This window comes from Achroia grisella, unplaced genomic scaffold (genome assembly GCF_030625045.1).
Source record: "Achroia grisella isolate CSIRO2021 unplaced genomic scaffold, CSIRO_AGI_Agris_v1 utg1360, whole genome shotgun sequence".
Lineage (NCBI taxonomy): Eukaryota > Metazoa > Arthropoda > Insecta > Lepidoptera > Pyralidae > Achroia > Achroia grisella.
Genome location: NW_026712626.1, coordinates 2,585,842 through 2,705,392, shown reverse-complemented (window position 1 = coordinate 2,705,392; position 119,551 = coordinate 2,585,842). Strand labels below are relative to the sequence as shown.

General features: G+C 35.8%; 3 protein-coding genes across 3 annotated transcripts; 1 reads left to right on the top strand and 2 right to left on the bottom strand.

Annotated features, from left to right (window-relative positions):
* Window positions 1-8,839: 8,839 nt before the first annotated feature.
* Window positions 8,840-67,518, bottom strand: LOC131855308 (paired amphipathic helix protein Sin3b). The gene is made up of 31 exons (XM_059206563.1): window positions 67,354-67,518; window positions 51,392-51,501; window positions 45,069-45,132; window positions 44,231-44,373; window positions 41,646-41,851; window positions 41,014-41,137; window positions 39,691-39,800; window positions 38,674-38,792; window positions 37,374-37,477; window positions 36,496-36,624; window positions 35,373-35,504; window positions 34,558-34,635; window positions 33,920-34,025; window positions 32,735-32,972; window positions 32,001-32,161; window positions 31,207-31,392; window positions 30,504-30,601; window positions 30,058-30,174; window positions 29,498-29,674; window positions 27,885-27,989; window positions 27,177-27,375; window positions 26,149-26,316; window positions 24,992-25,089; window positions 24,342-24,438; window positions 22,806-22,915; window positions 19,228-19,402; window positions 16,669-16,850; window positions 15,627-15,770; window positions 14,174-14,281; window positions 11,876-12,228; window positions 8,840-9,608 (listed from the first exon to the last, which is right to left on the bottom strand). The coding sequence occupies exons 2-31, from the start codon at window positions 51,464-51,466 to the stop codon at window positions 9,470-9,472; spliced, it is 4,245 nt and encodes a 1,414-aa protein (XP_059062546.1). The 5' UTR covers window positions 51,467-51,501; window positions 67,354-67,518; the 3' UTR covers window positions 8,840-9,469.
* A 1,272-nt stretch (window positions 67,519-68,790) lies between these two features.
* Window positions 68,791-77,577, top strand: LOC131855306 (protein seele). Its single transcript, XM_059206560.1, has 7 exons — window positions 68,791-68,993; window positions 69,067-69,134; window positions 71,522-71,621; window positions 74,173-74,327; window positions 75,566-75,658; window positions 76,313-76,408; window positions 77,084-77,577. The coding sequence occupies exons 1-7, from the start codon at window positions 68,906-68,908 to the stop codon at window positions 77,219-77,221; spliced, it is 738 nt and encodes a 245-aa protein (XP_059062543.1). The 5' UTR covers window positions 68,791-68,905; the 3' UTR covers window positions 77,222-77,577.
* An 8,986-nt stretch (window positions 77,578-86,563) lies between these two features.
* On the bottom strand, window positions 86,564-99,407 carry LOC131855307 (ras-related protein Rab-31). Its single transcript, XM_059206561.1, has 6 exons — window positions 99,090-99,407; window positions 91,255-91,382; window positions 90,638-90,780; window positions 89,689-89,833; window positions 87,656-87,752; window positions 86,564-86,776 (listed from the first exon to the last, which is right to left on the bottom strand). Exons 1-6 carry the CDS (start codon window positions 99,130-99,132, stop codon window positions 86,670-86,672), a joined length of 663 nt encoding a protein of 220 aa, XP_059062544.1. The 5' UTR covers window positions 99,133-99,407; the 3' UTR covers window positions 86,564-86,669.
* Between the last annotated feature and the right edge of the window lie 20,144 nt (window positions 99,408-119,551).

Sequence of the window (119,551 nt, the reverse complement as noted above, 5' to 3'; positions counted from 1 at the left end):
CGTATTGGAGATCTAGTAAATTGGCCAGACACTATTGTAGCGAGCGTCATACATATTATTGTAAATGTATGGAATATGTTAATTAGTTTGTATGTTATTGTATGACTGCGTATGTACAATTTTTTGTCATGAATATATACAAAGAGTTTTAATGTAAAAATGTATTTAAAAATGTTTGCAAACTTTAATTCTAAAATATATTTATGAATGAATTTCAGTTACAAAATATATTAAACAAGCTGATGCCTTCGACTTTGTTTTATTAATTATTACTCTGTCCCTTTCTTGAAAGATCTATTCTCATACATTTTTGTATGAAGGATCAATTAGGGATGAAATAGATGGCTATTAAATGAATTCATCCTTTATTTCAACCCTTTTGTTTCATTATCGCCCGAAAAGTAACCTATGTCTTTTGCCACGGTCCAATTTAAATTTTGACCGCCTCGGTGATCTAGCGGATTAGTACGCCGCTTTACTTCCGATGGTCGCGGATTCGAGTCCTCGCACGGTGCAAACATTTATATTCATGAGTATGATTGTTTGTCTATGTATATTATGAATGTATTTATAAAAAAATAGATCTAAGTATTTATATCAGTTGTCTAGTACCCATAACACAAGCTCTGCTTACTGTGGGACTAAATGGCCCTGTGTTAATTGTCCAGGGTTATTTATTTATTTCAACCCTTTTATGTTTATTTATCACGGAAACAGTAACCTATGTCCTTTGCCACTACCCAATAATTCTATATCTATTTCGTTCAATTTGATTCAGTATTTTAGACGTTAACATGTAAAATATAAGAGTTAGTTTTGCATATACAATATTACATATTACATTTTTTAGACAGATGACAGACTATGTACTTTCTATTTTCACTAAATTTTATTAAGATCGGTTCAGTTCACAATTAGGTGGATTCACGCTACATCCTAGATATACCAAATCCCATACTCACTAAACGATTACTTGAATGACGAGCGTGCATGGCAATAGTTGTTCATGCACGGGATTTTCATATAATTAAAATAGACACCTACGTAAGTACAAAATATAAATAAATTTTAATTAAAAAAAGATTAAATTGAGTTTCTTGCCAGTTCTTCTCAATTGAATCTATATACTGAACTGGACGGTAGGGAAAACATATAATATAAAAAAATTGACATTCATAAGCAGCTAAAATGTACTATATGAATAAGTTATTTTTGATTTTGCCATCTTTTTCAACCAGATGAAGTAAGACACTATTCCCCTCCGATCGATTCAAACGGGAATTGATATTACGACGGCCTGAACCGAGGATCGACTAGCGGTGCCCTCAGACTAAAGTCGTATCCGTCAGGCGGGAGTTGGCCTTCAGCCGCTCCATAAGTCCTTCCTTTGGTTTGGAGTGCCAACTGCACTCGCCCCCTATCGTCCGGTGAAGCTGTAAAGACCAGCTGCGGCCAACAGCATTAGAGTAGTCCGAAAAAAAACGCTAACCCATTTATAAAAAAATCTATTAAACAGACAAACCTACTTTCGTATGCATTCATTATATAAATGTTATATTTATGTATGTTTGTAATTTATGCTTCTTGTAACTGAATTTTTGTGTCTGTACTGATGATGTAAATAAGAGTCTTGTGTGTTGGTTCGTTAAATAAAATACACTGAATAATTACAATGCCAGTGACGGCCTCGGTGGTCTAGCAGTTTAGCACAGCGCTTTATTCGTATGGTCGCGAGTTCGATTCTTCGTACGGTTCAAGGATTTGTATTTATAAGTCTGGATGTTTTTATATACATTGTGTATTTGTTTTAAAAATGTATCTAAGTATGTATTTATATCAGTTGTCTAGTGTACCCATAATATAAGCTCTCCTTAGCTTGGGACTAGATAAGCGATTGTTATCGTTTCCTATCTGTTGATTTGACTGCTTGTTCATGATTCCAATTAGAAAAAAAAGAATAAGCTATTTTATTGATGGAATTGACAAATTCACTAGAAATCTCACGACGGTCAGAGGTACAGGGGAAATTGTAGAGATTTAATTTGTTGTCAGCTTGACATCCACGTTGTTCCCCCTGGAAACCATAGTGATAAATTCCTGGTGAATTTACCACTATGGCCTAACTGACCTGACCTCATGCTCATCTTATCAGCCTCCACTGATGCCCCGCCAGCGTAAACCGGTAGCGCAGGCGGGTGCATCATTTCAGTCATCTATAAAAAAATGGGGTTATTAGTCCACATTACTAACAATCCTTCATCAAATCAATAAACAATCAATTGTGGTTGTATCTTTATTAAACTTGTTTGACTACAAGATACCCAATGAATATAAAAAATGACCGTACCCCGATCAATTATGTAACAAAATATGTTCACCTTGAAAACATGTTTGAGCTAGGAAATGCAAATTATTATTAATTTGCAATATAAGTGGAATATCACGTTGTTTTTTTTTTAATTATGTAATTGGAATAACAATTGGCAAAATTGGCAATTGTTGCCAAATTTACCAATTGTAGGCTGTACAAGTAATTTTTTTTATTGGTAAAATTCGAAAGTTTTATGTTATGTTGTTTCGTGAATTGTAAGCACAAATTTGTTATATAAATGTCATAGTTACCTATAATTAAGGTTGCGCTTAATATAATAAATATATTGTAATGTATTATATATATAATGTAACTGTGTTTCTGTAAAACTTATGTTACAAATATATAGCAATGGGGACAAACGAGCTTACGGCTCACCTAATGGTAAGTGATTACCGCCCATGAGCACCAACAACACCAGGGGAATTACAAGTGCGTTGCCGGCCTTTTAAGAGCGAATAATCTCTTTTCTTAAAGGTTACAATATCGTATCGGTTCGGAAATACCAATATCATTGACCTCGGTGACCTAGCGGTTTAGCACACCGCCTTACTTCCGATGGTCGCGTGTTCGATTCCCCGCACAGTACAAAGATTTGTATTTATGAATATGATTGTTTGTATCGGTTTGGGTGTTTTCTGTGTATAATATGTATGTATTAGTTGTCCAGTACCCATAATACAAGCTCTAGCTAGTATAACTTGGGTCTAGATGGTGCTGTGTGAATTGTCTTAAGATTATTATTATTATAATTACGTCTTGGATTTCTCTCTTGAAAGAAATTATAAAAAACAATGTCGCAAACTGCTCGCCACCTTGAAAACTGGTTAAACAGGAAGGCGCAGCGAGAAACCCGGGTACATCACAAAGAAAACCTTGTCTCCGAATCATGTTCAAGGTTTAGGAATCTGCCGAAATATGCACTACCGGAAAAACCAGCGCAGAGTAGCAATTTCTCAAGAAATCCATGACGGTTCTGTCTCAGTTCCATAAGTATGGATTAAAAAAAAACAACTGTCACTAAAAACAAATCATATATTATTTACGAGTTTTGGATAAGAGATGATCCAAAACTCGTATGGCTGGAGGATGTGCTCTTTGTGAATGTGGTGAATTTCGAGGTAGTCTTCCGGATGGAGGACTTGTTGTGTAAGTCTTAATCGTATTTATTCCCATTACAGACAAATATATACATAAAAATTAAGTCACACGTGTTTTGCACTGTAGGACTACATTACCCCAACAATTCAAGACATATGAACTAAGAAAATTAAGAACATCAAAATCATGCAGACATGGCTGTATGGGCGAATTTCCCTTTGCCTTTCCGGTAAAGGATAAACAGAACAAAAAAAACAAATATTAAAATAGTCCTTATGACAAATTAAAAAACAATTATTGTAATTATTATTTTTGTTGTATTAAAGTCATAAGCGTCTCGGTAGTATAGCGATTATTATAGATAAGGGTTGTATAAATAAATGTGTCGAACAGTTTAAAAGCTAAACAAATATTCGGCCCATTCGAAACCTGGGCGAGTTGTTAGTAAATTACAAAATTCTGTATTATGTTGCAAAAAGATTATTGATGATACTTTTTCTGTATTTTAAATATTTTTAATAACGTTTAATAACGTCATACTTACACCTAACAACAGATATGTACCTAACATGGAAACAAAACAATGTCTGTATACGCAAATTGCAAATAGGTATTGTAAAATTAACAGATTATTATTATTATTAGAATTGGGGCCACGTCATATCAATATAATTTATGCTTGGAATAAGTTCTGAAAACATCAACCGTCATGTTGTTTGCGTGGATTACCTGCGAGGGGCGCGGAGGGGGGACGTTAGTGTTAGTAAGGAGCCATTTAGACATGACATCACAGCAATGTCAGTAATTTTTCTAAAACCCACTTTTTTTTCTGTAGACAATTCAAAATTAAAAATATCTTCATTCATGTAGGTCTATTACAGACTTATAATATGTCAAATCTACCGTCAGTACGGAATGATTTCGAGATGAGAAGAACTGACAATAAACTCAACTCGTATTCTTTTCAAATAAATGTTATACATGTTTACAATAATACAGACTCATTTTTAAATTCAAATTTGAGAGAATAGTGTGACAATTAACACAGCAGAAGTTGTGTTATGGGTACTAGACAACTGATGTAAATATCTACTTAGATATTTTTTTGTAAATATATAGGCCCAAAAAGCCCTTAGGTAAATCAACCCCTGCCGTGAGGTGCCGTGAGGCTTATAAATAGCACATGTCTTGTTATTCCAGAGGACCAAAATGTGCAGGCTGGTGCAGCATAACACAAAGAACGAGTACGGCCGGCCTCCAGGAAGCTATCGAGTAATGTAGATGCTTGGATGAAAGGGTATTGTTAGTAATGTGGACTGATGATCTTATTGCTAGAATGTACCATGTCAAATTGACCTCCATGCGGTTCACCCTGGAAACCATCGTGATAAATTCTTGGTGAATTTGTCACGATGGGCTAACCTGACCTGACCTCGTGCTCTAATCTCTGTCATCTAATCAACCTCCACAGGTATCCCGCCAGCGTAAACCGATAGTGCAGGCGAGTGCACAATTATAGAATGGTCATCAATAAAAAAAATCTAAATGCCTTGCTTTCATCCTTAAATCTTATATACAGTCAACTTTCCATACTTATTTAGCAATTTAGACACCAAAGCTTGAAGATCGCCTACAATATATACTTAATTGAGAGGTCAAAATAAAAACAAGTAATTTTATTATAAATATAATAATATTTATTCTTTCAAGTCATTTCTTTTTACAAATTAACAATTGGATCCTTGATACAATTATCACTGTATCATTCGCTCACTAAACTTACTATATTTATATTTACACTGTACTGTACTTTAAAACAAAGAAGAGATCTTTTTTACATACTATGTCATTCATCTGGATTTATTTACAAAACCAATTAGAAATTTCTATTAAAATACGATACTCAATATTTATAATACGAACAATCACTCCATATATATGTTTAAAGTTGTTCAACAATATATATATTTGTTATTACAACATATCCTATATAGTAAGAAATATGTTGTACCATAATCCTTACTAATAAATACTGTAAATGTCAAACTATCTGTTACAGTTTTATTACTAAACCTTACCGGTTTTATTGAAATATGGCGTTTGAATATTGTATAACGAAGATGGACATAGTTTATATTAATGATTGACAAACGATTGTCAGAAAAGGTGAAAATATAGTAATTCAATTCTCATAATTATAAAAGAAATATTTTAATTAAACTATATAGTAATTTACTTGGTTTAAATATATCATTACTAATTAGTCTTTGTGCATATTTAGAATTATTTTATATTTTTTATAACATCCCAAACTTAAGAGGTATATATAGCATTTAAGAAGCGATTTAATTAAATGTCAAATTACTAGTAAATAAAAATCACAGATACGCAATATCAAATTACATCTATATATCTGAATGTAATAATATATATGTATAGTATTTACATACATATGGAGTAAATACAAAATTCCCCTATACAGCCCAAAATGGCTTTAAAACGTGTCTTATAAAGACAAATTATTAAATTGAGTGTCGCATCTTAGTTCCAAATCATTTATTATTTGTATGTATTACACACATATTTTATAATAAATTAGATGTACATAAATTGCAACAGACTTAACAACTGACGGCGCAAGATGGCAGCTCGCACAAAATGGTTGCTTCCACAAAATGGCGCCCGTGACAGTAATCTCAAAGCTTACCTAATTGCGGATATTCGTGAAAGCAGTCACCGCCAATAATGCGTATTACATACATTTGATTTGTCTAGAAATTTCTAATTTGAATGGCCGTCCGGCCGTCTTTAACCACTAAAACGTGGCATTAGACAGTCTCCCGTCGTCAATGAGATTACGGCAATAGCAAATACTGTTGGCATATTGGAGCTTACCTTTCACTCGTTTATAAAAAAAAATATTACAAGGAATATTCGAGAATAATTGAAGATTTAATACCCTGTTCCCCTAATTATTTCTTTTATATTACATTTGCAATGCTTCGTTTCTTTTAGACATTACTATAAAAAGATTTTATAGCCTATCGTTACGAAACTACATTGCAAACCATTCGCTAGCCATTTCACGCATGCGCTAGTCCGTGCATTGCCTAAACTCCAATAATACCAACATAAAAACAAAACTAGTAACAGTGAGAACATTGCCTGTGCCATCATTATAAAAAAAAAAATAACAATAACAAATTAAAAATAAAAAATAAATATGCTCACGATTTTCATCCCAGACGGGGTAGTCAGAGGCATTGTCAACTATCGACGTCGTGGTGAACGCTACACTTGACGTGTCCACGTTTCGTCGAATGTAATAAAAAGGTGTTTTATACACATACAATAAAATAACTACTATCCGCCATTTTGAATTCCATTGCTTTCAAAATGGCCGATTCAAGATGGCTGCAGAAATGTAGATTGAAAAATGAATAAAAAAATAAAAAAAACAAAAGGAATGCGTTTCATTGAATTATTAAACCACATAAAATTTGTCTATCTATTTTTAATTGTAAATATTTAAGGGTGTAAATCTTTAAATCGTCAATATTTGAAAACTTTTTGAAATAAGAGAACATTTATTCACTATTTAAGAACAATATTGTTTTGGTTAACTACTTATTGATAAAATTTATTCAATATTACATAAACAGAATTATGTTTCAAATATTACATCATCAAGGGACGGTGTTTATAGCTCAATTAATGGGAGCACCGGCACCGCTTTCGCATAGGTATGGGTTCGAATACAATATATTACAATACAATTACATTTAACCAGTTACTACAATCATTTCGTCTACTGTCAGATTTATTGTGGATTAAATTACTTCGCTAAACAACATTTTATAGTCATTTCTAAATTGTAGTATCTATCTGTATTATTATAATCACATGAAAAGAGTTAGAGCAGTTTCTTAACGGTTATCGGTTCAAACTACATATAGAAGTGACGGTAGATTTGACTTATCATAACTGCCTTGTAATAGACCTACATGAATAATGATAAATTGCTTTGAATACTATTTTCTCTAAACATTAAATACAACATCTTAATGACAGAACAAATCTATTTTTACTGTATGTGTATAGAGGACATAGTTACATTCCATTTGCAACTTTTATAATTTATAAATCCACATTTTATTCAATAAATATATAATTTAGTTGCTTCGCAAAGCTCATTAACCCTGTATCTTGGATACAAATACATTTGGTATTGTTATTGATTGCAAGTTGGAAATGAAAGTAACTAGGAGCCGTACCGAGTACCGACTAAACAAATGGGCACTCCGTTCATTTGAAATGACATAAACAATAATATTTGTTTTAAATAATCTATTAATTATTTAAAAAGAGGTAACAAAGGTCGCCAACTGTTGAGATTTTGATTTACAAAGTGGAAATTACATATCACCTCTCGATTGAGAACGTCGAGAATACAATTAACATATTTACAGAGCTTGCCTTATTATATAATCTAAATTAAGTAGGCACAAATCCCACCGACTGTATATATTTATAAATAAATACTCGAAAAAAAATAATATAAACCATATGGACAGTGCAATATTCTCACAGTTACAGCACAGAGTATTATATGTACAGAGTGTAAGAATTCAGCCAGTGCTCATTGAAAAATCGCAACTGTTGCATAGAAGCATGAATGATACTGTCGCAATTATTAAATAACTGTATATTTATCACAGAGCTATGTAATCTAAAGCAGAGCCTGGTTGTATTAGACCACTAATAGACATTTAAATATCTTTCTTGTAAACATATATACAAAAAATGCACAGATCAATACAAACAGACAATCTAATGAATGCACAAAGCACAAACAGCGCAGGAGACAGTTTTATATTGTTATTTTAAATATTATAATAAATTTTTGAAAATATTTTACAAGCGTCTGATTGACACTTTCCAAATGGATCCAGTGCTCAAATTTACACTCTGTATATAAAATATATGCAGTCTGTGGTTACAACGAGCATTTATCACAAGGGTTAGGTACGACGGGAGTGTTCTCGGTCCAGGGTTGCCAATCGCATCCATCCTCGTACTTCTACGAGATTTTTAGTCATTCATAAATTACACAGTCACATGTACATGTCACAAATATTTAATATATTTCAACACGCCCCTGATCATTGTCACAGCCGTGACAATCCTTACTGTGACATAACACTATACAATTATGAATATAGAAATTTTTAAATCATTACTAAAATCACGAGACCTTAAAACATTTTATTTTTATTTAGTTTGATAGCGTAGCTGCTAACAAACATTGTTCTTCTCTAAAACATATAAGGAGAATCACAGACGACGTTAATAGATTACCCTCCCCTCACATTTATTAAAATGTATAATGGGAGTGTATATAAGAGATTTTAGTGCATTTTGCTTATAAAGGAAACGTAGATAGATAAGAGAAAAAAGAAATTATTGCGTCTCATCTTTCCTTATTTAACTTTAATTGCAAGCTGTCGACCTGCCTTGTTGCTAAGTAACAACAGTATGAAATATAAAAGATTTCTATGCCTCGTTTTCTCTTATTTAAGTCAAACTTGACGTTACTAATGCCTATACTCATAAATAGCATAAATATCACATCACTGCATTCCTGAGTAAGAAAACCTGACGCTAACAATGCATATCACAAATAGAACTGGACACATCACGCCGCTCCTGATTAATAAATCATATATTTCAATAATAAGTAACCCTGGACAATAAACATGGCGCTATCTAGTCCCACGGTAAGCTGAGTTTATTTTATGTAAACACAGCGCCATCTTGCCTCACAAGTAGTCCCTAGTAAGCAGAGCTTGTGCTATGGGTCGTATTATATTCCAATACCCTGTAACTTTACTGCCACGTCTCACCCGCTCCGCGGCTCGGATAGGTGCGACAACCCTGCCGTCCACGTTAGTAGGAGGACATATATTTAGATTGGCAACCCTGACGGATAGGCTCGGTTCAATCAGGGCGGCAGTGCGCCGCCAGCCACGCGTGGAAGCGGTCTCGCCTGCGGGTCGCGCTCCGGGCGGCGGAGGCCGACCGGGCCGCCGACAGGGCTCCCGCGCGGTACAGCTGCAGCGGACGTGACGTCAGCAGCCTGCAATACAAACGCTCACATAAATACAATTGAATAGTCATTTTTGAGTCTACTCATTCGGAAAGCGAAGTGTTCACAAGAGATTAATAATATTTCAGAAGAATTCACACAGCGCCATCAGTCCCAAACTAAGCAAAGCTTGTGTTATTAGTACTAGAAAGCTGATATAAATATTTTTTTATAAACATGTACATAATATATACAGAAAACAGCCTGACACTGAGCACTTTTAATAGTCATATTTTTTAATTCGACCACTCATTCGGAACACAGAGTAAATACAAGAAAAACTAATAATAAACTTGCGTGTTGCAATTTAAGAAAATGTTATTCCAAGTTAATATAGTTAGTTTACAAGGATAGGCATGTGTCAATTAACATAGAAACCGCATCTTTATTTAGACATGTTCGTTTGTTACACAGTGGAATTAACAGTAGATATTACTAAAATTCGCACCGTCTTAGAGGCCATGAAATAGAAATAATCTTTATTCAAATGAACTCAATATAAGCATTTTTGAATAGTCACCAAGTAATTCTACCACTAATTCGGAACGCAGACTCATCACAAGAAATTTGAGTATTGCTCAAGTTAATTAATAAATTTGTTCTATGAAAACTAAGCATTAATCTATGTAAATGTACTAGCACGGTGGTAAATGATAACCATCGCGTATATATGAGTATTACATCGCCTATACGCCTATGAACAGTACCTCTCACATCATACCACGAAACGCCCGAGGTACCACACGCGTGTGACAAACAAACTTCTTCGCAAACATTAGCATTAACAATATTAATAGACTGTTATTATAGTAAGAAGGAATAACTACTTAGTCGCTGACATGTTTTATATATAAACTAGCTATTCGGTCCGGCTTCGCACGGGTGTACTATATATATAATGTATTATATATATAAACCTTCCTCATGAATCACTCTATCTATTAAACCGCTTCAAAATCCGTTGCGTTGTTTTAAAGATTTAAGCATACGTAGGGACAGACAGCGACGACTTGTTTTATACTATGTAATGATAAATACCAGAGGTAGACTAAAAAGTTGTCTGCATCAGTCTCACTTCTTTCAGCCGCCAAGCAGCTTAGTTTGTAAGTTTGATTTTCAGTTGTAGAATAGATTAGGCAGTGAAATTACAGGATAAGAGGCATGACATCTTAGTAATTTATAACTAGTCACTCTACTTTCCCAAATTTGAATTTAACAATGAATCTGTATTATTGTAAACACGTATAACATTTATTTGCACAGAATACGAGCTGAGTTTCTTGTCAGTTCTCATCTCGAAATCATTCCGAACTGACGGTAGATTTGACATATCGTAACAGTCTGTAATACATCTACATGAATAAAGATATTTTGAATTTTGAATCACAATAAGGTGCAAGAAACTTATGTGTTGCTCTTTCGAATAGTCGTAAGTTTACATTTTTGAGTTGAAATGTGTAAATAAAATTACCAATGTCTGCAATTCAAAAACTATCTTTACAGCATACAACTGTGGGTATATTGTTAGTAGCTCTAACATTGAAATTCTCCAATGGTTCCAGAACATTCTCTTAAAGACTATCTTAAGGCATCATGGTTTACAACCAATTCTGCGAACTATCATTTCCCGAATTTAGTCCCAGTACTAAAGGAGCTCAGCCAAGTATATATCAGCCGTATATTCTGAGCTTGTACTAGACAAGCTCAGAATATACGGCTTGGCCGAGTGTCCACTCTAACGAATTACTCCATAAGTTACTCAACGACCACCCAAACGGCTTGAAAATATCACATATATTGGAGTTTGATAAAGAGCACTGTAGCTCTTAATTTCTTGATTATCTTTAAATATAAATAAAATTGGATTGTCTGTTTTTAATATTGAAATAACAGTTTTTAGATACATACACCAAAATAATATTTTTTACAATTTTTATCTGTCTGTCTGTTTGTTCCGGCTAATCTTTGAAATGATTGGACTGATTTTGACGCGATGTTTTTTGGCAGGTAGCTGATATAATAACGTAACTTAGGGTACTTTTATTTTAGAAAAAGTTAATAAATATATACATTTCCCTTGTGTCATTTAAAATTACTTATTTTAAACGGGTACTAATATCTTCCTCGCTTTTAAACAGCAATGTGCGTAACTAGTTCTAGTACTTTATAACTGGCAATCCTCGGAATGGGTACAATAACCTGTCCCGGTCATAATGTGTTAATTTTTAAGGCACAAATCAAGCAATAATGAGACCGACCTGAGCGTGTTGTTCATGATGGTGCACTCCGAGGCGTCGCTGAGCCGCGGCGGCTTCCTGCGCGCGCGCGCGTGCTGCACGTGGTGTCCGAGCTGTCCGGGGTGGTGTCCGAGCTGTCCGGCGTGGTGTCCGAGCTGTCCGGCGTGGTGCTGGGCCGCGTTCCTGGGCGGCTCGGGCCCGGCCAGCGCGCGCGCCGTCCGCCGCAGGAACACGGGCTTGTGAGGGCGCGCCGCCGGCGGACCATCCGGCCGGGCGTATCGCTCCGTGTACAGCGACCACGCGGCCAGCCGCTCCACCGCCGACACGCACAGCGCCGCCGAACCGTTGCCCGTCGATAGAGACGACCCTCGACACTAACGCAAAGCAGAAAAGGCTTTTAGAATAGAATAGAATAACATTTATTAAATTGCTTTTAATATCGTTAGTCACTTTACTATATTATAAACTAAATCTGTATTATAAACACAGAAGTTTGTGAGAATGGATGGATGTATGTTACTCTTTCACGCAATACTACTGAATGGATTTTAATAAAACTTTACAATACCTTATACATCAGAATAACACATAAACTATACATTTCATATTCTCACAATTTGCGCACAGTTTTTATTGTAGTTTTATTTTATACATGTATAGGTAAGAAAAAGAAAATTATTTGGTATACGGATAAATTTATATTAGGATAGACTACTGACATATAACAGAATAGAGTGAAAGTGACAAACAAGAATCTACAAAAGAAACTATACATTTTGAATACAAATTTAGAATATAAAACAATTAACAACAGTTACAACAATTTCAAATAACATACATGTACAAAATTACAAACAATACAGTTATTTATATACAAAATTGCAGGCTCAGCTGGTATATAAATCTTATACAGTGGACCCCCGGTAGTCCGACAATCATTTTGCAGGGCAGTGTCGGACTATCGAATTTGTCGGATTATAGAGTACTGCCTAAGACCCCTTAAACCCCCTAAAAACTATACGGGGACTACCGTATAGTTTTTTACAAAAGAGTACCTTGTAATCCGACAAATTATAGATCCAATGATGATTCTTTATATTATATACATATACAGTGGATCCCGGTTATCCGACAAACGTTTTGCAGGGCAGTGTCGGACCATCGTATTTGTCGGATTATAGAGTGCTGCTTAAGGGTCCTCTGCTTATAGTCCGGAATTTTTTACAAAAGAGTATCTTGTAATCCGACAAATTACAGATCCAGTGATAAGATTCTATGTTATATATGTATGTATGTATATGCACTCTGAAGTATATTGTCAAAGTAATATTCAATAACAAATAATAGACAATGTCGGATTACAGGGGGGCCGGATTACCGCGGGTCCACTGTATATAAAATTCTCATGTCACAGTTTTCGTTCCCATGCTCCTCCGAAACGGCTTGACCGATTCTCATGAAATTTTGTGAGCGTATTGAGTAGGTCTGCCAGCCAACATCTATATTTCAGTCAGGGGTAGTCCACCCCTAATTTTTTTTTTATTTTAAGGCAAAAGAAACGTTTTCCTGGACAGATAGTATGTATATAATAGAGACGTCAGTAGGAAGGCAGCATGCGTGTATTCAACACTGACAGTCTGTCACACGACATCGCATGGCTCTCATCATTGTCTCCATACATACATCGTACATTATACTGCTTATATATACTATTATGCTATATTACACATCCTTTGTGATGGTATTTCAAATAATTACATGGACATTGCAGCAGCATATGTAATTCAAAATCTAATGTATCTACAATCATGTAGGTCTATTACAGACTATTATGATACGTCAAATTTACCGTTTTAGTTCGGAGTGCTATCGAGCTAAAAACAACTGACAAGAATCACAACTCTTGAACTTGTACTCAAATGAACTTGTACTATACATGATTATAATAAATATAGATCAATGTATAAATTAAATCTGAAGAACTGACAAGAAAGTCCGCTCTATTCTTTTCCAATGAGCTTGTACATGATTATAATAAATATAGATTTATGTAAATTCAAAGTAATGATTGTAGTGACCACCAGCTAATGCTATTTTAATGTTTGTTGCGGAAATATATTTAATCAGTAGCCGTAAATGAGTAAATATAATATATATTTTTAACGCGGAAATTTACTAGTGTATATAGATAGGTGGATGTTTGGTACTTTATAACGCAAAAACTACGAAGCAGATTTTAATGGAACTTTACAGTAACATAACTTATACATCAAGAAACGTAGGTCATATTTTTCACTATATAATAAACATGTATCATACCTGATTGGTCGGCGAGAGGCGGCTGTTGTCGTTGTTGTGCGGTGAACTGCGACCTTCGCCGGTGCCTTCCAGCAACTCAAAAGTCACCTTACACTCGTCGCCGCCGTACTGCAAACAACATAAACGTAAATAACAAATCCTCAAGACTACAATCATATATGAGATATAACCCTCAACGTTGGTACAATAATCTCGTTGTTTAAAATCAATCTTATATATGTTATATTGTTGCAATTCTACAACAATATAACATGGGTAATACTATTTCATTGATAATACAAATTTTAATCTCTTATTGTGCGAGCAGGTTAAAGACTTCGCGCGCTGCGGGGACCCTAGGACCCTAGTACAGCACGTAGTGTTTATTCTAACAACCTCCAAAACACCTGAAAAGAACACATATACTGGAATCGAGTAAAGAGCACTCCATTTTTTTAAATGTAACGCAAGTGGGTCTCATTATAAAAAGTAATGTACTTAACTGACTGTCGACTTGTACCGTCATCTACCATCCAATTCAAATGTAATTCTGTCACTGTTTGCGGATATACTATTGCAGGTAGCCGGCTGTAGGACGGTACATTGACCCCGCAGGTGTCCGGCTGTGGACGGTGTACTGACCACTCTCACTATGAAGGCTGCGTGTGGCCCGCAGGTGTCCGGCTGTGGACGGTGTACTGACCACTCTCACTATGAAGGCTGCGTGTGGCCGCAGGTGTCCGGCTGTGGAGGTGTACTGACCACTCTCACTATGAAGGCTGCGTGTGCCCGCAGGTGTCCGGCTGTGGAGGTGTACTGACCACTCTCACTATGAAGGCTGCGTGTGGCCGCAGGTGTCCGGCTGTGGAGGTGTACTGACCACTCTCACTATGAAGGCTGCGTGTGGCCGCAGGTGTCCGGCTGTGGAGGTGTACTGACCACTCTCACTATGAAGGCTGCGTGTGGCCGCAGGTGTCCGGCTGTGGAGGTGTACTGACCACTCTCACTATGAAGGCTGCGTGTGGCCGCAGGTGTCCGGCTGTGGAGGTGTACTGACCACTCTCACTATGAAGGCTGCGTGTGGCCGCAGGTGTCCGGCTGTGGAGGTGTACTGACCACTCTCACTATGAAGGCTGCGTGTGGCCCGCAGGTGTCCGGCTGTGGACGGTGTACTGACCACTCTCACTATGAAGGCTGCGTGTGGCCGCAGGTGTCCGGCTGTGGAGGTGTACTGACCACTCTCACTATGAAGGCTGCGTGTGCCCGCAGGTGTCCGGCTGTGGAGGTGTACTGACCACTCTCACTATGAAGGCTGCGTGTGGCCGCAGGTGTCCGGCTGTGGAGGTGTACTGACCACTCTCACTATGAAGGCTGCGTGTGGCCCGCAGGTGTCCGGCTGTGGACGGTGTACTGACCACTCTCACTATGAAGGCTGCGTGTGGCCGCAGGTGTCCGGCTGTGGAGGTGTACTGACCACTCTCACTATGAAGGCTGCGTGTGCTCCCCGGAGGTAGCCTGCAGCTCGCCGCATGTACCCGGCACTGGCTCCTCTCATTCCTCCGCGCGCACACAGCTCTGCGGCCCGCACCGACCACGGCTCAGACGCGCACTGCTGCAACTGACGGACGATACACACATACACTTATATATATGTTATTTATATTGGCAAACTGGCGATTCGCGAGGGTGCGATGTACACACTATAGATATAAGGGTCAAAAGAATTATTAATAAAATGGACTGATAGACGCATCGGTATAAAAATACCATGCGGGTCCCCCGTAAAATCTATCGTAATAAATTCTTGAGTATAGTTATATATTTTTTTTATTTTACCACTCATTCGGAACGCTGAACCATTACAAAAAGAACTGCTTGTCTTTTGAATAAATGTTATTTTAAATAAATAAATACACAATAACAAGTGAAAGGTGTAGCATTAATCAAGATAGAAGCCGCTACACACTCATTCTTAGTGCAATCAGATATAATCGTCAGCGCTATGAATTCTAAGTATTTTCTACAAAAACATTATTATCATTTATAAACTCTTTAGTTTTGTAATAATCTTTTTTAAAGCAGTACTGATAGTTTCAAAAAATCATTCAAATAATTTTTATAGGATAATAATCATGTTATGAGACGTCAGTAGGAAGGCAGCATGCGTGTGTTCAACACTGACAGTCTGTCACACGACATCGCATGGCTCTCATCATTGTCTCCATACATATACAATTTATAAACATTTCTAGCTAAAAAGTAACATATAATCATGTTTATCTCAAACAATAACATTAATAATCAAACATACGGCCAGCCTAATGGTTTCTGATAATCGCAGTTGAACACTTGTTATAGTATGTTTGTCTAAGACGTTTGTAATATAAAATAAAAAGAAATGTTCAAAGTGTCTTATCATCTTAGATTATCTCTACAGTTGCAACTTTTATTAACCAAGTATTACTAAACCAAGTGTTCATCTGGCTGGCCGTATGCCACTTCTATTACGTACTAACCTGTCTGACGGCTATGGAGACGAGTTTGTCGAGCGTGTACGCCGGGTAAGCTTTGATGCCCAGCATCTCCCTGGCAGCGTCCTCATATGCCGCGGAGTCAATGTTCCCGTCGAGGACTCCCTTCACCAGCTCCAGCAGAGCGTTGTAATATTCTGATGGTGATGACGCATCAGCTGGCAGATCTGGAGAGAGGAGAATAAAGTTACAGATGCTGATTTATGTTTTTACTAGCAGATTCACGCAGTTTTGTCTACATCACACTTGATATTTATTATTATACTAGTAGACCGGGCCAAGAGTCGGCCGGGTCTAAACATTTTATTACAAATTGAGTGCAAAAATATGTGAAAACTAGTTAAAATATCATTTGGACGCTGGCTCGTGTTAAGGAGTCCAGGAAACTGTATCAGGAGCATACGGGTACGACACAGATGGTTCTATATTTCATATGTTCCCTAACAATGTTAGTCATTGTTAGGGAACATATGAAATTTCAATGTATATAACTCAAAAATCATTTATATGTATATAACTCAAAGGTGACTGACATAGTGATCTATAAACGCACAGCCCAAAAAACCACTGGACGGATCGGTATGAAATTTGGCATGCAGGTAGATGTTATGACGTAGGCATCCGCTAAGAAAGGATTTTGATTAATTCTACCTCCAAGGGTATAAAATAGGGGATGAAAGTTTATATGAAACTTTGTCAAACCTTTTTTAAACCGATCGGGCTGAGATTTCGCATGCATAAATCTACTATGACGTAGACATCGCCTAAGAAAGGATTTTGATAAATTCCACCCCTAAGGGTATAAATAGCTAGTGATATATATATATATATATATATATATATATATATGTAAGTGTCACTGACTGTTGGGCTTGAGGCGGAGCGCGTGTGCGACGGCCGGGCGCGCGGCGCGTCCGTCGGCGGCGTGCTGGCGGGCCAGCAGCGCGGCGGTGTGATATATATATATATGTAAGTGTCACTGACTGTTGGGCTTGAGGCGGAGCGCGTGTGCGACGGCCGGGCGCGCGGCGCGTCCGTCGGCGGCGTGCTGGCGGGCCAGCAGCGCGGCGGTGTGATATATATATATATGTAAGTGTCACTGACTGTTGGGCTTGAGGCGGAGCGCGTGTGCGACGGCCGGGCGCGCGGCGCGTCCGTCGGCGGCGTGCTGGCGGGCCAGCAGCGCGGCGGTGTGATATATATATATATGTAAGTGTCACTGACTGTTGGGCTTGAGGCGGAGCGCGTGTGCGACGGCCGGGCGCGCGGCGCGTCCGTCGGCGGCGTGCTGGCGGGCCAGCAGCGCGGCGGTGTGATATATATATATATGTAAGTGTCACTGACTGTTGGGCTTGAGGCGGAGCGCGTGTGCGACGGCCGGGCGCGCGGCGCGTCCGTCGGCGGCGTGCTGGCGGGCCAGCAGCGCGGCGGTGTGATATATATATATATGTAAGTGTCACTGACTGTTGGGCTTGAGGCGGAGCGCGTGTGCGACGGCCGGGCGCGCGGCGCGTCCGTCGGCGGCGTGCTGGCGGGCCAGCAGCGCGGCGGTGTGATATATATATATATGTAAGTGTCACTGACTGTTGGGCTTGAGGCGGAGCGCGTGTGCGACGGCCGGGCGCGCGGCGCGTCCGTCGGCGGCGTGCTGGCGGGCCAGCAGCGCGGCGGTGTGATATATATATATATGTAAGTGTCACTGACTGTTGGGCTTGAGGCGGAGCGCGTGTGCGACGGCCGGGCGCGCGGCGCGTCCGTCGGCGGCGTGCTGGCGGGCCAGCAGCGCGGCGGTGTGATATATATATATATGTAAGTGTCACTGACTGTTGGGCTTGAGGCGGAGCGCGTGTGCGACGGCCGGGCGCGCGGCGCGTCCGTCGGCGGCGTGCTGGCGGGCCAGCAGCGCGGCGGTGTGATATATATATATATGTAAGTGTCACTGACTGTTGGGCTTGAGGCGGAGCGCGTGTGCGACGGCCGGGCGCGCGGCGCGTCCGTCGGCGGCGTGCTGGCGGGCCAGCAGCGCGGCGGTGTGATATATATATATATGTAAGTGTCACTGACTGTTGGGCTTGAGGCGGAGCGCGTGTGCGACGGCCGGGCGCGCGGCGCGTCCGTCGGCGGCGTGCTGGCGGGCCAGCAGCGCGGCGGTGTGATATATATATATATGTAAGTGTCACTGACTGTTGGGCTTGAGGCGGAGCGCGTGTGCGACGGCCGGGCGCGCGGCGCGTCCGTCGGCGGCGTGCTGGCGGGCCAGCAGCGCGGCGGTGTGATATATATATATATGTAAGTGTCACTGACTGTTGGGCTTGAGGCGGAGCGCGTGTGCGACGGCCGGGCGCGCGGCGCGTCCGTCGGCGGCGTGCTGGCGGGCCAGCAGCGCGGCGGTGTGATATATATATATATGTAAGTGTCACTGACTGTTGGGCTTGAGGCGGAGCGCGTGTGCGACGGCCGGGCGCGCGGCGCGTCCGTCGGCGGCGTGCTGGCGGGCCAGCAGCGCGGCGGTGTGATATATATATATATGTAAGTGTCACTGACTGTTGGGCTTGAGGCGGAGCGCGTGTGCGACGGCCGGGCGCGCGGCGCGTCCGTCGGCGGCGTGCTGGCGGGCCAGCAGCGCGGCGGCCCGCCTCGCGCCCGCCAGCCGCTGGCACACGGCCGCGTGCAGCCTCAGGAACAGGTACCACGGCGCCGTGCACACGAACCGGGCCTCCTGCCGCACACACACAACGTTCATCACATTACTCACCGATATCCCTCCGCGGATTATCTGTTATTTGACGACCTCGGTGAGTCTAGCGGTCTAGCACGCCGCTCTACGTCCGACGGTCGCGGATTCGATTCCTCGCATGGCACAAATATTAGTATTCATGAGTATGATTGTTTGTATCGGTCTAGATGTTTTCTATATTTTATTTTTATATGCCACTTAGATGGCAAACAAGCACGGCCCATCTGATGATAAACGGTTACCGTAGCCTATGGACGCCTGAAACACCATGGGTGTCACATACTCGTTGCCGACCCTTAAGAAACCTTAATATACCCTTCTTGAAAACCCCATGCTGTAGTCTCTCGAAAAAACCTCGGCAGGTATTTCATTCCACAATCTAAGTGTACGCGAGAGAAAGCTCCTCTGAAACCGCACTGTCCGAAACCACTTAGGTTCCAGCGTGTGGGGATGAATTCCCTGTCGATGGCGAGCGGTACGATGATAAAAGGTAGCCATAGACATCATATCAAACAATTCATCAGAACACAGTCCGTTGTATAATCGGTAGAACACACAAAGCGATGCGAAGTCTCGCCTCAAGCTAAGTGGTTCGATACCGTTAGAGAGATTGGGATCATCGACAATTCTCATAGCACGTCTTTGAACCGAGTCAAAAGGACCGAGCTGGTATCCAGGTGCTCCTGCCCAAAGATGAGAGCAGTACTCCATGTGCGGCCGAACTTGCGACTTATACAATAGAACTCTCTGGTTCGCAGTGAAGTACCGCTTCGCTCTATTCAGCACACCGAGCTTTTTGGACGCCAGCTTGACCTTTTCTTCGAGGTGACTACGGAACTCAACTGTGCTAGACATGTCGACACCGAGAATCCCAATGCTCTTAGAGATGGTAATGGACTGGACTGGTGTTCTGGAATTGCGGAGCCACAGCAAAAGGGGTTTTCTTAGCGGTGAACGCGCAGACTTGTGTCCTGGTAGGGTTGAATTGAACTAAGTTCAATCGCCCCCAATCGACTCTCGATTTCAGACACAAGATGTTCGTGGTTTGACTCCACAACGGAAAGAGGAATGTTCGCGCGGCCCGTGTAAGACGCGTCCCCAGTACTGTCATCCGCATAGCAATGAATGTCAACCGTAGTTAACAAATCATTAATATGCAGCAAAAACAGTGTCGGGGAGAGAACAGAGCCTTGCGGGACGCCAGCGTTAATGTCCATGCTATCGGAGCAAACCGTCGACCACGGTTTTGATGCATCTGCCAGACAAAAAACTAGCGACCCATTTGCATAATCCCTCTGGTATTCCGTATGAGGGCAATTTCGATAGAAGACCTTGATGCCAAACTCGATCGAATGCCTTCGCCATATCAAGGCTGACTGCCAACGCCCTTGCTCTCGATGGCAAGAGCCCAGCGGTGTGTGAGATACACTAAAAGATCACCAGTTGAGCGATTATGGCGAAAGCCATAGGAGCTGTGTATTAATTACACGCTCCATCACCTTGGAGAGCAAAGATGCGATAGCGATAGGCCTGTAGTTCGATGGGTTTGACCTGTCGCCCTTTTTTGGCACAGGGTGCACAAGGGTGGTCTTCCATGACGACGGAAATTACCCAGAGGAGTATGAAAGCGCGAAGAGGCGCGTGAGTACGGGACACAACTCAGGAGCACACTTCTTTAGCACCAAAGCCGGTATGCCGTCTGGCCCGTTCGACTTGTTGACGTCGAGAGACAGCAACTCTCGCCGGACACTCCGTTGTGTTACGGATATTTCCGGCATAGAGTTACCACACCATGGGATGGTAGTAGGTATAGTGTCCCCAGCGTCGAAAAGTAAAGTCGAATTTGAGGCAAAAAGAGCGCATAACAAATCGGCCTTCTCTGCACTATGTGCCAAGTTATCATTCGGCTTCCGTAGTGGTGGTAAGGACGACTGACTAAAGTTACCTTCGGCAGCCTTAGCTAGGGACCAAAAGGCTCGACTTCCAGAAGGATGACGGGCTAGTCGCTCCCCAATTTGGCTCTAGGAATTACTCTCTTACTAAACCTGGACGCAGCATTTAAATTCCGTCTCGCATCAGATACGCCAACATCCCTGTTGGAACGAGCCGTGGTCCAAGCCTGATAAGCAGTTTCTTTAGCCTGTCTGGCTTCTCTGCATGACCTATTAAACCACGGTCGTTTTTCGCCCCTGAAGCAACTAGCAGATTTGGAATGAAACATTCCATACCCGCAAGTATGACTTCAGTAACGGCGGCTGTACAGGTATCGACGTCTTCTGATGCAAAGCAGGGCTGCTACCATGGGTACGACGCGTAAAATTCTCGCAATCTGTCCCAATCTGCCGACTTATAATGCCACATGCGACGTCGACCAGGTGTTCGGTGTGTGGCAGGTTGTGTGCACTGTACTTGGGATCGAATAAGACAGTGATCCGAAGGACCAAGAGGCGCTTCCACGGTGACTGAATATTCGTCCGAACCTGTAGTCAGCAGAAGGTCCAGTAAGAAGCTCGTATGGGTCTCGATAGCTGGTATTCTCGTTGGAGAATGAACTCAGTTATGAGAATCCATAGGCCAGGGCAAACTCGTGAGCAGTTCTCCCCGCATGGTCAGTGATTCGAGAACGGAGCCACTCGGTGTGATGGGCATTAAAGTCTCCAAGTATCACTAAATTCGCGGAGGAATATTGCTCAAGAACTTTAACAGACGTGATTTGAGGTGCTCAAACAGACGAGTCGTGTCCTCGTCACCGCTATGAGACCTGTATAGGCACGCGTAGATACCGGTGTACTCACCCTGATCTACGCGTACCCATAGTATATGACAGGTCTTTTTTTTCTAGGCCAAGAAGGCGGCGACAGCAAATATCCTCCCGGACATACAAAAAACATACCCCCTCATAAGCTCGACGCACAAATTTGTGCTCAAGTGTATACCCGGAATACGTAAGGTACGAAGTATCAGCCGGACAGGATATCTGTGTCTCCGTAAGGAACAGAAGGGTCGGCTTGCCGGTCTCGAGATGATGGTGGACCGCATTGATGTTTCCGTGTAATTTTTATAAATTATATATTTTTTGCAAGACATTTGGGACATCATCTGCACGGATGGTAAGCATCAATATTTATACACGATCTATGCGCTCTTGTATTTTAATGCTCTATTTGAATTACCTACCTCTATATTACTTGTAATTGATATATTAAAAACTGTATCCATAAAAAAAAATATAAAGACGTTATTTTTTATTCTTCGTAACTACATACAACCCTATAATTCTTGGTATATTTTCAACATCCTTACACTTACAACCAACATTGTCAGCAAGTAAAATAGACTACCCCGAGCGAAGAACGCCGCGGTGTACAACTAGTAAACAACTTACATTAGACGGATGATCTCTGTAATCGTCCTCGTCCTGTTCCATTTTGATGTCCAACTTCACCGAGTCCTCGTTGCTGCTGTTCCGTTTCACACTATTCGGCGCGTTGGTGTCTGTAAACAAAAACATATTTTTTTAGTGTTCAAAATCTACCCTGTAACATCGTAAGCACAGATTATTATATTAGAGTCCGTTAGTTTGTGTTCCCGCGTCTTTCCTTCCCCTCCCTTACCTAGTACTGAACCGACTGTACGGCGGCCATGACGCGCGCGCATTGTGTTGTGAATTAAAATAAATTAGAACTGTGAAACCTACTGTGAAACTGGAAAGCTAGCGAAGATACCTTCGAGACCCTGAAGCCCAAGAAATCCGCAGAACCATACAGGTACGAAACTGACGCTTCCACTCATTTTTCACTATATATATACATAGTACTTTTCCTAACATTTTGGTAGCAGAGTAGTTTCCCAAACATTTAGGATATTGATTTATCCATTACTAGCTACTCACCCCGGCTTCGCACGGGTGTACATGTATTATACATACAAACCTTCCTCTTGAATCACTTTATCTATTAAAAAATCCGCTTCAAAATCCGTTGCGTAGTTTTAAAGATTTAAGCATACATAGAGATGGACAGACAGCGACTTTATTTTATACTATGTAATGATACTTAAACGACTGCTGCTTTTTTATAAACTGGTTAGCTACTGGCGCGACTTCGTCTGCATCACACTTATCATTATATATCGCCCAATTTACATAATATCCTTTAAAATTATAGCCTATATGTTATTCTGTAAAATCTAAATCCGTTCAGTAGTTTTTGCGTGAAAGAGTAACAATCATCCATCCATATTCACGAACTTTCGCATTTATAATATTAGTAAGATGGGTTTGCGTTTGATTGCTAGCAATGTATCATGTCAGGTTGACCTCCACGCGGTTCCGCTAGAAACCATTGTGATAAATTCCTCGTGAATTTGTCACGTTGGGCTAACTGACCTGACCTCATGCTAATCTTATCAAGAATAACTTTTATTTCAGAAAATTTAAAGTACAGTGGGGAGTAGAGTATTGTTTGTAATGTGGACTAATAACCCCATTGTTAGCAATGTACCATGTCAGATTGCCCTCCACGCTGTTCCTACTGGACACCATCGAAAACCGTGAAAAATTCCTGGTGAATTTGTTATGACGGCCTAACTAACCTGACCTCATGCTCATCTTATCACCTTCCAATAGTGCCCCATCAGCAGCCGTTTCTCTGAACGGCATCAAGTCATTTGATATACATTAAACCTTGCCTTGGGGTGATCCCATTGCGAACAATGTACCATGTCAGGTGGACCTCCACACGGTTCTTAAAAACCATTGTGATAAATTCCTGGTAAAATCACGATGGGCTAACTGATGACTTTGTCACGATGGTCTAACAGACCTGACCTCATGCTCATCTTATCACCTTCCAATGGTGCACCACCAGCAGCCGTTACTCTGAACAACATTAAAAATCATTTGATACATATAAAACCTTACCTTTACTGTCTGTATTATTGTTATTCTTAGGTTTGTTCTCCTTATCATTCTTGTTGTTCCTGCTACTCTTATCCGATGCGTTGTCTGACTCCGACGACTGCTGGGAACAAGGTTCGATTCTTGTAATTACATATATACAAAACTAGCAGACCAGCGCCATCTACCATACAGTTCTTGAAGGTTTCAACACCGTATCGGTTCAGAAATTCCACAATGCCGTTGAGCATGGCAAATATTGTTGTAAATATATGTCGTAAAAAATATATATATCATTGGATAAACATTTTAACAATAGAACACAACAACATATCGTTGTTGTGTTCTATTTAAATATAAACTTTACATGTATACAAAAAATTGTTAATAAACATTAATAAGGAGTACAGTAACATAACATTATTTAAACAAAAAAAAGAAATTTTGTTTCATCTCTCTAGATATTCATAATTTCGCCTAGGAAACAAAAAATTCTGACTCCAAAAAACAGAAGCTTCTCACAATTAAACAATTCATTTAATGCATTACCTCACTACTTTTTATGTAACTGAACCTATTTTAATTATTTTCTTATACACTCTAATTTTTATTGTACATTTCAGTGTGCCCATGTTCATGTATGTATACAAAGATAAAGTGTATATTTATCTCACCTCTTGCTTTTCATTTTTCACGTTAGATACGCCCTTCTCGTCCTGTGGCGCCTGATCACCGGACGGACTATCTGGGCTCCCTGGCTCGTCCTTGTCTTCTGGACACAAACAAACGCTGTTTTAGTATATTTATATAGATATATATTAAAAAAAGTACGTACAATTATAAAGTTATAATGTTACTAGCTGTCCCGGCAAACGTTGTTTTGCCTTAAAATAAAAAAAAAATAGGGTTGGACTACCCCTAACATTTAGGGGGATGAAAAATAGATGTCGGCCGATTCCCAGACCTACTCAATATGCTCACAAAATTTCATGTGAATCGGTCAAGCCGTTTCGGAAGAGTATGGGAACGAAAACTGTGACACGAGAATTTTATATATAAGATATACTAGCCATTCCCGCGGGTTCATCTGCGTGAAATTTGTAGCCTATGTTACTCTGATATAAGCTATATTATGGTAAAAAGGTATTTACCTCTCTCGACGTTTCGACTAGGTTGCACTGGCCGTGGTCACAAGTGGTCAGAGACAGTCAGCTGTGACCACGGCTAGTGCAACGTCGAGAGGTAAATACCTTTATTTGCCATAAAATTATTCGTGTTAAGACCCGGTTAATAATTCAAATAATGTATATTAAACACGAAAGTTTAAACTTTCGTGTTTATTAACTATATTATGGTAGTTTCATTCAAATCCATTCAGTAGTTTTTGCATGGAAGATTAACATATTTCTATCCATCTATACTCACAAACTTCCGCGTTAATAATCTTAGTAAGATTCACCGACTATTACAGAATATTCTATTAATTTCTCTGTATTATAGTGTAGTGATGTAGTGTGTGAGGCGATAGAGACGTCAGTAGGAAGGCAGCATGCGTGTGTTCAACACTGACAGTCTGTCACACGACATCGCATGGCTCTCATCATTATCTCCATTTGTACAAATAAAATTAAACCGTATGTAATAGCACCGTAAGATTGTAACCTGTTATTCTATAATCCGTTTTGCGTGATTGTAACCTATCGATAAATAGTAAACTATTCAAAATGATCTGATGTCATGAAATTTAAAACCCGTCTCTTAAACTTACATTAGAATATAAAAATGTCGATTCAAAACTTCAAACCACATTGATATATCCCTGTGGCCTTACCTTCATCTCTCTCATCATCAGACAGCGGTTGCCTGGGGTGCGAGAACAGGTCTGGCAGGAACCTCCTCAGCAACTGCTTGATGCGTCGCTTCTCCGCCTTCTGGATCGCCGTCTGCCGCCTGGCGTGATGGATCAGCAGCTCTGCTGTATCCCGTACTATTTTTATTGCTGTGGAAATCATTGTTATCATGTAGAGAAATGTATACAATATTACATTCAATATCATAAATAAACATTTCTTTCCTAATTTCCAATAAAGATATATTTTTATATTTGTTACCTCTGAATCATCATTACATAGTATAAAACAAAGTCGCTGTCGCTGTCTGTCCGTCCCTATGTACGCTTAAATGTTGAAAACTACGCAACGGATTTGGAAGCGATTTTTTTTAAATAGATAGTGATTCTAGAGGAAGGTTTATATATAATACATGTACACCCGGGCGAAGCCGGGGCGAGTAACTAGTATAATATAATAGAGACGTCAGTAGGAAGGCAGCATGCGTGTATTCAACACTGACAGTCTGTCACACGACATCGCATGGCTCTCATCATTGTCTCCGTTTGTACGATTAAAATTAAACCTTATGTAATATCACCGTAAGATTGTAAACTCTATTATATTATAATCCATTTCGCGAGATTGTAACCTATCGATAAATTGTTAACTGTTCAAAATAATCTGACGTCATAAAATTTACGACCCCCCTTCTCTCAACATTTTTGTTCTTTATGGGGTTAGTACTAATTAATGAATAAATAAAAATAACCAAATTCAATTAAACTTAGTAGTAACTTTAATGGAACTGGACGTAAGGAACAAAAACAAAAAAAATGCATAATTGACAAAAATGTCCTACAAAATAAATCATTATTTAATTTAAATTTGTTTATGGTATAATAAGTTAGAATTAAGATTAAAATTTTATATTTGGACAGTTTATCAACCAAGATAGTTTACAATCTTGCTCCAAAAGTCAGTTCACCAATGCACATACATATTTCTACTATCCCATTGTGAATCTTACCTTCTTGCCGGCTCTGCATATTGTAGTCCACCTCTAGATGAGGACCAGGCCTCCTGGCTGCGTACGCGCTTTCCACCTCGTTGAACAAAGACTTGGAGCGCATGGCCTTCAGATCGTTCTGCTTGAAATTGATACCCTGGTGATCTAACGACTTCAGGTAGTACTTCTCGTTTTGCTCACGCCATTGTTTGTTGAAGCCCTGTGAAAATAATTGTATCACTATTAATAATAAACCTTCACTTGTATCTGAACCTACACTAGCAGGCTCCTACCATATTTATCTGAGCACCACGAGGGGTTATGGTGAGAGTTGATGTATGTTGGCAAGAGATACCTTCTTCAGTTCAGAGGTGCATTTTGACAATAATGTAATTGCATATACTGGTGATCACTACACTCTAATTGAATTTTCGAGTTTCTTGACAGTTCTTAGCTCGAAAACACTCCTAACTGACGATACATTTAATATAAAGATTTTGTAATAGATTTACATGAATAAAGATAGTTTTATGTGATTAATTTGTATACAATAGTAAACATAAACAATCATGACAAAAATTCAAAACAGTGTTTAACCCATTTCTGTCTCTTGTATTCATTCTATTTCTTTACTAAAATTTATCATAACCGATTCAAAAGTTTCGATGCGAAAACGTAACAAAGACTCTTTAACATTTGTAATATTATTCAGTATAAACGTAGTTTTACCTTCTGCGCTTCTCTCCACTCTTCTTCCTTGGCCTTCAGCCGTCTCAGGACGACCGGCACGGCCACTACTGGATTCTTCTTGAGTCCAGCGATGATGTCCACCGCCTGTCGAAGTAATAGGTTACAAGTTTGGACTGGAGTTTGGTTATTAATAAACAGGGTTCGTTAGTTCAGATTTTAATTCACATTAATTAAATCCTTATATATTTGGAATATCAAAAAGCTGACAATCCATCTGATGGCATGTGGCAACCGTCGCCAATATACATGAATTGGGGATGGGAATTGATAGTAATGGAGACTTGGACCCCATTCCTAACCCATTAAGGTCAACCTAACATGGTAACGTACCATGTTAGGTTGACCTCAACGAGTTCGTCTCACCAAGAAAGGACCGATTTTGATGAGATTTTTTCGTCATTTGAATAGCTACTACGGTACATTACCATGTTAGGTTGACCTCAACGAGTTCGTCTCACCAAGAAAGGACCGATTTTGATGAGATTTTTTCGTCATTTGAATAGCTACTAACGCTACAACTAATGAACTGTTCAGGTGATTGAAGACTATTTTCTCAACTCATTTTCTAGTCCATATCATTTCATTAATTATTTGTTATTTCTTATACATTTATACATATACCTATAACTACAGATAATACATATATATATTATACAAAATACACCCAGACCGATACAAATATAAATATATGAATACAAATTTGTATTGTACGGGAACTGAACCTGCCATCATTGTCAGTTTTACAGGAAGGCATTACATTATCAAACACATGTACTAATACTGTAAAGAGTTAAGATTTTATTTATGTTTGTTTGTTACGGTCCATTGTAATGGTGAAAGCGTGGGCACAGCTAGTTTTAAATAACTTTCACCTAGAGATGAATGCATATACACATAAAATAGTATCTGTTCTTTACTATTCAGTGTTAATGAGGGTATTATATCATATATTTGGTAATGTAACACCCCACAATCAGCTATTAAAGCTTCATATATAATATATAAATATAACGCAAAGTATATAAAGCTAAATATAAAAATAAAACATATATAAATAAAATTAAAAGTATATAAAATCGAGCCTCAAAGACGTTGCATGCTATATATTTCTATGTTCTACTTGTGCTTTCGGTTTTACTAAAGGATGGGAGAGGAAAGGAAGAGAATAGTAGACATACGAGAGAAGAGATATTGCTAAAACTCTTTTTTATCTATTGGAAATGGCAAATAACTTGTCGCCGGTTCGATTCCTCGCACAAAGCAATATCTTTATAAATATTCGTGCGATGATGGCTAAATTATTACAACATTCAAAATGAATAACTTAACAGCAATTTTTTTCTTCTGTGAACGACTTTACTCAACTAGTAAATTCTTAATCACATTTCATTGGTTGTCTAAGAGAGAAACAAGATTCTCAAGAGCGAGGAGAGAGACTCCTCTCCACCATTTACAATGTCAATTCTTAACGAAATTTTATCGAATATCAGACACGAACGAGAGTTTCAAGAGTGAGGAGAGAGGAGTATAAAGAGGAGAGGGATGGAGAAGAGAGGAGGATGCGGCATGCGTAGAGTCCGGCGCGACCGTACCACCTTGTCACCGTAGATCCTGCGCAGCGCGCGCTGGTGGATGGTGGGCGAGTGACCACCGAGGCAGTCGTCCAGGCGGTACTTGGCCGCGTCCTCGGGGCTCATGCGGGAGAGCTTCTTCTGGACACCCTCGAGCACGCGGATGGTGGATGCGTTCGTCTCGATCACCACGTCCAGCTGGAAACCATGTTGGTGTTATTACATATTGCATTATTATGAAAATATTCATATTACGATATAAGTGTATATCGTAATATATAGAATATATCAAATATTCTATATATTGCAATATAAGTGCATTATCATGGTTACAATAACACACGAGGCGGAATTACTGCGCGTAATAGAGCAGTGTGTTAAATACGAAAGTATATTTATTTTAAACTACCTGTACAAGCGACTTCGTCCGCGTGGAATTTAAATTTCTTTTTCTAAAATAACAGTAGCCAAGTTACTCTTTATTACATCAGCTACTCGACAATAAAAATACCGTAAACATTAATGTATTTGCATTACGTTTTTTTTTTAAATACAAAATATAAACAAGCTGATAATATTACCTCAAACCTCTCATCTTCACAGCGGTATATATACTCTTCGTACTGCGTCTTCCTCGACGTCACGAATGTGGAATCCTCACTCCACGTCGGGAATGACACCCATGTATCATTCAATACCTACAGAACAAAATAAAAACATTAATAATATATATACGATTGAATTATGATTTACTAGATGACCTGCGCAACGTCGTCTGCATTACACTTACATGACATTTATCAATTATTTTGTCCAATTCACAATATCGCTTATTGAATTATAGCATATGTGTTATTCTGATGCATAAGCTATATTACTGGAAAGTTTTATCAATATCTATTTAGTAATTTTTGCGTGAAAGAGTAACAAACATCCATCCATACTCACAAACATTTACGTTTATAATATTAGATTAAGATAATTTAAATATATATGTGATGATAAGATGATAATGATGATTTCATACCTCTTTGCAGAGCGCGGTGCGTCCAGAGCAGCGCCGGGCGGCTGCATCTCTCGGTAGTGCGCAGTACGAGGTGCCTAGACGCTTGCACGTCGACAGATCTGTTGAGAGGAACAGTCAAACATAACATATCACATATATAAATAAAATAGAGAGTTAAACAAAAATAGATGTCAAGACATATAGAAGTCCGTTTCAGGGCCATTCTTATTTTATTTATGTCGAATGTCCATGTAAGTAAGTACTTTTTAAACAAACACTCAATAAAACAAAAGCTAATATTATTTAGATTCATGAATTATTCCACTATTTTACTATATTACTTCAGCATTGTTAGAAAATATAGCCTCACTTCCATCCTTAAATTATAATCTACCTCAAAATATAGTATGTCAAGCGTCATTAATATTCATAAAGCCATGACAAGGTAACAAACAGACATATTTACTTTCCAGTTTAAGATACTAAATAGGTATGGCTGTTTTACAACATAAACTTTGTTAGTAATGTGTAGTAATTAAACCATTACAAGCAAACCGTGTTAAATTCATGGTCAATTTGCCACGATGGGATAACTGACCTGACTTGACCTCACGCTCATCTTATCATCCTCCACTGGTGCCCCGCCAGCGTATACCATTAGCGCAAGCGGGTGCACTATATAATTATCAACCATGACAAAAATAGTAGCGTATATATAACTGACCGATATCCATGGCGGCGTCTCCCTGGGGGCGGTCGTGCCGCAGCTGCGCCCCGAGCGGCCCGATGGGCTCCAGCCGCAGCTTGTCGGGGGCTCCGGGGGCTCCGGGGGCTCCGGGGGCTCCGCCCGGCGCGCCCGTCAGCGACCCACGCCCGTAGCTCAGCAGACCCGATGGGTTGCTGCCGTAACCTGCATCACAACATACAATCACCATGACAGAAAAGGGAATGGTATTGGGAAGTAAAGGCCCTATTGCTAAAAATGTACCCGTCAGATCGCCCTCCACACTATCTACCTGGAAACTACTAACTTATTTTATATAATCAAAGGGAAGGGAACTATCAGCAATGTAGATTATAAATCCGATTGCCAGCAATGTATAACATTCATGGATCTCCATGAACTATCCCATGAATGTTTCCAGGGGTAGTGTTGTGTTCCATTGTGTCAAATTTCTGGTGATATTTCCACTATGTACTAACTGATCTGACCTCATGCTCATTTAATCATTCTCAACTGGTGTCCCGCCAACGTAAACCATTAGCGCAACATATTATCTGAGAATTAATATTGAAAAAAGCTGTAGAATCCACCAATATGAACTAAATAACCTGACTTCATACTTATCCTATCATTCTTCACTAACATGGGGGGTATTTAACAAGCACCATTCCATAATCATCCCTTAAAAACCTGAATACTTAACCTATTTTTAAATAGTCCGATACTACAACATTATATACCATTCCATTATCAAAATCATAAAATAAAAAACCTAGATAATTAGACATACTAACCAACATGAATTCCAGTGTTAGTAGGTGTATGTGGAGGCGATGACAGCCCCACGAAGTCCTGGAGCCACTTCTGTAGCTCGGGGTGCCGGCGGAGGAACGGGTTCGTCACGCACAGCAGCTCCGAGGATGAGATTATCTCATTTGTGAAGAGTAGGAGGCATCTGTTATATTAGAACAATTGATTTATTATTTCTAATAGATAATTATTTTAATTTATATTTTTACAGATCCTAACTTTAAATAGTTTAACTTATATGTTTTTTCGCCGTAATTATATAAATAGGGTTATCTTAGTAAACGAATAAATAAATTCTTCCTGAATGCGTCTAGGTTTCTAGGGTCTAGGTAGTGAGATCAAGCCTGGTCAAGACATAAAACTCAAAACTATATACATAAAAAACCTAATCACTTTTAAATCTAAAATATTGATTTACTATAACATTTGAAATTCGTATATGACAACATCTTAGTAGCAGCAATAGTTCATTAACCTTCAGAGTAGAGCTATAAATTGTTCTAACTAGACAAACATACATATAAAAATTATGTGTCACGTTGTTTGTCTGCGATGGACTCCTAAACTACTGAACCGATTTCAAATTTGATTTTAACATTGTGTGTAATTTGATCCAACTTGAAAGATAGGATAGCATCTCAATTTATAGTCGCAATATTATTTGTCTATCATTAGCCACAGCAACGCGTGGCCGGGTCTGCTAGAATACACAATTTACCTGAGGAAGTTATCGTAGACACGCTGCGAGCGAAGCGCTTTCCTCGCCCGATCGAAGAAGTTGAACTCGTGCAGCGTGGCCAGCTTGGAGGCCTCCGCCAGCGACACGTCGCGACCCCCCGCCGCGCCGCCCGCGACCCCCCCGGGGCCCGGCGGGGGCCCGCCCGCCGCCGCCGCCGTCGCGGGGCCCATCACGCCGCCTGACGATATGCGACTCTTCTTGGCAGGTGGGCCGGATGCTGTTGTCGACATTCAATATGTTATAATAATTACCCTGGACAAATCACACGCGATCTAGTCCCAAGGTATAAGGGAATGGGATTGTTACTAATGTGGATTCATAACCCCATTGCTAGCGATGTACTATGTCAGGTTGAAGTCCAGGCAGTTCCCTCTGGAAGCCATCATGATAAATTAATGGTGAATTTGCCACCACGGCTTCGGGAGAAAGGGGAATGTTAGTAATGTGCGATCAACAATACATACATAAACAAGTGTAGTAATGAGTAATTAACCCGTTATTAGCATTGTACCATATCAGTTTGACCTCCATGAGGTTTCCTCTCGAAACCATCAGATTTTCCGGTGAATTTGTCACAATGGGCTACTGACCTATATCATACCAATCTTATCCTGCTCCACTGGTCCACCGCCAGCGTAAATTCTTTGCGCAGGCAGACACCATTCCATTATAAAGCATTTAAAAAATGATCTCAGGCAAGTATAGCTTGTGTTATGGGTACTAGATAATTCATTTTTTTTCTAATACATAATTAAACATGTACAAAACATACCGTAACGACTGTTACTTAGAATGGGGTAGTCAGAGGAATTGTCAAGCTGCGCAGTGTGCTACAGCCATCTCTATAATATTATAAATTTAAAGTGTCTGTCTGTTTGTCGCTTATAGAGAAACACCTGTACTCAATTGACGATTTTTATTATTAATGACATTCTTATGATAATTTGTAAATTTATTATATATCAACCATCATATCAATATTCAAATACAATGTACATTCTTCATGAATAAATAAATAAATATAAATACATGACTAAACAGCTGAACAGATCGTAATGAACTTTTATATAACGAGGACATAAGACTTTCTTCTATACATCTCAAAAAATAAACTAAAAGTGAAATTTTATATGTGACATATTGAAACATTAAATTGACACTTACGTATCTGACTGGACGATGTGAAACTGGGTGATCTCTTCAGATGATGATGCTGCGTGGGCGGTGTCACCACGTTGCTGGACACCGCACTTGTGTGCTTGGGTATCTGCTGACAATGTTAATTCCTTTAGTCATATATCAACTCCTATATTATGAACATTAGCTGTCTTGACACGTATACTCTTTAATTCAATGAATGTGCATGTAAATGTACATAAAAGTACGAGAATACTGCGCGCGCCGCTAACTCGCTTCATTCCCTTTTTATTTCATCATCATCATCATCATTTCAGCCCAGAAGACGTCCCTGCTGAACAAAGGCGAGGCCAAATCTCCACAACGATCGATCCTGCGCTGCTCGCGACCAATACTTTCCAGCGATCATGACCAAATCGTCGGTACCTTTTATAATAATTAATTAATATTGCAAAATAGAGGATATCCGACTGTAGTCAAAGACACAATTATAGAGTTATTAATAATTTACAAGTTTTAAACGTGTCTTTGGAAAATAGAATCTAAGGAACAAAAAATAAAATTTTAAATGACTTAAAACTTGCGCTATCTCGTGCGTAAGAGTGCACCCAAAATTGACAGGTTAAATTATGGTAAGTGGTGAGTTTGTCGATGGTAGACCTTACCTGCGAGAGGTGGGCATGCGGCGGTGGTGACGGCGGCTGAGCAGTCACAAACCGTTCCACTTCGCTCTCCGCACGTTGCTGTATTGACAAACCGACATTTTGTATATACATATTCTAAATAATATTTAGTATACTATGTGGTATGGTACATAATTGTAGTACAAAATTTATGTAAAAAACAATATTATTTGGTATCATTACATAGTATAAAACAAAATCGCTGTCGCTGTCTGTCCGTCCCTATATATGCTTAAATCTTAAAAACTACGCAACGAATTTTGAAGCGGTTTTTTTAATAGATAGAGTGCTAATGTGCTAGTTTCACCAGACATGGTAGAAATGACTAAATGTGCGAAACAAAATTTATGATTTAAAATACCACACCCAATGTAACACATTTAATGCAATACATTTAATTTGATTTCAGTGCTCTATGGCTCAGAGCACAATAAAAATCTGCAGAAATTGCTAAACTGAAGAGAAAACGCCACTACACATCCTAAGTGGTTTTAGCCCACTCATGCATAAACGTAATCCCTTTGTAAAGTTTACACTCTATCCTGAGGAGATAAAAACCATCGCTCCTAAGAATATCCTTCAATTCTTGTCCCTGATGGGTCTAGGTGACGAACTCTGAAAAAAAAGGGCGAGCACAATAAACCTATCCAGATCACATTGCTACAAGTCTAAGTACCTGACTATAGCCCATACCCCCCAATAAAAAAAACCTAATTGGCTCAGAGTCGTCTAACATAAATCCAGTCTCTCATTCCAAACGACTAAAACAAATGAAGATGCTGTATTGTGACACTTACTGGAGGCGGCGGCAGCAATGGTGGAGTCCTCGCGTGCGGCGGATAATGAGGTTTAGTCACCGCCTTCGCATCAGGCAGGAACTGACCAAACTCTGCCAGCAGATCGTCTTGGTTCTCAAACAACTTCGCCACCTGCACAATGGACCACACAATTGTTAACCAACATGTTCCCAACTGTGAGCGAAACGACTGTATATAGGGCTGGAAAATATAACCACAGAAAGACTTAGGGACCTTATTAGGTATATATGAATCAATTGTATGATTCATTAATTAATTGGATAAATAAGTGGCATAAGTATATTATTGTAAAACCTATTCTATTATCAAACCTATAAAAGAATATATGGATATATATCAGAACATCATAATATAATAAATGTATAATTTATAAAAATACTCATCACTCGTCTGCCTCGGATATCCCTCATATCCCTAATTAGAATTCACTCTCTATTTTATTCATTACTTTCAGATATCCATGCATATTAATATGTTGTATTTTTTACATTGCACCGAATAAAATATTTTTCTTTCTTTCTTTCTTTCTTATATGTCATACAACAACTTATAAACTATGTTACTAAATCACAATATATATCCTCGTCTCTCAATTCATAGATCTATGCCCACGTCCAAACGCACTAAGTCCGCAGCAGTGCAATGATGTCTAGTACCTCTGGAGTGAACAATCCAACATTTACTATATTGAGGAGGTGCTGAGAGGACCGAATTCTACACAACAGTGGCATCCAGTTACGGAGCCGTTCAAGTATTACGTAAGCAGATTTATTACAATTATTTACCCCCCATCCCCATTGTCAGCAAAAGTAAGCAAAGCTCTCCCCCCATGATTACGTAAACATTTTTCGATTAATGTATTGTTTTTTTTAATAATGCTTTATTCATGACCATGGATACAAGTCCTTCAGTCATTTTTTTTAGCAGACTATGTGAGGGTTGCCATTTGCGTAAAAAAGTAAAATATCTACCGATGACGTAATCATCATCTAGACTCCCCCCCCCCTACCCCTCATATCATCCAAAATAAGCAAAGGTGGGGGGGTCATTCCCCCACCTCCCATAGTGCTTACGTAATACTTGCACAACAAAAAAAACTGACCTGCGAGTAAACCTCTTGCTCCGTCTGCTGTTTCGCCTGAGGCTCCTTCACATCACGATGACCACGCTGGTACGCGTGTAATATCTCCAGGAACCTCTTGTACTTGTCCGGTTGACGCGAGAACCGCGACTGTACAATACAATTATCAACTTTAACTCCAATATATGTATTATTATATCATATATTAATAGTATATATGTAAATCAGAACTCTAATAGAGCAGCCGTTTATTATTATCACTTTCGGTCAAACGGTAATTAGTATCATCATTTAAATTCGGACGTAGCCGCGTTTGTTTTTGGTCTTTCCATCAACAGTTGCTCAGCCTAAAAAATTTTTTTTTTTCATTTTTGCGACCAATTTTTTCATTTTTATTCTATTATTATGTAACATTAATAGATACATACAACCCTAATTTTTCACTCTTCACCAACCCCTACATTTTATAGCGTTATTAAATATGGCGGTAGAATAAAAAAAACTTGAGTATTCAAAAGTGCTTATATTAAGTTTATTTGAATAAAAATTATTTCTATTTCTATTTCTATGGCAAAACAACATTTGGGACAGCTAGTACAATATAAAAATGTCAACAATCATCAGGTATATACTCTCTGATGTCATGCACACTTTCATACCAATAATATATACATAAACATATTATTGCTGCCCACATTCATGAAAGAGGACTACTGGCCGAAAGGTGTGGTATATCGGCGCTACCGTGGCAGATTGCCGTCTTCAGTGCCGTGATTATACAGACAATATCATTATATTAGTTTTTAAATATTATATTATATGTATGTTAGTCTATAAGGTATATGGGCCTAGTTGCCTGAAATAAATGAATAAATAAATAAATAAAATATATCACATACCTTAATCTTATTAACATATTCAATAGCATGATTGAACTCCACTGGCTGCCCTGGAGGCGCCGCTGGCGGATGTGGACCGCTTCCTGCCGGCGGTTGCACTGTACCTGCACACATCGCTATCATTATTACGTGTTGACGGTGTTTACATATAACCGACGTGTAGGGTTCAATCAGAACTCTTGTAGAGCAGCCGCTTGTTATTCTCATTTGGTGTCAATCGGTAATTAATTTCATCATGTCAAAATTATGGAGAATGAAACGTAAGGCAATTTATCCTAGAGGTAAACTTGAAACTATTTACGTGATATGATAGATAGTGATAGTGATAAAAATGACGATATTTGGACGTTAATATCTAAATAACCGTTTGAGAGATGTTTATGAAATTTGGAACACATATTTATCTCGCAAGTCTCAATATATGGACCAAATTTGACAAGTTTATGTGAAAGAGTTTTTGAGTTATGAGGGGGTCAAAAGTGGCTCCAAATGGTTCGTGTAAATATACACACGGTGCTGCTCGCCAGTTCTCTTACTTGAAACTCGGCTTGACACGCTACCGCGTGTCTAGATTTATTTAGACGGCCTCGATGACCTAGCTAGTACACTAGTTTAGTACACCGCCTTACTTCCGATGGCCGCGGGTTCGATTCCTTGCACGGCACAAACATTTGTATTCATGAGTATTGTTTGTTACGATCTGGATGTTTTATATGTTCAACATGTATGTATTTCTGTAGTTGTTAACTTGGGCCGTATGAATTGTCCAGGATTATTTTATTATTATTTTTTATTATCTAAATAATAGTTGTCTAGTACCCATAACACAAGCTCTACTTGGGACTATATGACGCTGTTTGAATTTATTGTAACTGGCTAATCTTCTTCTTCGTTTCAACGGCAACCAAATACACATATTTAAATATATTTTCCCCAGAACGCTGCGACAACCCTTGCGCCCTACGTCGCATCCCTTAGGTCCCCTTTTGTGCAGGATGCTGGGCACAAGGGACAAGCCAGCAGGTGTGCCATAGTCTGGGATGGCGCTTCGCAGTCACAAGCCTACCTTGAAGCGGCACCCCACTTTACCAAGTTGTACCTATGGCAACTGGCTAATAAGAAATATGTTTCACATTCAAAATTATTTAAAATTTACAGTTCCTTTTGTAGCTTCTTGTTCATCCAAATATATATATATTTTCTCCATATACCAAGTCTTTATTCCTTTTACCTATATACAAATATAATAAAACTACAACAGAATTGTGATATATTACTTAGGATATATATGGTAACTCACCAGGTGGATGGTGGATGGCTGCCGCTTCAATTTGCTGGTGCGCCTGTGAGATCTGATGGAGTGTATTGGCAGGTGGTGCGGTCACGGTCAAGTTGTGAACAATTGGGCTGTTCACAGGCCTGTGGAGACACAAGAGGTGGTTATAATCATTGTATTAATACTAGAAGCAAAGACTTAGTACCACTTTTTACGAAAATTGCGTGGAGGAGTATGAAATTTTGCACACTAATGGTTTTACCACAAAAAATCTGTTAAAACGTGGTCTAAATGATCGTGGTTTAAACCATTCTTAAAGTTAATACTTGGAATAAACCTAACATTATTATAAATCCAGACCTAACAGAGAACTACTTAGTACTACAGTTAAATCATTTATTATATATTTCCCACAGATAACATACAGAAATCAGTCACTCATTTCTGTTAGCGTACAATTGCGTTGCGTTTTACCAGAAAACTGAAATGATCAAAAATAATTTTATTTGTATTTATCTATGTCTTCATTATAACTATTTCGTTAATATATAATATTTATTAACGTACTGTTAGGCTGAAAATCAGTTTTAAATTACGAGTACACGGAGTAAAGGGACGACGAGATAGACCCTTAATAATGTATAAGCTTAGCACACCGTTTACTTCCGACGGTCGCGATTTGATTCCTTGCACGGAGCAAACATTTGTATTCATGAGTATGATTGTTTTTATCGCTCTGGGTGTTTTCTGTGTATATTTTGTATGTATTTACAAAAAAAAATCTAAGTATTTATATCAGATGTCTAGTGCCCATAACACAAGCTCTGCTTACCGTGGGATTAAGTGACGCTGTGTTAGTGGTTCAGGGTTATTTGTTTATTATTGAGTTCCCGATATTTCGGCAGTTTCAACCGACATGATCACGATTTATTAATTTAATTATACTTATAAATAAAAACTGTGTCAAATTTAAAACAGTATATAACATGTGAAATTTAAAACAGTATATAACATAACATATAATAAAAAAAAAACACTCACTGTGGTACGGGCAGCAGATGCACCAGCTGCGGCTGTGGCTGCGGATGGTGGACTCCCAGCAGGACCCCGCCGGACCCCAGCCCAGTCGGGGACGGCATCGACACTGACACCTGCACCAAGATCACCAACTCATATTACACTACTTATAAGTGTTTCGAATTAGGTGTTATAGGAAGTCCATTTCACTAATCTTTTTTTTTAGGACTTCTCTAATGCTGTTGTCCGCAGCTGGCCTTTACAGCTTCACCGGACGATAGGGGGCGATTGACAGATACGATACAGGGCACCTCTAGGGGATCGGACCTCGGCTCAGGCCGTCGAAATTACGATACCCGTTTGAATTGGACCGCGGATCGATCAGAAAGGACTCACTATCACTGAAAACTGCCTCAACCTTTCGAATGTCCGTTGTCTGTGGCAGCGACCGAAAGTAAAGAGGCGGTATGCGCGCGCCAGTTGTGTTTTTTTAAATGCGTTTTAATCTTATTTTGTTTCAAATAAGGATAAAATTGGTTAAAAAGAAGTAACGGTTTTGCGGGCATAGACCTGTGACTGGTAATAAAGTTTAAGAGGGGTGCACAGATCTGTGTCAAAACGTTCAAAGGGTTAAAATCCGTTGCGTAGATTTAAAGAACGAAACTTAGAGATAGCGACTTTATTTTATTGTCTATATGGTTATCTGTAAGAGATTGCTATAAGGCTGCTTTTTGTTGCCACATATATTCGCTGATTAAATGCCAAAGGGCCAAAACGCAAAAAAACAAGCTATTTTTTTTCCAAAAATGGTACCTAAATCGGTAAATCTATTTAAATTTTTATATTAACAAAAGACAGTAATGATTTTAGAGCTAACACATAGATATACCACTTATAGATTCGTACATAGATATACTTATATATTCGTAAAAATATTAAAAAATATCAGTGAAAATTTTGATGAGTTCTCCTGTAAAATTTACCATTTTGAGTCATGTGGCCCTTTAGTATTTAATCAGCGATATATTCAGTACCATTTTTGTATTTTTTAGTAAAGATATTATTATACTATATAAAGATTAGTTCGAAGAAAAATAAATTGATGGCAAATTGCGAGGCGCTCTGTCGCCAAGGAGGATTCCTTATATGAGAATATTTACCTCTATACTCTATAATCTCATCGAGAATAGAGAAGAGATACCATCATGAAAGCCACAACAACACTGTCAAGACGTAATTAAAGAAAGAAAGAGATGTACATATTAACTATTTCTTTCTTACTAAAATATTTATACATATTTTTATTTATTTATTTAAATACAAATTTAAAGTTAAAACAATACTAACCTGTCCATTACTTTGAACCTCAATCTTATACCCGGGCGGCAGGAATGTATTGAACCCGACGATCAGCTCGGGGTGGCCTTTGAATAGATTGGACACCCTGGTGATGACCCCTGGGGTGTCGATGCTGCAACAAATACAAACATTAGGATATCTGCAGTCATTTACGGTACTTTTGTATTACTATCAGATTGAATCAGATGAAAATACAGCCATGTTTCTTTTTCATTGACGTCAAACGGTAATTATTATCATCATCGTTTGTTTTATAATTAGATTACGACCCCCGACTTCGCACGGATTCACACAAAACCTTCGATTGGTTCTATAACACAATCATTATATATTAGTTAAATTTTATCAAGTGCTTAGCTTAGGGTTGCCAATTCCAAAAACAATATTTATACCGGTACGAACAAAATATTGTAAAATATGATACAGCTAATAGTCTATATTAATTAAGACATTTATTTAGCACTAGCGACACGCCACGGCTTTGCACGGATGTCATTACAAATCTGTTAATTTCTTGGCTAGTTCTATACTATGTCTGTATATGGTCTATGTGAGTAGTATTATATATTTTTTTCCTATTATATATTTAATGATGTTTAGTTATAACAAAGTAAACTCACGTCTGACTCTTGAACTCCTTCATGATGTCCAGGAAATCGTTGTAGACCTGCGGCTGGGTGTTAAACTTGAACTTGACCTGGTCCAGGTAGGACAGCGCGTCCTCCACTTTCAGCCGCTGGAACTGCGCCGCTGGGGGGGCCGCCCCGGGCGACACTCGACCGCCCGCGGCCGCCGCCGGCACGCTCGCCGGCTGCTCGAACAACTGCTGAAGATATATTTTAGTTTAGTCTCAGACACTAACATGTTACAAAATTTATTCGTCTCCGTCATATTTGAAGTCTCAAAATCCCACATATTACCTATTTTTTTGTCTGCATTACTGTTTACGAAGCAACGGAACGTACGAGTGGTTTGTGTGTAGTGGGTGGTGGGTTGGTGGTATTTGGTGTATAGTGTGTAGCTTTAGAGTGGTGTGTGGCGTGTGTGGGGGATGTAGTGGGTGGTGAATGGTGGTTAGTGAGTGGTGTGTGGTGTGTTGTTCGTGGGTGGTATATGATGTCAATATATTACCGTTTACCATAAAGTGGATAAATAACATGCAGACATATCTGTATGAGCTTAGTTCCCTTTGCCTTTCTGTTAACGATAAAAGGAACAAAAAAAAAGCCATCAAAAGGATTTTCAGTTTGTTATGTCAATTACATAAAACTAAAATAATAAATACAAGCTATTTATTAGTATGAGTAATATTTAAGTTTATAATAGTAAAGGACAAAACAGTATTGTTCTTGTTTAGAGTTCTAAACATACAATTTTTTGCCACGTCAACCCTTAGCAGGCTATACTTACCGTGGAAATAGAAGGCGCTGTGTTAATTGTCATTGATCAAAGCCTAGAGTTAATTGTTCAGCGATCAGATATAATAATATACATCCTGTCAATCAATTGATTTCTCCTGTCCCTCTTTGTATTATTAATACTATAAACACGAAAGTTTGTGAGTATCCATGGATCTTTGTTACTCTTTCACGCAAAAACTACTGAACGGATTTTGATGAAACTTTAAAATAATATAGCTTATACATCAGCACAGCTAGTAGATAATAAACAACGTCGTATATAGGTTTTATTTATTACGTTGTGTCTGCGTGTCACATCAAAGTATATCTACGTTACGCGAAGTTTATCTGTCACTTCTAAATCCCCCTTCCGTTGAAAGCTCAGTGGCTCGTAAAATTTTGTACGCATAATAAACTACATATACATACAATCCTGTCTGTTTTTACAGATAACTATAAATATAAATAAAATTGGAATGTCTTTTTGTAATATTGAAATAACAGTTTTTTACATGCATCTATACATATAAATAAAATTGCAGTGTCTGTTTGTAATACTGAAACTACCCGTTTTTTACTACATGCATATGAATATAAATACGGCACATACACCAAAATAACAATTTTAACAGTGTTTGTCTGTCTGTCTGTTCCGGCTAATCTCTGAAATGGCTAGAGCGATTTTGATGAGGCTTTATTTGGCAGATGGCTGATGTAATAAGGAGTAACTGTAGCCTAAGTTACTGCTCCTTACTTTATTTTAGAAAAATAAAATTAAATTCCACGCGGACGAAATCGCGGGAACATCTAGTCTTTGTATAAAATTTGTCTGCGCATTTAATTATTTTGTTTTTTTTTTTTTTTTCAAATTTTACATATTATTATTCTACTATCCTGCAAAACTCCTGTCGGGGTTTGTCTGCAGGCACGTAGTTCTCTCTTATCTACTTACAATAGGTACATGCTTATATATTATTTTAGATAGTATTTTAACGTACACATAAAATACAGTATTCCGTTTTACAATATTTAAGTATTAAATACTATTAAATAAGGACAAGATTTTTTTTTTTTTTATGTGATGTTATATGTTTTTAATAAATGGTTTCTATAATTTATACAAAAGGATTTATATCTATTTTGATTTCTGATATGTTGAGGCATTTTATTAAATATTTCAGGCAATTTTAATTGTAACAATCGATATCCATAGTAATTATTTAGATGTAGGGGTGGGGTTTCGTATTTCCCTTGTACACATTTCCTAGTCTCTATACGATGGCTTGTTTTCGTCATATGGTGTTGTTTGCTGTGGTTTTTAGTAGCTAATAAGTATTTATGTTTTTCTGATGCAGGTAGAACGTTACAAATTTTAAATAATTCTTTATAGTTGTCTTTAAATTTTATTTTTAGTTTTTCTCCTACAATTAATTTTAAAAATCTTATTTGTATTATTTCAATTTTTTCTATATACGTTGTATGTTGCTGGATGCTTGTCCGCCATTATTTTTGTAAATATTGTATTATTTTGATAGGTCTTTTTTTGGGTGGTAGTGGTGGTGGGTGTTGAGTGGTGCGTGGTTGGTGTGTAGTGGGTTGTGGTTGCTGGGTGGTATTTGGTGTACAGTGTGTCATATGTTATTGTGGTCTGTGGTGTGCGAGTGGTGGTGTGTGGTACGTAGTAGTTGGTGAGTGGTGTGTGGGGTGTGGTGGGATGGTGGTTAGTAGTGGTGGATTGCGATTGGTAAGAGGTGTATGGTGGATAGTGGATAGTGGTTGGTGAGCGGTGTGTGGTATATACTGACCTTGAGCCGTGGCTGCACTTGGGGCGGCTGCTTGGGCGCGGCGTACTGCACGGCCGGCTTCATGTAGCCCGGCAGCACGGGCGGGCCGGCAGGGCGGGGCGCAGACCGACCGAACCCGCCCACTGACAACATCGCTGTTGCACCTGACACAATAAAACAATACATATTACCTAACTGACGGTAGATGATGTTGATATTTCTATTTTTAATTTAACTGTGGCCCGCAACTTCGTCAAAAATTTATAATCTAACACAAAAGAAGCCATATGAAAAACTTTCATCGTTCTAGGTTCAATAATAACGAATTTCCATACAAACTTTCATCTCCTATTTTATTTTATATATTAAATGCAATATTAATTTATTTATATTTAATCTACAGCCTAAAAAACTAAGTTTCAATATTCTATCTTTAAAAATGACATTACTTCCATACAATCTTTCTTTGTACTATATTATTTAATGTGTATCAGTCAACGTGTGATAGAGACGTCAGTAGGAAGGCAGCATGCGTGTGTTCAACACTGACAGTCTGTCACACGACATCGCATTGCTCTCATCATTGTCTCTATACATATACAAATATACACAAGTGATCAATGTAAACTGCTTGTGACACCCCTGTTTCAAAATCATTTAATTTCATCTTAACCCTTATTACCCTATTCACGATGACTAAAGTGCCATGTTTCAGTACCTTGTTATATATGGCACACGTTTCATATTAGAACACAGCTTAAAAGCCCAACGCTTTGGATGTTAGTGGGGAATAGATACAGAAATGATTTTGAACAATATCTACCTTATTTATACATTATTTAATAAAAAAGACACTCACCAATAATTGAAGGTTGGGCCGATTGGGCCAATGTATGCATATTGCTAGCTCCAGCTTGCTGTATCTGTAACAATTAAAAAAATATTTAAAGATTTATCTAAAAATTACTTTATACGTAGAGATGTCGAATTTCTTCGAATTCTGTTGCTATTTGTAAAAGCCTGTTAGTGGCTTAGTTTATTTTATTAATTGTTTTAACATATATATAATATAAATAAATATAATATATATAATAACATATATATAATATAATATAAATAAAAGATTACTAAGACTAGCTGATCCGTATCCACTGCGTTGGGCGAAGTTAAACTAAAATCCTAAAGACAACCTGCCGAGTAGTTTCTCTAGACAACATAGGGTTTTAAGAAGAAATAGGGTGTGATGTGACAGTGAAATTGCAGGGTACGGAAGCACAATATCAACCGCGAGCGTCACCTGCCAATATGACAGATAATTCACAGATGAAGTAAAATCAAAACAATACACTATACTAGGGTTGCGTAGGTATCGATGTATTATTAAATATCGAATATAAAATTCTCGTGTCACAATGTTAGTTACCATACTCCTCCCAAACGGCTTGTTCGATTAATCGGCTACTATCTATTTTTCGTGGTGGTAATGGTAAGGGATATCCACCTCTAAATATATATTTTATATTTTTTCAACATATTTTATTATTATTTAGGACTGAAAAATACATACAACCCTAAATTTTCACCCTTCTAGCATCAACCTCTATTTTTTAATAGCGATTTTAATTTATATGGCAAAACAACGTTTGTCGGCACAGCTAGTTAAATATCGAATTATAAACATCAATGTTTTCTCTTGTTCCCCTTTTTTCGACGCACTAATATTTATTCTTATATTTTATAGCTCGCCAGCTGACTAACTACTTGCTGACCCGTGCAACTTCGTCTGAGTTTCATTTCCGCACCTTTTGCAATATCTTTAATTGCAGCTCCGTCCTATAGGTTGTAACATAATGTTATATAGCTTAAAGCCTTCCTCGACAAATGGACTACCCAACGCAAAAATATTTTTTCAATTAGAACCAGTAGTTTCTGAGATTAGGGCGTTCAAACAAACAAACTTTTCAGCTTTATAATATTAGTATAAAGGGGGAAAAGGGGATTGTTAGTAATGTGGACTGATGATCTTATTGCTAGCAATGTACCATGTCAGGTTATCTCCACGCGGTATCCCCCTGGAAACCAACGTGATAATTTTTTGGTGAATTTGTCACGATGTGCTAACTGACCTGACCTCATATTTCATCTTATTATCCTCCACTGGTGCACTGCCAACGTAAACAGGGCAAAAGGGAGTACCATTCCATTACCATTAAAAAAAAACCTTCAATCTTGTCCCTGACGGGTCTAGGTAGCGAACTTTGAAAAAGTGCGACCACAATAGATCTATGCAGGTCGCAGTGCTACAGGTCCAAGCACCTGACAATAACTCAAAGAACCCAATACAAAAATACCTGAGTTGGATGTTGGGGTTGGGCAACGGCGCAACATACCATTATCATCCAAAAAAATATATATTTTTCGACTAAACATCGATAAACATTGTCCATCCCTATATCGTATAGTTTGTAGAAGTTTCCCGCGCGGCGGCAGGCATGACAAAGCTTGGTGGAGTGATTCAACTATTGCTATTTATAACAAAACACGCGCCTTCAAAATAGACGTTATCCATGTTTACTGATTCGCCGTGACCTTGAACGTTAGATAAAATGGACCTAGCTATATTGGATCAGCTTTTTTAAGGTACTACACAAAAGTATTTTGAGGATTTCATCAAGTATACTTGCAATCTGTCTATCATCATTATCTATACATCTATACATATAAACAAAATTGGAGTGTCTGTTTGTAATATTGAAATAATCGTTTTTTACTACATGCATACGAATATAAAATAACATTTTTTACAATTTTTGTCTGTTTGTTTGTTCTGGCTAATCTCTGAAATGACTGGACCGATTTTGGTAGGTAGCTGATGTAATAAGGAGTAACTTAGGCTACTTTTATTTTAGAAAAATAAAGTTAAATTCCACGCGATGTCGCGGGAACATCTAGTTATACATATAACCATCTTGAGTCACTTAATTGATAAAAACTACGTTAAAATCCGTTGCGTGGATAGCGGAAGCGACTTCTTATAGTACACTATGTATTATTTATATTCATATGCATGTAGTAAAAAACGGTTATTTCAATATTACAAACAGACACTCCAATTTTATTTATATGTGTATGTATATAGATACATGAGAACATATCGTCGGTTAAATAGAAAAATGTTAGTATTCAAAATGTACATTTTTGTCTTGCCTTGTAAAGTTTTTTAATATATTTAAATTATTTTTCACATACTTTTTTTCACAAATTATTTTTCCCTTTAAAATATTTTTTAAAGGGAATATGTGAAAGTTTACACAAAAGTAATATATATCATTTTAAAAGCATTTACATAATGATTAAGACGGCGTGGTTAATTTAATTGACTTATATAAAAGGAGGCAATTCTAGCTTCTAATTTTGAAGAATGTCATCTTTCTATTTAATCGACAATATAATATAAAGTTAACAAAGTGACCCTCAAATAACATTACATAACAGAACCAGCAATCTACAAACCTGCTGCAAACAGTCACGTTTCGTTCTGTAATATATTCAACGATAGCACTATTACGACTTTATACGACTTTTGTTCGTACAGTTTCACTTTTTCTTTGACATTGGAACGTAAACCTTGTGCCAACTGAACATGGTCTTTTTTACGTAAAAGAATGGAAATACTATAAATGAGTGTTTATATTTTACAATATCACACCTTAACCAATAATTGAATTTGGCAATTTAGGATAGAAAGGACATATTGTACTTTTTATGGAGGTCAATGTAACTCGGACAGTGGCTTTTTTTTTGTATAGATAATAATGGAGTAATGCATCCACTTGCGCTAGCGGTATACGCTGGCGGGGCACCAGTGGAGGATAAGATAAGCATGAAGTTAGGTCAATTAGTTATCATACATGCCAATTTACCATGATGGTCTCCAGGGGAAACAGCCTGGAGGTCACATGATATGGTATTTTTTTAAATATTAAGAAAGGTGCCTGCGCTAACGGTATACGCTGGCGGGGCACCAGTGGAGGATGATAAGATGAGCATGAGGTCAGGTCAGTTAGCATATTGTGATAAATTCACCAAGAATTTATCACTATGGTTTTATTTTCAGAAGGCATTTTATCTCAGTCAACCATACGGCCTACAGAGATTTATATGGTCAGTGCATGTAATGTAATGCCGGCCGACTTTGACCACGGCGACTGTCTTCAACTCTTGCCGTTGATGACAATTTTTAGTCAATTTTGTTTCAAAATTCAAAATATCTTTATTCATATTACAGACTCTTATGATATGTCAAATCTACCGTCAGTTCGGAATGATGTATGTTGGACTCCAGTCTCCGCAATTAGCCTCTCATTCGGGCCGTTGTGCGTACGTTCGGAATGATTTCGAGATGAGAACTGACTAGAAACTCAGCTTGTATTTTTTTTTTAATGTACAAATTTACAATAATGCAATTTCATTTAAATTCAAATTTGGGAGAATGGAGTGACCACTAGCATATGCTATTGAAAAAAAAAACAAACTAATCAGTGATCGCAACCTGAACAGACCAGTCCCCACAAGCAGCACCCGTTCACGAGTATGACTATATGTATGTTTGTAAAAATCCTCGTACATTGAGCATGGCATGAGAGCAGACCGTTCACATGTGTTGTATATGTTATATAGTAACAGTCAATTATATTAACCACATTCAAACTCAGGACCTTTTGGCTCGAAGTCGACGCAATAAACCACTAAGGCACGAGGTTCTCACAATCTTTAACTATTTATTTCACACCTACATAATGATAAGTGTTGATAACCTCATGTTTATAACACGCACAGTTTATCACTGTATTGTGTACCTTTGTATGCATGTACATTGAAATGGACTGCCATATCTGTATCCGTTATCAATCTCAGTTTAGAGATCCGTCCGGGTTTGTTTATGTAAGTGGAATCGCAAACAAGCATACGGCCAGCCTGGTGGGAAATGACTACCACTTATATATCAACAATAGGTAAACGAAGGACAATTCACTCAGCACAGTCTACTCGCAAGCTAGGCATAGCTCGTGTTATGGGTACTAGACAACTGATAGAAATAATATTATAGACGCGAAATTTTGTGAATATGCTTGTTACTCTTTCACTCAAAAACTACTGAAAGGATTTTAATGAAACTATAAGTAATATAGCTTATACATCAAAATAACACAGGCTATATATTTTTTTTTAAATTAACGCGTGTGAAACCGCGGTTACAGCTAGTCAACAATAATCAGAATATAGAACCTAACCTTATGTATCTTCGTATATACTTATACATATTTGTCTGTGGCTATAATTTCTACTGTAAGGGTCGCAATACGCAATACAATATAACTAAACTAACTTTAAAAAAAAATACAATTCAATTGAGTTTCTTCTTCTCAATTCTATTCAATCTATATACTGAACTGAATGTAGCCTGAAATACCGAGGGTCTCACGTGTCACAATGTGGTTGTGAGTGACAATTTTTTTTTAAAACGTGTGGTCGAGTTGTTGAAAATACTATGGCGTTCATCCAGGTGATCAACATGGTATTTTAGTTAAAATTAGTTATCTATCTATAAAAAGGTAATAATAATTTGTTTTATCATTTTCGGCACGTCATTTGTTATATAAACTGCATGACGCTTCCAATGATAAATTCAATATACCCCCTTGTACGCAGTTGATCAAACCTATAGCAGGCCAGCAACGGGATGAGGGGGTTATACTCGGTTAAGACAAGACATGAGGCATGAGACTGGTCAGAAATGGCAACTACGGGTACCACCTTGACGGTCTCGTTGGTTTACCGGTTTAGTACATTGTCGTACCTCCGATGGTTGTGGATTCGATACCTCGCACTTACTATTATCATAAGTATAATTGAACTTGGGTGTTTTATATGTATATTATGTATGCATTTACAAAATAAAGTCTTTATGTACATCTATCAGTTGTCTAGTACTCATAACACAAGCTCTGCTTAGCTTGGGACTAGATGGCACTGTTTGAATTGTTCATGGATATTATTTTTATTATTTCACTGCCAGATATCATTCTATAAGTTACAGCTTAGAAAGCAAGCTGTTTTACTGCAGCAATGGGTGAAACTTAGAGACACACAGTCTACTTCTGGTAAAAGACCGAATAGGCCAAACCTGCATCATGTATAATGACTAGGGCCCTCACAGGACACTGACATGAAATTGAACAATGATAAATCCAGGCCTGAGCAGAACAAAAATCTGACTGCCAAACTGAAGAGGAAACGCGGGGGCGTTGAAGTTTAGTGGGCTAGAACCATGTAGGATGGGGGGGAGAAAGGGATTGTTAGTAATGTGGACTCATGACCCCATTACTAGCAATGTACCATGTCAGGTTGACCTCCACGCGGTTCCCCCTGGAAACCATCGTGATAAATTCTTGTTAAATTTGTCACGATGGGCTAACTGACCTGAGCTCATGCTCATCTTATCATCCTCCACTGGTGCCCCGCCAGCGTAAACCGTTAGCGCAGGCGGGTGCACCATTTCATTATCATCCATAAAAAAAACCATGTAGGATGTGTGGGGACACATCCTACATGGTTCTCTAGCCCACTAAACGTAATATCTCGTTTGAAAAGTTTACACTCTATCCTGAGGAGATAAAAACCATAGCTCCTAAGAATATCCTTCAATACTTGTCCCTGACGGGTCTAGGTAGCGAACTTTGAAAAAGGGCGAGCACAATAGATCTATGTAGGTCGCAGTGCTACAGGTCCAAGCACCTGACAAGAGGGGAAGGGGATTGTTAGTAATGTGGACTCATGACTCCATTACTAGCAATGTACCATGTCAGGTTGACCACCACGCGGTACCCTTGGAAACCATCGTGATAAATTCCTCGTGAATTTGTCAAGATGGGCTAACTGACCTGAGCTCATGCTCATCTTATCATCCTCCACTGGCGCCCCGCCAGCGTAAACCGTTAGTGCAGGCGGGTGCACCATTCCATTACCATTAAAAAAAACCTTCAATCTTGTCCCTGACGGGTCTAGGTAGCGAACTTTGAAAAAGTGCGACCACAATAGATCTATGCAGGTCGCAGTGCTACAGGTCCAAGCACCTGACAATAACCCAAATAACCCAATACAAAAATAAGAAAGAAATACCTGAGTTGGAGGCTGGGGGGGCAACGGCGCAGGCTCGTCGGGACCGAGCCGGGGTACGCCTGTACGCTTCATCATGATGATTGATCAGCGCGGGCCCATCACCCGGGCACCTGGAATGAAACAACATACTTATTAGTCTTTATCTTTAATAACATTTTTAGAACGGGTGTCTAGCGGTTTAGCATACCACTTTACTTCCGATGGTGGTGGGTTCGATTCCTCGCACGGCACAAGTATTTGTATTCATTGCAGTATGATTGTTTGTGTCGTTCTGGGTGTTTTCTATGTATAACATGTCTGTTTGTTCCGGCTAATCTCTGAAATAGCTAGACCGATTTTGACGGGACTTTTTTTGGCAAGTAGCTGATACTTGGCTACTTTCAGAAAAAATCTTTTATTTTAGAAAAAGTCGTGGGTACAGCTAGAATATTATATTTATGTAATCAATAATATATACCTTTAAAATGTAAAAATAAATGTAATTAGATTGTATTAATACGCATAATTTCCTAAGACTGTCAAAAATATTATTTATTGTAAGACCTTCGTTACATGTACTTCACAAACATACACTTTGAATTTGAACACTTGTTGCATTAGAAGAGAATTGTTAATTGTGTTTGTTATAATGTTTTATCATTTTCGGCACGTCAATAGTTATATAAACTGCATGACGCTTCCAATGATAAATTCAATATACCCCCTTGTACGCAGTTGATCAAGCCTATAGCAGGCCAGCAACGGGATGAGGGGGTTGCGCTGAATGTCTAGGGTTGCCAACAATAAAATTAATTTCCGAAATATTTTTTTTTGTGATAGACAATTATAATTATATAAATTAATCAAGTAGTGAAATGGACTTCCGAAAAATAACACCTAATTCGATTAAAATATAAGCCAAGGAATTTTGTATATGAAATTTCGGATACGGATAGGTTTCGGATATGATTATTATACCGGATACGGATATGAAATTATTTCGGATTATCCGTTAGTTTCGGATAATTTCGGTTACGGATATTAATTTTTTAAGGAATTTCAAAAGTAACATGCAAATGGTTACATAACGGGTCTCAATTAGTCTCCATCCCTATCCGATATTATCCGACACATTTATTTCGGATTCGGTTACGATTACGGATATTTTTTCATATCCGATAGTTTCTAACATCACTAATATAAACTAAACTGCATTTTACGAAATTTAGCCAATATAAGTTTTATTGCCAAAAATTTCACTCTGAAACAGCATGTGTAAACTGTCTGTGTGTATGTTTATTAGCTTGTGAATAGATGTGGCTGTGTCTGTCCTGGAATATTGTTACATCGAGTCGTGTTCCAATCTTAATAAATGCGAAAGTTTGTGAGTATGAATGGATGTTTGTTATTCTTTCACGCAAAAACTACTGAACGGACTTTGATGAAACTTTACAGTAATACCGCTTATACATAAGAATAACATATAAATAAAATTAGATATAAATAAAATTACTACATGCATATGAATATAAATACATACACCAAAATAACACTTTTTACAATTTTTATCTGCCTGTCTTTTATTTTAGAAAAATAAAGTTAAAATCCACTCAAAGTGAGACTAACAACTAGCAATATTAATATAGATACCGACTGCCGGGGTGGTACGAGGGGGTTGTTAACATCGATTGTTACACCCCAACAGAATACCTGCATACAGTCGGTGCAGTACGATAGGATGGGAATGAAGTCAGTCATAGGTCAGTTAGTCCACCCAACTTTGCAATGATCCGGTATTGATCACGGCGGTCTCCAATGGTAACTGTGGGGTAGAACCACCCTTTTAGACGGATGCTAGTACTTGCTCTGTATAACCTAAGTAATTAATTAACCCTCTTGTGCTGAGAGCATAATATTAATGAACCAACACATTTACATGGAAGGGTTAATCTTTTTAATATTACATAACAACCAGTACATTGTTGCACACATCTACATATATGAAATTGCAATTATTTTGGAATGTATATATACGCATATGTGTGTATGTGTAAATAACACATACATACATATGCACATACACAGATACATAGACAATCATACCTACGACATCAATTACACAAAATTACATTACAATAAACTCTTAAGTTTGTGACTATTGATGGGTACATGTATACATGTTTGCGACTCTTTCATGCAAAAACTAATTAACGGATTTTTTAAAACTTTACAATTATATAGCTTATATACAGCAGAATAACACAGGATACAATTTAAAGATTACATTGAGCATTAATAAAAGTTGAATATTGGGCGAAGTGTGATGAAGACTTGGGCTCTAGCTATTGAAAGTATCAAGTATAAAATGCAGTTAATTAACCGTTAATAACGACAAATGCATTTTTAAATGGTTAAAAACAAATCACAGAGAGAGACGGATATCCACGCAGACGACAAAGAATTCTCGATAAGTCTCAAATTACTAATTCCACGAATGCAACTAATGCAAACCATCGACTTGTAATTCCTATTCCTACAAACTGCAACAACTATCCGCCATATTGGATTTCTGATGACGTCATAAATAAAAAATGGCGGTCATAGCAGCCGGATCAATACACGAGAACATAAATTACATTCACCACGTGGGTGGCGAGAGGAAACTGTAATTAAGTTACATTATCAGTATCAATTAGGTTGTTTCAATTATTAGATTCGATTATCTTGTGATCATAGCCAATTTATACACCACCAGCTGAGTCTAGAGATGTGAAACATAATCCCTTATGGGTTTTTTACGTAAGTGCCGTTTGTCGAAAGTTAGTAATTCGTTTTATGGAAATTGCGTAAGGTTTTACAAGAAACTGGCAGAGACAGTACTCAATTTTACGGAAAAGATTCAAATGTTTTATAAAATACTTTGTAAAAAAGCTTATTATAAAATTGAAGAATTTATAAATGACGATTATGTTTTTGTAGAAAATATCTAATTTAAAATTCATAACGCTAACAATGTTATCTATTTGGACAGACATTAAGTGCTTAAGTCTGTTGATTATCGCATGCCTAATCCTTGTTAATGTAAATCTGCTTAAAACAACATTTATTTAAAGAGCACCACACGAGTTTCTTTCTCATTCTTGTGATGAGTCTGCGAATGTACGTACGTAACGTATAATAAAAAAAATAAGACTATTCAAAAGTGCTTATATTAAGTTTATTTGAATAAAGATTATTTCTATTTCTATGGATAAATAACAAATGTTCTAATCGATATATTATGATATATTACGTCAATCATCCCCCCTGGTGCCCCGCCAACGTATACCGTTAGCGCAGCAGCACCATTATCATCCATTAAAAAAACGCGAACATTATCTTACGATGGGGAAAAGCATCACTACTAAGTAGGTCAATGTTCAATCTTACCGAGTTATTTTGAATATGACAGTGGTACGTGGGCGACAAACGTAAATAAATACGGTACTGATATCCAAAACCAGTTAGTGTTGAGTGTTGACCGACAATGTTAATAACCAGTAATGTCTGTGAACAATAGACCTTTTCTATTACTATTATATTTTATTTATTTATTTTAACAAGCGGTGCCCGCGGTGCCACTCGCCTTAAATTTCAATAAAAAATATAGCCTCTGTGGTATTCTGATGCATAAGCTATATTATAATATCATTCTTATTTCATAAAAATCCGTTCAGTAGTTAAAAAAGTGACTTTATTTTTGGGACTACTCTAATGCTGTTGGCAGCAGCTCGCCTTTACAGCTTCACCCGACAATGAAAAAGTGAATATTACAATAATAATGTATGTAATATCATTCTGGAATAAATTACATTTCGAATGTGCATTAATGAAGAAAAATGTATTCATAGCAATAAGGAATAACGACCAAATTGCTTTATTCATTCATGAATATAAACAATGTCTCAAATTAATGCAAGTTCATTGCTTATTTCAAACCATAGTTGTGAAATGGCTCCTAAATAAAACTGCAAATGATAATAAAAATTGAAGAGAAATCTAGCCTTCCTGTCTTGAAGAAATCATTATAGTTATTCCAGCATTGGAGATGAAAACCTGGGATATAAAATCGTATTTCACTGTGCTGTTACTTTTTGAGTGTCAAAAACAATCAGTGCGAGCTGCAGTTATCCCTTCTGCTCATATCAGGGAAATGAGGTTTTCCTTTCAAAGATATATGAGATTATGCCATCTTCTAGAACATATCGTCGGTTAAATAGAAAAATGGCACTATTCAAAATGTACATTTTTTACAAGACAAGCATTTAAAGTTTTTTAAATTTAACTATTCTTTTTTTTCCATTAAAGTTTTAACAAAAATTTACATAGAGATATTATATATCAATTTAAAAGTATTTAGATAATTATTAAGATGGCGTGGTTAATTTAATTGACCTATATAAAAGAAGGGAATTCTAGCTTCTAATTTTGAAAAATGTTTCTATTTAAACGACAATATGGGATGGGAGAGGAAACTTATATGGATATACCGCTGAGAAGCCATGTGTCAACTGATCAGACAGAAAACATGTTGATTACACTACAATTGTCAAATATCCTTTAAATTATGTTACTCAAGTAACTATTAATATTTAATTACTTTTTAATCTTGCTAATTGGCATTTTGTATTCACACAAAATGTTACATATATAATGGTGAACAATATAGCAACACAAGTTTCTTTTGTATCCACACAAAATGTTCTGAACATCATTATTTAAAAGAGCAACACAATCTATCAAGCTCATTCTTCTTGTAATGAGTCTGCTTTCAGAATGAGTGGTAGAATCAAATAATTTATGTACATATATACCATTCAACAATAAATTTTAAGTTTATCAGAATAAAGACTACCTCTTAAATATCTCAAGACCCATATATCTATATAATGTGGAATCTTATTACATCATTATTATACTAGGTAGCTAATTATTAACATGTTAAAGACTGCATGCCCACGGGTGGCTCACTCGACAATTAAAGTAAATTTACATGTTGGGACCAGTTGATCACATGTGGGCACTTTAATTGAAAGGGAAATAAATAATGTCTACCTCAAATTATTGTACACTATAGTCATATTTAAAAAATATATACATAATTTAAAATTATAAAATGCCAGTCCCTATATGAGAATAAGATATTTAAATAGGTTTTCAATGTGTTAAAAATAGTAGTAGATACTTATTAAACTAGTACCTAATTATTAAAAATTAATGGACTGCCTCAGGAATTACATGGATGTACTGAGCTTATTTTTCAGTGAAGTTATTGAATCATTTAAAAGAATATATGTTAGAACCAGAACACATCAAACATTTTTTTATATAACCATCTAGAACTTGAGATATTTTTAATGTTTCTTGCATCAATTTTTATTATATTCCTCTGCCTGAGGGACATTAAAGCACTTTACCATGATTTTTCAAACATTTTCATTCACAAACCTTTGTCTTGCAAATTACTACAAAGAATAACAGCTAAAGAAGTGGATGGAGTGGATTTCGGAACAGAAGATTACATTATGCATTATTTTTAATAGACATACAATGCAGATATTTCTGGAATATTCTATGTGAATTACTTTTTTCTTAAAATTTCTTTTTTTTTTTTTAAGTAGCTTTTAGAAAACGATTTGACTTTAAATTTAACCTCAATTGACGACCATTAGTTAACCTGCTAGTTTGTATTGTCGCAAATATAAAAAAAATCAAACAGAAACGATATTAGTATTCATTTGTTTCTTCAATATTGCGTAACACTAAAATAACATTAGAAATGTCAAGCATGCTAATTTGATATTTCTATAATTATGAAACAAAAAGGACATACACAAGTTTATTATTGTCTAGATTACTTACTAAGCAATTAACTATAATCTAATCGTAATTTCTCATTCAGTAGAAATATTAGGAAATATCACAATGTCGACATGGTATTATGACGTAAATAAAGAAAGAAATTGTGCAGTATATTTACGCAAATACATGTATTGTAATCTACTTGTATTTTACACATACGAGGATATTATTAACAGATAAAACTAAAAAACTTTAGGGACATATAAGTATAATTGATAAAATAACCTATTTTGTGTAGAGTGCACACCGCATGGAACATGAACAAGATAACGTGGGCCCACACTTTACGAACAAATTGCTACATAACTATATAAACGATATGGAATATTTTAGATTACATAACAAAACTATACTTACCAGTAAACTTTCTAATAATCACAATTACAAGAGAAAATGGCATCTTTAAGCACCGGAAGTGTGCAGTTTAAATAAAAAAATTACGAAATTGTTATTGGTTCAAAAATTCGACACAGATAAAACACGTAGCGTGACCGCCAAAATTTAGGTTCTGTGGAAACCCGTTCGATGATAAATGAGCGACGCACTAAACACAACAAATTCTACCATGCACTCAATAGCTACGCACAAACTAGAGGTTGGTTCCAATTTGGAATTTTAAAACGCTCCGGTCACAGCACCCACACAGGTTCGTACAGAAACCGGTCCGGTGGCTACGGCGATGACACAAACTCGTACTTATTTATAGCGGAAAACGTATACAAATCGATAACAGCTCGACTAGGTGCACAACTACATACAACGGGGTGGCAAATGCGATTCGTGTAACTTTCATCTTGGCACTAACTTAGCAACAAAACAAAAACGGCCTTTAGTTTAATCATCTTTCCTGTTATTAGTCTATTCTATAATTTTAGTTTATCTTCCGAAATAGCTTAAATTAGAAGCAGTTTCTGCGTACGTTCTTTTGAGAAAATATTAGGTATTATTATTTCCAGTGAATCATAGCATAGCGAGCGGATCTTTAAAGAAAAAGTTGAATTTGATTTAGTATAATCATCTTTCAGAGTAGAGCACTAAAGTCCGGATTGCGGTGGGCTGGGGAAACGAGGACGGCGCGGCGGTATTCGTCACCGACGTAGAAAATGGCGACTAAATACCAACAATTACATCGCGCGACTGAACGTCAATGTGAATCAATCTCTATTACAAATAATTAATAATCAAAAGATAATATAAGTCGAAACCCACAAAAAGACCTCTTTAAATGTACATATATGTCACGTCTGTTCATTTATTACACTAACGAGTTATTTCCGATAAGTTTTGTCTAAAATTGTAAATAAAAAAATAGAAAACAATACATACCGGTTATGTTACGATAATATCACGTCAAATTCTGCAAAACTACGTTGGTATCACGTTTTTAAACTTAAAAAACAGTTGTAAGACAAGGGATGATGATAATAACGCGTCACGGTACGCTCGAGGCGAGAACATTCGTGCGCTTCCAAATAGCGCAACGGCGCAACTTTTTCGAGCGCGGCGTCAACACGGTCAGGTGGGCGAGGTTGCGACACTGCCATAGCGCAGTCTCTTTCCCGCACTTCTATCTCGCTCTAGTGTAAGCCTTCTCGCTTCCACACGCGGTGAAGCCCTAACCCGGGACAAGAGGGACGCGAGCGGAGCCCTCCGCAAACGAACGTCGCGCACCGAGTTGCGCGGCCGACTGACTGCGTTTAGCGCCTCCATCCACCGACAGCTCGCGGCCGACCGAATAATCGAGCCCTGAGCTGCTTGAGGATCGGCAACAACGCCCTCGGATAATAGCAAGCGAAACGGACGAGCCGCGATATGAAATGCCACGAACCTGTACAGAAGTAGTAGACCAAAACAAATCTCCTTTCTCTTAAATTATACAACAGTTGCGATTGAGAACACGCTCGGATGTGCATCGTGTGTTCATTTTCCCGCCAATAATATCTAATTGGCCTGGAGACAATGGTCAGTGTGATCTGATGTTGTTTCTTTTTTAATTTCAAAAGAGCAAACAACTAACGAATAATGTAGAATAAAAAAATAATCTCATGTGTACTACATGCCTGCACGACGAACTGCTATAATGCAATGCAGGAACGCGCTACAACCAGTAGGGCTGGTTACCTTGACGACAACTTCGAAACTTGTTTATGTCAAGGGGTAGCGCCAAAATAACATGAGCGACGTATTTGAGAAAAGTCTCCATTAGTCACAAATAACTAATAACTTAAAGAATTACTGCAAACAATAGGAGAATGGCAGCTTAAAATCTATTGTTTACGGTCACTATTCGCTAGCTTCAATTACAAAAGGATATTTAATTTCATGAAAGGATGAGGTGAACTAAATAAAAAAGGCGAGCAATACAGTACTTTTGTCTTTTATTCATGTCAATGGAATAAACAATAAAACGTTTTTAAGTACACAGTGCCGACAAAGACGTTATGCTGCTATATTTTATCTTGCTTCCTAAAATAATAATAATAATCAAGATAAGAATAAATAACAAAGAATAAAGCAATATGAATTATTAATTATACAATATCTACAGCAATTTATAGAATACAATTAAATATTAAATAACTACTTTGATGATTAAATTGAAATTGAAAAAGAGGTACTACAGAGGTCTTATATAATAGTTTATAAGCATAAATACAAATCATTGTTTTGATTATGTCGTCTTCCCTTTTATATGAAGAAACAAATTTAATTCTATACACATTTCTTGAATTATTCTTGTTTTAATAATTAAAGACTTAAAATAATTTATCTCCAAATATTACTTTCAACGACTTCAATTAACCAAAACATGTTTTGCTCTATCTATAGGAATGGTTTAGAGGCTTTGGATTACAGTCATAGTGAATAAAAAACGAATTTTGTTATTTATGTTGTAATCAACTTATAAATTGTCTATGTGCACTGGATGAAAAATGATATTTAACAATTTTAGAGAATTACATAAATGTATAATGTAACTATAGTGCTTTATTCAAAAGTAGCTTACTCGCGCTTATTCGTCTGCATTACTTATTTGACGTTTATCATTATATTTCGCCTACTTTACATAATATCTTTTTAAATTATAGCCTATGTGTTATTCTGATATGTCAACTATATCATTGTAAAGTTTTATAAAAATCCGTTCAGTAGTTTTTGCGTGATCTATCCATCAACACTCGTAAAAACTCGAAAGTTTATAACATTAGTAGGAAATATTATTTTACAATTAATAAATGTAGGTAACCGAGGATCGAATTTGTTAAATGTTGCTAAATTACTATTAATTATAGCCATTTATTTTGAATTTTCGACTTGTCAGGCTACATGGCTCTTAACGGGAAACTTAACACTCAAAACGTGGAGCTCTATAATTTTTTGCATCATTTATGCAGAAATACACACTAATGTTATACAAAATACGATATCATAGTTTTTACTAAGTGCAAGCTGTAAGGATATAAAATACTTGTGTGATCTTTATGCAGTATCAGAAATATTTAAACCATTTACGGTACTATTCGTGCGCTTTCGCAACAGTTTATGACTTCACAGTAGTGTTAAATATAATGATCAATAACTCAATAACGTCTCATTATTAGGCTTATACTATGTAAATAGTAAAAAAACTTACTATCTAACCTAACAACTTGAAATACCTTGCCGAACTGGATGGTAGGCATAATATTATGTACACAATAGGCCTAAAAGTCCTATGTTAATAAATCATTTTTACATTAAGTTTGAACCTATTGCTCTTAGTCTCTGTACTGTCTTTTTTTTTTGGGAATGATAGTGGAATGGTGCACCCGCCTGCGCTAACAGTTTACGCTGGCGGGGCACCATTGGAGGATGACAAGATGAGCGTGAGGTCAGGTCATTTAGCCCATCGTGGTAAATTCGCCATGAATTTATCACGATGGTTTCCAGGGGGAACCGCGTGGAGGTCAATCTGACATAGTACATTGCTAGTAATGGGGTCATGAGTCCCATAACAGTCCCCTTCCCCCCTCTCTGTACTGTTAGGATATATATATTTTAAGATCTTTTCCTTCCGTGATATACTGTATATTATTTTCTTAGTCGAGCCTAATGAATGGTAGGGATAACATGATGTATACATCCGAAAGGTCCAATTTCATGAATAATTTTGAGTTCGGACTTTGAATCTACTTCTCTTAGTCTAATGTGCTAGGATATAATTGAAAATAAATATATAATTTAAACCAAAAAAATTTACAACATTCAATTTTATGATATACTGTATCTTAGTGGCCTCTGCATCTCTTATTACATTGTGATCACCAAAAGAAGTGACGACACCTTCCACTCTTACTCAAGTCATTGACAGTGTTATTTGCAGCAGTGGCAGTATTGACTTCCACTGACTTATTTGACTTCACATTCACTCTTCCTTAATACATGTGTATTAAAACATTATTGATGGACGGTGAACGATAATGTTATCAATAATGTTTCTTTTCTTTTGGTTTCTTATTTGACTTATTTAATTTAATTTCCGTCATCAAAGAGTATATCTCTGGAGACTGAGAACAGAGGTTTTTTTACAACATGCTGGTTGTCACTTTACTCTCCCAAATTTGAATTTAAAATGAATTTGTATTATTGTAAACGTGAATAACATTTATTTGAAAAGAATACGAGCTGCGTTTCTTGTCAGTTCTTCTCATCTCGAAATCATTCCGAACTGACTGTAGATTACACATGTCATAAAAGTCTGTAATAGACCTACATAAATAAACATATTTTAATTTGAAAAAATTTGAATTTGTATACTCGAAAGTGTTCTGGTGAATAAGGATCATTTTATATTCAGTTGGATAAGACTTAAGATACTTTCTTGATTACATAAGAAAGATTATATATAAAAGCATGTAAGATTACTATGAATTCTCACGATCACTTTGAAACGAAATAAATAGCGAAGCGAAATAGAATATATTGGTAATACAAGTAAAGTGCTACATCTCGAAGCTATTACGCCCGAGAATTCAATAAGAGCGGATTTTATCTTAGCTGCTGGAGCTTGTAGAATGTTCGAACAACAGAATTTAATTAAGTTTGGTATTGTTTTAAAAGGACTGTTTTATCCTACTTCTAATAGAAAATATATAATTTCATTTTACTCTTCTTTGTAGACATATAATTTACAATTCAGAAGGGAAAGGGGACACCCCCTTTAGTATTGGAATTTTTCGTCCCATTGCTAGTAATAACACAGGGCATGTCAAAGCACCTCTAGATATAAATAAGGATGGCTAGCCAATTCCTGATTATTAACCGAGTCTTAACACGAATACTTATATGGAAAATAAAGGTATTTACCTCTCTCTATATTAGTTTAAAATTAACAATTCCTGACGAGCAGGTGAGAAGCATCATCCCATAATTATTGATAAAAAAATTGCAAGCTCAGTGATATAATATTGTTACCGTGTAAAATATATACATGAAGTAACTACAAGTAATGTGTTAAGGTATTTATTATAATATAACCTTCTGTAGAAGTATTGTATAGTTGAAAAGAATTAAAACAAAAATACAAAGCACTATTCACTTCTCAATGACGCGTTGGTGACAGTTTTGTTTACAACGTTGTAAAGCCGCGAACACTTTTGTTTCTACATAAAGATTAACTGATCTAGAATTATATGATATGTGTACTAGTTGTCATGCATTTATACGTATTATAAAACAAAGTCCCCTCTCGAATTATCTGTATGTTTCGGATAAACTCAAACTTCGGATTTGTGTTTTACTGTATCTGTTCCCAAACAAAACAGCCAAGTGAATATAAATCGTTTTTCTAGAACTTTGCGTAAACCGCAGCCATAGCTTGTATATAAGAGACAAATTAATAGTAGTAGTTACAAGTTCAATATAAAATTGATTAAATACATCAAAGTACTTTAACTTTGCTTTGGACAAAAAGAATGTACTATTTTCTTCGAAAAATATTTAAAAGAACATATGAGCTACCTAGATAAGAAAATGATGAAAGAACCTATTGCAATTGAATACGTTGATTCATATTCTGTCCGGAACCCAGAACTTTTGAAAATTACTATAGCGATAACAGAAAACAATATGAATACACCGATACGGTTTCTGCAATCCTGATTGTGATATGAGAACTTCTGAAAATTCCTATATTGACAACAGAAGATTTCTTCGAAATGTATATAAAGAATAGATAAGAAAAGATAATTAAATATAACCAATTGCAATTAAGGATACACCGATACGGATTCTACAGTCCTCATTGTGACCTGAGGACTTCTGAAAATTTCTATAGCAATAACAAAAAACGATAATTGACATTTCTTCGAAAGATATTTAAAGCAGCATACAACCCGCTTAGATAAGAAAAAGATATAATTAAAGAAAACCTACTGCAATTGAATACACCGATACGGGTTCTGCAGTCCATCTGATTGTAGTCTAAGAACTTCTAAACTACATATATATCTATAGCGAGGACAGAAAACGTTATCAATATCAACTTGCAGCGTTTGACACTACAATTATGTGCAATAAACTTTATAATTAAACAGAGTTTCGTTCTAACCTTCGTGATAACAAGGACCTAATAATAGTTGGCAGGGTTGTTTAATCATTGGGTAGCTATTTTAAGATTGCGATATCGTAATTTATAAACGTACTATATTGTTATAAGTGAAATTATGACTGATGTAATTGTAAGGTTGGAAATATAGTAAGAAAATAATGAAATATTACACCCGCTTGTGCTAACGGGACAGGATGATGAGGAGTACGTTTTTTACGAACTACTCTAATACCGCAGCTGGCCTTTACAGCTTTACCAGACCACAGGGTTCAAGTGTACATGGCACTCCAAACTCGTGGAAGTACTTATAGAGCGGCTGAAGTTCATATTCCGCTGGATGGATACAACTTTAGTCTGAGAGCACCGCTAGGGGTTTGAACCTCGAAGGGAGAGCGTCCAGTTAGGTCAGTAAGGTCATCGTGGCGACGACGGTTTCTAGGGATGACCACATGGACGTCGACCTGACATGGTATATTACTAACAATACAGCCACTAGTCCTCATGACTAACAATCTCACCTTTATCATGTAGTTGATCTTGCACAAAAATAATGTTTACTTTTAATCTATGCCTACTTAAAAAAACTTGCCTATGTTAATATTAAATTAGAGATTTTTCTTATATTTGTAAAGTATAAATATTAATTACAAAGTCGCCTGAAGTTTATCGTGTTATAAAGGTAAACATAGACTTCCCAAAAAGTTCAATTCAAAATTCTCTAACAATTCTTCATAATAGCATAAAAGCTGGACGAGTACAAAGTCATGAATGTCTCTCTCAGACTATTACTATTTCATACCAGAAATTGCAAAAAATAAAAGTAATCCAACGCAATACCATTTTAAGTTGATATCCAAGACATAAACACGATAGTTTTCAAAACAGCTACATTACTCTAGTTATGTTAAAATGTAGGTACGTCATGAAACAAATCTTTTGAGATTAGAACAAAGTCCATGAAAAAGGCATTAAGCACTAATGATCGCAGAAATGGAGATGAAACAAACCAAATAAACATGAACAAAACGTAAATATAACCAGCGGGACTACGAGTGACGCCATCTAGTGATAACTTCGAAGAAACTCACTAATGTCGTGGAATACGTAAATCAAATCTGGCTTGGATTCTAGGCTATTTTTCTATTAAGATTTTATTAGACAAAAAAGCTAACACCTATATTGTATCTTTAAAAAAATAGCTTTTATTGCATCATCTACTATTCATTCTAATAATAGAGACTATAGTAGATGTATGTAGATGTTCCTACTAGACCTAAACCCGAATTATTAAATTGAATTACATAATATAAAAATGCTCATAACAATATTAAACGCTATCTCATACAAGATAACAATTTAAATCCGATACAAATATATAACTTTTGTTTGATGTCAATAAATACCCAATGTTTACAATTAGAAGTAAGAAAAAACAAAATGATGTAATGTTTCAATACATAATGTGCGCTGAAATTTATTATCCTGTCTGACAAATAAAGGTACGCCGCAAGTGTGACGTACACTGCATCTGTGTGTTCATCACGCACACATGCAAACAGATAACCGTAAGTATGCGGCTATGCGGAGAGGTATCAAGAGACGCCAACTTATTAACCTCAATTTATGACCCGTGTGTGCGTGACCACAATATTAGAATTCAACATTAACCAATTATTAAAATTTAATTACACACAACTGAATACAAAATGCTACAAGGTGTATTATCGCGCGTTAATTTTATCCATTGTTATAAGCTGAGGATACGAAACATTTAGCCTTGAAACTTCTTATCGAGCAAGTGACTGTGGAGTGGCGCGAATGCGACGTTGCCGACGCTCTGTGCGCGCTACTGCGCCGTAATTTACAAGTAGCGCCGCCATTTTGTTTTACATCATATGGAATGAAAATATTAAGCGCTCCGAACACATGATTGCTAGATGAATTTATCAAGATCTGTGGAGATAACGTCTTAAACATGCCTAATACACATGTTATAACAAGTCCTCACAAGTAGACAGTATTACGTAATCTGAAAAAAAAGCTTACGTGACGTTTCATACCTTTGCATATGTACTTACATTACCTACAGCCTAACACGCTAAGAGGATAGTTCAATAGATATATGGATATGCAAGTGCTAGACATCTAGATTATAGAGATTGGAAGCGTCCGATGTACTATGCACTGCATATCCATAACCACTTATGTAGGGAGGGCAAAGTGTCGGCGCAATATGGTAGAGATACGTACATTGAGCGGATCGGGAGCCGGGGCCGGGTGCAGAGCCCACACCCAGCGGTCCTGGAGCGAAGCTCCTGCCGACCCACGACCAGATACATCACAAATTCGAACGTTTTGAACGCAAATTCCACAGTATCGATCACCCACGGACGCCATTTTGAACCGACACTGAGAGCGGACGGGCGAGTGCCGATCGGTGCGGCGTTGCCACGTCGCTAGTTTCTCACTTCTATTTCTGGCTCCCTCCCCCCCGCACTTGCCGTCACGCTGATCGGCAAACAGTGCTCAACAAAACATGATTTGAATTATATCTGCCACTCCGCGGACTTATTATCATAGTTTGGAAAATGAAAACAAAATCTATATAGCTACGAACGATGCGAGGGGGCGCGTGAGCGATACAATTTATAATATATGATAAGATAGCTAACTATACACAGTTACTATAGATTGTGTAGTGGCTAGCGAACGCCCGGCTTTCACCAGAGCGGGGCGAGGCACGGCCGCGCAGTATCGCGCCGACATGTGCCATTGGCCACCGCAAAGATCGATAGTCAAACACTGACGAGGCCACCGACCTTTATAGTATTCTATACTTTAATGCTAAGACAGTACGGGCGTTTTCCGGTCGGCGGTGACTATAAACAAACTAACACACAGCACACTAACGTCCTCCACGTACGAATACACGAACACAGGCGCTTCGAAAACGACGCTCGGCCAGAGGATGAATGTATACGTACCTATCATAATGTATTATGGCACTTTTCTAGAGTTGAAATTCCTATACCACCGCGCGCTCAGCGCTCCCTATCGAAGGACAAAGGGCCGATTTTACACAGAAAACAAAGGGAGATGCCGGTCGAAGGATAATAACATTACATTTCCATATCGAAACGAGCAGTTTAATAAATGTGCAATTGAATAGTGCGTTGCCAAGTCGTTAGATTGAACGTAGAGAGCGCGCGGTCTCGGAGCTCGCTGTCTATACACTATGATATTCAGATTTTTCACCTGCATATGACTAGATTGGGATTTGACGAATGTTGTAATCAAATATTATGTATATACGCATCATTACGATAACTCTGGGCGTAACGTATGGTGTGGGTAATGCACCTATACAATACACTAAACTGATCCTAATTAGCAAAATGGTCAATCTACAGTAAAAAGCAATATAAATCTACTAAACAAGTAGATAAAAAGCCACTATTAAGAAAAAGACGCAGTCTATCAACCATTCACTTACCTCAATTTTTACTTGAAATGTGATTCTTTCTTCACAGTAGTCACTGTAACGTCACACGTCGACTCAACAAACGAGAATATTAAGGTATTTTAAGAATTTTGAAAGATTTGATATGCACCAAAAAATTACACATTCCGCGGAGCAAACGTCTTGCGCGTGGATAGACCGAATGCGAACTGTTGGTACTTTGGTTCAGTTTGGGTCGGCTCATGGGTGGGGGCGGCGGGCGGAAAAGCGGAGAACGGGCGCGACCGAGGGAGCCAGAAAGGGCAAAGATTTATTAATTATAAAGCAGCACAAAATTCTATAATATAATACTCAGTAAATTGTAAATATCAAACCGATTTTTCTTTGTATTACGTACTTTAAACGTTATACTTTTTCTGATAGATATTGTAATAAGTTTTTGTTTTGACATCTACATTTTCCTGTTGATTACTTGACGTTACACACACATTGACATTAACCCTGTTGACAGTTTTTCATTATTATTTTTTATTTTGTTAATAGCTACTTGCAAAAATAATTGTACCAGTACTAACGTATAGAATTTAGTACACTCTTTAGGTGTAATATTGAGTGTTGCTAATAGTATTTAAGTATTTCTTCTTCTTAAATGTTTATATGAACCTATAGAAATGTCTGTATATAGTAAAATACATCTGCTTATGAAAGGAAGAGACGTCCATTAATTAGTTCCCGTGGGAATCTTCAATTAAATCCTAGTAATACTTAGTTTATAGCCCCTAATATTTGACTAGTGTGCCTTCTCGCAAATGTTAAGCTTCGTGACTGTGACTATTTATTGATATATCTTTTAGTTCAGTGTGCCGCATCGCAGTACCTTGTTGATTTAGTAGCAACTAAAAGGTTATATAATTTTTTAACTAAAGAAACGGACATAAGGCTGGCTTAAATTTATGGTGTAAAAAGAGTGAAAAATGACTGTTTGACCTATTTAAATAGATTTAAAAAACATTATTAACTATGTAAATTATGTAGTAATAAAATTTTAACAGATAAGTAGATACCCTAGAAATCCCCACTAATAGTCTCCTCTGCACAGCAGTGCGCAGTTATCCAACTATAGTCTAGGGACAGATCAGACTGGTTTCGATTATCACATAAGAAAATGACATAAATATAAAAGCCTAAGAAATTAATTTATTCCATCAACAACTGTGTTAGATCATAATTTATATTTAATAGGATATTTTAATATCAATAATTATTATAAGGGTAATTCATCAAAATTTTAATTTTATATCTATATGAGGGTTACGAAGATCTACCATTATATTTTGTATATTAAAACTGGCAATCTGGAAGATATCTCCCGCTCCAAAAATCTTAACCAATCACAAGTACGAAGACAGAGTACGGCCAATAGCAGTACAGTTCGTGTATTTTCATATTTGACAGTAGAAATGTCAGAATTCTGAAAAGATAAATATTTTTTAACACGTAGGGAAATCCTAAAATTGTTCATTTCTACAAAGATATCCTTGAAATTACACGTTTGGTATTTTAAAAAGTGCCGTATTACTAAAATATGAAGTCTAGCGTCTTCATTTTGCTTTTACCTCTTTTACTAACATTCGTTTCAGCAAGGATAGATCCAAAAAATTTGAAATGTTTAGGTTTGTGTTTAATTTTAATTTTATTTATTTATTATAAAATTCTGTAAATAAAGTAGTAAAAAATTTATTTCAGTGTGCAGAACGACCTTCGAGGAATTAAATACTGTGATAAAGAGCGTGGATAAATGGAAAAAAGTCGATGTAAGTTAAACCTAACGTTATAACTTATTTTATAGAGTTTGAAATTAAATTAACTAATAATTAAATATTCTACTACGCTGTTTAGTTAATAATAAAAAAAATATTAAAGCAACACTCACATCTAATTTTTGTTCATATACTTTAAAAAATATTAAAGTAAAAACCGGTTATTTAAATCGCGCAAATCGCATAATGTAAAAATAAATTGTTAATATTAATTTAATCATGCTAATATTGTGTTAATCAACTTAAAATACCTAGTAAAAAAATTACCATAATGATCTATGGTTTTATTTTTTTAAAACAAATATTTTTATGTAAAAAACAAAATCAAAACTATTTTGTCTACTTGATTAAATTGCCACAAGACAGAATATATGTGATTATCAGTCTACAAGTAGGTTTTTAACTTAAGGAAGGTGTTACATATGTATGTGGATGGTTATGAGGGCAGAGGAAGACAGAGAAAGAGATGGATGGAGTGTGTGAAAGATGATATGGTGAGAAAGGGAGTGAATAATGACTGTGAACAGAGAAGAATGGAAGAGAAAGACATATTACACCGACCACAAATAAATGGGATAAGGAAGAGGCAGGTGATGATGATATACAGTATAAACATTATTGTAAACTCTACCAATTCTGGTGTAATGATGAAATAGAAATAATCTTTATTCAAATAAACTCATTACAAGCACTTTTGAATAGTCATATTTTGATTCTACAACTCATTCGGAATACAGATTCATCACAAGAAGAATGAGCAAGAAACTTGTGTGTTGCTCTTTTATTATATAAATAATTACAGATAAAAAGTAAGAGGCATGCGATAATCAACATAGAAATAGCTACACACTCATTGTTAGTGTAATCAGATGATATTGTGAGTGCTAGGGATTTTAAGTTTTTCTATAAAAACATTGTCATTAACAAATTCTTTAATGAATTAATGTCTCTATTATTTTAACTTAATCTTTATTATTGATGAATAATCATTCATTATATTATTGAGTGTTTAAAATAAAATCCATTAATCCTATTTCTGGGGTAGACTCTACTGATAAAAGAGTGATAAGGGAGATTAGCCTACGCTTACTATACTGACCAGGTGACTTCTTATAGCTTATTATAATTATTACAGTTTTAATTAAAAATATTCCTTTTTTTAATTTATCAAATACATTTTGTCTTACAAACATAAATAGAACCTTAAATTATAGATTGAACTAATATATAAAATTCTCATCTCATGAGTGTTTCTTAACAAACTCCTCTGAAACAGATTTTGATGAAATTTTGTGTCCATATAGGGTAGGTCTGAGAAGCAGACAACATCTATTTTTTCTACTGTACACCCCTCAATGATAAGGGTGATCCACCCTTAAGAATATTTTTAATTTTTAATTTATTATGATTTAGCATTGAAATGTACATACCATTTAAAATTTTCACCCTTTTACAATCAACCCCTGTTTTTATAGCTATATGAGTTTCTACTTTTTTTGGGTATAACTCTGTATGGTAAAACATGTTTTGCCAGTCAGCTAGTAACTATGATGAGCTTTTATTAATGCTTACTGTAGTCTATGGACGCCTGAAATACCAGGTGTGTCACATGCACATTGCCAACCCTTAAGACACCTTAATTCCTTGAAAATGCTGTAGTCTCTAGAGAAAAACTTGGCAGGTAGTTCATACCACAACGTAAGTGTATGGTAACTGCACTGTCCGAGACCACTTAGGTTCCAGCATGTGGGGATGAATTCCCAAAATACATACATGCTGAAATAACAATTAAATATAAATATAGGTCCTATCTTTAGGGGAGGCCTATGTCCAGCAGTGGACGTCTTCCGGGCTGCGATGATGATGACAATGATGATGTTTTGTAGTAGACAATTTTTTATGCATAAATATATATGCAAAGTCTTTGTGATAGATTCGACCCATCGACTCTGCGGCGAGATATTGCATCTCTATACATTTTCTACCGCATATATCACGGGGACTGTTCTTAGGAATTGTTCAGATTAATACCAGCTGCTGAGTTTCCCCACCATACCACCCAGAAACTAAAATACCATCTTGATCATCTGGATGAATGACGGTCTACAGTGCGGTTTTTTAGAAACTTTTTGTCCCATTGCAACATTGTGGGATCACCTTCCAGCAATGGTATTTCCGAACCGATACGATATTGAAACCTTCAAGAAAAGAGCTTTTAAAAAGGAATACCATTTTTAAACCACCGACAACGCACTTGCAATTCCTCTGGCGTTGCGGGTGCTCATTGGCGTCGGTAATCACTTACCATCAGGTGAGCCGCGTGCTCTTTTGTTCCCGGTGCTGTAAAAAAAAATTAAGTTGTTTATTTCATTAATTTCTAGGTTGGTAACTTCAGAATGGATGCGAGTGGGAACTTGCAACAGCAGAAGTTACCTGCACACAGGTCAGCTGTGTACATCTCTGAAGTTATTGATGGCATTTGTAAGTAAACATTCAAATTGAAATTAAAAAATAATTTATTCATGTAGGACATTTTAGCCGCTTATGAACATTAAATTATAGATATCTTAATAATATTGTAAACGTGAAAGTTTGTAAGTATGGATGTTTATTACTCTTTCACGGAAAAAGTACTGAACAGAATAACACATAAGCTATATGCGAGTGAAACCGCGGTCATAGCTAGTATATTATAATATTTTCTCCCTACCATCCGTAGAGATTCAATTGAGAGGAACTAGCAAGAAAGTCAATTGAATTTTTTTTTTTTAGTAAGTCAGTTTTGTTACAATGTTAGGTGTCTATGTCTAACATTAAATGAAAATCCCTTAACACCCTTACTCATAAAAAACTACAATAAAATCTGCTACAAATCTATTTCAACTACAATTACAATTCATTGTATTTCTAGATTACAGGAAGTTTGTGACTTCACCAATGTTATACAGTGCTCCTCCCTACAGCCATTCCTCACCCATTCTTCCATAATTTGTGACATAATCTATAGATGTCAACTTATTCCTAAAAACTAATTAATTAGAGAAATTTCTTTTTAAATAGTTCAGTCACATTTAAATTAAACCTTATTGTTGTAACTGGCTGATCTATGCATTGTTTATTCTAAATTTGTTTTTGAATTTATAGTTCTTTTATAGTACATTCTTGTTGTATATATATATATATATACGACCTCGGTGATCTAGCGGTCAAGCACACCGCTTTATGACCGATGGTCGCGGGTTCGATTCCTCGCACGGCACAAACATTTGTATTCATGAGCATGATTGTTTGTATCGGTCTGGGTGTTTTCTATATATAATATGTATGTATTTACAAAAAAAAATCTATGTATATGTATCAGTTATCTAGTACCATAACACAAGCTCTAGCTAGCTTAACTTGGGTCTAGATGGCGCTGTGTGAATTGTCCTGAGATTATTATTATTATTATATATATTTCATTTTCTGTTATATCAATACTATCCGAATATATTTTCTCCGTGTACCAAATCTTTTCCTTTTGCCATTTATATTCTTATACACGAATACAATAAAACTACAACACTTAAGAAACAAGCCAGTCAGTTAGAGAAAAATGCTTATGTAAAAAATAACAGGAAAGCGTAATCGTAACATTGTGTTGTATCTACTATGTGAAATTGGTGTACAAACATGAACAAACAAACTGATTGAAACGAGCCGTATAGTAGTAGAGATGATCGACAAACATTATTGTTTGAAAATGATAAGTAGAAATAGAAATAGAAATAATCTTTATTCAAATAAACTCATTACAAGCACTTTTGAAAAGTCATATTTTGTTTCTACCACTCATTCTGAATGCAAATTCATCACAAGAAGAATGAGCAAGAAACTTGTGTGTTGCTCTTTTTAATAGATGGTTTTTTTTAGTATTTGATAAAATCGATATATGGTACAGATGGTAGTTTTTTTGACAGATGATAAGTTTATTGTTTATTTATTAATTTAGTTCAGGCTACTAATGGCCCATATTATAAATACCTTACAGACTAACATACATATGACTAATATAATTATAAGAAAAGAAATATAAATTGTCTGTGTGATCACGGCACTGATGATGGTAATCTGCCACGGTAGCGCTGATAGACCACACCCTTCGGCTAGTAGTCCTCCTTCATGAAGGTAGGCAGTATGTTGGTGGGAACTCGGCCCACAAACGACTTGAAACTAGCGTTATGACGCGATTCCAGCTGCGTCACCAGTCAGGTTACTTCTGGTCCGTATGTAGTCGACAATGTCCTGCTCCCTGGTGGCGTATAATGGAACGGTGCACCCGCCTGCGCCTGTTTACGCTGGCGGGGCACCAGTAGTGGATGATAAGATGAGCATGAGGTCAGGTCAGACACATCAAGCTATGTAGCTCATTACCTGTATCTATCAGAACTGCAAAGTCCATTCATATTTTTAACCGACAAGTAAGAGAGTCGTGAGAGGTAAATTATTACCTTAATCTTTATTTACCATAAAATTATTCGTGCTAAAACCCATTTAAATATATAAATATACTAGCTATGTCCGCGATTTCGCGTGGTTATCAAAAACACTATCGCGATTTACTTTTGATACCAAATTTGATTATAAAAGGTAGAGTGAATAAAAGGTATAGTGAGTCAATGTTAAAAGATAGACTCATACTGTCGCGGAAATTTTTTTAGATCATCTAAAGAGGAATAATTCTTTCATACATATTTTTTGGGTGTCTTGAACCGTGTACGCAGCGCACGCAACGAAGCTCGCAAATATAAATAATTTTCCCCGTTTTTGCAACAGTTTTCACTGATGCTTCGCTTCTATTGATCGTAGCGTAATGTTATATAACTTAAAACCTTCCTCGAATATGGACTATCCAACACAAAAATAATTTTTCAATTCGAACGATTAGTTCCTGAGATTAGCACGTTCAAACAAACAAACTCGTCAGCTTTATAATATTAGTGTAGATTTAAACAGAATTCATGTATTAACAAAGAAATGGTATTGGTTTCAGGCAAGAAGATGGATGACTATGTAAGGGTGTACTTCAAGGCGACAGGGAAGCTGGCCATCATGCAGCTCATGACGCCCGATGGGAAAATGAATGGCGACTTCTCCAAGACCAAGTTCGTGACGGACGATGACCTCAACAAAAGCCTGGAGTACTATGTTAGTATAGTGAACGTAGAAACTTCGGAAATATTATTAATATTATAACCGTGAAAGTTGTGAGTATGGATGTTTGTTACTCTTTCACGCAAAAACTACTGAACGGATGTTGATGAAACTTTACAGTAATATTGCTTATAAATTAGAATGATACATAGGCTATAAATTTTATGCGAGTGAAACCGCAGGCACAGCTAGTATTAAATAATAATAATAATATGACATAAGTAGATTGACTCAGTAAATGTTGTTTTGTCAAATTTGGTAAATTAAAATCACTATTAAAAAATAGGGGTTGGTGGTAGAAGGGTGACATTTTTGGGTTGTATGTATTTTATAATATCACTTTATGAAAAAATATAAGAATAAATATTGTCCAAAAAATAAAAATACAACCCTTATCACTCAGGGGTAGGAAAAATAGATAGTAGCCGATTCTCAGACCTACTGAATATGGATATAAAATTTCATCAAAATCTGTCAAGCTGTTACGGAGAAGTAAGGTAACTAACATTGTGAAGAAATTAGATTAGATAATAGAAATTTATATAATACTAGCTGTCCCGGAAAAGGTTGTTTTGCCTTAAAATAAAAAAAAAATTGGGTTGGACTACCCCTAACATTTAGGGGGATGAAAAATAGAGTTGGCCGATTCTCATATCTACTCAATACGCTCACAAAATTTAATGAGAGGGAATCTGTCGAGCCGTTTCGGAGGAGTATGGGAACGAAAACTGTGACATGAGAATTTTATATATAACATATCTTACATATAAAATTCTCGAGAAATCTCAGAACTTTCTTTTGTCAAAGATTTCTATGTGTGTGTGTCAAAATGCTTGGTACTGTGTGTAATGTTTTTTTATTAATTCAATTTTTTTATGCATATTTAAAAAAATATTATCATTCTGTACTCCTTATCTACCTATACATATAAATAAAAATGGAGTGTCTGTTTGTAATATTGAAATAACAGTTTTTTACTATATGTGTATGAATATAAATACGGTACACACACCAAAATAACATTTTTTACAATCCTGTCTGTCTGTCTGTCTATCGGCTAATCTCTGTAATGGCTGGACCGATTTTGACGGGACTTTTGTAAGCAGGTAGCTGATGTAATAATGAGTAACTTAGGCTACTTTTATTTTAGAAAAATAAAGTTAAATTCCACGCGGACGAAGTCGCGGGAACAGCTAGTGTATAATAACAAAGCTGTTTATTATAATTTTCAGTGCGAACGTATGTTTGAAGAGAATGAAGATGAGATAACGGATCTGTACAAGAACAGGCCAGAAGATGACGTCATGCCGGACGCTGAGAGGGAGGTTAGTACTGTAGTGTAATAAATAAATAACCCTGGACAATTAACACAGCGCCATCTAGACCCACGGTGCGCAGAGCTTGTGTTATGGGTACTAGACATCTGATATAAATAAATAAATAACCCTGGACAATTAACACAGCGCCATCTAGACCCACGGTGCGCAGAGCTTGTGTTATGGGTACTAGACATCTGATATAAATAAATAAATAACCCTGGACAATTAACACAGCGCCACCTAGTCCCATGGTGAGCAGAGCATGTGTTATGAGCACTAGACAACTAATATATTTTTTTTTTTGTTGTAAATACAGAACATATATAGAAAACACCAAGAGCGATACAAACAATCATACTCATGATTGTTTACACCGTGCGAGGAATCGAACCTGCAACCATGGGAAATAAAGCGGTGTATTAAACCACTAGACCACCGGTGCACCCGCCTGTGCTAACGGTTTACGCTGGCGGGGCACCAGTGGAGGATGATAAGATGAGCATGAGGTCAGGTCAGTTAGCACATAATGACAAATTCACCAGAAATTTGTCATGATGGTTTCCGGGAGGAACCGCGTGGAGGTCAACCTGCCATGGTGCATTACTAGCAATGGGTCATCAGTCCACATTACTAACAACCCCCTACCCCCCAACATTTCAGATTTGTTTCAACCACGCTGAATACTGCGAGGAATGGATGCTGCCCAACGAAGAAGATACCACGTGGACAGAAGAGATGGAGAGGGAATATGTCAAGGTATTTATATCAACAAAGATGCAAAATAATGCATTGATTTTGCAGACAACTTACGTAGGTCACGGCCGGGAAATGAAAATAACAATTTATTTTTATGCTAGTTCAGAATAGAATAACACTTTCTTACATCACACATCACAGCACAGCAATCACGATGTTGACAGCAGCATATAAATAAAATTGGAGTGTCTGTTTGTAATATTGAAATAACCGTTTTTTACTACATGCATATGAATATAAATACGGTACATACACCAAAATACATTTTTTACCATTTTTGTCTGTCTGTCTGTTTGTTCCGGGTAATCTCTGAAATTGCTGAACAGATTTTGACGGGACTTTTATTGGCAGGTAGCTGATGTAATAAGGAGTAATTTGGGCTTCTTTTATTTTAGAAAAATAAAGTTAAATTTTAAGCGGACGAGGTCGCGGGTGCAGCTAGTAAATAACTGTAATCTTACAATAGTACACATTTCGACTTGTAAAATGTGAACTTACAAGTATTATTTAAAAGAGCAACACACAAGTTTCTTGCTCGTTCTTCTTGTGATAAGACAGCTTTCCAAATGAGCGGTAGATTAAAAAAAAATGTTATGACTATTCAAAAGTGCTTAAATTAAGTTTATTTGAATAAATGATTTTCTATTCTATTCTATTATGAATTTACATTTCTAGGTCCACGGTCCTGATCCATACGGTTTCGGAGGTCTGCCCCAGCCGCCACCAGAAGCATTCGAAGACGATGATGACATCGAGACCATCCCTGATGATGGCCAAGATGAAGAAGTGTTGGACCCTAAAGATGAGTTGTAAACGTCGCCACCCTACTCCCCCACACTTGAAAAAATAGAATGTGTAGTCTGTTTTTTAATCCCGGAGACAAATTTGACATTACCAATGTTGCCAGGGTTGTAGCACTATCGGAAATTAATATTAATCACCCATTTTTATTGGTTACTCAGAATTAATGTGTGAGTGTTTGTTTAAAATGCATTAACATAAAATTAATAAACTATTAATTAATATATAGTTGGTGTATCAAAATAGGTTATTTTATTAATTACTAAAATAAAGAGTGTCTTCTTAATAAAACAAATGACCTTCTTATGGTGTCATATGTCATAAAACATAGATCTATGTAAAATATTTTGTTGTTTGAAAGAAAAAAATGTTGGTTTCTAGCTTCATACTGTAAAAAAATTACTATATGTACGGAAAACTACAAAAATGTAATTTAATGTTAATACAACGACAGTAATGGAAACACTAGTATATGTACGTAAATTATGAAAGTCTTGCGGAAGCATGTAACGCTTTAAAACTGATATGTTAAAATAAAAGTTTCCGATTAAACAAATCGGTATCGCAGGTACACCACTACTCCGTTACAGGTGGTAACATTATTTGAAAATTTGACATTTACACCTGTCAATTTAGTGTCTGGGATTAAAAAATAAACTATAGATACATATATCTTTACACAACACGATCTTTTACTCGCGACAACGACCGCGCGCAATCGTTAAAGATTGCATTAAACAATTCTGTTTTAGGATGCGCGTCTTTTGGGACCAAATAGATTTATTTTCCGTTTTAGTCTTATTTAGTTTATGATATAATGATAACGTGATATACATAAATTAAGCTATGGATATATATTATCTTATTTTGGCACTATTAGCGTGTGCGAGTGCGGAATCTGACCACTGCTGGAAGCGTTATGACCTTCTCTATTGGTGATGAATATGAGTGTAAACTCAATAACGTTCAGAATTTGATCACCAAAGCCTTAAGGCCGCCCATTGTTACCTCTTTGTCTTTTTTATTGTTTTTTTTTTATCTTTTTATACAAAATTGTGTATGTAAATGTATTTTCTGTGAGAGGAATAATAAAGAGTTTCATTCATTCATTCATTTTACAATAGAAGGTCGTAACGCTTCCAGTAGCGGTGGTCAGGTTTCCGCATTGAATATTTGTGGTCTCACACATGCTAATGGTAGCGGAATGTTCTTTTAATAGCTAATCAGGAATGGCCTGAAATAAAATGCCGACGTAGTCGCGGACAACAGTTAGTTATAAATAATATTTTAATGGTCTTCCAATATTAACTAGCTATACACCCCAGCTTCGCACGGGTGTACATGTATTATACATATAAACCTTCCTCTTGAATCCCTCTATTAAAAAAAACCGCTTCAAAATCGGTTGCATAGTTTTAATGATTTAAGCATATATAGGGACAGACGGCGACCGCGACTTTGTTTTATACTATGTAATGATTGTCATTTGATTGGATTTAGTTTCCAAGAGTAGACCATCAGGCGTCGTCAGCAATGTCCAGTATTCGCCTTTTGGGGTCATCCATAAATTTCCTCACACGATTTTTGTCCATGTCACAGTTGGTCACATTTATGTCACATGTATAAATTTGAACTTTTCGTTAATATTTCAAAATTCCTGTTTTGTTATTTACGTGACGTCCTGGTAAAAAACTCTTGTTAGACTTCACTGGTAATTTTATATAATCCTTTATTCATATTTAAAATAGAAGTGTTCTTTTTGTCTATTATTTTTATGTACACCCTGCTATATTAAAGTATCTAAACGCATATCACTTATTACCTCTTTAATTTAAATTGGTGTCACATAATTGACGTCATCACGTTAAACCTTAGACCTAGATTCTTTATGGGGAGGTACTTCATTACCCCAATGTCACACTACGTCACACTTTGTCAACGTCCCCTTTACATGTGATTAATTTATGGATGGCCCCTTTACGGTTTGTTAATGAAATTGCTCAAAACTTATAAGCATATATTAATGTATATTAAATATGTATGAACTCAAAATGTAAGATAAAATGCCAATTTGCGTGATGTAATAAATTGAGAAGTAATTTAAAGACTGTTCATTCACAATACATATAGCGTCTTAAGGTGCACTTACACGATATTTCTTTTCTGTTAAAGCCAGTAAGTTATTATAATGGGTACAGACTCAACACAACCATAGACTTATATTAGGGAGGTACTTCACAATTAAATGTGACGTAACTTACTTTGTGACTTCTCCTACCCCCATGTCACACTACGTCACACTTTGTCAATGTTTTCTATATATATGTATTAAAAAAACATCTACGTAATTCTATCAGTTGTCTAGTACCCATAATACGAGTTCTGCTTAGCTTGGGACTAGATGGCGCTGTGTGAGTTGTACTGAGATATAAGTTGATCGAGTGGTAATTTGTAAAATATGGATCACGTAGTATGGGGGCGTTCTCTAAGAGAATTAAAACTGGCATTCGTTTCTTCCTCGTTCTTTTTATGTTGAGTTGAGTCTGTTTTTTTATTTTCAATAGGTTTAGCTATTTTTTATGTATTTGAGTTTTAATGGCGAGATTTTTGACAGTATTTGCTAGTGGTGGATAAACATTTTATCCACATTGAAATTGTTTGTGTAAGTATACATGTGCGATTTCCATAAAATGTTTTTTGGTCATAAAGATTATAATATATATAGTAACGAGAGACATATGTAATATGACATATATATGAATATGATAAGCAAATATGACAATAGTTTTAAAGACATTGTGTTATACAAGTTGTGAATATTGTGTGATTTTATTGTTTCTATATTAAATTGTTGTTTTTACTAAGTGTGTTTTATTATATTTATATAACAAACAGGTAAGGGGTTGTAAGTAATGGGGAATTGGACCCCATAGCAGTGTAGGATAACAGGCCGACCTCCATGCGGTTCCTGCTATACACCATCGTGGTTAATTCCTGGGAACGGTTACCTGTTAAACTTTCGTGTTTAATATACATTATTTAAATTATTAACCGGGTCTTAACACGAATAATTTTATGGTAAATAAAGGTATTTACCTCTCTCTATACATTTATTTAATAATTTAAATAACGGTTACCTGTTCTTACCTCGTGCTCATCCTATCACTCACCACTGGTCAGGCCGGCATAAACAGTTAATATTGATGCACAAATGTTATAAATGTGAAAGTTGGAATGTTTGTTACGCATTCACGCAAAAACTACTGAACTGATCATCATCACATTTTGTACACATATCCTTGGAGGTATTAGAATGAACATAGGATACTTTTTATAAATAACAAAAAAATACAATATCAATATTTTGCTACTTCAGTGCCATCTAGCAGCAAGTAATGAAGTTATGCGAGAGAAGCCGCGGGTAAAAGCTAGTAAGCCTATAAAATAAGGTCATTTTTGGAGTCGGTTGAAATCTTACTAATATTATAAACGCGAAAGTTTGTGAATATGGATGGATGTTTGTTACTCTTTCACGTAAAAACTACTAAACGGATATTGATGAAACTTTATATAGAAACATAGCTTATACATCAGAATAACACATATACTATAATTTAAAAAGATATTATGTAAATTGGGCGAAATATAATGATAAATGTCAACTGTGATGCAGACGAAGTTGCGGGAGTCAGCTAGTCCAATATTAAATGGCTGCGAAATAACAACACATTAGTATATGTATAAAAATTGTTTAATTAAATATAATATCACATTATCAAACTTCAACATTCAATATAAATATTTAAGTTAACAATGTCGCAAGCTTAGTAATAAGATGCATTAACTACAAAAATATATTTTATAAAAATCGCCTTAAAACTTCTAACGTTAAAGTTCATTTTCCATTTTTTTAGTTTAGCTATTTTATTGCGTCTAAAACTTTGAATTTTTCGGCTTGGAAGTATAGACTTTACCACTCATGTATTATACATATAAACCTTCCTCTTGAATCACTCTATCTATTGCTGAAAACTGCATTAAAATCCCTTGCTATAAGTGAATAGACAGCGTTGGCCACTTTGTTTTATACTATGTAGATATTTATTTCAGTAATTCATAAAATGGTCAAAATTGCAGTATCCGTTCGAGATGTAATTTGGAAAGTGATTCTCGAATACAAAAGTCTTTTAACTCACGGCCCGCCGATGTGTTTTCTACGGCCCGCCAACAGCATAGGCCCACTCTCAGTAACGACAACAATTAAGTACTAAAAAGTACCTTTAATATAAAATAAATAAATCCTTATAAAAAAACCCAGCGGCCCGCTGAACAGATTTTTTTTTTTATGGCCCTTGATTTATAAAACATTGGAGACCGTTATTCTAATACTTGGAAGAAGAAAATAAAGGTGATTTGGTAATTGGGATTTGTGGTTTCATTATGAGCAATGTATTAGGGCGAGATTTAATCCCCCTGGAAAGTATCGAGGTTAAATCCCTGAGAATTTACCATGATGTGCTGAACTGTAACTGACCTGACCTCATGCCCATCATCCTCCACTGGTGCCCGCCAGCGCAGACGGGTGCACCATTCCATTATTCAATGTTTGAAACATACTCGTATTATATTAAAAACATACATTTTTATTAATTCAATTCGTCATAAAATATAAAAATACTTATACATATAAATCTGTAATTTGTCTTTTCATAAAAAACAATAATATTTTAAACAAGCATTGATTGTTTATTATTATTAAATAATAATATTAATAGTCAATTATAATACATCTATATAATAATTTTGACAATTTTAAGAGTGAACCGTTGTTATCGTATATCGCTGTATAGTTGTAGTGCTAAGAAATATAAAAACAAATGCATGTAGTCATAAACCACAGACAAGAAAATTAAAAAAAAATTACGATGGGCTGAGCTGAGGTTGAACCCCGAGCGGTGCCCTCAGACTAAAGTCGTATCCGTCAGGCGGGAGTTGGCTTTCAGCCGTTCCATAAGTCCTTTTGCTGGTTGCACTTGCCTTCTATCGTCCGGTGAAGCTGTAAAGGCCAGCTGCGGTCAAGCGTTTGAGTAGTCCGAAAAAAAAACTGTATTTTTAATGAAAATATAAAAATTTCAGTAATATTTTAGTTTTTAGTATATTTGTAGTTTCAATACATATAATATATACTAATCTCTGATTGTCAAAGTCTAAATTCTTACTTCAACTCGGCTGTATATTACCAATTTACAATCTGTACATATAATAATTTACTTTCATTGGTCCCTACATACATACTCAGGGTTCATAATATAGTTTATCAATTAGGGACCATCCATAAAAACAAGGTCACACAAATTAAATTATTGATCAGCTGTGACAAGAGGGGAGATCTTGTCACATTTTAATTATTTAAAATTACGTGTCTTAATACTCAAATTGAAATTAAATGATGATCAACTGTGACAAGAGGGTCCTCGTTCTAAGAAAATATAAAAGTTTCATTAGTCTTTTAGTGTTTAGTATGTTTGTAGTTTCACTACAATATACGTTCTAATCTTTGATCGGCAAAGTCTAAATTCATACTTATTTTTGACTGTATATTACTAATTTACTATCTGTACATACAATAATTGACATTCATTGGTCCCTACATACATACTCAGGGTTTATAATATAGTTTATCAATTAGGGTCCATCCATAAAGTCACAAAAATTAAATTATTGATCAGCTGTGACAAAAGGGAATCTTGTCACATTTTAATTATTTAAAATTACGTGTCTTAATACTTAAATTAAAATTAAATTATTGATCAACGGTGACAAGAGGGGATCTTTTTTCTCTTGATTCTTGTCACACCTGGTCACATTTAATTATATAAAATTACGTGTCTTAAAAGTAAAAGTGAAACATGTCACAATATCTAAGACTAATTTTGACACCTTCAACCGCTAGTTTTGGGGGAAGGGAATTGGTAGTAATGTGGACTGATGACCCCATTGCTAGCAATATACCCTGTCATGTTGACCTCCACACATGTCGCCTAGAAAACATTATGACAAATTCCTGGTGAATTTACCACGATGAGCTAACTGATCTGGCCTCATGCTCATCTTATCCTCGACTGGTGCCCCGCTAGCGTATACCGTTAGCGCAGGCGGGTGCACCATACCATTATCTTCTATTAAAAAACCCCTTGTTATGCAATATGGATTAGATATGCTTTTCCTCCTTTATCATGTGCCATAGTTTATGTATGGTCCCAGAGAGTAATTTTTTATTCGATATCGAATGATTTGTACTCGATAATACTTAATCGATTATTTAGATCAGTTATAATTGTTTTAATTTAACCACTAAACAACTATTTAATATTTGTATAATATAAGTAAGAATAAACCTTTAAAAAAGTAATATATTGTATAAAAAATATACACTTATATATATCTTTTGCCTTCAAAGCGCTTGCTTTACTTGATGTTTAATCCTTCGAACGTTTTGACACATATCTGTGCGCCCCTCTTAAACCGTATTACAGTCTTGTCACATATCTGAGCCCGCAAAACCGTGACTTCTTTTTAACCAATTTAGTCCTTATTTAAAACAAAATAAGATTGAAACGCATTTGAAAAAATACGGCGCGCGCATACCGCCTCTTCACTTTCGGTCGATAGACCACAGACATTCGAAAGGTTAATTATACAACACTGTCATTTCATAGTACGACCTCGGTAGGTTAACGGTTTACTTGGTATAATAAATAAATAACCCTGGACAATTAACACAGCGCCATCTAGTCCCACGGTAAGCAGAGCTTGTGTTATGGGTACTGATAACTGATATCACTACAGATATTTTGTAAGTACATAAATATATAGAGAACACCCAGACTGATACAAACAATCATACTTATGAATATTAATGTTTGTATCGTGCGAGGCATCGAACCTAACACCGCGTAAGACGGTGTGCCAAAACCGCTAGATGACAGTTGTTAGTCATCGTAATAGCTGTACGCCATTTTATACCCGTAAACAAAGGAAGCTGTCCTTTGTTTAGCATCTACTAAATTTTATATACAAAATTAACCTTTATTAATCACTGAATTACAAAATTGATAATTCCAATCTGTTCAAAATCTACCCTGTAACATCGTAAGCACAGATTATTATATTAGAGTCCGTTAGTTTGTGTTCCCGCGTCTTTGCCTCCCCTCCCTTACCTAATAACAAACGGACCGTACAGCGGCCTTGACGCGCGCGCGCATTTGTTGTGAATTAAAATAAATTAGAACTGTGAAACCTACTGTGAAACTGGAAAGCTAGCGAAGATACCTTCGAGACCCTGAAGCCCAAGAAATCCGCAGAACCATACAGGTACGTGACAGACATAGTAAATTCCCTAACATTTTGGTAGCAGAGAGTAGTTTCCCAAACACAATCTGATTCAAACGACAATTGTTAATAACAATCTTATTAATTATAATTAGTAAATCACGGGATTTTATTATATATTTTCGCCCGCCATGATCGCGGGTAAACTGAACCAGTTTGCCCCTGATCATGGCGATTGAAACATTGCTGAAATTTCGGTAACTCAACAAAAATAAAACGTGGTAAGATCCCGTGATTTACTAATTATACTTATAAATAATGACCGCATCAAACTTAATACAATCTTTCAAATATTATAAACGCGTATGATTCTGATTATGGATGGATATATGGACGTTGCTCTTTCACGCAGAAATTACTGAGTGGATTTTAATTATATTTTACAATAACATAGCTTATACATCAGAATAACATATAGGTTATAAATTTCACACGAGTGAAAGCGCAGGCACAGCTAGTGTTACATAATTAAACCACGGTTTTTTTATTTAAACCGTACGTATCTTTTACCGACACAGAAAGGTGCATTACATGTGGAATGCAATATTTATTACTAATAATTAATTTAATAATATGAAATACATAAGAATTGACTATCCCATTTCGGATTATAGTCTTGAGCTTGAGTCTTTATTCGCTAGAGGTAGTGACTTGTGCTAAATATGCGCAAGTCACTACCTAGCGAGACTACCTCTAGAGGTAGTGACTTGTGCTAAATATGCACAAGTCACTACCTAGCGAGACTACCTCTACTACTACCTCTAGAGGTAGTGACTTGTGCTAAATATGCACAAGTCACTACCTAGCGAGACTACCTCTATTACTACCTCTAGAGGTAGTGACTTGTGCTAAATATGCACAAGTCACTACCTCTAGCGAATAAATCTGGTAACAACCTAAGAAAATATTAAAATTCCGCTTTTAGTAAACATCTCACTAATATTATAAACGTGGAACTTTGTGAGTATGTATGAATTAATGGATGTTTGTTACTCTTTCAGGAAAAAAAATATTATTGTAAAGTTCAATTAAAATTACATATAGTAAAGTATATATATATATATATATATACTGGAGGTTTTGACTCAAAACGAGTACAATACCGTTTTGTCCTTTGAAAAAAGGACGAAAGGAAATTTTCTTCATTTGAAAAAAAGGAGACAAAACACTATGACCTAAGTTTAAACTCAGTTTGTAGCAGAGATGTTTATAATATATAATATATATATGTAATATAATATAGTATATATATGTAATATAATATAATATATATATGTAATATAATATAATATATATTGTATATTATGATTATTATATCAGATACCGATACGGATATGAAATTATTACGGATTATTATTTAGTTTCGGATATTTCGGTTATTAATTTTTTTAAGTAATGTCAAAAGTAAAATACAATTAGCTAAAAAAAATGTTTACATAACGTGTCTCAATTAGGCTCCGTACCTATCCGATATTATCCGAAACTTTTATTTCGGTTACGGATATTTTTTATATCCGATATCCGATAGTTTCAGTTATGTACTAATTTTGTAGCAATGATTTAGATATGTATATAAATATTAATTTGAAAAGATTACGAGCTGAGTTTCTTGTGAGCTCTTCTCATCTCGATATCATTCCGAACTGACGGTAGATTTGACATATCATAAGAGTCTGTAATAGACCTACATGAATAAAGATATTTTGAATTTGAATTATCTGAACTGACGGTAGATTTGACATATCATAAGAGTCTGTAATAGACCTACATGAATAAAGATATTTTGAATTTGAATTATCTGAACTGACGGTAGATTTGACATATCATAAGAGTCTGAATAGACCTACATGAATAAAGATATTTTGAATTTGAATTATCTGAACTGACGGTAGATTTGACATATCATAAGAGTCTGTAATAGACCTACATGAATAAAGATATTTTGAATTTGAATTATCTGAACTGACGGTAGATTTGACATATCGTAAGAGTCTGTAATAGACCTACATGAATAAAGATATTTTGAATATTTTGGAATATGAGAACAGGCGCCACCTGCCGGCAGACATCAGCAACACATATTCTTCTGCATTTCCCCGTGCGCTATATTCCCTATACTCCAAGCTGGTAATTCCACTTTACCAGTATGTGTGGCCATCTCTTCACTTGGATTACCTGAAATAATAAATTCTTTATTAGACTACGTGGTCGAGATCGCGAAGCCTGTGAAGACACCTCATCTGCGCTTCTGGGAGGAGCTTGACTGGTTGCTTTAGTAGTCACTGCTCTATACGGACAACGGCCCAAATGAGAGGAGAAAGAGAATAGAGTCTATATTACATTACATTACACTAGGTGGTCTAGCAATTTAGCACATTTACACCAAAAGGTCGCGGGTTGGATGCCTCGGCACAAGCATTTGCATTCATGATTATAATTATTTGTACAGGCCTGGGTGTTTTCTATGTATATTATGTACTAAATTCAAATTAAAAAATAGTTTATTCATGACATTTTAGCCGCTTATGAATGTTAATTTTTTTATTATAATTTTTCCCTAGCGTCCAGTTTAGTATACACATTCAATTGAGAAGAACTGACAACTTGTCTTGGAAGCCATCGTAGTTAATTCTTAGTGAATTCGCCAGGTGCTAACTGACCTGACTCTTGGGAAAGAGAATTATCAGTAATGTGGACTGTTGCTATCAATGTACCATGTCAGGTTGACCTCTACACCGTTCCCCTGGAACCTATCGTAATAAATTCTTGGTGAATTTGTCACGATGGGCTAATTGTACTGACCTCATGCTCATCTTATCATCTTCCACTGGTGCCCCGCCAGCGTAAACCGTTAGCGCAAATAGCTGCACCATTCCATTATTATTCACATTTATATGTCATTGCAACTTATATCAAATAATAAATATTAACAAAAAATAAAAAGAGAAGTATAAAGAAGTATACAGCGGGTAGCAGAAGTATATAGAAGGACAGAAGCACACAGCAGGAGATAGAGGGCGGGGTTACCAAAAGGTAGTAGTAGGTCAGGCTCACCATCCGCCGTGTCGTATGTGCGCAGCGAGGACATTGGACTGGAGCTGGACATCTTCAGGAGAGCTGTCGCAGTGCTGCGGAACACCTGGTCGATACCCTGGAATGAAGTAAAAAAAATAATGTCAGAGTCTCTGTAATTAAAAAAACATATATTAAAATAAAAGAAAATATTAAACACAAACTGTGCCCGTGACTTCGCACGTCTGGAATAGTAACCTTGACCAAAAGAAAGAAATAGAAATAATCTTTATTCAAATAAACCCAATACAAGCACTTTTGAATAGTCATATTTTTTATTCTGCAAGAAAGAGCAAGAAACTTGTGTGTTGCTCTTCTAAATAGATGTTTATTAATACGAAGACCGAAAAAGAGATGGATGGACTGTGTGAAAGGTGACATGGTAGTAAATAGTAGTAGTAGTAGTATAAAGGAGTAAATAACGAGATGACTGCGAAACAGGGATGAATGGAAGCGAAAAACATATTACGACGACCACAAATAAATGTGATAAGGAAGAAGCAGATGACGATGATCAATACGTAATGTACTGTACATTGCTTCGCGAATTTATTGTATATCATATAGTGCATGTCGACGTACGGCCTTGCTGTGCGTTTTCCAATCTGATCGGACGTAATTTATCGTTGATAAGATTATTCAAATGATATTGATAAACAGATTAGTAATATCTAGAACAGTCTAAACTTTATTATATATTTCAGTATATGAAATTAAATCGTATTTCTTTGGTAGATATTTAAACGACAATTACAATAAACTTGTGTTTTGGAAAGTTTGTGAGCATGCATGTTTACAGTTCCCAAGTATCGTTTAGAAAAAGTCAATAGGTATTTTATGGGAATAGGTATAAAAATTTACAATAAGATACCAAAGGATATATTGGAATTACCCTTAAATAAATTCAAAACATCTGTTAAATGATATTTACTGAGCAAAGCCTATTACTCACTAAACGATTACTTGAATGACGAGCGTGCATGGCAATAGTTGTTCATTAAAAAAAAAGTAATTCAATTGAGTTTCTTGCCAGTTCTTCTCAATTGGATCTGTATATCGAACTGGACGGTACAGAAAAAAAAATTATAATGTACAAATTTGACGTTCATAAGCAGCTAAAATGTCCTACATGCATAAATGATTTTTGAATTTGAAAGTTTGTTACACTTTCACGAAAAAACTATTACAATAAAACTCACGCATATGTGTTTGTTGTTACTTTACATTTTTAAGATTAAGTATGTGAATACAAACTACCAACTAGAACTAGTTCAATGAAATACTCAAATAGAGAAATTATTAAACATACAACCAACTGGTTGAGCGAATCTAACTTACCTGACCTCATTCTCATCTTATAAACACACAATTTTCTTGCTCGTTCTTCTTGTGATGAGACAGCTTTCCGAATGAGCGGTAGATTAAAAAAAAAATTTATGACTATTCTAAAGTTCTTAAATTAAGTTTTTTTTTAATAAATGATTTTCTATTCTATTCTATAATATAGTATTCAGAGGGAACCGCATGAGGTACACCTAACATGGTACATTGTTAACATTGGGGTTATTAGTCTAACATTGCTATCAATCTCCTTGCCCACAGCAAGAAAGCAAAGCAACACATGCGACCATTTACCATAAGACGGGCCGTATACTTGTTTGTCACCATAGTAGTATATAAAAAAGACTAGTAGACTAATCCCTGGTGTTTCAGGCGTCCTTAGGCTATGGTAACCATTTACCATCAGACGGGCCGTATGCTTGTTTGCCACCATAGTAGTATATAAAAAAGACTAGTAGACTAATCCCTGGTGTTTCAGGCATCCTTAGGCTACGGTAACCATTTACCATCAGACGGGCCGTATGCTTGTTTGTCACCATAGTAGTATATAAAAAGACTAGTAGACTAATCCCTGGTGTTTCAGGCGTCCTTAGGCTTTGGTAACCATTTACCATCAGACGGGCCGTATGCTTGTTTGCGACCATAGTAGTATAAAAAAAATGACTAGTACATACCTGGTCATGCAAAGCTGATGTCTCGCAGTAATGTGCACCGATGGATGCCGCATACTGTGTCGCCTCGTGGTGGGAGACCTCCCGTCTTTCTTCCAAATCGCATTTATTACCCACCATTGACAGCACCATCGGTTCTGGTACATTGCTGTGAATTTACAATGTTTTTTTGTGAGAAACGGCAAACAAACTGACGGTTCACTTGATGGTAAGTGGTAGCCGTCGCCTATATACATGAACATCATGACCCTTACGTCATTATGTGATGCCCGTGATATAACGTATGCGTTGCCACTCCACGAACTACTGAGCATTTCACACTCAACACTTCTATGTATGACGCTAAAAACGAAATACGTAGGCCATCCATATAGCACGTCATTCGCAGGAGGGGAGGGCCCTTCATATGGATGGCTTCTAAGAATCTATATTCCTATTTCATTGAGAATTTACATTGTTATTATATTGAGAATTCATGTATTCTCATTGTATTTATAATTTAAAGATTCTGAGATATGGCTTCTAAGAATCTCTATTCTCATTTCATTGAGAATTTACATTGTTAATATATTGAGAATTCATGTATTCTCATTGTATTTATAATTTAATGATTCTGAGATATGGCTTCTAAGAATCTATATTCTCATTTCATTGAGAACTTACATTGTTATTGTATTGAGAATTCATGTATTCTCATTTTATTTATAATTTAATGATTCTCATTGTTTTCATAATTTAATTATTGTCGTTGCATTTATATAAATGAATGATTCTAATTATATTCATAATTTAATTGTTCTCATAATTTAATTATTTTCATTGCATTCATATAATTTCATAATTCTGAGATATGGCTTCTAAGAATCTATATTCTCATTTCATTGAGAATTTACACTGTTATTGTATTGAGAATTCATGTAATCTCATTGATGTAATGACGAGTTCTACTAACCTGTGCAGTTCTCTGACCCATCCCTTGATAGCTGTGAAGCTGTGTATGTTGGTGATGTCGAATACCAGTAGGGCTGCATTAGCGTTCCTATAGTACATGGGGGCCATTGATCGAAACCGCTCCTGGCCTGCTGTGTCCCATACCTGTAAATATAATAATAATCATTATCATTGCAATTACCAATGCTTCTTACATATTATAAGTTTTATAGACCTATACCAGTCCTGTGTGTGCGTGTCTATAAAATAAATATGAAGTCAAATATATAATTTAATAATGTAAGAACACACCGCCATCTAGACCAAAATTAAGCTGGCTAAAGCTTGTGTTATGGGTACTAGATAATTGATACAAATACATTTTTTTTTGTATATAAATTCGTATTAGACAGAAAATATCCAGACCGATATAAACATGAGTATGATCTCATGATCTCATGTTAGTGCCGTGCGAGGAATCGAACCCACGATTACCTATTATGTATAATATGTATGTATTTACGAAAAAAAAAACTATGTACTTGTATTAGTTATCTAGTACCCGTAACACAAGCTTTAGCTTAACTAGGGACTAGATGACGCTGTGTGAATTGTCCTGAGATTATTATTATTATTTACCTGCAGTTTGACCCTGGCATCGTCTACGTTGATGTTGCAAGTAAAGAAGGAGGCACCGATCGTTGGCGAGATGTGTTTGGAGAACATCTTTCCTATATACCTCACTACAAGGCTGGTCTTCCCCACACCTGTAATAAAAAAACACGTTTAGTTTTTTTATATTATTTTATAAGGATTATTTAAAAGAGCAACACACAAGTTTCTTGCTCGTTCTTCTTGTGATGAGACAGCTTTCCGAACGAGTGGTAGATAAAAAACAAATTGTTATGACTATTCAAAAGTGCTTAAATTAAGTTTATTTGAATAAATGATTTTCTATTCTATTCTATTATATTCTATAATACTACTAGCTACCCTACTAGATATAGCTACATGTATTATATCATAAACCTTCCACTTGAATCACTCTATCTGTTAAAAAACCGATTCAAAATCCGTTGCATAGTTTTAAAGATTTAAGCATACATAGGGACGGACAGACAGCGACAGCGACTTTGTTTTATACTAATGGTAAACGGTTACCGTAGCCTATGGACGCCTGAAACTCCAGGTGTGTCATTTGTGTGTTGCAGTTAAGATACCCTTCTTGATAAAGCTCATGCTGTAGTCTCTCCAGAAAAGAGAGGGAAGGAGTTGTTATTAATGTGGATTGATAACCCCATGGATGTATGGTGGTGACAAGAATGGATAAAATAAAGAATGAATACATCAGAGGAAGTATGAAAGTGGCGCCGATGTCGGAGAGGTTGCAGAGTAATCGTCTATCATGATATGGACATGTAATGCGTAGGAATGAAGATCATTATTTTAATGAAGGTGTTACATATGAATGTGGATGGTTATAAGGGTAGAGGAAGACCGAAAAAGAGATGGATGGACTGTGTGAAAGATGATATGGTGAGAAAGGGAGTAAATAACGAGATGACTGCCAGAGATTAATGGAAGAGAAAAACATATTACGAAGACCACAAATAAATGGGATAAGGAAGAAGCAGATGATGATAACCCCATTGGCAACAATGTACCATGTCAGGTTGAAAATTTCGTTGTTTTGTTTGTATTTCTAATGCATGTGGCATTAGAAATACAAACAACCCCAAATTACACTCTTCTACCAACAGTCCCTATTTTTAAATAGAGATTTTTATTTGGCTAAATGGGATCGCGGATAGAGGTATCAGCTAGTCTATACATATAAATAAAATTGGAGTGTCTGTTTGTAATATTGAAATTACCGTTTTTTACTACAGGCATATAAATATAAATACGGTACATACACTGAAATAACATTTTGTACAATTTTTGTCTGTCAGTCTGTCTGTTCGTTCTGGCCAACCATTTCAGAGATTAGCCAGAACGAACAGACAGACTGACAGACTGACAGACAAAAATTGTACAATAAATGTTCGCAGTCATCTCGTTATTTACTTCCTTTCTTACCATATCATCTTTCACACAGTCCATCCATCTCTTTTTCGACCAATTTTGACGGGATTTTTATTGGCAGGTAGCTGTTGTAATAAGGAGTAAGTTAGGCTACTTTTATTTTAGATTTTTTTTTTATTTTAGAAATATTCCACGCGAAGTCGTGGGAACAGCTAGTTATAAATAAAAAATGTATTGCCTCAATGCAATTTATCATGTTGATATAAATTATTACTGTACTGTATGAAATATAACAAGTATTACAGTCCCCATAACATCGCTACCGTATAGATAAATAACAATAACTCAGTGTCAATATTAGTCTCCCTCTCGAGATAATGATAAGATTAACCACTTAATACTTGTAATAAAACCACTAAAAGATGCGTAAAACCAATATTTTTATAACTAAATAAATATTAAAACAATAAAAAAGAAAGAACTGATCATAAATTCGGAGATCCTACATAATATCTCAGGACAATTCACACTTTAGTCCCACGGTAAGCAGAGCTTGTGTTATAGGTACTTGACAACTGATATAAATACTTAGTTTTTTTTTGTAAATACATACATAATATACATAGAAAACACAGCAGAATACAGAGGGATCGAACCCGCGACCATCGGAAGTAAAGCGGTGTGCTAAACCGCTAAACCATCAAGGTAGTTAAATAACAATAAATTTATAACTGTATATATATATATAATTTCAAAATTTTTATATTACATTTATATTTGTATATATTATATTAACTGTAAATGGTACTACTTAGTTGTTCACTACTCGACTATCAAGACCTAAGTGTCCTCTCAAATGAATTCTCTCCCCAGTAGTCGCTATTGCCCCACCACCAATGTGACATGGCATGCCATAGAGTAGCCACAGGCACAGGTATTCATTCTAGAAAGGTAGTCTGGAGAATATGGCGCTGCTATCTACACGGCATAACATAGTGGCGCCCTCTATTACCTTTCTTACGATAGCGGCAACTACCCACATTTTATTCCATTATGAAGGCAGTACGTACAGCAAATCATGACATATATTACTATTGTATAAAAATGAAACTGAGAAATATGTATACTCACACATAAAAATTAACAGTGTCCATTTATTATTATATATAAATGGACAATGTTAATTTTTGCATGCCAGTTTCTGGTGAAAAGTGTGATACATAAATTATAATTTTTTTTAATCCTGTAACACAGTTTTCAGGCAAAATAAAGATAATTGTATTTGTATACATAACTTTGTTTTCATATTGATAAAGAGAAAGTTGTAGCATAATTTAAATAAGTTGCTTTCAATCTTTTTTGGTGATAGGACCAATCCAACGTTTTCCTTGCTTGATATATATTCCGCTCTTTCTAACTATTGTCCTTTCGATAATATTATTCACAAGTTCGTCGTGTCGTATCAAGTGCCCCAACATTTCCCCCCGCATATTCTCAATAATATTTACGATCTGTCTCCTTTCTTTAACCCTTTCAAGTATTTCTTCATTCCTTATTATACTTAAGTGGTCCCGAACAGTGCGGTTTCAGAGGAGTTTCCTCCCGCGTACACTTAGATTGTGGAATGAACTTCCTGCCGAGGTTTTCCCACGAGACTACAGTATGGGGTTTTTCAAGAAGGGTATATTAAGGTTTCTTAAGGGTCGGCAACGCGCAAGTGATACTCCTAGTGTTTCAGGCGTTCATAGGCTATGGTAACCATTTACCATCAGATGGGCCGTATGGTTGATTGCCACCATCGTAGTATAAAAAAAAATCTTTCCAGTTAATTCTTACCGTCCGTCTTACAGTTTGTCCCTTTACTTTTGAATCAAGCAATTTCAATTAAATATGGTCGGATTTCGACCACTAGATGACCACTGGTAAGTAACGCTTGCACAATACAAAGAACATAGTATATCCACCAGTAAACAGTATGATTACTTAATGAAATGCATGCGTTAGTGCGTTAAGGCGTAACGGCGCTTTGTAATGCCCGATTATGTGTAATAAAATACTTTATTCACTTTCAGGAGTGTTCATTACAGAAGTCTGGCGTCGTTAGCACATTTTTTATAGCACGATGGTGGGAAGCAAGCATACGGCTCATAGAAGTTACGCCCCTCCGATCAATCCCCAGTCCAATTCAACTGGGGATCGAAATTACGACGGCCTCTACCGAGTTTCGGACTTCTAGCGGTGCCTTCAGAATAAAGTCGTATCCGTCAGGTGAAATTTGGATTTCAGCCGCTCTTGTCATAAGTCCTTTCGGGGGTTTGGAGTGCCATCTGCACTCATCTCTACGGTCCGGTGAAGCTGTAAAGGCCAGCTGCGGCCTTAGAGTAGTCCGAAAGGTTTTAATATATATAACTAACTCAATACAGGAACATATATCTGATGGTACAAGGTTACCGCTTCCTATGAACGCCTGAAACACCAGGAGTATCACGTGAGCGTTTTTTTTTTTTGTCGATGATAATGGAATGGTACACCCGCCTGCGCTAACGGTTTACGCTGGCGGGGCACCAGTGGAGGATGATAAGATGAGCATGAGGTCAGGTCAGTTAGCCCAACGTGACAAATTCACCAGGAATTTAACACGATGGTTTCCAGGGGGAACCGCGCGGAGGTCGACCTGATATGTTACATTGCTAGCAATGGGGTTATCAATCCACATTACTAACAATCTCTTTCCCCCCTCACGTGAGCGTTGGCGGCATCATCCTAAGAAACCTTAAGAAACCCTATACCCTTCTTGAAAAACCCCATACTGTCGTCTCTAGAGAAAACATGGGCAAGTAGTTCCTCTGAAAGTCCACTGTTCGAGACCACATAGGTGAGGGTCCAGGGTGAGGAGATGAATTCCCTGTCGATGATGAGTAGTGCGATGGTATAATAGTTTCTTAAAGGTAACGCATATGAGATCCCTGATGTTTCAGGCGTCCAAAGGCTACGGTAACAGTTTACCATCAGATGTGATGTATGCTTATTTACCACATGTGTTAAATGATCTGACTTCATGCTCATCCTATCATCCTCCACTTGTGCCTCTCCTGCGTAAGCCGTTAGCGGCAGGCGCGTGCACCATTCCATTTTCAATTCAAAAATCATTTATTCATGTAAGACATTTTAGCCGTTTATGATCGTCAAATTTTTTACATTATAATTTTAATTTTTTCCCTACCGTCCAATTCATTATCATTAATTAAATAAAACTGTTATACGTGATATGTACAATGAGTTAAGTCATCCGTTTGTTTACATTTTCATCATTATCATTTCAGCCCAAAAGACGTCCACTACTGAACTAAGGGCTCCCCTAAAAATCTCCACGATGATCGGTCCTACCTTGCGACTACCCTATCCAACGCCTTCCAGCGATCTTTACCATTGTTGTTCAACCTTGCTGTCCTTACATTTTAAGTTTACATTCTATAACATTAAAAAAAATATCTGCTAAATAAACATATGGACAAAACGATAACCACATTCAAAGTACAGTATCGTATTTATCTATATAATGTTTTTGTTTAAGGTATAGAGATATGATAGACAGATTGATATGATAGATCCATACCAATCTCTTTTCAAGACAGATAAAAAAACATTTAACTACAGTTCAGTGTGTAATATAAAATAGGTCATGAAAAATTTTGATAAATTAAGATTTTGTATATATATATCTAAATATATATAACTCAAAGGTGACTGACATAATGATCTATCAACGCAGAGCCTAAACCACTGGACGGATCGGGCTGAAATTTGGCACGCAGGTAGATGTTATGACGGCATTCGCTAAGAAAGGATTTTGATTAATTCTACTCCCAATAAAATAGGGATAGAAGTTTGTATGAAACTTTGTCAATTTTAAACCGATCGGGCTGTGACTTTGCATGCATAAAGCTACTATGACGTAGGCATCTCCTAAGAAAGGATTTGATAAATTCCACCCCTAAGGGGATAAGTTAACGCGAGCGAAGCCGATAGCCGATAATATTCCATTATTGTCATTTTTATTAAAGTTATATTAAATGACTCAATATGGGCAACATACATTTTGTTATGATGTTTTATTATAGGGAATCATTATGATTAATATTAATTTATTTTTTTCTGATATAAATCCCTTTTTTGTAATTTATAGGCTACTTATACTAGGTACTATTAGCTACACGTCCCATTTATTTGTGGTCTTCGTAATATGTTTTTCTCTTCCCTTCATCTCTGTTCGCAGTCATCTCGTTATTTACTCCCTTTCTCACCATATCATCTTTCACACAGTCCATCCATCTCTTTTTCGGCCTTCGTCTGCCCTTATATATGAATGTTTATGAATTATTACATAGTATAAAACAGTCGCTGTCGCTGTCTTTCCCTATGTATGCTTAAATCTTTGAAACTACCCAACGGATTTTGAAGCGGTTTTTTTTTTAATAGATAGAGTGATTCAAGAGGAAGGTTTGTATATATATATAATACATGTATACCCGTGTGAAGCCGGGACGGGTAGCTAGTAATAATAGACCTACATGAATAGACATACTTGCTCATTTTCTTGTAATGAGACAGCTTTCCAAATGAGTGGTAGATTAAATTGGTATGACTATTGGTATATTGGAAAAAGGCGAGTAGGTCGACAGAGAAAGAGATGGTGATGACATTAAAGAAGTGGTTGTGGAAAACTGGATGAGCGTGGCTGTGAATAGAGGACAATGGAACAAGCTGGAGGATGCTTTTACCCACATGGGACCATATATATAAAGAAAATAAATTAATTTTAATTTAAAATATTAGTTATAATAGTAATACTCGTATATGGACAATAAAGCTTTAATAAATAAATATTGGTATGACAAAAGTGTTTAAATTTAAGTGTATTTTAATAAAGGATTTCATATTCTATTCTATAATAAAGAGGGAGCTTCTCTAATATTTATTTTTAAAGATGATTCATGTGATTGTTCATAAATGTTGCAACATAATACAGAATAATATATTTAATACATTTTCAAAACATTTTAAGGAAATTGTGTAAACAAATGTATTTTAATACTCATATAATAATACCAATAATCTATGATAATAATAACAATATTGTTTTTCAATATTAATAATTAGGTATATTTATTCAAATTATAAGCATATTGAATTACAAGATACCTATATGATTTTTGTTTGTTGTTGTTATTAATTTTTTTTTATAATAATATGGGCATTAAAAAAGAATAAGGACTAAGTTTTTCCTCAGTTTATGGTATAAGTATTGATGGTTAATTTTTGTTTCTGTGTCATTCAGGATAAAGATTTTTGTAGTTATTTTAATTATCCCATATACAGAAGACAATGGTTTTCTTTGTAGGTTGAATACATTTTCCTCAATGACTATGACATCGTTGGTGGTCTAGCACACTGTTTTATGCCTGATAGTTGCAGGTTCGATTCCTTGCACGGCACAAATATTTGTATTCATGAGTATGATTGTTTGTATCGGTTTGGTTGTTTTTTATGTATAATATGTATGTATTTACCAAAAAAAAATATTTATGCATTTGTATTAGTTGTCTAGTACCCACAACACAAGCTTTAGCTAGCTTAACTTGGGTCTAGATGACTCTGTGTGAATTGTACTGAGATTATTATTATAATTTTCGTTCTTTATGTTGTTTTTTGAACTATTCTAACGCTGTTGTTAGAAGGGGGGGGAGGGAGTGATGGATTGTTACTAATGTAGATAGATCACCTCATCGCTAGAAATATAACACGTTAAATTGATCCATGCGGTTTCCTCTGGCAGCCATCATGATAAATTCCTTCCTTTCCATTCCATTTCATATTGTCATGATGTGCTAACTGACCTGACCACATGTTCTTATCATCCTCCACTGTTGCCCCGCCAGCGTAAACCCTAATGGTTTACGCAGGCGGGGTACCATTCCATTATCATCCATTAAAAAAGTCCTCTGAATTGGTAACACAACATATCATCTAATATCCTTCTTTCTCTTTTAATTTAAATGGCTTCCACCAAATGAGGTTGGTAATTTTGCCAACGTATCTAACATCCTTGATACTGTTTATATACATAGGTGACAATCAATATACTTCATGAGGAAACCATGACCTCACTTGCTATTTTAGTAATAATATTCTACTATACTATAAAACACTACAGAAAAATAAATACACATTCTGTTTGTTCCGCAGACTAAATAAATAATTTCATGAATATAAATATCTTTTTAAAAGTTATACTTTAAAACAATGTAAGTAGAGCAGACAATACAGAAAGCAAAGCAAACTACACGTTAGTGAAAGGTTTACTGTACTTAACTACTTACAATTAAGTAGAAGTCGTTTGTTATATTTTAATTAATTAGTGAATAATTACGAAAAAACTGTGGACTTACCTTGCGATCCTAGAACAACTATTTTGGCTTCTATAACTTTCATTTTGGTATTTTCAACACATTATACACTGCACTTGTAAAACAAAGGATTTTTACATTGTGTGGTCACAAAAAACTAAACAGAAATAATAAAAAAAAAACGAATTTTTAAATTTATTGAGAAGCAAACACTTGCATATTAAACTCGATTAAATCATTGCAAAATCACTGTGTTTAAAACGTATCACATTTTCTGCGTCTATCTAATTTAATGCGATAATATCATTTAGCTCAAGTGCGACGACGTGCGTAGCGTCGGAGAAGTCATTATCTTTTGATTTTTGTTTTGTAACAATTGTTTTGTACTTTCCTATTATTATGTAAAAGTCTACCGTCTAGTCCATAGTCTAGTCTGTATTGTCTGCTATGTCAGTTTGCTGTCAGTCCTTCCTTGACTGACAACTTTGACATTTCCTTTGCCAGAGGTTAAATTATGGGCTGAATCCTTTTTGATACGGGAAAAATCAAACCGAAAAGCAACATCTACAGTTTTCTATGCTTTTTATATGTGCTGTAAAATACCGTGCTTTTATTGAATGAATAAAAAATAGCGCGTAAAGTGCGCATTAGTCTATTAGTTTCTGACCTAGTTAAAAGATGGCGCTATGTTAACCACACAACGTTTTTATAAATTGTCATTAAATTCTCTATGTTCTAGGAGTTTGTTAAACCACTAAAATTTGTCTATATTAAAAACACAGAGGAATGCTCAGATTTTTTTATTATTTCTTTTATTAGGTATCTTTCGCTATTGTCAGGTGCTTAGACCTGTAGATACATAGATCTATTATGTTCGGCCTTTATATAAAAGTATAATGTGTGTTTTTTTTCTAAAATATTTTGTAATATTATTCTGTCTTTATATTTTATACACTACTTATACATATTAATATATATTCTACTATAATTATAACTATTCATGCGCCACCTACAACTTTTTGTCGTTTATTTTTCTCTAACCAAAGGTTTCTGGAAGATATTGTTTGCTTGCGATGAGATGGCCTTTTGTACATCAATATGTAATTTTCTGGATCTTGATTTTGAATTACTAATTGGATAACGTGTGTTCATAGCTTACATTCGAATTTGAAGGGAAAGGGGATTGACAGTAATGTAGGTACCATGTCAGTTGACCCCCATACGGTTCTCGCTGGAAACCATCCCGATAAATTCCTGGTGAATTTACTACGATGTCCTAACTGACTGATCTCATGCTCATCTTATCTTCCTCCACTGGTGCCCCGCCAGTGTAAACCGTTAGCGCAGGCGGGTGCACCCTTACATTATGATCCATAAAAAAAATTGTATCACAGTATGAAGTTATAGTAATAATAATTAATTAACTATTAACTTTATAGTCATAATTAAAAGCTCACTCACACATTATGTCAAGGGATTAAAAGCTTATTGGGGTTTTTATGACGTCATAAACCGTGAAACATGATGACGTCATTTAATAGCGTATTTATTATGATCTTCACAGAAATCATATTTATTATAGTTCAATCATATACTTAATATTGACTTTTCCCTCGCTTTATATATTCGAAGACCTCGGTGGTCTAGCGGTCTAGCATACCGCTTAACGTTCGATGGTCGCGGGTTCGATTCCTCGCACGGCACAAACATTTGTATTCATGAGGATGTTTTTTTTTATCTATGATAATGGAATGGTGCTCCCGCCTGCGCTAACGGTTTACGCTGGCGGGGCACCAGTGGGGGATGATAAGATGAGCATGAGGTCAGGTTAGTTAGCCCATCGTGACTAATTCACCAGGAATTTATCACGATAGTTTCCAGGGGGAACCGTGTGGAGGTTAACATGACATGGTACATTGCTAGTAATGGGGTCATCAGTCCACATTACTAACAATTCCGTTCCAGTATGATTGTGACGGTCTGGGTTTATCATGATGGTTTTCAGGAGGCACCGCGTGGAGGTCAACCTGACATGGTAGTTTGCTAGAAATGGGGTAGGCAGAGACAAAACACTATTGCTCGTTTAGATTCTGTGTATTTCTGATTCTTATATTTAGTTGACGGTCTCAGTGCTTTATTAGTTTAGATACCGCTTTACATCCAATGGTCACGGTTCGATTCCTCGCATTGTACAAAGATTTATTTTCATGATTACTTGTGTCGATCTGGGTATTTTTTATGTATTAACAAAAAAATATCTATGTTTTCATATCAGTTGTCTAGTACCCACTATACAAGCTCTAGCTAGCTTAACTTGGGACTAGATGGCGCTGTGTGAATTGTCCTGAGATATTATTATTATTATTATTATTAATAAAGACTGTATAGTTTGGTTGCTTCGATTATTACGTACTTCTAAATTTTAATATAAGCAGCAATTGTAATATAATAGTTTATTATTAGATACACATAAAGATTATTGAAATAGACATAGAAATAATCTTCATTCAAATTCACTCGATACAAGTATTTTTGAATAGTCACATTTTTAACTAGCTTTTGACTGCGGCTTCGATCGCGTTAATTTATCCCCTTAGGGGTGGATTTATCAAAATCCTTTCTTAGGGGATGCCTACGTCATAGTAGCTTTATGCTTGCAAAGTCTCAGCCCGGTCGGTTTAAAATTGACAAAGTTTCATACAAACTTTCATCCCCTATTTTATCCCCTTGGGGGTAGAATTAATCAAAATCCTTTCTTAGCGGATGCCTACGTCATAACATCTAATTGCATGCAAAATTTCAGCCCGATCCGTACAGTGGTTTGTGCTGTGCGTTGATAGATCACTATGTATGTCAGTCACCTTTGAGTTATGTATATTTAGATTCCACCACTCCTTCGGAACGCAGACCGATGACAAGAAGAATGGACAAGAAACTTGTGTGTTGCTCTTTTGAATAGATGTTATTATTATTGCTTATATATATAGCTATATATATTATATATCTCTCTTTGATGGTATGATAAACTTATTATTTATTATTATAAGTCTTATATTTAATAATATCTGTTTCACTAAATTATGGTCTGAATCTACACAAGAATTTAATACAACAAAATCCTTAAACACAAAAAGGCGGGAAAAGTAATCCAATATGGCCGATTTGCACTCGCTTTCCCGGGGATTTCTGGCGCCATTACAATATTTGAGAAATCTGTTTTCCAAATATGTATTGATCTAATAAATAAGCTTTATTACAATGAACAGAAGAGTAATTTTTGCTTGTTTCAACTGTATTGTGGTTTGGACAAAGCAAGAGTCAGACCGCCACAAGTCAAGTTGCAAATCGAAAACATTATACAGATTAAATTTCCAGAGAAATATATAGAGTTGTTATAACAACACAATTTTATTTAATTATGTAAATATTCTTTTATTAACCTGTTTTAATTTATTAAGTCTAAAGTATTTCTCACCCATATGATCACAATTATATCCATTACACTAAGGCTGAATTGAAATAATTGCTTTTCGCTATAAGACCGCCTTATTGTTATACGAATATTTCAGTGTCATAATAATAATAATCTCCGGACAATTCACACAGCGCCATCTAGACCCAAGTTAAGTTAGCTAAAGCTTGTGTTATGGGCACTAAATAACTGATACATATACATAGATATATTTTATTTTTCTTAAATACATACATAATATACATAGAAAACACCCAGAACCATACAACCATACTCAGGAATACAAATATTAAATTGTACAGATATTTATTTATTTGCAAGTTAGATTACATCACATTTACAGTTTCAACGTACGTGACGAACTTCCGCTCTAACGGTGTACACTGACGGGGCACCAGTAGGGGATGGTTTTCGTGTTATCTCTGTCATTCACCATCATTCACCTGAAACTGGCCACAATGGACAGGATCGCCGGGCAGACTCCTTTTGTGTCGATCGTATAGTGTACACTTTCCACTATTTACCTACATTACAATCTCTTCCCTGTGAACATGTGCAAATATTCTGTCTGTCCACAATTGACCAAAATATTAAAACATACAAAACAAAATCATTTTCAGTAGTTATTTCGATTCTAAATATTATGTTATCTGTGATTCTAAATAACATTGACCTCTTCCTCAAACTGAACTTGTTAATATTTAACCAACTCCCGATCTCTATAAGACCTTTGAATAAAGTTAACCTATTTATAAAATATTTTAAAGCTTTAATATCTAATAAACAGTATTATAATATACGCTAATATTTTAATTATTAATCAAATATTACATAAAACTAAAATATTCAGTTTTTTATTTTCTCAATAAAAAAAAATTAAAATCGGTAATAACAGCTCTATGCGGATGAGTGGCGCAGGCCCGCCCCCGAAGAAATCTCATACAATCAGATCCACAACATAAGTATATCCTCGTTTACATAAAAAAGCTATTGCCCTAACGTATACAGCAGTTAAACCGAGAGGAATTGGCTGTTCTCCCGTAAATTAACTGAAAATCATTCTGGGTACTGTATCGAAATGGTTAGTCGTAAGCGTTTTGAAGCGAAGGAAACAAACTATACAGTCTTAGTACTGATTATATTCTGTAGATAAATATTGTGAGTTAATCTGTGACATTTTATTCGAAATTAACAAAGTAGTAGTAGAGTACGACTTAGACTAGGGATTTTCTCCAATTAAAAAAAAGGTAGGTTTAATTTTTTTAAATAGAAATATTCTTTATTCAAATAAACTCGATACAAGCACTTTTGAATAGTCATATTTTTGATTCTACCACTCATTCGGAACGCAGACTTATCACAAGAAGAATCAGCGAGAAACTTGTGTGTTGCTCTTTTGAAGAGATGTTTTTTATACAAATAATTACACAATAACAAGTAAGAGGCTTGCGATAATCAACATAGAAACCGCTACGCACTCATTCTTAGTGCAACCATATAACATTGCCAGCGCTATGAATTTTAAATTTTTCAACAAAAACATTATTATCAATTTTATAATAAACTTTTTTAGGAAGGAAGTGTTTTATATGACATTCAAACATTTTTTCAGGCATATTTATAACAGACTCTGGTCGTTTGTTGTAAAACCTTATGCAATTGCCATAAAACGAATTACTAACTTTAGTTAAACGACATATAGGTAAAATCAGTTTGTTATTGTTACGTAAGTTTTTATTAGTGTAATCACTAACTCTTTTGAAGCGAAGGAAATAAACTGTACAGTTCTAGCTCTAAAGATATTATTATGTAGAAGAGAATAAAATAGAAAATCATTTATTCAAATAAATTTACTTTGAAGCACTTTTGAATAGTCATCATATATTTTTTCAATCTACCGCTCATTCAGAAAGCTGTCTCATCACAAGAAGAATGAGCTTTTAAACAATTTAAAAGTGTTTATAGTAAGTTTATTTGAATGAAAACTATTTCTATTTTTATATATGTTTTATTTTATTTTCCCGCTCAAGCAAAGACCCACTGTCCACTCAACCCTGAGACAAACAATCAAAAGAGCAAAAATGTTAGGGGTAGAATAAAAAATATATGACTATTCAGAAGTGCTTATAATAAGTCTATTTCATTGAAGATTATATTTATTTTTATATACGTTTTATTTTATTTTCCCGCTCAAGCAAAGGCCAATTGCCCTCTCAGCTTTGAGACAAATTGAGCAAAAATTTTTATGACGCATTAGTGATATTACAGTAGCAAATGTAATCCCGCCAAATATGTTAAGGTATAAGTAAGAAATGAGACTAATTTAGCTAAAAGCCTGCGAAATGCGGACAAAGTGGTCGTAACAATAAAAGTGGCGATAAATTCCCTAACAGCGCCATCTACACATCGTGGGCTCATGTTGTATTCATGACATTTGTAACTAGATGGCGTTAGTGGTGATTTAATCCGCTTGTTCGACGCTATTGCCACAGATAAGATAATGTTCTATTGCAAACCAAATGTTATCTGAATGAGAGGGTAAAAGGTGATTTGTCTGTTACTTGATGTATATATAGTATGGTTAATTTATTTCGTTTCTCGTTTATTTATCTAAATCTAAATTGTCGAATATATAGGTAAATCTATTCATTAGGCGACGTTTGTCATTTACTGTCAAGTGGCCCACGTAAGTTTTTTTTTACGTAACTGGAATGCAAAACTATTAAGTGGGTCACTTAAAAGTTTTGCATTCCAGTTACGTAATAAAAAAAAAAGTCTGTTTAAATCAATAGACAAGCAAATTAACGAATATAGCTTTTTTATAGCATAGGCAATAAACGAGCTCACTGTAATTTGTTAAAGAATATATAAAATAAAAATAAACACGTTGGTCTTCAGGTCGACCTGTCATGGTACATAGCAATGGGGCCTCTAGCTCCCATTACAAATGATCCCCTCCCCTCAACTTCCCCCAAACTTATAGCTATTGTGAATTGTTGATATATTTGTCGTAAAACAATGTGGTGTTTCCCTCAAGCGGGACACAATCATGCGACCGAGCGATTTCAGGGACAGAAAACTATGGCCATTACCTATTTACGAATTTGTTACTTTTTGAGATACCTAGATAGTGATCTATCAACGCACAGCCCAAACCACTGGACGGATCGGGCTCAAATTTGGCATGCAGGTAGATGTTATGACGTAGGCGTCCGCTAAGAAAGGATTTTGATTAATTCTACCTCCAAGGGGATAAAATAGGGGATGAAAGTTTGTATGAAACTTTGTCAATTTTAAACTGATCGGGCTGAGAATATAGGGAGCGATCTCTTTACGGAATTTATTGAGTAAATACCTATTTTTTCTCGAAAGCGCTTTTAGAGATCATGCACTCGAGACCAAAACTATGACCATTACTTATTTACGGAATTTGTAGACTAAATACCTACGTATTTTTCTCGAGAGAGATCTTAGAGATCTGCTATGCACTCTTTGTTACGATACTCCTCTGAAAAGTTGACCGATAGAGACCAAAACTATGATTATTACCTATTTATCATACTCGTGAACGAGTGCTGCTTGTAGGGACTGGTCGGCTCTAATCACTACGACATGATTGAATCTTATTGTGTACTTAATATCTGAGGTTAATAAATTAATGCTAGTTGGTGATTTGTATTCGCACGTTTCGAATTGGAAATGTAAAATTACAATGATTATTTAAAAGAGCAACACACAAGTTTCTTGCTCGTTCTTCTTGTGATGAGACAGCTTTCCAAATGAGAGGTAGATTAAAAGAATGATAACTATGACTATTCAAAAGTGCTTAAATTAAGTTTATTTGAATAAATGACTTTCTATTCTATTTACGGAATTTGTTGACTAAATACCTACCTATTTTTTCTCGAAAGTGATTTCAGAAATATAAATAATAGAGAGAGAAAGAATAGAGATATGATTTAGTTTAAAGTTTAAGTCGTCATCATTATTAGTGGATCTTACAATCATAACGATGATTCGTCCGGTATCAGTACCCGATCTTACAATATAAATAAGTTACTTATACTTATATATACGGTACATACACCAAAACAACATTTTTTACAATTTTCGTCTATCTGTCTGTTTGTTTCGGCTAATCTCTGAAATGGCTGATCCGATTTTGACGGGACTTTTATTGGCAGGTAGCTGATATAATAAGTAACTAGGCTACTTTTATTTTAGAAAAATAAAGTTAAATTCTACGCGGACGAAGTCTCGGATACAGCTAGTATGAAATGTATTTATTAAATATATTACAATACATGTCCATAACATTGTAGTCGCACCGCAAACGAGCAATCAGCGAGCGATCGCCGACGCGACAACAGCGCCCCCCCACTCCCCCCGCGCTTCCTCGCTAAATTCAATTTGCACCAATCAACGGGCGCTGTCTTCCCGCCTTTCGCGTTGTTGGGCGCCGGACGTGAGACAACCGTGTTCGATTTTTGAATTACGAGTATCTTTTGTTCAAGTTTAGGATTTTTTCGGTTCCAATTTCAAATTAGAATTAGTGATTGCCAGTAATAGGGAATAGTGGTTTGTTGTAACCCATTGTTAGCAATGTAGGTATAAAGTCAAAATCAAATAAAAAGTAAAACAACATGCCTCTCTCTTGTTACAATGAAAAGGTTTTAGTTGTCGATGGTACTCAAGATCTACAGCGTTCTTTTAATTAATACCTATATTGGTACTTACTGGTAATTTTAAAATGATAACAATATTTGAGACCTAAAATTTTTTTTAATGTAAAAATCACATTAAAAGTACAATTAGGTATATTTACCTACAGTCTATGTGTTTTTAGTTCTGCAAATTTCTTTAGGTAATTAAAATTAGAGCACTTAAAAATGACACTAAAAAGAAATGACAATAGACAAAATATTTGTACGATATTAGTTATTAATGTGTGTCCAGCACATTCACATTTCAAAAAGATATTTTTTTAAATTTTTAAACAAATTACGTAACGTAAGTACTTCGATTATATTTAGGTATAGGTACATTATTTTCCAATATTTGATATGAATTTTCTATTGCCATGTGTCACAAATTATTAATTATTCACTTAAAATATATCTACGTATTTTACAAGATGTTAGCAGGTTACCTATGCCTCATAAATTATTAAAAAAAAACTGTAAAAAAAGAAAAAGCGCGCGAATGTCGGCAACATAATGGCCGCCGGCGGGAGTTTTCGTTACAAAATCAAATATCAAATATTGATATTCGCGGCGCGATTTTGTATTCTGTTTGAGGTGCGAGATACTATTTGCAGTTCTATTTTGAATAGCGTTACACTTTTCGTCTGTCATCATTTCGATATTCGATATTCTGTGTTGTTTAAAAATATATATATATATATGATAAAATATACCCATAGATATTTTTTTTTCCATTTGCCCCTTGCAATGATGGAACAGGCAAAGATCATTCGACCGTACAGCCTAGTCTACGTTTAAACTTCTTCATATTTGTATAAGTGATGAGGCCAAAGGCCAATTCTTATGTATGTTTATACATTATGCTTTCATTCGTGTTCTAAAATAGATATCTATTTCTTTTTTTCCCCATATTCGTCCATCTCCTTTTCAATGATGGAACAGGCAAAGACCCTTAGACCGTACAGCCTATATACCTATAGATATAAAGTATAATATCTGTATAAAAGTATATTTATGTAAATATTTTCTGTATCTGTTTATTATCAACGCGACGGTTGACTGGTAGAGAATGCCATCAGGCATTAAGTCCGACATGTATACATTTTTGTGTACAAAAGAATAAATAAATAAATGTCTTGATATTAAACAAAGTAGTGTAATTATTTTATTTTTTATTTTATATTTTCTCTATACAATGATTTCATCTCTAATTTAATGCATTGTTTTTATTTACGTTTATCTTATATAATAATTTATATGCAGCTATCAGCATCGTTTTTATTATGTTGTGATGTGTGATGTAATAAATGTTATTCTATTCTATTCTAATTGTAAGTAACAGGACATCGTCGAATATATCCGGACCAAAAGTAACCTGACATTGAGGGAGATGTAGCTGGAGGCGTGTCACAACGCGAGTTTCAAGGCGTTTGTGGCCCGAGTCCCCACCAACATGCTGCCCACCTTCATGAAGGACGACTACTGGCCGAAGGGTGTGGTGTATCGGCACTACCGTGGCAGATTGCCGTCGTGAGTGCCGTGACCATAGAGACGATTTATATTTCTATTTTTTTTATGTATGTTAGTCTATAAGGTATTTATAACATGGGCTATATTTTTTTTTTTATAACACAGGGGACAAACGAGCATGCGGCTCACCTGATGGTAAGTGATTACCGCCGCCCATGAGCACCCGCAACACCAGGGGAATTGCAAGTACGTTGTCGGCCTTTTAAAAAGGAATAAGCTCTTTTCTTGAAGGTTTCAATATCGTATCGGTTCGGAAATATCATTGCTGGAAGGTGATAGCTATATAGCCTAAATTAAAGAAATAATGAAATAAAATAAATAAAATCAGGATATTCAGTGTAAATTAAAACCATAGATGTAAAATAACATATACCTACCCATAGATACAAAGTAGATACCTGGATATAATATCTGGATATTCTATGTTATTTAAACCATAGATACCTATACAATAGCATAAACCCATAGATATAAAGTATCCACAGGATTTTTTTTTATTTATCGAGCAGGGTTTCACTTTATGGTAAGAATTTGTGTATTCCAGAGTACTTACCTACCAGGTATAAATAAATAAATAATCCTTGACAATTAACACAGCGCCATCTAGTCCGACGGTAAGCAGAGCTTGTGTTATGGGTACTAGACAACTGATATATATTTTGTAAATACATACATATAATATATAGAAAACACCCAGACCGATACAAACAATCATACTCATGAAAACTTACAAATGTTTGCGCCGTGCGAGGAATCGAACCTGCGACCATTGGAAGTAAAGCGGTCTGCTAAACTACTAGTCCACCGAGGCATACGGCCTCGCTGTAAGATATCATCTCACTATAATAGTTATTTAACTGTCTCATACCTTTCAATTTGAGTTGTCTTGAGTTTCTTAATAGTAAGAGTTCATAAGAGTCTGTAATAGACCTACATGAATAAAGATATATATATATATATATTTCATATTTCATATTACTTTATTCACAAATGTAACAAATCTCGTTACACAACAGCATGTCAATAGTAATTACATTTTCAAGATAATTATGTCACAATTACAATTTTAAGTATTCAAAATAATAAATTAAATAATATATAACATAGTAATAAAAGTCACTTAATGGAAAATGTCATAATTGTACATTGGAATTCAGATATTCCGTCACATTGTAAAAAGGATATATTTTATTTTGACCTGAAATTTACTAATCAGATAAAGTAGGTACTCTGTAGGTAAGCTGAAATAGGTATCTTCATTGGTACGCAGAGAATTTGTAGGTTCAAAGTTACATTGGTGTATTTATAGCAGTAGATCAGGGATGGTAGGGAGCTCCGATATAAAAAAATATTCGTAACCGTTACTATATCCGGAATAAAAGTTTTCGATAATATCGGATAGGGGCGGAGCCTAATTGAGACACGTTATGTAATCATTATATTAGGTATTTGTAATTTATTTTTGAAAATCTTTAAAAAATTAATATCCGTAACCGAAATTATCCGAAACTAACGGATAATCTGAAATAACTTCATATCCGCATCCGTATTCGTATCCTGTATAATAATCATATCCGAAACGTATCCGTATCCGAAATTTCACATCCATAACATCCCTGCAGTAGATATAGTACAAAGAGTAAAAATGATGGCGTTACATTGAATAGAATAATTTAAATAATTCGTTAACTTTATTGCCATAAAACAATAAGCAATAAAAACACGAGGCTTAGCTTACATAGTGCAGTAAACTCTAAAATTATATCGACAATCGACAAGACTTTATCGATATATCGACGGCGGGCGGCGAGTTGTTAAAACAAAGAGCATCAATCACAACTTGACACGCCCCACAGTCGTATTAATAGCCAGAGTTACAAATGAAATAAAATCAAAACTCATTTATTCATGTAGGACATTTTAGCCGCATTTGTACATCAAGTTTATTTGTGTTGTTGTTAGCAGTTAAAAAGATACGCAGTTTTATATAATTCACGTAGTAGAAACAAAGGAACAAAACATGTCACTCAGTACAAGGATTTTACACAAGAGAGAGAGAACAAGAGAACAAGAGAGACTTTCTCTCTTGTTATAACTAACTTTGTTTATAATCTGTGTCAATGTAGCATGTAATTAATCTGTGCAGGATACGGATATGTAATACTTATTACTTATACTTATTACATATCCGTATCCTGCACAGATTAATTACATGCTACATTGACACAGATTATAAACAAAGTTAGTTTTGACATACACTTCATCAGTAATTATAACAATCTGTACTAATATTGTTTCCCTACCGTCTAGTATATAGGTTCAATTGAGAAGAACTGACAAGAAACTCAACAATTTTTTTTAAGACAGTTTATGAAATGAATGAAATAAAAATTCGTCATAGTTCTCCTCATAGAATACAAACAAACATACTGTAATAGGAAATTATTACGTACCTATATTTTGTTTAGAAATATATGCCATTTCGTTATCATCTAGTAATGTAAACTCATTACATTTATAGTGAACACCACCATATGCTATAAAATTAATGTCAGTAGATAAAATAATTTAATCGACACATATCTATATCTAAACGAGGTCCGTTTTGTTGATGGGATCGATACTAAAACCATAAAAATACCAAATCGTTGAAGTTTACTTGTAATTATTCTAATAATGTTATAAACGCGAAATTTTGTAAGCATGCATTGATAGATGGATGTTTGTTACTCTTTCACGCAAAAACTACTCAACGGATTTTGATGAAACTTTACAATAATATAGCTTATACATCAGAATAACATATAGGCTATAATTTAAAAGGATAGTATGTGAATTGGGCGAAATATAATGATAAATGTCAAGTAAGTGTGATGCAGACGAAGTCACGCGGGTCAGCTAGTGGTAAATAAATGAATTTACCATCCGTCAATTTATTTTGTTACCACAGCTAGTGAAGCCTTTATCTATATCTACATCTATATATATATCTAAATAAACTTTGAGTGTCTGTATGTAATATTGAAATAACCGTTTTTTGCTACATGCATTTGAATATAAATACGGAACCAAAATAATATTTTTACAAATTTTGTCTGTCTGTTTGTTTCGGCAAATCTCTAAAATGGCGGGACCGATTTTGAAGGGACTTTTTTTGGCAGGTAGCTGATATAATAAGGAGTAACTTAGTCTACTTTTGTTTTAGAAAAATGTTAAATTCCACGCGGAAGAAGTCAAAAGATCAATGATATTAAAATAAAATTATCTGAATCAGCCATTGAAAGAATTAGTTTTTAGAAACAAAGGTTAGTCTATACATACGGCACCGTTTCACCAACATAAGGAGTTAGAGCGAGACGGCAGACACGTCCCATCCTTTCTTAACGCACGAGAGTGGAATACAGAACGAGTGAGTTTTTCAGCGCAATTTATATAGCCCGCCCGCCACTTGAGAAGACAGTGTAGGATGACCACGGTACTCATCACCAAAACAGGACTAAACAGTTGGTCTAGCGGTTTAGACACCACCTCACTTCTGGTGGTCGCTGGTTCGATTTGTATTAATGAGTATGATTGTTTCTATCGATCTAGTTATTTTCTACTAGCTACCCACCCGGCTTCGTACAGATGTATTACACATATAAACCTTCCTCATAAATCATTCTATCTATTAAGAAAAACCGCTTCAAAATCCGTTGCGTAGTTTTAAAGATTTAAGCATACATAGGGACAGACAGCGACAGCGACTTTGTTTTATACTATATAATGATAATGACGTATCTATCGGTCTATATGTTTGTTACCTTTTGATGACTAAACGCCTGAACCGATTTTTATGAAAATTAACCTGAAAATCGCTCTACATTATCAATTTGTTAACAATAAACTATGAGCCCAGTAGATTTCAGTAGAGACACCGACAGCGACTTTGTTTTATACTATGTAATGATGTAGATATGTTCTGTATTGTATTTACAAAATAAATATATCGATGTATTACTAATAGTAGCATAGTATCAGTAAAACAAGCTCTGCTCAGCTTGGGACTAGATGGCGTTCTGGGGTTGTTATTATTTTTAAGGTTGATAATGGAGTGGTTTATCCACCTGCTGGCAACGCTGGCGGGGCACCAGCGGAAGATGTTAGAATGAACACAAGGATAGATCAGAGCCTATCGTGGTGAATTGACTAGGAATTTATTTTAATTCGTCCTCGGTGGTCCAGCGGTCTAGCACACCTCTTTACGACCGATGGTCGCGGGTTCGATACCTCGCACGGCACAAACATTTGTATTCATGAATATGATTGTTTGTATCGGTCTGGGTGTTTTCTATGTATAATATGTATGTATTTACAAAAAAAAATATCTATGTATATATATATATGTATGAGTTATCTAGTACCCATAATACAAGCTTCAGCTAGCTTAACTTGGGTCTAGATGGCGCTGTGTCAATTGTCCTGAGATTATTATTATTAATAGGAATTTTCCAGGGGAAACCATGTGGAGGTCAGCCATTTCTAGCAATAAGGTCTCAGGTTCTATTACTAAGATTCCCCTCTACATTGCTACTATTATTATATACTCGACTACAAATCGACTCTGTAGAAAAGTATATATTCTAGAACCTTCTAGAAACTTCTAGAAAGTTCTCCTCTTATATATCAAGTGTGATGAATGAGCCGCATTTATTGCACTGGATCCCATTTCTAACATACCGCTTCCCCTTCTTATTATAATCATGTAGTCGACTCTATACAAAAGTATACCGTCTAGAAACTTCTAGAAAAATCTGCACTTATATCTAAAGTGTAGTGATTGAGCTGCATTTATAGCAATAAGGTCAATAGACCCTATTTCTAACAAACCGCTTCCCCTTCTTATTATAATCATGTAGTCGACTCTATACAAAAGTATACCTTCTAGAAACTTCTAGAAAAGTCTGCACTTACATCTAAAGTGTAGTGATTGAGCTGCATTTATAGCAATAAGGTCAATAGACCCTATTTCTAACAAACCGCTTCCCCTTCTTATTATAATCATGTAGTCGACTCTATACAAAAGTATACCTTCTAGAAACTTCTAGAAAAGTCTGCACTTACATCTAAAGTGTAGTGATTGAGCTGCATTTATAGCAATAAGGTCAATAGACCCTATTTCTAACAAACCGCTTCCCCTTCTTATTATAATCATGTAGTCGACTCTATACAAAAGTATACCTTCTAGAAACTTCTAGAAAAGTCTGCATTTACATCTAAAGTGTAGTGATTGAGCTGCATTTATAGCGATAAGGTCAATAGACCCTATTTCTAACAAACCGCTTCCCCTTCTTATTATAATCATGTAGTCGACTCTATACAAAAGTATACCTTCTAGAAACTTCTAGAAAAGTCTGCACTTACATCTAAAGTGTAGTGATTGAGCTGCATTTATAGCAATAAGGTCAATAGACCCTATTTCTAACAAACCGCTTCCCCTTCTTATTATAATCATGTAGTCGACTCTATACAAAAGTATACCTTCTAGAACCTTCTAGAAACTTCTAGAAAAGTCTCAATGTGTGTATAAAGTGTGGTTGCTACGCGGCTCGTTAGCCCCCACCCCTTCGCTTAATTTACTGTTGTAAGCGATCCGTTACCAACGAGTTTGTGCCGTTAAGTGAGCGCACCGCCGAATTAGCTTCTGTATTCATTTGTATTGTATATTTGTATACATTTGTATACATTTGTATTGTATATTAAATACCTACTTTGTATTGTAACTCATCTGACTAAATACATCGCTTGGAATAGCTAAATCTTATGTATAAAATTCTCGTGTCACAATGTTAGTTACCATACTTCTCCGAAACCACTTGACCGATTTTTATGAAATTTTATGTGCATATTCAGTAGGTGTGAGAATCAGCTATTATCTATTTTTAATACTCCTAAGTCATAAAGGTCCTACCTCTAACATTTTTTTTTATTATTTTAACCCATTACTTCTCAAGCATCGATGTAATAGGATTAAGGTCTTTATACATTAAAAAAAATGATATGTATTAAAATGACGTAAATGAAAGGTTCCGCTGAAAATCAGTGTTTGGGCATTACAGCCCAGACACAAAGCTGAGTGGAAACCAATTTGGTCGCAGCTGTATTTTTAAAATAATTTGTTATAATTTTTGTAAAATGTTCTATGATTGTTTTGTATGCGCCAAATAATAATATTTTTTTTTCTTTCTTTTTTCTAAATATGTAGGTATATCTATCAAAAAAGTATATTTTAATTGAAAAAATATTTTAATTTACAAATTTTATTAGTAGCTATAGTATAAATATATAGTTTGTTGAAAAAAAAAATTAAATGTAGTGTCCTAAAAATAGGACAGTGGGAAATTAAGTTTATACATACAGGTTAATATTGTTTTTAAAGTGTCATTATAAAATATATACAACCCTAAATTTGATAGAGATATTGAGTGGATTACAGATATAGTAGTAAATATAATTTACTTCGTTCACATCGCAGTTGCACGTTACATACAAACTGTTATTTAGCAACAATACTTATTTTAAATGTGATGGATTATACTTTTTCTTCTTAAATCAATGTGCCCAATACGGTCCCTTAATCCATTACATTTAAGACATTGTACCTACATCTCTACATTTAAATAACATACATAATATAAAACAATATACAGAAGAGTAAACAATAGAACAATAGTAGCAAAAAACATATCCAAAATTAAATCTGTTAATTTATTAATCACTGGTGGCCTAACTATTGTTAACCTGTCTCGCCCCATTGATAGAGATATTGAGTGGATTACATATATAAAGTAAGATTATTAATTCCAGTCAGTAAAATGACATTTCCAGTGTTGCAGGTTTTTAGTCCCAAATAAATAGTGATGTGGTAGAATCGAGTTTTTACAATTAAAAGTTAGTCGAGATTACATTTTTTTATTCAATATCAATTTGCCTTTATATAAATAAAAATTCTAGTATTAATTTCTCTGAATCTCTTTATACATTTTTTCACAGCTTTTGTAATAATGTTATAGTGAGAAATTTTAATATGCCGGTAAGGTCCATATTTTAAAATCGTATTATTTAATACGATATGTATTAAATATTAAAAATAAAAAAAAAAGGTTTTGATACCTAATATAATACCTAATAAAATAAAGCATGACTAAACGTCTAAGTCTATTGATTGCTGAACATCACAATTGTAGCGGGTCACCATTTTTTGTATCAGTGACAGTTGCACTTGTCATTTTACTGACTGGAATTAATAATCGTACTTTAGTAAAGTATAATTTACTTCGTTCCGATCACAGTTGCACGTTACATACAAACTGTTACTTAGCAACAATACTTATTTTAAATGTTAATTTTAAATTGTTAATTTTTGAATTTTCCCTCTTCTATATCTTCTAAACTCTTATGTTTTAATATGGATTTTAATTTATATAGCAAAACAACGTTTGTGGGTCAGCTGGTCTGTATATAAATGTATATGTATGTATGCTTAAATATGTTTGTATGTAGTATATTATTATATACTAGCTACCCACCCCGGCACGGGTATACATGTATTATACATATAAACCTTCCTCTTGAATCACTCTATCTATTAAAAAAGCCGCTTAAAATCCGTTGCGTAATTTTAAAGATTTAAGCATACATAGGGACAGACAGAGACAGCGACTTTGTTTTGTACTATGTAATGATAAAGCAAACTTCGATGGCCTCGGTGGTCTAGAGGTTTACCACACCGCTTTGCCTCCGATGGTCGCGGGTTCGTTTCTCGCACGGTGCAAGCATTCATGAGTCTGATTGTTTGTATCGGTCTGGCTGTTCTCTATGTATATTATGTATGTACTTACAAAAAAATATCTAAGTATTTATATCAGTGATTTTAGGTGATTTGTCACAATTTTTTGTAAAACACTGTTTTACTACTTCAAACTAAAATATTTTTATTGTAAATATTTTGTTAAATATCATTTTTTATAGTGTCATCAATTACATAACTTGTTTTTAAATATATCGATACGCAATTTTAATATTGTATCGATATATTTAAAAACAATATATAATACAATATTGAAACTTTCAAGAAAAAAGCTTATTCCTTTTTAAAAGGCCACCAACGCACTTGCAATTCCCCTGGTGTTGAGGGTGCTCATTGGACGGTTAGTGGCGGTAATCATTTATCATCAGCAGTCCTGGATTTATGAATAGGTCATATAGGCCGCGCCCTAGGAGCGGCAGCGTCCTAGGGGCGGCAGCGTCCTAGGGGCGGCAGCGTCCTAGGGGCGGCAGCGTCCTAGGGGCGGCAGCGTCCTAGGGGCGGCAGCGTCCTAGGTGCGGCAGCGTCCTAGGGGCGGCAGCGTCCTAGGGGCGGCAGCGTCCTAGGGGCGGCAGCGTCCTAGGGGCGGCAGCGTCCTAGGAGCGGCAGATTTCAGAGGAAGAACGCTCACTCGATTTCAGAGGATGAAGTCAAACACGTTCACTTGTTACTTTATAATATTTGGAGTCTACTATGGTAATACAAAAAACTGGACGTTCATAAGCGACTAAAGTGTCCTATATGGATAACAGATTTTTTATTTTAATTAGTGTTGATTTTATCTGGGTATTTTCTCTGTATATTAGGTATGTATGTACCTATATTTACTAGATGGCGCTGTGTGAATTGTTCAGGGATATAATTATTATACCATCAAGCCGAGTACTTCGAGGGATCTATCAACAACACACAACCGCATCATTTTCGGTCACGTCTCGAGCTGTTGGATATATAAAAACAGGGTTAAAAAAGCAATAAAACTGCTGTACTTTATTAACATAACTTCTATATTTTGTAAATTTGTGCACATAATGTATTAATTATTATACAATTATATAAGATATATTGAAATTATATATTATAATCATAACTAATTTATTTGGTATATTACACTTAATTATATGTTACAACAATATTCATTAATCTACTGGGCTCATAGTTTATTGTTAACAGATTGATAATGTAGAGTGATTTTCAGGTTAATTTTCATAAAAATCGGTTCAGGCGTTTAGTGATCAAAAGATAACAAACATATAGACCGATAGATACTTCATTATCATTATATAGTATAAAACAAAGTCGCTGTCGCTGTCTGTCCCTATGTATGCTTGAATCTTTAAAACTACGCAACGGATTTTGAAGCGGTTTTTTAATTCCTCTTAAATCACTCAATCTATTAAAAAAAACCGCTTAATACGAATACATGTACACCCGTGCGAAGTCGGGGTGAGTAGCTAGTTAGTGTCTATAATATTTGTTTGTTTGTTACAGTGTATAAATTTAGAAAATGTATTTATATGTATAAAAAAAAGTCGGGAGAGTCACGAGGGAGAGAGTTTTAATGATTTATTAATTTGTTATCTACCCCGAATAGCAGAGTATTAAAATATTGGAGAAACGGAAGCAATGTATAAATTCAATTATATAGATTTTTCATATAAATTTAATAATTTTATATGTAATTTGCCTATCTTTATGTGTAATCTTTTGTAAAAAAAACATTATGAATGTATGTAAAATCGTAAAAATAAAATAAATCGTATGAATCTGTGTAAAAAAAATTTTCAGCACTGCAGCATATTTACAGGCGTTCGCTTGAATTCATTCATTTTGATTGTAATGTAATTTTTATGCGAAAGTGTGCTAACTTTTCTTATTCAGAATTGAACCAGAATACTATGAATATACGGTTCAATTTTCATGATTAAATATTTACCGTAGTGTTTTTAAATTTGTTGGGCATTGTGGTATCTAGTGATGGTTTTTTAATTCACAGTTGGCAAGGCAAAGATGTTAGGCCATTCAGCTTAATTGTAGTTTTTTTTGGACTATAGAATTTATTGGCGAAAGACAAAACTGTAATCTTCACAGATCATATAGGTACCTATCATAAATTCTGAACAACATTTATCTATACATATAAATAAAATTAGAGCGTCTGTTTGTAATATTGAAATAACCGTTTTTACTACATGCATATTAATATAAATTCGGTACATACACCAATATCTTTTTTTAACAATTTTTGATTGTCTGTCCGTCTGTTCCGGATGATCTCTGAAATGGCTGGACCGATTTTGACGGGACTTTTCTTGGCAGATAGCTCATCTAATAAGTAGAAACTACTTTTATTTTAGAAAAATAAAGTTAAATTCCACGCGGACGAAGTCGCGGGTACAGCTAGTGATAAATAAATTTGATAACCCTTTATCATTAGATACTTTACTCAGGGTGATTGCATTTTTGGTAGGATGAGAATATTTTCTATTCTTGTACAAAATAGCCATAGAGCTTACAGTTCCTATACGTACATATTATTATATTAAATACAATTTATTAGTATACATTTCATTATAATTAATAATTATTAATAACACTAGTCTTTATATTTTATATTTTACAATAATTTTACACAATTACATACATTAAAGATAATAAAATAAAAAATAAATTAGTTTAATTTAGGAACTGCATTCTGACATTTGTTAGTTCTAAATTTAAATTAATAGTAAATTAAATAAGAATTAATTAAATAATAATACATATTACATGTATAATAATACATAATACATGTATAATAATACATATAAACACAACTCACATACAGCTTTTCAGGCAATAATGGGTGAAATTGTTGAACTCATAACTGTTGTATTCATAGCTACACACGTAAAAGACTTTGTGCCACAGACAACAGCGATGCTCGACTCTTTTAAATATATTTTATTTGTAA

What these genes read in the sequence shown, in the direction of transcription:
- LOC131855308 (XM_059206563.1), bottom strand. Translation starts at nt 51,466, where the DNA reads ATGATGAAGCGTACAGGCGTACCCCGGCTCGGTCCCGACGAGCCTGCG. An exon ending in TAACACTGGAATTCATGTTG is followed by an intron (nt 31,393 to 32,000) that starts GTTAGTATGTCT and finishes GTTGTGATGCAG; the next exon opens with GTTACGGCAGCAACCCATCG. An exon ending in TGAAAAATGAAAAGCAAGAG is followed by an intron (nt 24,439 to 24,991) that starts GTGAGATAAATA and finishes TGTTCCCAGCAG; the next exon opens with TCGTCGGAGTCAGACAACGC.
- LOC131855307 (XM_059206561.1), bottom strand. Translation starts at nt 99,132, where the DNA reads ATGAAAGTTATAGAAGCCAAAATAGTTGTTCTAGGATCGCAAG. An exon ending in AGTTGTTCTAGGATCGCAAG is followed by an intron (nt 91,383 to 99,089) that starts GTAAGTCCACAG and finishes TTTTTATTACAG; the next exon opens with GTGTGGGGAAGACCAGCCTT. An exon ending in ATGCCAGGGTCAAACTGCAG is followed by an intron (nt 90,781 to 91,254) that starts GTAAATAATAAT and finishes TTATATTTACAG; the next exon opens with GTATGGGACACAGCAGGCCA.
- LOC131855306 (XM_059206560.1), top strand. Translation starts at nt 68,906, where the DNA reads ATGAAGTCTAGCGTCTTCATTTTGCTTTTACCTCTTTTACTAACATTC. An exon ending in AAAAAATTTGAAATGTTTAG is followed by an intron (nt 68,994 to 69,066) that starts GTTTGTGTTTAA and finishes AATTTATTTCAG; the next exon opens with TGTGCAGAACGACCTTCGAG. An exon ending in ATAAATGGAAAAAAGTCGAT is followed by an intron (nt 69,135 to 71,521) that starts GTAAGTTAAACC and finishes ATTAATTTCTAG; the next exon opens with GTTGGTAACTTCAGAATGGA.